Raw genomic sequence first — 123,081 nt, forward strand, 5'->3', positions numbered from 1 at the left:
TCAGTGAGAGTTCAAATTCTCCTAAATCCCAGTTTGTTTCCTCCAGTAACAAGCCAGTCATCTTAAGTCTATGCTGAGAATTTATTGTCTAGAAACCAGTAAAGACTGGGCCGATAGCCTTCCTTTGCCCCTATTTGCGATCAGAGAAAATGTCCTGCTGAACTAGTCTTTGGGCATACAGTTAGGGGCCCACTGAAACTATTAAGTGAACAGCTTCTTACTGTAGACTCTTCACTCACTCCTGTGTCAGAGTATGTGAACTCTTTCCATGAACGTCTGCGTCATGTTTATGAGGTAGCGAAGGCAAACCTGGCAACCTCGCAAGCTGAGATGAAGACCCAGTTTGACCACAAAAGTGTTGCAAGTTTGTTTCAACCTGGTGATTCTGTGTTAGTTCTGCTCTCAGTGCCCGGTTCTGCGCTTCAGTATAAATTTACAGGACCGTATGTTGTTGAAAAGAAACTGAGTGACACAAATTATGTAATTTCGCACCCCTGATCGTAGGAGGAAATCATGTATCTGTTATGTTAATATGTGGCTTATCACTCCAGAGATGTGTCCACTTCTCCCACTGCTAAGCCGGTTACTGTTGCTGTGCTACCGTCTCCCCTCTCCTGGCTCAGATGCGTTGTTATACTCTCTTGTGAATTTGTTGTATATCCCTTGAGATCACATGCGTGCCTATTGAGTGAACTGTTATTAAAGGTGTTAAAAGGTATTGTCCTAAATCAAGTTAGAAATGTTTTGTTTATTGTTTTGGCCATTCTTATCTCCAAAGTCTTTGCTTCCTTTCTTTTCAACATACATTTTCAATAAATTCAGATTTATGAATTACACTTCTTGTGGTGTCAACTTTGTGTTGCGTCCTTACCCCTAGAAGGGACGTAACATAAAGTTCCTTTGGTTCCACTTACAGACTGTGTGTGTCTGTGGTCGTGCTTGCGTGATGAGGGGTGTGATCTCCAGTAAAGACAAGAGCTCTTCATACAACACACACACCCAATGTCAAAGCCAGAGTATGAAAAGGTTCATTCCTATTACAAAAGCTATACTATATACAAAACAGAAAGCTATTTTTCCAAAAGGAGCTTTTGAGTGTTTAAAGTAATTCCCTCTCAAGGAGGGTCTTGTTAGCAGTTTCACTACATTTCACATGTACCAAAGCCCCCAATAACCCAACAACTGCCAGTAAAAGCTTGAAAGTCAACCTTTATTAATACTGTGGAAAAAAGTAAACTTTTATGAGCCTTTCAATAGATGCTTCAGTATTGTTATTAATACATTTATTACATCATAACACAATATAATTGTGATTTATAATTCTGTAATCAACTTGTGTTTTTTTTCCTGTGGAATAGTACAAATCAAAATGTTTCAAATTATTACCACAAGTAAACAAAACAAACCAAAATAAAAGTACAGACATAACCTATAGCATCATATTGCAGTTGTTGCCATCAATAGCTTTGAATGTATGAGAAATGTCCACATTATACTACTTTTGATAATTCATGGGGGTTGAGGTGAATGTTTTTGCACGTTCACAGCTGAGCACTTATTTCATGTCACTTTATAATGTCTAAATGACAAGAATGGGAAAATAAAATGCATACACCAATCTTTTAATTAACAAAAGTATAAACAGTGTTACTGGGTCTTGAATGTAGTATAAAAGAAAGGTAATAATAAAAAAAGAAAAGAAACACAAACACAGAAGGTGCTGGTTGATATCTAAGTGATTTTTTTCATTTTATATTTTTTGGTTTCATGCACAGTATCCTGCCTTTAACAGAGGACACCTTGTCGTATTCATGTACCTTTTTTTAGGCATTGGGGATAATAAATTAAATGCTGTGAACTGCCCTGCAGTTGCAATATGTTTGATGATGAAATGCAAAAAAAAAAAAAAAAAAAAACAAGATTTCAACATACAGTACAGTTGTGGAATACAGAAAAAACATGACTAGAATCGATCTGACTTTTCATACACTGAGAGGTTCAACCTTTATAACAAACCAACCAAGAAAAAACATTAACAGATGGGTGAATCTCACAAAACCCACCATGAACATGTCTAGGTAATATTTCACACCAAAAGAAAAAGACAAAAATAAGAAATATTATTTTGTTTAAAGAAAATAATAAAAGCCTGTTTTTTGAATAGTAGCATTATTTTCATGACAATTAAGCACATTACTGTAATTAAAAAAAAAAATAATAATAAAAAAAAAAAAACATCTCATTACGGTAATGAGAAAAAATTATGTTATTTATATTTTGACATATTTATACACCATGTTAGTATTTGTTGTGCTTTAATTTTTTTGAGTGGAAATTAGCTTTTTTGTCATGAAAACAGGTCCTAAAACAGGCTTCATTTTCTCTATGCAAAATATATATATATTTTTCTTTGGGGTAAAATGTGACCTGGACATGTTTTCGTGAGATTTATCCAACTAAACATTCATAATTAAATCTAGACCATTCTTAGACCCCATTTATGCACCTTCTAGAATCTGTCAAAATTCCAGCAACCATGTCATTTGAGACAAACTGTTGTACCTATATGAAGGAACTTATGACGTACCAAGACACTGAAAGAACTGTGATACTAAAGGAAATGGTCAAAACCACGCCTTTGCACATTCATTACTTGCATTCATCTTACATTTTGACATGCACTGATGTTCCTCTTTGGTCACATTGTCTCTGCCTTTTGAAACAGGGTCAGAGACTCACCTGAGAGCTTGTAACCCAACAACTGTAAAACAAAATGAAACGAAATGAAACAAATCAAAACACAAAACAAAACTAAACAAAACAAAATCTTAAGGTACATGGCACAGGATGCTGTACAACATAACATAACATCTAATACTGATTATTTTGGAAATGTTGGCATCTATGGCATATGTGATATATATATATATATATATATATATATATATATATATATATATATATATATATATATATAGGGACATCTTTAAAACACTGTGTACAGGTTCATTTTGACACAACCTCCAAAAATTTTATGAGTTCAAATGCAGTGAGCTAATCTATCCTTTAAAGTCTGCATGAGCTGTCCAGCCTCAATAAAAAGGAATACTTCAGTCATTCTAAAGCTAAAAATGGTAGCTCTCTTAATTTTTACTCATCTGCTTCTGGAAAACTCAGTAGTTGAATTTTTTGTCATTTATTTTGCTCTTCTTACAATTTTTTTGCTGTCCAGCAACAAAATACACACCACATTCTAATCTGACCTAAGTGATAAATACCATGTGCATTTTTTGTTATCCTTTGGCAAGAGGAGCATTTCTTTTTTGCTGTATTAATGAATTGCACTGGAGGGAGAAGGGGGGGTCTTTCTCTCATGGTCTGCTGTCAAGGCTGGGTGGGGGGCGCGCTGGAGGGGGGCAGGATGGTCCTGGGGGGGTTCGGGCAGGTGGTGGACCCGGTGGAGACTGTGCCAGGGGTGGTCCCCTCGGAGGTGGGCTGTTTGGAGCGGGCGTGTTTGGGCTGGGAGCCGGGCGATAGTCTGGCGGGGGTGGAGGTGGGCTTTGAGCTCGTGGTGGGGCTTTTGCCGCTTCTTCTTTCACTCGTGTAAAGTTGATACATCGACCCTGAGGCGAGTACAAGAACAGAAACATTTCACATCAGTCAGGTCATCTTCTCTGTTGAAAGTGGCCGCTCTCCAATATGCAAGCATTACTTTGTCCTATTTTCCAGAATGTTGCTGTGGCAATGACACCCAAATAGAAGCAATTCTTTTATTCACTCTCTGCCCAGCTCATTTCTTGCTAACACACACACACATATACAAGATCTTGCATATTGGCCGAAGCCCTGTGAAAACCACAGATGAAATCACCCAGAATTGTAAATGATGCATCATGGAAAGACTAAGTCCTCTATAACCTCAAACGCTCCTCTAAAGAGACTGCCTGGACTTCATGAAGAATACCTAATAGGAAAATCTGTTTTTTTAAACAGAAAAGAAACCTAAATGTATATTTAATGTTCTGTTAATAAAGCCAACATGAAATCAAAAATGACCCTGTGCAATTTCTGTGCCACTAGAGTCACCAAATGGAATTGCAAAAATAATGGCAAATTACCCATACTACTATTATCTGGCATATCTGAAAGAAATAGTAAGAGTAGTATGTTATGCCCCCCCCCATCTGCCACTGGTCCAGCAAGCACATATCCTTGCCCAAAACTCAAGCCATTGGTTGACCCAGTGTTATGTCGGTCGCGATGCTCAATCAGCAGAGTTTTTAAATTTTGTTTTGTTTTGATAGTGCAAACTTTTCGGGAGAATCAGCATAACAATGACATATTACAGTAGGCTGAGATAGGATAAAGTATTTTGACAAGGGTTGTAGATTTAACGCGTTAATTCTATAAAAAATGATATTCTAAAATTATATATTAAAAATTATATAAAAAAATAATGCATTAAAAAAATGCAATTAATCATGTCCCTGGACCATAGTAAGGAATATTCATACCATCGCAATTCAAGCTTGAAGTATCACCTGTTTTCTCCAGGGGTCAGTAAGCGAAACTTCAGCTGTATAAGCAGCTCTCAAGTCCAAAGCTGGTCTCGCAGTTCTTTTCAGTTAAATATTTTCTAAGTGGGTCATTTCAGCTTTCTTCTGTTGTGGAATCATCCTTATCTGGCACGTCATGGTCAGATGTCTGTTCTGGGCACAGTTTCACACTTTCTTGGCTCTCATAATCTTGCTCATCTTCATGCTCTTCCTGTTCTTCATCGAAGGCTATCTCTCGAGATCCCTGCATTTGGAGTGTTTTCTAAGTTTCAAAATATGTTTAACTTCACATAGCGACCTATAAATGGTATGTTCATGACACGACGCAACCAAAGTGAGACAATCCAAAATTGTCCACCTGATGCATATGTACAATGACGCATCCTTAGAAAAGCCCTTATAATAAATCTCAGACTGACTGACAAATTTAATTGCAAAAATGGATTGCTGTGAGCTGTAGGCCAATGATTGGCTTATGTCCAATAATATAGAAATAAACAATACATTGAATTCTAAAGCCACTTTTGTCTTATTAATGCTTCACTCGTCTGCCACAATAATGTAATGCATTTTAATTATCTTAATTATATATTTTTTATAATACAGTATATATATATATATATATATATATATATATATATATATATATATATATATATATATATATATATACAGGCGCATCTCAATAAATTAGAATGTCGTGGAAAAGTTCATTTATTTCAGTAATTCAACTCAAATTGTGAAACTCGTGTATTAAATAAATTCAGTGCACACAGACTGAAGTAGTTTAAGTCTTTGGTTCTTTTAATTGTGATGATTTTGGCTCACATTTAACAAAAACCCACCAATTCACTATCTCAAAAAATTAGAATATTTTGACATGCCAATCAGCTAATCAACTCAAAACACCTGCAAAGGTTTCCTGAGCCTTCAAAATGGTCTCCCAGTTTGGTTCACTAGGCTACACAATCTGCTGATCTGACAGTTGTCCAGAAGACAATCATTGACACCCTTCACAAGGAGGGTAAGCCACAAACATTCATTGCCAAAGAAGCTGGCTGTTCACAGAGTGCTGTATCCAAGCATGTTAACAGAAAGTTGAGTGGAAGGAAAAAGTGTGGAAGAAAAAGATGCACAACCAACCGAGAGAACTGCAGCCTTATGATTGTCAAGCAAAATTGATTCAAGAATTTGGGTGAACTTCACAAGGAATGGACTGAGGCTGGGGTCAAGGCATCAAGAGCCATCACACACAGACGTGTCAAGCAATTTGGCTACAGTTGTCGTATTCTTCTTGTTAAGCCACTCCTGAACCACAGACAACGTCAGAGGCGTCTTACCTGGGCTAAGGAGAAGAAGAACTGGACTGTTGCCCAGTGGTCCAAAGTCCTCTTTTCAGATGAGAGCAAGTTTTGTATTTCATTTGGAAACCAAGGTCCTAGAGTCTGGAGGAAGGGTGGAGAAGCTCATAACCCAAGTTGCTTGAAGTCCAGTGTTAAGTTTCTACAGTCTGTGATGATTTGGGGTGCAATGTCATCTGCTGGTGTTGGTCCATTGTGTTTTTTGAAAACCAAAGTCACTGCACCCGTTTACCAAGAAATTTTGGAGCACTTCATGCTTCCTTCTGCTGACCAGCTTTTTAAAGATGCTGATTTCATTTTCCAGCAGGATTTGGCACCTGCCCACACTGCCAAAAGCACCAAAAGTTGGTTAAATGACCATGGTGTTGGTGTGCTTGACTGGCCAGCAAACTCACCAGACCTATGGGGTATTGTCAAGAGGAAAATGAGAAACAAGAGACCAAAAAATGCAGATGAGCTGAAGGCCACTGTCAAAGAAACCTGGGCTTCCATACCACCTCAGCAGTGCCACAAACTGATCACCTCCATGCCACGCCGAATTGAGGCAGTAATTAAAGCAAAAGGAGCCCCTACCAAGTATTGAGTACATATACAGTAAATAAACATACTTTCCAGAAGGCCAACAATTCACTAAAAATGTTTTTTTTGTTGGTCTTATGATGTATTCTAATTTTTTGAGATAGTGAATTGGTGGGTTTTTGTTAAATGTGAGCCAAAATCATCACAATTAAAAGAACCAAAGACTTAAACTACTTCAGTCTGTGTGCACTGAATTTATTTAATACACGAGTTTCACAATTTGAGTTGAATTACTGAAATAAATGAACTTTTCCACGACATTCTAATTTATTGAGATGCACCTGTATATATTATTTGTAATTATTTAAATATAACTATTTATAATTATTTCATCAATATATATGTAATTATTGTAATTTCTCAGCAAATATTTGTATATTTGATTAATTGCGATTAATTTGATTAATTATTCTGCATACCATGTATTTATTTGATTTAAAATTTTAATAGACTGACAGCCCTAATTTTGATGTTCAAAAATAACACACTTCACCTTTAATATATTTTCCTGGTAGTGATGCACCAAAATGAAATCTCTTGGCCAAAACCGGAATCGAATATTCTGGACACTCAGGGGCAAACAACCGAAACTGATTAAATTACAATTAGTTTGGAATAAGTAAACAAATTCAAAATAATGTAATATTATTCTAAGTGATTACACTTATTCTTCTATCAGATGATATTACTACCATAACATCCATGTAAACACGGTAAAGACGGTGCGTCTGTGTAGTACATGGTCATAGAGTGACAACGTTCCGCTCTGACGACTGGCAGGGTCCAGCGAAACGGTAAGCCCCAGGGCCCCAAAGTATCTTATTGCAGCCTATCCAATCCCTCTTACTTTTCAATCCCGCTCCTCCAACCACTCTGTCATAAACAGACCACTTGTTATGATCTAATCAAAAAATCTTCTGTTTCACTGAAAGACTTTACGGTAGTCAAATTGTTTGTGAACGCAGTTTCTTGTTGAGATTTTTGTCAAATATAATTTAAGGGCACATTACATTAGAGGTGAAGTAGGTGTTTTGAAGGTTGATTGTTTTTGTAGTCCTAAAACCCCAATGACAAAAAAATAAATATGCCAGAAGAAAATGACCTCCTGAAACATCTGCAATTATATCGGGGGTCATAAAGCAGTCTGAAGTAAGTCTCAAGACAATGTCTTAGATGTTTGATGTGGCTGTTTTTTGGAGACAGTTCTGTATAATGTATGACCTCATCCTCTACCCTCCACCAGAGTGAGTGTGTGAGGGGGTGGAGTGGGACTGGGGTGGGGTGGGGTGGGGTATAATTATGGCACTATGTCCTGACCCACTCTTTCAAGTCAGAGACAGCCAGTGGAAAGCTGATCCCAGTGCATTGTGAGACTGAATGTAGAGGCATGAGGAAGACTGCTTAGCCAGGGCACAGATGAGAAAACCAGACTGAGGGGAGATAATGATACACTATAGAAGTCAGACAAACACATATTCTGTACTGCTGAGCTCTGAACCTTACCAAAAGAATTTAACCGAAACAACGCTTAACTTTCACGTTGTACACAAAAGCAAAGTGTTCATTTCAACTCAGCGTGAACACACAGGGAGGCTAGGTAATGGCAAAAATAAAAGGAACGTATAGAAAGAGTAAAGATGAAAGGAGTTTGATAATTTGGGAAAGTGAAAAATGACATCATAAGTGTTGCTTTGATCTTATTACCCTCATGCTGTATTATTTTCAGTCTATCATGAAGGACAAAAGGAGACTTCACACTGTAGAAAGTTGTAACCTGCAACTTCCAATAGGAATGAATGGGAGATTGTCATAAATGTGGCAGTTTTTAGCAAAATATTATGAAGCAGTGAACCCTTCATTTACTATCGCCTTTACTATACATAAATTAACATTAAGTGATTAGCATTAATTTACCTCATAGCAATTGTAGGTGTCCTTGCTGATGTATTTACACATTTTTCATTCATCTCTCTGTTTTCCTCATGTCACTATTACAACTTATTTTAGTGTGATAAAATCATTTACTAACCCTTTCTGTGTAAAGTTATACACAGTTAGCTTTACAACTTCATTCCTATGACAATGTAATGTCAACAAACGGCAAAAACCTTAAATGACTGTAAAACTGTTGATTTAAAATACTTTTCAGCTCAAAAATACACAAGTTGTAACAGAAGAATTAATGCAAGTGCTTTTATAAAATTATAAGCTTCACATTTCTGCCTTTAAACCCTCCAAAAATTGGCCCCATTCTCTTCCATTGTAAGATCTTCACTGTTACCTCCATTTTTGCTTCTTTAAAAAAATAAAATAAAAAAAAATAGGGACGAGTCAAAATAATTTTTTGTGGTAATCAATATTATGCCACAAATGCTGCACAAATTAAGCTTAACTTGTATGGAACCTGGAATATTCCTTTAAGGTGCCTTTTTCTTTACCTGATCTAAGCCTTAAAAATTAGTTTTGTTGATGTAACCTAATGCATTCAGGTTGATTCAATCATGTTAAATAATATTGTTGACTTGAATAAAAATAGTAAATTTATTTAGCTCACAAACATTTTTTTTTCAATGTAGGCAGAATATCCAAGCTTTTACATACAACAATTGTGGATTAGAATTTATACAGCCAAGCTCCACAAAAGGCAAAAGTCTCCATTAAAGTATTACAAAGAACCATCTGCATTTGGTGTCAATGATGTCAAATGCACAGTGCATCAAAAGGCACCATTTCTCAAAATGAAATTTGAGAGTTTCAGAAGAGGGGAAGATCACTGGCCTGTTCCTCACCCATGCCATCATATGACTTCCGAAGACTTGGAATACGGTGCACCAGTCATATGGACTAATTTTATGATCCTTTTAACAAAATTTTTTGCCCTTCATGGAACTTGGCAGTATAAATCAGCATCGACTTTTGCATTATGGAAAACAGCACTTCAAACAGTCTCCATAAGATCTCCTTTTGTGTTTCACAGAAGAAATAAACAAATATGGAATCGGAATGACATGGGGGTGAGTAAATTATGACAAAATGTTCATTTTAAGGTGAACTACTCATTTATATATGTACAGAAAAGTCACAGTATAAGGAACACTGGATAACATTTATATTCTCTTAAAGTAACTTTAGACAGGAAATGATGCCCATTTTTTTTCCATACTTAGAGAGAGAGAGAGAGAGAGAGAGAGAGAGAGAGAGAGTCTGGGCATTTTTCAGCCCTTTCGTCACAAACCACAAAGCAGCAGAGAGGGCCATAGCGTTACAGGACGAGGAGACAAATATCATTCCCTTGCAAGAAACTTTGCGTCATGTAACCTTTTCCTTGAGGGCTTTTGAAACCAACCGGATAGAAAACTTTGGGAGCATTTTGACAAGAACTATTTAGTTGCTACACTGTATGCATAAAATAAAAACCGGTCTTGTGCCATACAAATTTTGCATAAAAGCGATTAATTAGTCTTATATCAAACTTCCTTAGTTGCTAAATTTGGCAGTGATGAGACACTTTTAAAGATGGAATTCCATTTAAAAGGATTATGGTGGATTTATTTCCTGCAAATTACGCATAGTTTTTACTAGTACCTGTAGACAGTTCATCTCAGCAGGACCAAAGCGTCTGTGTGAAATGTGCACTGGCTCCACTAAATCAGATGGTACGAAACCCACTGACAATCCAAAAGTGCAGAAAACCCCTCCACATCATTGCTTAACCTGTGATTTGACATTAAAGGTCAGTGTTGCGAAGTCAAACCATGTGGCTGCTTTGAATATGTGAGAGACGGGCCATTCAAATCTGTCAAAATCCATGTTTTATTTCATTTTTATGGCTACTGATTTGATACAGGTGGCAAGCTGTGCCTATGATGTTTCTTGGCACCAGTCAGAGCTTTGGCCTCTGATGGGGCGTTGTTGATGTGGGCTGACAAATGGAAGGTAAGGTAATGTCTGGCCGAGGTGAAGTAAAAGAAGGTGGAATGAGTCAAAAAATCCACAGGACAAAATTTATGAGGTCCAAAAACCTTGAACCCTTTTGGTTAAGATTGTTCAGAGTTTGTTGCTGGATTTTGGTGGATTGTGGGCATTTACATCATAATTTTAGAAGAGAGATAATGGATCAAGTAAACTATTTTAAAGATATTTAAAGCTGAAGTTTGTCATTTCTGCACCACTAGCACCACCGAATGAAATTGCAAAAATAAACATTGTTTTCAAACAGCTTTCCGAATACACCCACAAATCGAACAAACATAAAGTCCCACCCCAATGGGGTGGACGGGTCTCTCAAAACAAACAGAGGAATTTTTATAGCGCCACAGAGACACAGTGTTTAGAGTTTTCAAGTAAATTAACCTATAAGAGAGGTTAATAAGAGGAATAAGCTGGAATAAGAGAAATAATTTTACTACCAAAAATTTTTACACAATTCGGGCTCTATTTTCATGAGTGCACAAAGCGCAGCGCTATGTGCTACGACCGTGAACAACATCTAATCCAGTTTTCGTGACAGCGCTAATTCTAAGTGCAATTTTCGTGTTAGCGCGATGCCCAAGTTCGCGTGGGCCGAAGCGTTTGCGCTACCTGTGGGTGTATGCGCGCAAACTGTTTTGCTGTTTCAAAATCATGTCTTATCTCAGCGCAAAGTCTAAACTCAGCTCCTACATTTGCAGTTTGGAGATTCCACCAGCAGGTGGTAATAAAGTTAATGTCCAACCTCTGAAAATATAGTGGAACATTAAATTATGTTCATGACAATCACTGTTGTAGACGTTTTATGAAAAAATATCTATGAGGTTTGTGTTAAACACATAGTCATGGTTTACTTTTCAATTATTATTGTTATTATTTATGTATTTTTGTATTTATGATTAATTTGTATTGGTATTTTTCCATCTGTCATTGTAGAATGATTTTTAAGTCACTGCAAATGGTGCCGGTGGAAAAAGTTGGGAGTAAATGTTTGGATTTAGTTTGGATTTTCTGACCACTTCTTTATTTTGATTATATTTTTGTTTTGTTTGAAGTGTAATTGGAATTTAGAAATATTTTTGGTTAAATTTTTTCGTGTTTCAATAAATGTATTTAATTTTCCAAAATTAAAATCGATCGGTAGAAGTGAAGTGCGTGCCAATACAATCAATGTTAATACTAGCCATGATTTGTGTGTCAGTAGATGAAAATGATTCATAATTCTTACATCCTCTATAACTGAACGGAATGTAAATCCAAATCCTGATGAAAACCACATTTTCCATGCATATAAAAGGAGCGTGTCACAGTCATAGAAATATGCCTGACATTCAACAAGGACGAAGTTCATGTACAAAAGAATGTAAGTCCATATTTCTATTCTTAATTAATTGCATATAGTCCATTTACACTACCAACTTCTTATGAATGTGCTGTCTTTGTTTATATCACTGGTGCTTGACAGGGAATGGACTATATAATAGGATGCAGATGGTGCCGGAGAAGAACGTCAGAATTAAATTGCACTTGACCTAGCCCATTTGCACTTTGCACGCATAATTTTGCCAAACCCACTTGCGCCTAGACTTAGCGCATGTTTACACGAAAAATACCAAAACTTCATGGCCATGCCCACTGACTTTGTGTGTATGACTTGTGGCATAGCGACGTGCTTAGCGCTAGGGCTCTTAAAATAAGGCCCTTGAGTTTTAAATGAAATCAAAATCTGAATTTTGTGGCTTTTAGTACAAGTTTGGTAGCTTTGAGGCTATCTACCTCCTAAAAATTGTCATAATTAACTTTTAGCAGATATACGAAACGTCTTTCTCCTCCGAGAAAACAGAACAAAAATATTAATGACTCATCTTGCACTACACAGTTTTTTGTCCATTCAAATGTTCTCTAGAATGAGAATGAATCCTGAAACTGACTAGAAAGTAGCATGGTTCATGGCTATGACATAATGTAGCTAAAGTCTGTTGGCTATAAAGGATTCATATACCCCGACTAAACTTCCTGTTTCACCAGGAAAACACAGGCAAGAAATCTTCACTTGTCAAGTGATTTCATGGGACATTTTAGGGTCTTTGGTCATTTAGGGTTGGATACTCACTTGATCTCCTGGTTGAGGTCTCATGAGTGAAACTTGGTCATATCCACGGCGGAAAAGAGACAAGATTGCATCAAGTTTACCCTAAACATAAGAAATAGGAAAGAACAAATGTATGAGATTAAACAAACATCTCTGGAGCCAAGCTTACAACATTCTTTGAATGTCAGGAACAAACAGAAATAAAAAAGCATCTTTACCCTTATGGGAGAATACCACTTCCTGTTTTGAACTGGCCTCCTGCCATCTGATTTTCTGGGCTTGGGTTCAAAGGGTTCAAACTCCTGCTCCGGCATCTTTATCACAGCGTTCTTGGGTTTTTCCAGCTTGGCCCCTTCCTCAGTAGAACCCTTTCCTCCCCAACGAACCTGGAAAAAAACAAAAACATTTTTGGAATAAAATGGTAGACTGCTTTGTCCTCCAAAGGGTCATTTCATAGCTAGCATTTTTTTGTATCCTGCATACACACAATTAAATAAAATGTTCACACTTTTGAATAATTTGGCACCATTACTGCATGACTGGAGGTAATGCACAATAAAATATTCTGTTATTAAGTGTTATTGACCAATGTTTGTTTTCTTTAAACATCATCATATTTAATCTCAGGCATGCTCACTGACACTGTTGTCACCTTGGTAACCAAGTACACTCACTATTGATTAAACTCTAAGTGTCAGAACTGTTGGTTTTGGGGGAAATGAGACCACAACTGAGTAAATAAATTGTTTAATATATATATATATATATATATATATATATATATATATATATATATATATATATATATATATATATATACATATAAATGATTTATGTTAGTTATTTTTACACAATAAATACTGTATTGTAATGGTTAGTGTTTAAAAAAAATATTTTCACATTTTAAGATTGAAAGTCTGGGCCTGGTAGAAGGCTAAAAGAATAAAATCATTGCATAAAGGCATTTGAAAATTGGCAAAAATAAATAATGGATGCATGGTAAAAATAAACTACAAATATGTTAGTTTTGATAAAAATCAAACCATGGAGCATAAAAGTGCACATAATAATATATATATATATATATATATATATATATATATATAAAAATTATATATATATATATATATATATATATATATATATATATATATATATATATATATATATATATTTAAACCCAGTGCTCCTTATAACTAATGCTTTTTAAGTGTTTAGAGAGTCTTATGAATATGTCATTATCAAAATCACACATTCATACTGTGCATGTGTATTCATTAAGTAATAGTGCTTGTCTATGCACATGCATCTTCTTGAATTGCATCTCTTCTTTTAAAAACACCAACCTCCATTCGTTTGATCCCTCCAACTCCTCGACCACCATAATATGACGCATCTACAGTGGGCCATTTCTTTTTTGGCATTCCGTCTTCATCATCTGACTCCTAAGGTGGAAAAACATGTTACATAGTCTGATGAGGCAAGAGGGGGCATGAAACATGCTGCTCACAGTACTGAACTGCCAATGCAACCTTAGCTGCTGTTTTGACATTTTGATGTTTTTTATACTCAAAGACATCTAATGGTTTTCATTAAAGTCTCTTCATGAATCTCTCGAAAAGAAAATGCCATTCCTTATACTTCTGTGGATTAGATGTTGACATGGGAATTGCTGCTAAATACAGTCTACAAGATGAAGCCATTTAACATTTACTTAAGCATATGGGAAGCTTGTGTTCTGAGATCATAATTCTCACTGTATGTCAAAATAAGTCTAATTCATTCTCTTTGTAACTGGACTCTGAGGCCTGAGCAACAACAGCAACAGCAGAAGACACACATCAGGCACTTTAATAGGACCATAGAGTTCCTAAAAAAATGCTCAGTGAGTGTATTTTGAACATGAATTTGGGAACTTGCAATAGCCTTTCTGAAAGCATATGAAACTTAGTGGTGAAATTCCAACTCACTGGCTCTGGAGGTGGAGGAGGTGGAGGTTCTTTAATCACCTGTGGAAAGAAACATTACATATGTTGTGTGAAATATTCAGGCATATCTAATGTCACATAACCAGGAACACATTATACGCATAATATATAATAGCAAGTTAAATCTTAACCACAGAGTTCACTTCACAGAAATCAAGACCTGGTTTACTGTGTGTGATCTTTGGAGATTAGCTGACCAAGAAGTTCAGTCTTTACTGCAAATACATAGGCATTGCTTCCCAGATTAGCACAATACAAGCACAAGATTTGCCATATGAAGGTTTTTCAAAGGGTGATATTAAGATGATAAATGAGGCGAAGACTTACTACAGTGCAGCAAAGCGGCCAGAACCACCACATAAACAACATAGCCAGTAACAGAAACAACACCAGCAGGGTGATCAGGAGAATTGTGCCATCAAACTGCAAGTAGAGGAGAGAATGTATGTGTGTGTTTGAGAGAGATTCGGCACATTTAATATACTTCACTAACAAAAAGTATCAAAGAAATACTATGGTATTCTTTGATGTACCTTTAATGTTAATACCATGGTAGATTAAGGACATAGTTCACTGAAAAATTTAAATTATCTCATCATTTACCCTCATGTCATCCCAGATGTGTATGACTTTCTTTCTTCTGCTGAACACAAATGAAGATTTTTAGAAGAATATCTCAGATCTGTAGGTCCATACAATGCAAGTGAATGGTGACCAGAACTTGTTAAAAAATATACATAAAGGCAGCTTAAAAGTAATCCATATGACTCCAGTGGTTAAATCCATATCTTCAGAAGCTATATGATCGGTGTGGGTGAAAAACAGTTTAATATTTAAGTTCTTTTTTACTAGACATTCTCCTCCCTGGACAGTAGATGGCGATATGCACAAAGCAGAATGTGGATGTGAAAGTGGAGATTTATAGCATAACAGAACTTTAATATGGTTCTGTTTCTCACACACACCTATCATATCGCTTCTGAAGATACAGATTTAACCACTGGAGTCTTATGGATTACTTTTATGCTGCATTTATGTGATTTTTTTAACCTTAGAAGTTCTGGCCACCATTCACTTGCATTGTAAGATCCTACTGAGCTGAGATATTCTTCTAAAAAAATGTGTTTGTGTTAAGCAGAAGAAAGAAAGTCATACACATCTGGGATGACTTGAGGGTGAGTAAATGAAAGAATTTTCATTTTTGGGTGAACTATCCCTTTAATATGGCATTCATTCAGTTCCATACTGTAGTACACTATCAGTCAAAACGTTTGGACACACCTACTCATTCTATATTATTGCTATTTTTCACATTTCATAATAACAGACATCATCAAAACTATGAAACAACACAAATGGAAGTGGGAATTATCAAAACTACTTATATTCCAAAAATCTTATATTTCAGTTTCTTTAAAGTAGCCACCCTTTGTATAGATTACAGCTCTGCACACCCAAAGTCCCTCAACCAACATCATGATATGGTTTTTCTTTAGATAGTTATTTAAAAAAACAACAACAAGTTTTATTAATAAAACTTGTTTTAGCACTTATATTGTGTATACATGCTAAAACATGAGATGCTTTTTAAACAGTCCTATTCTCATCCATTGAGAAAATGTTACAAAAATGTTTACAATACGGTTGTATTCGTTAACTCTAGTTAACTGCAATAGTTAACATGAACTAACAATGAACAATACTTTTAGAGCACTTCTTAATCTTGGCTAATGTCAATTTAATACTAATTTATACTAATACATTTTTAAAATTAAAAGTTGCATATGTTAATATTAATGAGTAATGAACTAACATAAACTAACAATGAAGAATGGCATTTTTTATAAATAAATATTATACTAAATATATAATTATATTGTTCATTGTTAGTTTATGTTACTCTAATGCATTTACTAATGTTAACAAATAGAACCTTACTGTAAGTGTTACGATGTTATGTTTATGTTACCATATATGCTAATGTTTTTAATTTATATCTACAAAACTGATTTCAAGCATTAAAGAATAAGCCTTCCGATCAAAAGGTTTTTAAGATCATGAGAAACATAAATTCCTTTAAGTGTGTCCGATCTTTGACTGGTAGTGTGCGTATATATACTATATACACACACACCACCATATTAGCATCCGATTACCATCCTTGCAGTACACTTTCAGTAGTTTCAAACTCATAAATCTGTACTATAAAACTTCAATAACATACTGAAGTTGTCTCATGCTAACAATCACATAGTTACAAAGTATGTCATTAGAAAAGAATGGGAAGAGCATTTTTTTAAGTGTTTTGAGCTGGCTGTGTAAAAAAGTATTTTGTGGGTGTGGGCTGAAAGACTGCTCTATGTCAAAATCAGAGACAGTATCATCTGGGGCTTTTGGCTGGGGACATGCTAAGCCCCTGAGGTTTGGCCCTTGATGTTAGTGTGTGTGTTGCTGGGTAGATGGTGGGTGTGAGAAGTTTTGTGAAGAGAAAACAATTGTGGAGGGGACTGCCTGAATGTGAAGAGGGAATTGAAAATAAGAGAAATAAGCGGTTACAAGGAAAAGAGATGTTGGATTAAGACAAGTCCATCCATAACACTGTCACATAAATTGTCCATAAAACTTGCCAATGATTTATAATGTACCGTAATGTAATTGTATAATAGCTATATTTAGTTATAGCAACAACAGTGATTTAAATAATTAAAGCAATTAAAATGTGACATTCAGCAACATTCACTTGCATGGCTGATGTCATGAATTTGGCTGGATGTGGTGATGTGTGTATTTGTGTGTGTTTGCAGTCAGACTTACACACTCTGTTGTGGTTATGTGCACAGAGCTGGTGATAAATGATAGCCCCTCATTCATGCTGACTTGCAGGTACACCACCCTGAAGTGCAAAAGACCAAACGTCAATTTTAATACCTCTATTTGTCACTTTGAAAGCCAGCAAGGTCTTTTGACATTACACAGCAAAGAGTGGAAAAAAAACTTATCAAAGCTCAAAGGATTTACAGAAAATGTGCTTAACCCCCCCCCCCAACAACATTTTTGTTAGACTTTTTATAAAGAGATGTGTTTGTAGCTCTTAAGTTTCATTAAAAAAAAGTCCATAATTGGAACCCTTACAGAGCTTTGCAGGGTGCTGGTTAACTTTTGTTTTAGTCAGCTGTCTAGTGTCTCAAACATTTGGTAAAAACAGCATTCCAAATTTTCCTCTCAAGGTTTGCATGTAAACAGACAGAGATCAGAGATGAAGCAGAGGCCAAGTATGCTATTTCAATAGATAAGCTCATTCTCCACTAATAAAGAGCATCTACTTTAGCTGAGGGTCACATTACTCTGGGCAAAAAAACCAAAAAAAACCCCCCAAAAAAACCTGATGAACAGCCTGACTTTTGCCAGACAGTGATGACCAAAGGGCACTCAAGCCAAGTTCAGGTAAATTGCATGTTTGTGTACATATATGACTACCAGGGTTCCCACTCTTTTATGAACACCAGATTCAAGGACTTTCAAGGGCTTTTTTAAGCACCTTTCATTTCATACCAAGCACCTATCAACATCACGTTCCAGCAAACATGGTATAAAAAAAGACTTCTTAGATAATAAACTGAATATAATATTTAATATGTGGACATAACTTTTTCTTTAAGCTCAAAATAAATATTATTGGTTACAGTACATTCAGGCCAACAGTATTGGTCCACCTTTGACCAAAGAGAAGGGATTTTAACAGGACTAGATTTAGCCAAGCCTAGTGCTTCATACAAGCCCTGTATCATTTGAACAAATGAACTGCACAACCTTTAAGAAAAACATGTGTTGCTTGCTGCCCATGAGACAGCAGCAAGAGTCGACAACACACTTTTTCAGAGTCTGTGAAAATCCTGATCTTTGGATGTTTTTACCCATGCAGAAGAGTGTCAACTAGGGTTGTAACTAACGGTTATTTTTATTATCTACTAAACGATTATTAGAATGATTAATTGACTATTTGGGCGATTATTGCAACGATTAATAACACCTCTAACCAACAATTCAGTTTGTACCTTGAGGCAATATTAAACATGTGCTTACTAATAATAAAGAAATGAGGATGAAATAATCTTTAAAAAAATACAATTAAAGTAAAACTACAGGTGCATCTCAATAAATTAGAATGTCGTGGAAAAGTTCATTTATTTCAGTAATTCAACTCAAATTGTGAAACTCGTATATTAAATAAATTCAATGCACACAGACTGAAGTAGTTTAAGTCTTTGGTTCTTTTAATTGTGATGATTTTGGCTCACATTTAACAAAAACCCACCAATTCACCATCTCAAAAAATTAGAATATGGTGACATGCCCATCAGCTAATCAACTCAAAACACCTGCAAAGGTTTCCTGAGCCTTCAAAATGGTCTCTCAGTTTGGTTCACTAGGCTACACAATCATGGGGAAGACTGCTGAACTGACAGTTGTCCAGAAGACAATCATTGACACCCTTCACAAGGAGGGTAAGCCACAAACATTCATTGCCAAAGAAGCTGGCTGTTCACAGAGTGCTGTATCCAAGCATGTTAACAGAAAGTTGAGTGGAAGGAAAAAGTGTGGAAGAAAAAGATGCACAACCAACCAAGAGAACCGCAGCCTTATTATTGTCAAGCAAAATCGATTCAAGAATTTGGGTGAACTTCACAAGGAATGGACTGAGGCTGGGGTCAAGGCATCAAGAGCCACCACACACAGACATGTCAAGGAATTTGGATACAGTTGTCATATTCCTCTTGTTAAGCCACTCCTGAACCACAGACAACGTCAGAGGCGTCTTACCTGGGCTAAGGAGAAGAAGAACTGGACTGTTGCCCAGTGTTCCAAAGTCCTCTTTTCAGATGAGAGCAAGTTTTGTATTTCATTTGGAAACCAAGGTCCTAGAGTCTGGAGGAAGGGTGGTGAAGCTCATAGCCCAAGTTGCTTGAAGTCCAGTGTTAAGTTTCCACAGTCTGTGATGATTTGGGGTGCAATGTCATCTGCTGGTGTTGGTCCATTGTGTTTTTTGAAAACCAAAGTCACTGCACCCGTTTACCAAGAAATTTTGGAGCACTTCATGCTTCCTTCTGCTGACCAGCTTTTTAAAGATGCTGATTTCATTTTCCAGCAGGATTTGGCACCTGCCCACACTGCCAAAAGCACCAAAAGTTGGTTAAATGACCATGGTGTTGGTGTGCTTGACTGGCCAGCAAACTCACCAGACCTGAACCCCATAGAGAATCTATGGGGTATTGTCAAGAGGAAAATGAGAAACAAGAGACCAAAAAATGCAGATGAGCTGAAGGCCACTGTCAAAGAAACCTGGGCTTCCATACCACCTCAGCTGTGCCACAAACTGATCACCTCCATGCCACGCCGAATTGAGGCAGTAATTAAAGCAAAAGGAGCCCCTACAAAGTATTGAGTACATATACAGTAAATGAACATACTTTCCAGAAGGCCAACAATTCACTAAAAATGTTTTTTTTATTGGTCTTATGATGTATTCTAATTTTTTGAGATAGTGAATTGGTGGGTTTTTGTTAAATGTGAGCCAAAATCATCACAATTAAAAGAACCAAAGACTTAAACTACTTCAGTCTGTGTGCATTGAATTTATTTAATACACGAATTTCACAATCTGAGTTGAATTACTGAAATAAATGAACTTTTCCACGACATTCTAATTTATTGAGATGCACCTGTATATATTTTTAAAAACTTCATGAAGTTAAATAATAAAAAATTAAAAAACTGCAAATAATCCTACTCTTAATGAGTTCAGTCTTGTTTTCCAGTAAAATATCTAAACATCCTTAAAATATGATACATTTACCTGAGAAGCAACATTGCAAAAGATATTTAGACTTGTTTTCAGAGAATGTATCTTTTATATAAGTGTATATTTTCTTACAGTACTGGCAGCTTTTTTTCAATTAATACTTATTATTAAAAAAGTAAAAAAATCTCTCTGAAAACAAATCGTAATATTTTGTGCAGTGTAGCTCCTCAAGTAAATGTACCTTGTTTTAAATGATTTTTGAATATTTTTATTGGAAAACAAGTAAAAACAGACTAATTTAAAAGACATCAAAAACTAATCAGGAACTTTTTGCAGTGTACAATAGGCTTACCCTCTCTCACCTTTTTGTCCAACTCAGAGAAACCTGACTGAGAAATTCTACTTTCAGAGTTTGTGCTTATTTAGATCACCTGCTTCCTTTTTAATATAAGGGAGGATATAAGCAAGGAATGCAATCATGTGGTAAGTCATATTTATATTGTTGTTCTAGGCAAATACACTATATTGCCAAAAGTATTCGCTCACCCATCCACATAATTGAATTCAGGTGTTCTAATCACTTTCATGGCCACAGGTGTATAAAATGAAGCACCTAGGCATGCAGACTGCTTCTACAAACATTTGTGAAAGAATGGGCCACTCTCAGGAGCTCAGTGAATTCCAGCGTGGTACTGTGATAGGATGCCACCTGTGCAACAAGTCCAGTCGTGAAATTTCCTCGCTACTAAATATTCCACAGTCAACTGTCAGTGGTATTATAACAAAGTGGAAGCGATTGGGAATGACAGCAACTCAGCCACGAAGTGGTAGGCCACGTAAAATGACAGAGCGGGGTCAGCGGATGCTGGGGCGCATAGTGCGCAGAGGTCGCCAACTTTCTGCAGAGTCAATCGCTACAGACCTCCAAAGTTCATGTGGCCTTCAGATTAGCTCAAGAACAGTGCGTAGAGAGCTTCATGGAATGGGTTTCCATGGCCGAGCAGCTGCATCCAAGTCATACATCACCAAATGCAATGCAAAGGGTCGGATGCAGTGGTGTAAAGCACGCCGCCACTGGACTCTAGAGCAGTGGAGACGCGTTCTCTGGAGTGATGAATCACGCTTCTCCATCTGGCAATCTGATGGACGAGTCTGGGTTTGGCGGTTGCCTGGAGAACGGTACTTGTCTGACTGCATTGTGCCAACTGTGAAGTTTGGTGGAGGGGGGATTATGGTGTGTGGTTGTTTTTCAGGAGCTGGGCTTGGCCCCTTAGTTCCAGTGAAAGGAACTCTGAATGCTTCAGCATACCAAGAGATTTTGGACAATTCCATGCTCCCAACTTTGTGGGAACAGTTTGGGGATGGCCCCTTCCTGTTCCAACATGACTGCGCACCAGTGCACAAAGCAAGGTCCTTAAAGACATGGATGAGCGAGTTTGGTGTGGAAGAACTTGACTGGCCTGCACAGAGTCCTGACCTCAACCCGATAGAGCACCTTTGGGATGAATTAGAGTGAAGACTGTGAGCCAGGCCTTCTCGTCCAACATCAGTGTTTGACCTCACAAATGCGCTTCTGGAAGAATGGTCAAATATTCCCATAAACACACTCCTAAACCTTGTGGAAAGCCTTCCCAGAAGAGTTGAAGCTGTTATAGCTGCAAAGGGTGGGCCAACGTCATATTAAACCCTATGGATTAAGAATGGGATGTCACTTAAGTTGCATCTAAAGGCAGATGAGCGAATACTTTTGGCAATATAGTGTACCTTTAACAAATACTTAAACTGGTAGTTAAAATGATAGTTGACCCAAAAAAGAAAATTCTACCGTGATTACTCAACCTCATGTTGTTTCAAGCCCATATCTATTTCTCTCTTATGTGGAACACAAAAGGTGATGGTAGGCAGAATGTTAGTCTCAGTCACTATTCACTTTCATTCATTTTTTTTCCATATGAAGAAAGTTAATGGTGACTGAGATTAACATTTTGCATAACATCTCCTTTTGAGCTCCAAGGAAGAAAGAAAGTCATACAGGTTTGCAAAAACATGAAGTTGAGTAAATGATCACAGAATTTTCATTTTTGGGTCAACTATCCCTTTAAGAGTTCAAGTCAATGCTCCCCAGATTAAAATTAAAATTAACTGAAAATTAACATATGAAATTGGTTATTATAATGTTTACCGTAAAAAAATATTGATATTAAAGATAACAGGATTATATTTTGAATATTATGTATTATATATAAATTGGTACATAGGTCTACTTATATTAAAATGGACTTAGTTACAAGGTAGAGAAAATACCTGTATAGGTCAGAAGGAGATGGGAGATGTAACAGTTGTTTATCAGGATGATGAAGTTGTTTGTTTTAAGCTTTTCTCTTCACCCTGTAGCTGCGTAGTCCTGGTTGCATTATACATTAGGTAATTTTGCTATGTCTGCCTTTCTTGTTAAATGTGCTGTAGTAAAAGCAAGCAGATGTGATGAGGCAAAACTAAATCACTCCACTGTTACGCACTTGCACTGAAGACAGCTTAGTTGATTATAAAATAGGAGCAAAAACTTTTATCGCAATGCTCACTTGCAGGGACGTGGTGTAAAGCCATTTTGCATTTCAAAATAACAGGTTTATACATAAACTTAAGTTCAGTATGTGACAATGCACATCCTTTGATCAATGCACGCACACACTAAGCTCGATAAGTGTCCAATAAGCTGCTGGATGCTGCAAGAGAGAGAGAGAGAGAGAGAGAGAGAGATTGACGCAGTAGCACCGATTTAGTCGTGCTGATTCTGGAATTACAATAGAAAGAAAAAATTATTGATTTTATTTGTACATCTGTGTGGTTTCGTTTACAAATTCTCAACTACTGTACATGTTAATATAAATACATGTGTGCTGGAATTCCCCGCTTTATCTGGAACAGGCGGGAATGGTTCAAATTGTGTGCAATACCCACACACATGCTATGAAAACAGAGCTGTGTGCACACAGTACGTGCAGCAAGCAGCGCATTCAAACTAATTAATTAAATCGCAGCCCCTTGTGTTTCAAAAATCACACTAGGTCATATTGCAATTTTGATTTTATTTCGATTAATTGTTCAGCCCTAGTTTCAGCCCTAATTCAAGCACTTTCAAGGACCTAAGTCTATTTTCACAGACTTTCCATTCCTTGAATTTATGTGTCTTAAATTCAAGTACTTTCAAGGACTTTCAAGGAGAGTGGGAACCCTGGACTACAAATCCATAATTAAGGCTATTTTTTTGTTTACACCTTTTTTTTGCTTGCTTTTATTTCTGCCTAGTGGTTCATAAACTAATTTTTTATTTGCTTATGAATTTAATGCAACAATTTATGTAATAATGGTTATATGAACTATTTATGTACTATGTATTTATGTACTATTTGTTCTATGTAGTATTTTTTGCGGATGCATTGCAAAAGATGCTAAGAAGGGAATTTATTCAGAATCAAGCAGCTTTGAGAAATGTATTATACTGTAAGATGTGTGACTGGAAAAATGCAAAGATGTAAATTATAATTCATCAACATCGGTTAACTTCAACGAGTTAGTATGGATTGCTTACTGTATAACATGAACCTTTACAAGTGGACTCGTGTGGTTCCCTGGTGCAAACCTAAGCTTGGAAAACCATGTTAACACCAACTAAACAAACTGAACTGACCAAACCAATCCCTAAGGACCCTAAAAGATTTAACTATAATAAAACTGTGTTAACTCTCTGTATCACTGTTTAAAAGAGGAGAGGACAAGAATCCAGAACTGTTTGAGAGAATGATACTCTTTAAAAGAATGCCTGAGAGGAAGTGTTGTACATCTGTAAAATCAGCAGGATGAAAGGACAGGCAAAGGAGTTTGACAACTTTGATCAAGGGAAAGAAATGAGGGGGAGTTGGCATATGTGTGAGGAAAGGATGGGCTAACCATCTGATGCAGAATGAAATGTAAAGAAAAGATGGTGGCAAAATGAAAGGATGAAATGAGAAATAGATTGCTAACAGGGTTTAGAACAGTTCACTACATTTGAAGGAGACTAGTTAGTATGTGAAGGACACAAATGAAACAAGAGTGTGTGTGGTATTTTAAAAGAAAGGTTCCAATTAGAATCTAAAAGGGTTTTAAAAAACAAAAAAGTTCCAACTCTAAATTCGGATTGGTAGAGCTACGTTTGAAGCCATTGTGAAATGCTGATAAATGCACACCTGTGACTGCACATTCTATAATTAATCCACTATATTAACAGCCTATAGACTTATGAACTATATTACTTGGTGAAAGAAGTTTTTCCAATTTAGCACTGTAACCCAGTGCTGGGGAAGCTACTTTGAAACTGTAGCTTTCCAAGCTACAAGCTACTCATAACTTAAAGCAGTTAAACTACAGTCAGTCTTCTCTTTTAAAAATGTAGTTAGCTATACTACAAGCTACTAACAAAAGGTAGCTAACTGCATTTAAGCTATTAAAGAAGAAAAATATTTTATATATATAACAATTGAATGATATTATTTAACAAAATTTAATAATGTCACCCAATAGTTATATATGTAATTAGGGTGACATACCTACAAAAAAATAACATGGTTTACTACAGTAACCATAGTTTAACCATGACATTTTTAGTAAAACCATTGTAACCACGAAATTAACTATGGTTACTATAGTCATTGTTACCAAGATATTACTACAGTAAAACCAAGGTTACAATACAGATACTATGGTATTACTGTAGTAAAACAGTAGTAATATACATGGCTACTACAGTCATTGTTACCATAATTTTACTATAGTAAAACCATTGTTACTATATAGGAGTGGTGGTGGTATAGTGGACTAAAGCACTGAACTAGTAAGTGGAAGGTTGTTGGTTCAATCCCCACAGCCACCACCATTGTGTCCTTGAGCAAGGCACTTAACTCCAGGTTGCTCCAGGGGGATTGTCCCTGTAATCAGGGCACTGTAAGTCGCTTTGGATAAAAGCGTCAGCCAAATGCATAAATGTAAATGTATATGGATACTACGGTATTACTGTAGTAAAACTGTAGTAATGGTTTCTGCCAAATATACATGGTTACTACAATATTACTACAGTAAAACCATGGTAAAAATTTTTTTAAGGGTTAAACAAATAGAGTGACAACATTAAATTGAACAAATTTATACTTAATAAAGAGAACACCTTTTTTATATAACTGAATAAAAATACAGTGATAAACAGCAGCAACAGAAGCTGCGTCAGTAACTGATGCTATGGAAACTCCTCCGAGAAGCATAGAATCACGTCAATCTATTGCCAAATGGCGCTTGACGCTCCGCCCCTTCTACGTGCATAATTTCGGGCATATAACACGGAGCACAGCGCCACTTTGGCAGGATTTTTCTACTGAAGGGAGGAGCCATCTCAGTCCCTAAACAGCGAGAAACAGGAGTGTGGCTAAAATACGCAGCACCTCGTTCCCTTCTATCAGGGAAATGAGGTTACATTCATAACGTGACATTCCTTCCAATACTGCGTCAGTAGCTGACGCCAAGGGAATCATATACCAAAACGCTGTACTTCTGATACAAACACACCAGAAGAATGCACACTAGCCATGAAAAAAATTGAAAATTAACCCTCCTTTGCATTCAAAAGCTGGGAAGAGATGGAAGAAACGTCCAGGTTATAGAACCTGGCAAAGGTGTTTGGGGAAGCCAGCCTGCTGCTAGACAGATGTCCTCCAAGGACACCCCTTTCGCACGGGAGTTTGCACTGCCACTGAAGCAAACAAATTGCTGTTCTGACAGCCTTTATTGACTCTTGTGTCAATGTACATATGTAAGGCCCTCACCGGACAAAGCATGTGCAGCCTCTTAGCCTCGTCCGACCTAAGCGAAGGAGGAGAGAAAGCTTGCGATGGAGACAGCCCTGCATCCAAACACTCTTGAAAGTAGCAAATCACCACTTGCACAGGGCAATGCACTGGGTCCTCACCTTGGGGGGATCACCGGGTAATGAAATGCAGTTCAAAGTGTAGATCCACCTGGTGGAGGGAGCTCTAGCTTGTAGTACGGTGTTCAGCACTGACTGAGACAGCTCCTGAGTGTCTAACAAGCCCTGTTTAAGGGCCAGACATGGAGTCTCCACAGTTACGGCTGGGGATGCCAGATCATGCCTCAAGCTTGCAAAAGCAGATCTGTCCTCAAGGGAATCCTCCACGGAGGAGCATTCAACAGCTCCACCATCTCAGGAAACCTGCTGACTGGGCACCAGGGTACACTTTGCCCAATTGACTTTGAGACCCCCATGATCCAAATGCTTAAGAAACAGATACCTGTACTTGCATACTACACTGAATGTGCTAATAGCAATCAATCGTCAAGGTAGTTCAAGATGTGGATGCCACTCAGCCTCAGCGGGCCAGCATCCCATTGGTGCACTTGGTAAAAGTGCGAGGAGCTAGGGACAGGCCGAAGGTAAGGACCTTGAATTGAAACAACGCACCCTTGAAGGCGAATCTCAATAAAAGCCTGTGGCGAGGGGCTATTTGTACATGAAAATATGCATTTCATTTGCAGTTCACACTAAATACAAGGGTATCATACATTTTAACCAATTCATTTACATAAATTTAAATTTAAATAACACATTTATTTAAATAAATTTATTTTCCCTGTGATACATACGAGAGAGAGAGAGAGGACAGTTTAGGTGAGCATATTTGATTACTCCTTTGGCTCCATTGCTGAATTCACAATATAATGTTACAAATGTAACATTTTGTGATGGTACACCGCTACTCTTTGGAACATGTAGCTCATTACTGGAAAAGCTACATATTGAGAAAAAAGCTGAGCTACTGTCATGCTACTGAAAAATGTAGTTAGTAGAGCCACTACTTCTAGTTAACTACTCCTGAACACTGCTTTAGCCTCTCATTACTTTTTTATAGTCAGATACCAAAGAATACACTTTTGAACTTTGAATTCTCTAGTTCTTCAGAAAACCATATATCTACTGATATTTTAAAGAACATAAAACCAATCTGAAGGACCTATATTGTAACAAGTACTTTCTTTCCAAAGAATCATACAGGCAACTCAAGAACACTATATACAAATATATATATACATTTCTTGATAAGAAATGGGTTCTAAACCTCATGTGCATCAAAGAACCGTTGAAGAAGCTTTATTTTTAAGAGTGTTGAGTGGAATGCAGAAATCTGTAATCTGATAGTGGGGGAGAAAATATGGAACTTCTAGGTTCTAGGGGAGTAAAATGGACAAAAAGAAATAGAGAATGAGAAACAAAGACAAACTGAGGGTGTGGGTTGAATGAACACAATGATGTGAAGGACTCTAAGGAAGCATCAGCTTTAATGGCTCCTCAGAGCCTCTCACAAGATCAGGCTCTGTGGATCAGAAAGCAAAATCTATAACACAAAGAGGGTCATGAACTCCGATAACTCAGAAATCATGATGTTCTGAGAAACACTGGCCCAAGAGGATGACCTCACAACTAAAACAACGAGTTGGGCAGGAAGTGGAATGCGACCTTTGACAGGGATCATAAACATGGCCTAATGTTTGACAGACCTTCCGTCAGCCTTCCTGACAAAGACACTTACTTTCCAACTTCATCTATAACAGGCGCAGGGCACAGCAAGAAAGTGTCTTCAACACTTGCAGGCTTCTCATCTGTTAATGAAAGAAAAAAGTGTGAAAGTTGAGTAAACCAAATAAAATAAGATCCCTTTCCTATAAATGCAATAAAAGGGTGACTCTCGCGACACCTACGACCAGGTCACATTTCACCCAAAAGCACAAGAAAAAAAATATCATATTTTGCACAAAGAAATGTCTGCTATTAGAACCTTTAGAATTTTTTGTATTGTGACGTTATTTTCACAATAATTAAGCAAATGTTACCCCCCAATTCTCATTACTGTTATTCATATGGTATTGTCTTTCACATTTTCTTTATGATGATTCTCATTAATGACTGAAGTTCAGCCATGCATCTCTATGTTGCACAAGCTGATAAGTTTTAGAACTTGTTATCTGTTAGCTAAGCGGCCAATCGGCTTGCATGGTGTAAGCTTAATAAACTTGTGTTTCTCTCTTTGTCTAATATTTAGATAGCTCAGTTTTGCAGACAAACCGGTTTTACTGCAACGCACTGTAAGAGTTTTTCTCTGAAAATGTTCAGGTGGTTGCTGGGGCTTTTTTCTTCTAGCAGCTTGCACAGTAAGGTCTGCTTTTGGCCATGACACATAGAAGCATGTCATTAACGAGGTAAGTCTTGGCCAAATCTGGCCTGGCACACATCGCAATCTTAGATAATTTGTTTAATAAGTCCACACATAGCTAGGCTAAGTCACTAGTTAACCTTTTCACACGTGAGTTTCTCCTGTACTGACGGATCTCCCAGTGTGAGTTCTTTAATGTGCACTGTAATTAAAATAAATCTTACCTTACCCTTCACAGCAGATGCACTGGAGGACAGATTATTTCACAGAGGGTGCACTGAAGGTCAGATTATACAGCATATTATCAAACATATAATGTGGTTTTTAGATGTTTACAGTGATTGATTATGATAGATAAGATGCGATCGCGAATGCACTTGCCAGCTATGTGCGCCGCCATATTTTCGTTGCAATGCAATGTGGGATTCTGAGTTTGTATCGTCATAGAAGCATACAAAAGGAGCATAGACGGTTCTAAAATCCTAGCCCTTCCACTCTTCTACTGACATGACTGAACAGTAATACAGTCATTGTTTTATTGCATTACTGTTTTTTTATTAAAATCAATTAGTTTTTAATTAATTAAAAGGCAGTACAAAAAATATCAACATGATGCATGAACACAAACATATATATTCATATTTTTTCATGTTACAATAATGAGATGCAAAAAAATATTAATGGTCCCAGTAATAGTTTTTTTTATTACATTTTTTTTATGTTCAGCATGAAAATGTGATACTTACTTGTGAGATTCAACCAAAAGCTTTTATACTCTTCTTGAAAAAAACTGCTTTTATCAGCCTAAGCATGTTTGCAGGTCTTAGCTGGCCTCAAAGCCTAGCCAGGCTGGTCTGGTTTGCTGGATTTAGAGGGGTTTTGGGCCCAAGTCAGCTGCTCAGGCTGGGATACTAGCTAAACAGTGTAAACCAGCTAAAACCAGCAAAAGAGCTTAGGCTACTTTAAGTTGATTTTTCTTCAGCAGGGTAGCTATATGTAATATTAGTTATGAGAACGTTCTCTGGCTCTTTGTGGGAATATCTTTAAAAAAAAAAAAAAAAAAAAACACTTACTGAGCGTAACTGTGTCATTGATTTTGAAGCTGCACAGGACCTGGTCTATGTTTCTGGCATGCCGAAAACCATTTCCTCTCACCACCACTTGAAATGACTCTGAAACACAGATTCCCAGTTCCTGCTCAAAAATAGTGATAAATTCCCATAAAATACATCTCATTACATAATTTCTCTGCAAAGATGTTAGCTTCTCTGTATTTTTTTTAAAGACTTTGCTCAATGTCTTCCTGTTGAAATAATCAGAGCTCAAGTAATGCATGGTAATAAAAAACCACCATGATATAATTGTCCTCTTGGGGAAATGTGTCAGACAGACCTTTTTTTAACACTGAAATTTCCCCCATGATTATTTTTACATTAACTCGCCTATTTATTCATAGCTATTTCACTGACTATATATTTGGCAATATATCAATTACATCAATCTTAATTTAAAAATATCCTGAGAGACGTGTCTATTATTGAGAATCCATATTTTCAACATTTCCAGAATAATGGAATGACCAAACCTATTAGCAAATGAAAGCAATGACATTATTTATTGATTTATTTTTGTTCATACCTCCTGCACATACGCTGGACGGTTCTGCTGCCAGGATCTCTATACAAGATTTTTTGATGATCTAAAAAAAAAAAAAAAGAAAGAAAAAAAAATTCAAATGTTGTTATGTCCAACCCAGTTGGGCCGCTCAAACAAACAAATTGAAATTCTATTACTAACACAGCAATTACACACTCTATATTTTAAAGCTACACTATGCAAGATTCTTTTTGTTAGAAATGAACTAAATTTAATTAATGAGCAAGTACACCAACAATCCATCTTCCAAACCATGTTTTTGCCTTACCTGATTCACTATGGTAAGCCTATCATAATGATTTATGTTTTTTTAAGGATTTGGTGGGAAAACTGCATACTTCCATCATTCGTCCGTGAGTGTTTTCGCCATGTCCATAAATAAAGAAAATAAGGTCCAGCTACTAAAGCTCATGTATATGTGTGGTGATAGGTGTGGTAGTAGTTTGAAGTTGAAAGACATTGACCATGGGTCATTCAAAAAGGCAACCCTCTGGGGTATCACCCATTTTTAAAGTAAAGAAACCTCGAACCAAGAAGATTATGCAAGCAAAAAGGGAGAGCGACACAGCCCGTAATAAAATATGACACAACATCAGATTGGCTTTTCAGAGGTGGCGACAACTCCGAGATCTTTAAGGATTTAAAACCGACCCAGAGATGGAGTTTTTCTTGCTGGACAGGTAAGATATTTTATTGGACCAATAGTTAGCCAGGTAGCTCTCTTAGCACAGTAGTTAGCATTAGCCACTCTAATGGGGCATCCCAGGGTGTGCTGAGTGACTCCAGCCAGGTCTCCTAAGCAACCAAATTGTCCCGGTTGCTAGGGAGGGTAGAGTCACATGGGGTAACCTCCTCGTGGTTGCTATAATGTGGTTTGTTCTTGGTGGGGCGCGTGGTGAGTTGAGCGTGGTTGCCGCGGTGGATGGCGTGAAGCCTCCACACGCGCTATGTCTCCGTAGCAGCGCGCTCAACAAGCCACGTGATAAGATGCGTGGATTGACGGTCTCAGACACAGAGGCAACTGGGATTCGTCCTCCGCCACCCGGACTGAGGTGAATCACTACGCAACCACAAGGACTTAAAAAGCACATTGGGAATTGGGCATTCCAAATTGGGAGAAAAAAAAAACCTGTTTTCAATAAGTCAAAACAACAGCGTATATGTATCCAAATATATTAAACTGTTCATCTCAAGCACAGCTGTTATCACTCACACCCTGTCTACATCATACGCAAGAGTCACTTTCTCTCGAGAGTCCCTTTCTGCGCATCGCATTGTGCCAACAGTAAACAGATGTCCTGTTCCATTTTGCGCTGCACGCGCTGGTGCTACTTCTGCCAACAACACAGATAAATGGTTTAGAAAGTTTGTGCCGACGCGCCCGGTGTAGACAGCCTCAAGCCGTTGCATCACGTCGCATCAACGGACGCGCCCGGTGTAAACAGCATGTCAGCACCAATTAGTCATGACATATGAAATATTCATGAATGAAACGGTTTACTCAAAATTTTGGCGATCGCGCTAATGGCCCCAATTTACTAAAGGTTTGCGTTTATAAAACATGTGCAAACTTAATAGCACGCTAAAAAAAGGTCAGAGCTGATCTACTAATGCAGTCTTTTAAAGACTGTGTCTTTCAGATGCGCAAAATAGCAGGTCTTGGCAATTTTTGCATTTCCCTGACATGAATATGCAATTTAGAGGCGTGCCTCCAAACGTGCATAATAAAGGGAGGACTAGCTGCAAATTAATCAAATTGCACCCGCAAAGTGATTTATCAAGCCTGAAAGTAATTTCAGTATCATAAACAACAAGAGCAAATTAATACGAATGAAAGGCAGGTATCAATCAGATTCGACTGTGCATCATGCTGTCATTGTGACAAAAAGGAGACTTTAAGATAAGATAATACGTAGAACACCCTTTATTGACACACATTTATGTTTTTATTCGATTATTTTAAAACTCGATATCATAACTGACAACATCATAAGCCTACTAACAATTTATGCCCAAATTATGTTGTAATTGAATGTTTTAAACATTGTTTTTAACTGTCAAAATATTGTGAAATATTTTAAATGGCAGTTCTTTCCAGTAGGCAGGCCCAAACGCACCTGTATGCCGAACAGGTTTTTCCTGATCCCGTGAAATGAGCAGGGTGTGCAAGTTCCATACCGTGCAGTTTCCCGCGTCTCTCTCGTGCGCAGCTAACTTTGCCATGGTCAAGATAATAGCAGTTTGAAACTCAGATTTCATTTAAGTATACTTCAGTGATGCGATGGCTTAACGTGTACATAATATTGTATTTTCTTTGGGAATTATGAACATTTCAGGTGAAGAGTGTCATGTGCATTCTCATTAACTACTCTAACACTTGTTAAATAGCAGGGATTTTATGATGATCATACAATCCTATAAATAAACATATAAATGCCATATTGAATAAATATAAAATGGTATTTAGTGAGAGCTGTACTGTAATTGCATTTGGTGCAAGTAAAAACAAGCACAAGCAAAAGCCTCCTTACGGAAGGTGTGTCCAGCATATTTGCACGTGTAGTTATTTGCACAATTATTCTTAGTAAATCACCTGCAAAACGCCCACGAAACGCACAAGCAATTTAATAGATCGCACAAGCAAATTAGCACCCGTTATCAGATTTACTTAGTAAATCTGGGCCCAAGTGTTGTAACTGCCCCATCCTTCAAAAACAGTTCCTTTGCAAAGCTTGAATCATATTATGACTGGTATGATATGAGCCGAACATACAATCTACTCTAAAATACACATGAACGAGTCCATGACAGAGAGCTTCTCTTCAGAGTTGTAACTTGACACCGCGTCTTTTAACTGACTGACTGACTGAGCACCAGTGGGCGGGGCCGAGGGTGCAATGATGGAAAAATAGGCGTTGCATATGCAGATGTATTTGGACCTTATGATGTTACAAGTTCCACGAATTCCAAACGAGCCGTTTTTACAGCTTGGTTTAAATAAATGCTCTTTTTCTATTAAGGAGGCAGTTTTCAGTTCTGAAACTTACAGTATGTTTTAATAGTACAATGACCTCTTATAGTCAAAAGATCAAGGAAAATTTGATTCCTCATGTCATGACCCCTTTAAGGTTAGAATCTCAATGCTACTGTACAATTAAACATTACAAATTAGTTGAATAGTGTTAGTTCACCCAAAAATGAATATTTTGTCATAATTTACTCACCTTGACAGTCTTAGTCACCATTCATTTTGAATGTATGGAACAAAAGATGCAATGAAAGTGAAATGTGACTTAGGCTCTCATTTTGTGTTCCACAGGAGAAAGAAAGTCATAAGGGTTTAAAACAACACAAGGATGAGTAAATGATAACAGATTTTTCGTTTTTAGATAAACTATGCCTTGAAGGAATGCCTGTTTTGCATCTCCTAAATGTCTCAATATCCATTTTATATATAGAGAGAGATGAATATATCTATCTATCTATCTATCTATCTATATACACACACATATACTGTATATATAAAAAATACATTTCTAATTAATGTTCCACAAAGCCACAAGCAGAAAGCTTTACTTTACCGAGTCAATCATTCCTCTTAGTGCCTGGAATCCTCCCAAGACAGGAAACACATGCTTACTGGTGTCTGCTATGGTAGCCAGCTAAAGAAGAACAAACACATAAGTATTTACTGCTGGTCTAAGCTTCTTTTAACTGATTTGAACTGTTCTGCACATATGAAGTACTTGGTTTATACAGATTTACATTCATTAGTAAGCACACACTTGAAAATTTAGGGAGGGCCTCCAACACTGTTAGAATGAAGTACTTATTGATGCTTTAAAATGAGATGATTGTACACGTCAAAACAATATCATTGTCATCTCACCTGTGTTTCATTGAAGTCCTTAACTCCAACACAATACACGATTGCACCCAATCTTCTAGCTTTGGCTGCCTGGTTAAATTTTATTAAAAAAGTTATTAAAATATAACTTTACTTTCCTCCAAACTGTTCTATAGGCTGTCAAAGGGTGTGTTCATACTTGGCAGGTTTGGTTCGATTAAAATGAACTCTGGTGCTATTGCTCTGTTAGTGCGGTTCATTTGAACAAATGTGAACGCTGCCATCCGAACCTTGGTGCGCACCAAACAAGCGGACATATCTTCGTTTGTGTGTGCAACGGAGGAATTCCTGGCGCTGTTTTGACTCCTTTACAAATGTTTAAGCTCTTCATTTGTTCTCAGCTGGTAAAAATACCACCATATATATATATATATATAAATCCAATGAGCACATTTAGCCTAGCAGCCAGCATTGTTTTGGATGTTCGGCAAGTTCCGTCGCAAAATATACGTCATAAAAGCTGTCCAATCAGGTTGTGACTTTATCCCGATGCCTTTTGTTTTGTATCTTTAGGTTCGGTGTTAAAAATTCCAGTGTGAATGCTAAGCGAACCAGGACTAAATTTATCATTTTCTTTTTTGGTCTGGACCAAGAGAACTAAGAGAACTGAACTACAAGTGTGGACACACCCATAGACTTCACTTCCAAAAATAATAGGTGTTACACCACTTTGATGCTTGGCCTCTAAACACTAATTGCCCTCACACTTTTCATTAGATTCAATAAGTGAATGTAGACTGAATGGTGGACAAGTCACTTACCTCCTGTTGAGCTGCTATCAACTGATGTTCTTGTAGCTCGCCATCTGTCAATGCAATTATGACACTTGCTGTTCCTACAAAGTGTACAAAAATGTCATGTGAGGATGAAAAATGGTAATATACTACATGGCCAAAAGTATGTGGACGCAAGACATACAGTGTGCACCTGCTGAACATTTAATTTCAAACCATTGGCATTAATAGGGTGTTGGTCCTCACTGTCAGCTTCCACTCTTCTGGGAAGGTGTGACGAGGAGGAGGGCATGGCCGGGCCGTGAGGGTGCACGGCTGGTGCTGAATCAGCTGATCAGTGGGAGAGCGAAATAAATGGGAGCCGGAGATGCCAGTTCGAGAGAGAGATGCAAGCGTGTGTGTGTGTCTTATGTTTTATGTTGTTTTAAGTAGAGTTTGGAATTAAGTTTACATTAACTGTTCAGCCGGTTCCTGCCTCCTCCTTGCCCACCTTTACCCCGTTACATTGGTGCCAAAACCTGGGAAGGAGGAGGGATGTGCTGTTGCAGAGTCCTCACTGCTGCCATCCGCCAGAGGAGCAGCCGCGGCCATCTGCCTGGGGATGGATGGGTTGCTGCCGGCTGCCGAGTGTCAGTAGAACTGCTGCCGTCCATCAGGGGAGGAGCGAGCTGTTGTCCGCCAGAGGGTGGAGGAGTGGTTGAGGACCGGCGACAGACCGGTGAGCAAGTTTTTCTCTCTCTCCTCTCTCTTTCTGTGTGTCTCCCGCTCACCCTCTCCCCTCTCCTCGTCTCTCCCCCAGGAGGCGGGGTGGACCATCGGCTGGCAGAACGGCCAGAAGGGTAGCGTCTCCCCTCCAGAGATGGCCTGAATCGGGCGGGGGAGGAGTGTGATGAGGAGGAGGGTGTGACTGGGCCGTGAGGGTGCACGGCCGGCGCTGAGTCAACTGATCAGTGGGAGAGCAAAATAAAGGGGAGCTGGAGACGCCAGAGAGAGAGAGAGAGAGAGAGAGAGAGAGAGAGAGAGGGAGAGAGACGCACACGGCTGCTGTGTGTGTGTATCTTATGTTTTATGTTGTTTTAAGTTGAGTTTGGCATTAAAGTTTACGTTGACTGTTCAGCCAGTTCCCGCCTCCTCCTTGCCCACCTTTGCCCCGTTACAGAAGGCTTTTCACTAGATGTTGGGACATGGCTGTATGCATTTTTTCCTATTCAGACACAAAAGCATCAGTGTGCGGTCAGGCACCAATGTTGGCCGTTGAGGCCTGACTTGCAGTCTGCTTTCAAATTCCAACATCCCAAAGGTGTTCAATGGGTCTGGGCTTTGTGCAGGCCAGTCAAGTTCTTCTACCAGAATCAGTAATCCATTGTACTGGTGGAATCCTTTGGTATGCCTCACTCTACTGAAAATGTCTGTCTTACGAGATTATTTGGATGTATGCATCATTTAATGCGCCTGTTAGTAATGGGTGTAGAAACAGCAAAACCAAAGCTAAAGTTAATTAGAAGGGGATGTCCACATAATTTTGTCCATATAGTGTAACTGTAATGCTCCATTTAATGGCAACATTTGGTGTTCTTGATGTGAAGCCTACCTAAGCCTAAGTTTTCCTGGTGTATTTGTTCATTTGCCTGTGAATGAAGATGGATAATATAGTTAAAAGTCAAGTAAAACACATTAAAACAGCTCTTTAAAAATATCTGAGTAATACATAGCTTTTAACATTTTTCTACCTTCTCTAGACCAAGGTGCATAAAGGTATCTCCACCTGGGATCTCTCGTTTTAGAATGTTAAGGCCTTTCTTTATGTTCTCCCTTTGCAAAATGAACAGAAAGAAATAAAGAATGACAATAAATAATATCAACTCTATTCTGAATATGCCCAACTAGAAAAATTATTTCGAAGAGTTTAGAAGAATTGTGCAGTCTTATTGCACCTGTTTTCAGTGAGCCTCATGATTGTGTTTCCTCTGGTTGAGAAAACAATGAAGGACATTCGCAGCATAGGGCTGTGAGAAAATGAAAAACAGACAAGATACGTTTACAATTTAACATAATCGTAAATTGGATTTGTATGACGATGTGTGACTTACATCAGAAAGCTTACACAACTGGATAACATCAACAAAAACATGACATTTAGTTGACTTGTACCCTGTTAAAAAAGACAAGCATACTGTCTGTTGTGTATTGATGCAAATATGCCGTTGTCCCTTCTAGGCTTCTTAACTAGCTTAACCAGCAAGCCTCACTTGGTCAACCAGCTTCACCAGAAAGACCATACTGGCTGACCAGCATTCTTTGATCCACCAGCTAGATCCACACTAGGCCAACACAGTCATAACCAGCATGAAAATTAATGTTGGTCTTTTCAGCAGGGACAGTGTGCTCTTATTCTCACTGGGAATGTTTTTGTACCTGATGAATTTGTGAGCCAAATGTTCAACAAAAGAGTAGATCTCCTGCCAATGGTGTTTGACACTTCCTGACCTGGGGAGAAAGAGATGAAATAATCAATAAACAGGATGTTCCTGCTTTTACCCTCAAACAGATCAGTAAAACTGAGAAGCCTCCAATTTAATTATTGGTGCTCTCAACTAATTGTGGAAAGGATGAAGCGGTCTCTTAACAAAGGCATCTAATTTTGTCCCTTTCTGGTATTCCCCTTAGGCACAGCTGTAAACGTTGTATGACACTGGTCATTTCCTTTCCTTTCCTCAGAGGTAAGCTCAGGTCATTCATTAGTGCTGGATGACAAATGGGAAGTGAGCTAATTGAGTCTACTGATCCGTGTTTAAATCAGCTTGATGAAACATGCAACAGAAATACTGTAGGTCTGTGTTTTAAAGCTCTTTTGCAGGATGATGTAACATATTTAATCTGAGAGCTAGACATAACATTAACTAATGCTTTTGACCAATGACATTCATTCCCATAGAAACCAGCCAATCAACAAACAGAATTTCAAATTGATACAATACAGGCATCCGATTTTAGGTAGCATCCTATCCAACACTTATTTTAAGAAAGGAAACACCAGTGAACAAATTTGGTTACTCATTCCATATTTATTTATGCAATACAAATGACTGATGTATGTAAATAATCTATACTATGCTTTCCTTGTCTCATTGAAACCCCAATGTTTTCTTTCTTCCCTGGTACACAGTTAAGTTATTTTCCTATTAAAATCATGGTTAGGGTTTAGGTAAGGGGTTACACTTTATGGTTAGGTTTAGGGGTTAAACTTGAAGAAAACAAATGTCTAATAACATTGTTAGTTGGTTCATTTGTTAAAAATGGGAAGTGAGCTAATTGAGTCAAAATCTGTATACAGAAGGAAGGCTGAAAGGCTGGCTCACTGGTGCAGTCAAAACAACCTGGAGCTGAACATGCTCAAAACAGTGGAGATGATTGTGGACTTTAGGAGGAACACCCCAACATTGACCCCCCTCACCATTCTAAACAGCACTGTGGCAGCAGTGGAATCATTCAGGTTCCTGGGCACTACCATCTCACAGGACCTGAAGTGGGAGACCCACATTGAAAAAGGCCCAGCAGAGGTTGTACTTCCTTCGCCAGTTGGGGAAGTTCAACCTGCCACAGGCTCTGCTGATACAGTTCTACTCAGCAGTCATTGAGTCTGTCCTCTGCACTTCAATAACTGTTTGGTTTGGTGCAGCTATGAAATTGGACATCAGAAGACTACAAAGGACAGTTCGGACTGCTGAGAGGATTGTTGGTTGCCCCTTGCCCTCCCTTCAAGAACTGTACACTTCCAGAGTGAGGAATAGGGCTGGAAAAATCACTCTGGACTCCACTCACCCAGTCCACTACCTTTTTGAACTGTTGCCTTCTGGCAGGCGCTACAGAGCTCTGAGCACCAGAACCATCAGGCACAGGAACAGTTTTTTCCCTCAGGCTATCCGTCTCATGAACAGTTAAATTTGCCTCATTGAGCAATAATTAATGTGCAATACATAGCTTAATCTATTTATATTTATCCAACATACCATACCTCTTCTGCCATTACATTCTCTTGCTTGTGTATGTAACAGATTGTATTTGTATATTGTATATACATATATCTATATATATATATATATATATATATATATATATATATATATATATATTGTCCTATTTTGTATTTCTATATATATTTTATTTTCTATTCACTTTTTATTTTTATTCTGTTTTTTTTATTATTATTATCTCTGTCTTGTTGCTGTATTGTTTGTGCACTGGAAGCTCCTGTCATCAAGACAAATTCCTTGTATGTGGAAGCATACTTGGCAATAAAGCTCATTCTGATTTATTTTTCTCTGTGGGAACACTGTAAAAGTCATTTGTTTTTGCCAACTAAGATTTCTTATGATTTCATAATCTCATACTAATTATCACTACTTGTCATGAGACCAGGTTAGAGATCTCCAAAGGAAAAAAACAACTTTTTAACAACTTACTGTTTCTTTGTATATGTGTAAGATGTATAGGTCCAGTAGTACAGGTGTCAGTTTGTAAGCTTTGGTATCTGGTTTTAAACCCTGACCTTACATATTTTTGAAAAAATAAACTAAGCAAAATTGCCACTGAATTTGACACTTGATATTTTGATAATAATTCATTTTGTGTCCCAGAAAAAACTGGCATATGAGTTTCAAACTACATGAGGGTAAATTAGTGATGAAATAAATTTCAGTTTAAAGCAAAGGTGCAACTCGAATGGACTGGTAAAACTTTGCCAAGAGAATGGATGATGTCTGCCACACAGTTTTAGCTAGGAATGTCCGGATACAATTTTTTGGAGATGGAGTACAAGTACCGTTACTTCCTTTTCAGTACTCGCAGATATCGATTGTTAATTATTATTTTATTTTTTTTATTGTCACAAATGATAAAACATCAAATGTTTCACAGAGAAACATATAATAATAACAATATGTGCAGGCTGTCTATCAAAAAGGATTCTTTTGCAAATGTACAGGGCAGGTTCTTTTCATGAACAGAAGCATCTCTGCATGTTAACATCTAGGGCCCTATGAAATTTATTTTTAATGGTTTTTTTCTGAATTCCATATTTATCAGTTTATTGTAATTCTATCACTATAAGGGTATCTAAATTAATTAATTAATTACAAATTTAAACAAATGAACATAATTTTGTTTTACTTTTATCAAATTAAGTGCTTTTATACAGAATATCATAGCACCTAAAATACATTGGAGTTATTTGTATTTTATTTTTATTTTTTTCAAATGAAGTACTGCACAACAGAGCATCACAGGTGTGAGATTGCTTCAATATATTTCAATTATTTTTTATTTATATTATTATTTGTAGTAGTAGTATTACATTGAATATTACATAACTAAACAGCAGTGATATATTTCTGTCACATTTTTTCATTTAAATTGAGCTTTTATTTTGGAGTGAAGCCCTTTTAGTTTCTGTGTGTTTTTCAGGGTAGTTTCTCACCTCCGGAAAAGCAGGTCACTACGTGACCCAGTGTGATTATTAAACTGAAAAGGCTGTGATTTAATTAAATAAATATGTAGTCTGTATGTGCTGTGCCCTTCAAAGTGAATGACCACTCTGCACTCTGTCATCTACCACACACAGAGTGTTCATGATGCTCATGATGAGCAGCCGGTTATACACATTCACTTTAAAGCGTGCAGCAAATGCAGACTATATTATTTATTTTATAATATAATATTTATTTGTATTAAATCTCAGCCTTAGTGGTTCAATTATTACACTACGACATATTTGAATTTCTGTGTTAAATGCTTATGCAATGACATTTTTATGTCAGAGGGTGTCTATATTTGGTATCGGAGCATTTTTAGTACATTCAAGTACATGAGGATAGTATTGGACATTCTTAGTTTTGGCATGTTTTTAACCTGCAATTATTTTGCAACCTAATTATCAAAGAAATTAGTTTTTTAAAGATACATGGTTTTGAAAGATACAACATTTTTGGGGCTCAAAAATCTAGAGGGGTTGGGGTGGTGCACGTGAATGAGCATAGTGCTTCTGCCTCCAACTCTCTTTGTTTGACAATGCTTAAAAAAAAAATATTTTTTTGATTTTATTGTTTTTGGTAAAATGATGGCAGTTAAGTCGAAGACTCAGTGTACTCCCTCTTTGAAAACTAGCTAATGACTTTGTTTTATCTTGACGGAGAGTGATCAATCCTCCCCAAACCCTCTTTATGGAATGGCGTGGGAGAAAGATGTTTTTATAACACAGTCAACAAAGGACGGTCCAGAACACAGCTGGCATGCTCTGAAACAGCAGAACAGAATCGAAGCAATAGAGAGGTAAATGTTGGCATGAATATGCAGGTCATGCTAAGGGCTTGCCACAGTTTTAACTTCAGATTTTCTTAACATCACAATGCATACCATTTGGGTTGGACGCCAGACTTTTTGAGGTAACAGCAATCATGGTTTGGTGCCTAGCTTGCAGTTTTCTCACCTGTGCAAACAGCGTTAGGAGAGGAAGCGGTCTATTCTCATGTGAGATCCTTGATGAAATATGTTGTGGTGGCCCTCTTTAATCTAATTTTAATGGGTTATCCTTTTATGGTCCAAAATGTCTTACAGCAAGATTTCAGCTGGATAAAACATATCTGGAAATGAACCCTAATCCACAGCAAAAAGGAAATGTATAGAACGGATAGTTCCGACTCTAAATTCTGATTGGAGGAACCACGTTCAAATCCATTGTAAAATGACAACCAACACACACCTGTGACTGCACATTCTACAGTATTAATGAACCAAGCTGCTATGTTGCTTTGCAACCACAAACATCCAACAGTGAGACTAATGTGCTATATTACTTGGCGGTAGAATGGTTCTTTCTGATTATTATTTTTATTTATAATTTAGCTGTTTATTGAACACTGGTGTATTTATCAAAGTGCTGTTACCACTGTTTTATAAAAGCAAAAGCTGCTCAAGTCCATGTGATACATTGATTTAACCAATGGTAACTAGGTGCATAAGGCGCCGTTCACAAATTATTTTTGCATCTGTATTTGCTTTATTGTTTTTCTGTGTAAACATGTGCTAGATGGATGTCTTTGAATGTTGCATCACATAGTTTTTTAGCATCGTGCAGAAGTGCCCCGTTTTTAGACCCATGCCAATTTATAAAGAACTTCAACTTTTAAAAACGTGTCTTGCGACAACTGCGTTTCAATATTTGGTCTGAACGGCCCCTAGGTACACCCCTTACCTGAGGTAAAAGCACTGTAAAACATGGCCACTCTTGGCTTATTTCTTAAATGGTCATTGCACAACCAGTGATGTCAATCTTTCAATGACCCTCAAACTCATGTTTTCTGATTTCTGTGCATAGGCTATACATGTACATGGATAACTGCACATTTTTTAAGACATGTGAAAGTCATTGCGGTTTGATAAAACAAGAGCCAAGACAGGAAGACTCGTTGGAGTAATGCTTGGAGGAGAGATAATTGGAAAAGTGTGTTGCTCTTACAGGTCTCATCTGCTCTGAGATCAGTCTTGCTCCAAAAGGAATCTGAATCTTCCAATACGTTTCCTTGAGACCAAATCCTAAACTGACTTTCAGATCTGCATTTCTGCCTGAACCAGAAACCAAAACATAGCTTAAAAAGAGCTTCTCCATGCTGTCATGTGTCTTGCTCCAAACTGTACCTGTTGACAGTTCAGATTAAAGGGGTTTTGGAAAATGCAAATGATTATGTTTAAAGACCTCTGGTCTGCTTACAGTACAGAGACAGCCAGGAAACGTGACTTTAGTTTTAGGCTTTTGTCATCTTGTCACCCTGCATGTTGATATCACACAGACACACTGAGGAAGAGCCGTGAAGTTCTCGTCCTCGGGTATGTAATCGCTTTTTCAAGTTTTCCGATTGGACGGTTATTTCCGCTTAAATCCACATGTAAGTTTAAACTTTTGTTCAGCGGGTGATTGACTGGTGAGAGGTGGTGCTTTGCTGCCATCCGAGACGCATCAGGACAGCATTTTAAACCTCAAACGAAATGTGTATTTTGACAAACCCTGTATGTGTTTTTTGAGATCCAATCACAAAAAATGTTACACCCCATTTACAACTCTATTTATCGCTGACCATTTGCAATCGGATCATCCAAAATGTGTCTTATTACCAGCTGTAAACAGGGTCTAAAATGACTGCAGCCAGAGCTAGGGAATGCTATAGAACGACTTCCGGTGGAAGTCCCACCCACATTCGTTTCCCCAGTAAGACCCTCAGGAAATAGGTGGATAATGAAAAAAACTTAGATTTTTCTAACCAGGTTGCCTTGCATTCCAATCAGGAACATGTTATTTGAATCATGTTGGAGTTACTTTAAAAAAACAATACCTTTAAATGTAGGAAAATCAAATCGAGAATAGTAAATCATCCTTAAATTTGAAAAAATAAAAATACAAAAAAATAATAGAGATTTTTATTTTTTGCCATATCGCCCTCCCCTATGTTAAAATACTTTCTTATATATTAGCTTAAAGGTGCTGTAAGTTACTTTTTTATTAAATGGAATTCAGAATTCCCAATTACCTGTAAAATATCAATGAAATAGGTGCCATGAAATATCACAACTCTCTCTGTAACAGCCCTTGGCTTGGTAAACAGCGGGAAAATAGACGGCCTGGGGAAGATCCTTTGTTTAGCCAGCCAGAGAAATTTCTGCACTTTCTGTCTGTCAATCATTCTGGGGTGCGTTTCTCAAAAGCATCTTTAGTCAACTATGGTGGCAAGTTCCATTGTTAACAACATAGTTCAACGATTTGATGTTTCCTGAAACTGTAGTTCCAATGAACATTCGCAAACTGAATTGCAAAGTTGTGGAGTTGGAACTACAGCACTTTACCTGAGGTTAGATGCATTGTTCCTTGTTGGTTTGCTGTGTTGACATCATTTGACTTCGATGAGGCTTCTGTATCTTTCATTGCATATACTGAAAACCTTTCATTCTGTCAACACTTTGACTAGGTTAATTGAAGAAAATTGCTTATTTGCAGAAAGCAGTTTTCTGAAACATCACATAAACACAAATGCAGCAGTTTAAGGGATTGAAGGCTGTTAAGAGAAAGCGATTTAACAAACACGGATTCTGTCAGAGAACACAGCTTATGTGTTCATGTTAATGCATGGGTGAAGTTCTTATTGGTTTTTGAAGAGTGCACATGTTCTATAGCGACAGCTATATATTGTTGAACCAATGTGGTTCGAACGATGGATGTGCGACATAATTACTACAGTTTCGGGAAACAGCCGTGACTAGCTAGTTAAGCAGCGAGTTACGTCGTTGTACGGGAAACGTACCCCTGTGCATTCACAGGGCAGCCCATATATGGATAGCAGGAAGCTGAGAGCATCAGTTTAACTGTTGTCCATTACAGTCAATGTACTGGAAGTTATTATTGCAAATCCGCAGCTCTTATAAGACCAATGGAATATATGGGGAGTGTTAAAAAAAACAATGAAATTTGAAAACAATCTTTTTATTTTTTTCGCAATTCCATTTGGTGACACCCATAGTGCAGTTCACTTTCAATCTATGCTTTCCAGAATAACTTTTTTTTTTATTCTAACCATAAAAAAGGGCAGGTGGTTGGTGGGTAAAAGTGGAAGCTCAACATGCCTTCAGCTCTCACATTTTGTATGTGTTAAGGGAAAAAATTATCACAGTGATGAAAATTGTCTTATGTAATGCATGTGAGCACCACCCCATCCTGGGATAAATGACTACAAATCAGTTAAATTGACAAGGCATTGAGAAGGGTTAACTTCATGCCTGAGCTGGGCAAATGCGCCTACGCTTCCAAATATCTCAATCTCGTTCTTTTCTTTCTCCTGTTTTCTGTGCCAATCTGAGAACACAAGCTCTCTGCATAGCTGAAAACATTTTACGCCCTGTATAAACTTCCAAGCAGTTTCTGGTATGCATCCAGAAAAGAGATTTGTAGTGTGATAACATTTAACTAGAAATGCCTGTCTCTTAGAACTGTACCAGGAGCTTTAATGATCGGTAAAGTTGAATTTGAGAAACTCTACTTTGTTCTCAGATAGGAACTTGAACTTGGCTCTCTACAGCTGTTATTCTGGCTGTTTTAAAACAGATGACTCAATGCCTTGGCTATCTTAAGCAAAACAACATTTACTGGGAACAAAAATTATGATTAACACGGGTATTGCAAAATGAAGATGGGCAAAATCAGACCATGATCAAATTTGGATATAGACGTCAAAATATCATTGACAGTTAAAACTGTGACAATACATTAATTAACAAGTTCCAAAACCCAAGAGTTAGGTGACTTGCATAGTGGGATGCATCTTTCGATAGTGGCACCAGCAATAATCAACATTTTTCTTGAGTGAGGAAGTCTAGAGCTTGTAGGCTGTAGTGAAAATAATGTGGTAAATGTTCCCAGGGACAGTTTCTTTGTTTTATTCCACTTGTTAAGCAGCAGGTCATGGACTGGTAAGGCTAAATTTGAATCCTTACCCATGGCTGCCACTTCCCAGAAAGTCTTTGGGCCACATGAAAGCAGAAGTGTAAGTTGATGCAAGGCTTCAGTGACAATCTTGAGGTTGGTTTGCATAATAATTTAAGTATATTTGGCCCATTTTTGCACAAATAGCAAAAATGGGCCAAATACACTTAAATTATTACACATTATCCATTGATATGGTGGGACTTTCCACAATGATTCATGTAAATTAAAATTATCTTATAAAGAGAAATGAGGAATTAAAATAATATCAATGTTTGTCTTTAAAGGAATGTTCCAGGTTTAATACAAGTTAAGCTCAATTAACATCATTTGTGGCATTATGTTGATTTACACACACACACACACACACACACACACACACACACACACACACACACAATAGACTAGTCTCTCCTTTATTTAAAACTAAAAACTAAAAATAGTGATTATAGTAATGCACTTGCAATGTAAGTGAATGGGGCAAGTCCATTATCATTGAATACATACTGTTTTAAAAGTATAGCCACAAGATGTAAATGTTATACATGATAACATGATTTTATTTTGATAAAATCCCTTACGGACCATGGGCTCTATTTTTGTAACTATCTCTTATCCAATATTCGTAAAAGCACTAATTCTAAGCGCAATTTTTATGCCAGGGCAAAGCACAAGTGGCCGTGGATAGAAATGTTTGTATTATCTGTGGGTGTATTGTATGTTAATGAAGTGGTGCAAAGTGCAATTTGCTTTTTTTCTGAAAAATATGTTGTTGCGCTAAGATGTCTGAGTTCCACGTCTATTCTCGGCACAAAGTCTAAACTCAGTTCCTGCATTTGCAGTTGGGAAATTCCATGTCGAAAATTACACATAGTCATACCTCAAACGTGAATTTTGAAGCTGTATTGAGTTTTTAGGGCTGCAATTAATTATTATTTTGATAATCGACTAATCTAACAATTATTAGAATGATTATTCGACTATTCGGGCAATTATTGCAATAATTAATCCTTAGCACTTAACCAAATATTCAGCTTGAGCCTCGTCTTAAAAGGTTGTAATAAACTTGCTTACTAACAATAAAGAGGACAAAATCATCTTTTAAAATATCTCTAAATGACATTACCTGAATTACAAGGAAAACAATTCTTTTTTTTATTTTTATTGTTTAAGTCATTAAAAAATTCACTGCAAAAAACCCTGTTGTTATCAAATGTTTTTAAAATGATCTAAAAATCCTTAAAAGAAGATGCTTTTACTTGAGAAGCAGCATATAAGATAATTAGACTTGCTTTAAGAAAATTTATCTTGAATATGTGTATTTTGAATATAAGTGTATTTTTTCACTTGTTCATTCTTTTGCCATTGCAATAAAAACAAGATATACTCATATTCAAGATACATTCTCTGAAAGCAAGTCTAATCATCTTATATGCTGCTTCTCAGGTAAACGTATCTTGTTTCAAGAATTTTTAGATATTTTAAAATATGTAAATATTAAATATTATTTTCAACATTCTCCATTAACAATTTTTTTCCCTGCAGTATAGCTTCTAAATTAAATGTATGTAAGGAGTTTTAGATATTTATATTGGAAAATATAATTTGCATTGTATAATGGGCTAAGACTACACTCTCTCACCTTTTTGGTCATTTCGATTCATCTTTAACTCACAAAAAACAAACTCCCTCTTCTTAATGTAGCTTGAATCTTTACTTCGCGATAAGATACACACCGTGACACATATATTATGATTCACTACGTCGTGAGCCATCATGTTATAATCTAACTGCAGCGAGCGAGCGCGAGGGATGAGCGTCTTCCCGCGAGGGGGTTTATCAGCCGGGAGAATTTTGAAACTCTCTCGTGCTTTTTTCACGGGACTCATATAAGCAGATCTGACCACACAGAGAAATGCCAGTTTCGGAGTTTGTGCTTATTTATACAACCCGCTTCCTTATTATTTGAACTTTAATAAAGGATGCATTAAAGATATATTGCCGGGGTGTTTTCTTTTTAGACGCTCTGACAGGCAAGTTTTGCTCAAGCAAAACGCTAGGTACGGCACCGCTTTATTTCACGTCAAGATGACACTGCTTCTATATTCACTTATGTTTTATTTTTGTTTTATAATTCCCTCATACTTTGCGATCTACATCACCTTAATCTGTTTGGAAAGTCTGGAGTGTGTCTGGACTGTGAGCTGTTCTTTCTTCCTCTCCTCAATCAAGCGTAGCTTAAGTGCTGCTCTCCTGCGTCATCATTAGCATTTCAAATGATCTCATGTTACGTTAAATGAGATCAAACGATTATTCGACTGGGGAAATTTTTGTTGACATAGACTAATCGTTTCAGTAAGTTACATACCTTTTTTTTAAAAACACATGGCGACTTCAAAACTCACGTTTGAGTTATGACTTATGTTGTAGAACAAAACGTCCACGTATCGTCAAGTAATGTTTACCACAGACCTTATATTGTTAAACTCCATTATAAAAACCCATAGTAAAATCTCGAGGGAACCCATGGCGAATTAGACTTCCAGGTTCACCTACAAATTGACGATTTGATTGGTTTTTGCCTTTTTGTTTTTTTTTTTTTTTTTTTTTTTTTATAAACGAGAGTCTAGTTTAAATATTTTTTATGGTAATTAATACAAATTTACAGAAATTTCAGCCGCTGAAAATTTTTAGCCGAAAATGGCATAAAACTATATTTTAGTTTTTTTGGCCAAAAGAGAGAAAAAAAGTGTGATAATTTTCTTGGCTGAAAATTTTTACAGAAACTGTTACTTAAAATCTGGTAACAGAAACACTCACATGGAGAAAAAGCATTATTTATGTTGAACATGAAAGTCCACATCCCTAGTAAGTAAAGTGATCACTCTCTTATATATACAGTGTTTTCCAGTGCTCCGGTATTGTGTGTTATTGTGTGTCATGGTTGTTACTGTTAAGCTCCAAATATGACATTAAAGAAGCATTAAAGCACCACTAAAGTAGTCCATATGACTTGTGCATTATATTCAAGTATCTTGAAGCCATACAATGGTTTTGTAAATCGCAAAGGATGCAAGTGAATGAGCGCTGCTCTGTTGTTGACACACACACACATAACACGTGTGTAATTCTATTCTGTCTACTCTGTTTTATAATGATGTGTTTAGGTTTAGAAAAAGTGGTTTTGGTGCATCCCTAATAATAACATTTAGAATGGAATTATTCCAAACAAAGTCTATTTTAAAATAATAATTTTCATCCCAGTGTGTCCAGAAGGTTTCGACCAAGAATTTTAATTTCGGTGCATCACTTGTTATTAAATAAATAAAACATTCTGCCACAAATGCTCATTCCTTTAATCCATTGGACGGTTTGTCTTGTCATCAGTCACTGAGTGTTGGCCTGGCCAATAGTCATAGTACAGGTTTTTAATTCCAACATTGAAATACATATGATTCTAAAGTGAGTAAGACCTGACAAAGTCTGCAGACTTTTTTCACATTTTGTAAGCCAGGTTTTGGGGAAAACATTTACTAAATTCAGCAGAATGGTTTTAAACATTGTAAAATGTGCTGTTGAAAATTCACAATTACCTTATTTTATTTACTGTGTTTGAAAATCAATATTCAGTTGTTCCATAGACTGTTGGTTGAGTTGCTATTTTTACAACACACTTTCATTTTTTATGCTACACATGACAAGAGACCCTTAAGACAATTCCAGGGGGACTTCCAAGAAGTCCAATAATGGTGCAACTTAAGCCAAACACTCTTCTTGTACAATACATCTGTAGTTTCTGATACTGAAACCATTCTGAGAGAACACAAAACACATTGCAAATCTGCTCTCTAGTAATATGCACCCAATGGCACAGTGATTGAAAAAATATTGAATAATGCATGCACATGAGTCTTTAAATGGCAGAAGTTGAAGGCTGATAATTTTCTGAGATGACTGCAGATGTTCATGTGCATGTGATTTTACTAAATGTCAGTTTTTCCAAAGTCTCTAAAATGAAGAAGGGGAGCCTGGGTTTGGCTATGCCTTCTGCCATCATCAAAAGAATCGGACGGAACAATGCTTTGTCTGAGTTGAGCTTTCGCTTTGCAGAACAGTCCAAAAGCAAGCTGCTTGACATGCGAATACAGCATGCATTTTGAGCTTTTTAAATGTCCGAAACATGACATTTTCTAATTGTCAAACATGGTCTGTATAACCCAATTCAGAATGAAGAAATATTTGTTATTGCAGTGATAGCTGTAAATGCATTTTGTTTAATTATGTGTGAAATGATGAATCCTTTGCCACATAGTCAAAGAATATCACTATCCCCTCATGATGAAAGAGCTGTCAACAGATGCTAAGCAAAAAAGGGGGTGATGTAAGAGACAGAAAAAACAAAACATGTGACATGTGTGTCTCTTCGGTAATGAATGTTGTATTTGGACAATCCAGACATTTCCATGTGTAAGCACAAAATAAAAGCCTATATAACAGCTATAATAGCCTTTAACCCAAGCATTTTTGCTTAACCCACATAAAAAGACACTTAATATAAATAAAAGTGCAATTAGATCAAACATCCTGTAAAGAATTTTCCCAGTCAGACACAAAACACGTCGTGGGAAAGGAAGTTGTTTTGCTGGACGTGTTAAACAAAGGTATCCCTTAAGGATACAAAAGGCAGGAAAAGTAAACCACAAAGGAATGAAGCTGTGACCATCTGAACTGCTTATTCTGCACATTTAACATGTACCACCCCTCTCTTGACACCCACATATGCACAGAACACAAAACAACATGGTGTTAAGGTTCATATAGTTTAACACACAGTGCAAAATAAAAAAAGACACATGATGACTTCTGCAAACTTTCACTGGTAGAATATTGTATTGCAGTGCACCATACAGTATTGTCTTTTGCCCTCCCTTGAACTCTAATTGAACCCAGCCAAGTGAGACCAAACAATGTGCACCTGGCCAATATCTGTTTTGGTGTCATGGAATGTGAGAATTTCTCAGAATAAGTCTGAGGATGTGAGTGGAAATGTACTGGCCTACTTTATTCAGGCAGTATATCTCATTGTGGAAAACATCAGGCCAACAGACCACAAAAGCATCCCTACCATTTTCAGAGTAACAGATCAAGTTGCATTTATGTATGACTGACAGTTTTATGTTGGATGCCAGACAGTTTACCAGCTGTAAGATCAAAGACCAGAGATTACAGCAATAACTTACAGATAACTTTCCTACAAGTTGAGAGAGAGAGAGAGAGAGAGAGAGAGAGAGAGAGAGAGAGAGAGAGAGAGAGAGAGAGATTGTATTCTTTGTTCACCAAACGTGCAAAATGATGTTGAATTATCATATTGAATGAATTATGACTTTTACTTACTTGTCAAGAACAAAATACAAGTCGAAGGCGCCTTGACAAGATCTCTCCTCCTCCACATCTTCTTGAGCTTTGGCAGATGGAAACGTGACCAACAAAAGTCCAAATAAAACTACACCAAGACACATTTTTACTTCAGAAAGTGCCATCCTCTCTTATTGAAAAAAACAAAAACAAAAAACACCAATCCTCAATATAGCGAACGCCCATTCACGTTATCTCCAATAAAGAACATGAAAAGAGCCTCTGTTGAGATCCTGAGAAAAGGATGCACACAAAGAAAAGATTTGCGGATGTTGACGCAGTCCTTACATCAGTAAGCAGTAACTCCAACCTTGAGCTGCTCACACTTCCCTTTAAAACCCGCTCAGGGTGTAAGAAAACAAAGCTATTCCCAGTATTTACAGTACAGAAAACTGATGTCCAGGAAAACCACAACGAAAAACGGTGTCCAAAGTCAGGTCCTTGTCTAAATATAAAAAGGTCATGCCGGTTTCGGCACATATACACTCTAAGTTAAGTCATTTGAGTAAGTTAAGAATTGTTTCAGCGTGAAATCCACTTATAAAAGGCCAGTTATTTTTTTTCAAGCGCTATGTTTAATGTAAATGTGCAAAGCAAAGACGGGGTCGTTTGTGAAAAGAGCACAGGCTCAGAATTGAGAGGAGCTGGTGTCATATTTCTACCCTTGTAGAAAAAAATGGGTCAGTTTCTCTTCTTCCTCAATTCCTTAAGGATAAGCAAAATATATGTTTTTTATTTTTTTTATTTTATGTTTTCGCCCCTCTCTTTTTTATGCCCTGTTTGTCTGCTAATGTTGATGGCTTCTTCAGAAAGCAAGAGAGACACAAATAGAAAAACAACACATGGACTTTCATGTTCTTGGATAGTCTGCATTTTTAGCATTTTGTTGAAAGTTCATAAAGATTAGGCCTGGGAAATGTATTTACTAAATCCCTTATATACCACCTATACTTGTATTTTTTCTACGAATTAAATGATGACCCGCCATGAAATTAATTTAGCATTATTTGTTTCTATTTCATTTTAGAGAAAAATTTCGTAGTTTCAAAATGTTTCATCAAGCGTTTTCTTCCATGCACTAAAAAGCCTCGTTTAGATTCGTTCAGGAGATGACGACCAGTGAGAGTCGTTCATCACCGTCTAAACATGTCTGACTACAAATGTACAAAGGAGAGACTCCGGAAAAAATAGTGTTTTAGCACATTAAGTATTTTCTCCACAATTGGCAACAAAGAAGATCTATTATTTTGTCACGCGATTATGGACTTGGAAATGTATTCGTTCACTCAAAAGGTTCATTAAAAAACACAGAGTCGTTCACGTACGTCACAACCGAAACAACACTTATGTGAACAGACAACACACCAAAGACTCGTTTAAACCAGACGTAAGTATTTGTTGGTACAAAACTACATTTGGAAGGCTTATATGAAAATATTTAAGCTGAACTGACCGCCTGTCCGCCTGTCTTCAACATGTTTTACACTAAACACTCCTTTCGGAATTAACTATGTTTGGAGTTTACTACGATAAAATTGCTGTTTCATTAATTTGTATGGGATCCGCAAATGGTGACTAACTATCGTAAGACGCTAATTGACCATTACGCACTCTCCTATGGTAAAAGCGCGGAGGCTGTTATCTCTACAAATAATAGAATCTCTGGCTCTGGGCATGCGTCCAGCACTAGGAAGCCTAATCAAGCTTGTCCAAATCATATGATTGTGCCAAGAGACTGCAATGGCAAGATACAGTTAAAAAAAAAAGAAAAAGAAAAGAGAGAGAGAGAGTTATATTTTGGTTTGTTCTTACACAAAATTGATTAGATTGTTTAAGAAGACATGGATTAAACCACTGGAGCTTTATGGATTTCTTTTATGCTGCATTTATGTGTTTTTTGGAGCTTCAAAGTTTTGGTCACCATTCACTTGCATTGTATGGACCTACAGAGCTGAAAGTCATACACATCTGGGATGGCATGAGGGTGAGAGAATTTAAATTTTTGGGTGAACTATTCCTTTAATTGACAGATTCTTCCTTTATAGGAATAGTTCACCCAAAAAGTTTTTTTTCATGTAACTTTTGTATGCTAAAAAAGCAGCATATCCATAGCGCAAATGTATGATCCAATGACATTAGCACAAACAAAAGTATTAACATAGACAGAAGCTAACAATTACTGTGTAAATGTTGCAATGTAAATTACACATCGTCTACATATTTTTTTCTCAGTTTATTTCTCTTTATTTATTTATTTATTTTTGTGAATTACATTATGATTATTATGACCCTTGTGAAATTCTCTTTAAACCTCTTGTGAATGGGGGCCATACTCAGTCACTCCAACTAGATATCAGTCCAAACTAGAATGCAATATGGTTAATTATGTCCAAGCAATATAGGCCTAATGACTGTGACTACACTAAGTACTTTATTAGGCCAGTACACCTCATGCTTACAATTTGACACATTATACTATTGTATTGTGGGTGATCCCATGAATGACCTTTTTAAATTTCAGTATTGTGAAAGTCTTCTGTCTGCTTACACAGGTCTAAATGGATTTGCTTAACAGCATAATGCTGTAGTCTGCTGTTGAATATAGTAGATATGCTGCCATCTTTTGGCTGAACTAGTGTTAAGTGTTCGTTTCATAGCTGTGATTCAAGGAGTAAGTTTGAAAGCAGTTATTTAAAGCAGAGGTAAATCACCTGATCAAAATAAAATGTGAGAGTCACAAGAGGCTTTTCAGCTCTTCTGGAATTGGTTTATGTGGATTAAACCTGTTTTAGTGCAGTTGGAAAGAAGTCTCTTCTTATTCTTTCAAACACATAACAATTAGAACTCTCTTCATATTGCATTTATTTAGTTCTATCATTTGGTTTCAGACAGTACATCATTAATTCCCAGTTTTCCTCAAATACACAGAAAAAAGGAAGTTTTAAAGCTTCAAGGTGCTTTTCAAACAAGACAAATTTGTGAATATCCATCCGTTTTATATGAGGCATAACAATTTCATTTGAAGTTTTGAATTAATACAAGCATAAACAAATTTGAATGTGCACAAAGAAAACTAGAACACAAAGTACCAAACACACATATTCAAGTTCAGAACAGGCATACATATGAATATTACTTTTTAAGTTATCAATCATCAGTTTTAATATGCTGTAGGGATGTTCATTTCCATCATTACCTCCTCTACCAAGTTGCTTTAGATTGGATGGGTTAGAAAGAACTACATAAGAAAAATAATACAAAATGTTTGAACTAGCATGGATACATGCTTTCTAAAAATGACCTTAAAGATCTAAACAGTATTATAGCCTCTTTACAATATGTCAATCTAAATTGCTCATATTCGACAACATTTGGCTTCTATACCAGACCCAGATTATTTCTGACCAGCAAAATACTTGTTGAGGATGCCCTTTGCTGTGTCGAGGGCAGCGTCAGCAGGCACTGGAATGTGAGGGGCAATGCCAGCACCCTCCCAGGAAGGGCCCAGAGAAGTGTCTGAATGGCTGTTTGGAATAGACAGGAAGGTATCGCTCTCGCCCAGGCGGAAATTCTCTGGGGGATGACAGCTTCCACTGGTTGTCTCACCAATAGTCATTGCATGTCCCAGCCTCTTCATGATAAAAACAAACTCCTCAGCAGCTCCAGCGGTCACACCACTGGTGAGGATTAACAGGCTCTTTTTGCTGCCGTATCTCCTGCCTAAGCAAAGCAGAAACATACAGTTAGTTTTGCAATTATGCATTGATAACTGTATCTAATTACAACCAAATTCAGGGCATTGCAGATTGTAGGTAGAGATCAAACAAGCTAGAACATTCCTGCAGTTGTTCTACACAATTAGTAAAGTGATGATTTGGAAATGTGGATCAACAGTACCTGTCAGTTTTGCAAGGGTTAGGACATCTCTTGTGGAATTGGAAGGTCTGTCAAACAGGTGGTCGAGCACAATTAGCTTGTCTTCATCAAAGAAGTATGAGCAAAAGCCAGCAATAGAGGAAGTAGGACCACCAACATTCTTCCTTAAAAGAAAATTGTTATGATGGATGTCATTGGCATGTGTATAGATTTCAGAGATGAAGGAATTAGGGATGTGCACGAGTAATTGACTAATCTAGTAATTGTTCTGCATCAGCTAGTCGACTTTTAAAAATAATACTTGAGTATCGCAAATTGATTTTCCTTTGCACATTTTCCTGGTGCTGAATTATTCTGTACTTCAACTCTGGATCTCTCACCAAATCTTACAGTTACAATTGAGTCCACTTGGGTGGCGCTGTGGAGATGTTTTGTTGAGGTGTTATGAGAGAAGGAGGTATGATGGATTCTTTGGTGTGTGCTTTTAACAAGTGTGGCAATACTTGTAATATTTTGATTCTTATTGAATTCTACTCTGTTGGTTGTCAGTTCTAGTTGGAGTCATGCATACCAATGGGCAAGGATCTGTTTTTATGGTGGAAAGGAAATGCGAAACGGTACGAGAAACTCTGAAGCTTATCATACTGGAATGTGTGTTAATTCTCAGGCAGAGCAGATTTTATAAAAAGCCAACTTTCACCAATTGTTTTTCTGAATAATAATGTGAAATGATAAAAATGTGCATTACTCTAATGCTGTCAGTATTCATTTCTATTTAAGCTTCAGGTGAGTGCAAATGTCTTTTTTTTTTATTATTATTTTTGTTTTTTTACTGTTTTTTAAAAAAAAAATCATTTAAAACAAAGAATAGTTTGAAGAAGTTAGCTTATTTTGGAACTGTTCTTGGCAACATTTATGAATAAAACAAAATATAAATTTCACATATATGTCATTCTTAATATTTTTAACTGACATTTTAATTTACGAGTAATCGATTAATAGTTTTTTGTGGGTTAGAGTTCTCGACTACAAAATTACTCGAAAACACCCATCCCTAGGAGGAGTTCAGTTAAGCAGTACTGCATTTGCTTCAGAACTTGATAGATTTAACAACTGGATTTATAGTACAACAATCACCTCAGATCAATGATCGGTGCATCAGTGTCAACCACTTTATTCCAGACGTGTTCCACAATGATCTGAGCGACGGCAACAACATGCTCAAAATCTCCAAACATGTCAAAGCGAAGGTAACCAATGTTATTTTCAAATACATCAGTGTGAAACGAAACTTTGATGAGCTCAATGAATGTCTCTGGTGTGGGACTCTGGAAATCAATGAGAAATGTCCATTTAAAATGTTGCCACTTTAGTCAACAACCAACATCTAACGTATATACATCTAAATTGTGACTAGCTAATATTTCCACTTACAATGCATAAAGTAGTTCCTCACAAATGAGTCAGATTTGAACCTAAATCTTTTGGATGTCTTACCATTGGAGGTAGTGCAGGGACGTTGCTAGTGGTCTTCAGGCACTTGTCCCCAGACAGTTTTAGGAGGTCAGCAGAGAGCTTTGTTTGCAGTTCTTCTTTTGTGGAGATGAAGTTGTATTCCCCACTTGCCACAGCAACCTCCAACTTCTCAGCAACATCAACCCCGACACTTGGAAATGCATAGTTGTCATCAATCAGTGTGGCTGCAGCCTGAACCAACCCTGGGATTTCAGCACGAAGCTTAATGATTGCAATTGCAGTGTCAAGGGCATCTTCTGCAGCAACTTCAACATCTGGTGCCACTCCATTGATCTCCCAGCTCTTGCCAGTGATGGGATTAACAGACTTAGTAACTGGCATTGACACATAGAAGTCAGTGTCACCAACCTTGATTTTGTCAATCTTTACTGTTCCCCCAGCTGTGTTCTTTCCAACGATGGTGGCCCTCTTAAGGTTTTTAAGGCAATAAGCAACGTCTTCTGCAATCCCAAGAGTGTTATTGCTGGTCAGAATGATCAAGGGTTTGGAGGTTCCATACCTCTTGCCCAAGAGGGTGGGCATGGACCACAGCTCTGTGGTGGTGTCAGAGGGGCGATCATATACGGAATCAATGTGGATAAGAGGTTCAGAATCAGTGAAGTAGGACACAATGTATGGAATTCCGGAGAGCTCACCACTCACCGCAGAGCGAAAATCAAGAATCATGGAAGAGGTAGGGAGGACTTTGTCCCAGATATACTCCAGCAGAAGAGGCCCAACTTTCTGAGCCATCTCCTCTCAAATAATGTGCTGAATCTTCAGGTAGGTAATGTTGCCATCCAGGACCTTGACTCCAACAGTGCCTTTGATCACTGCAGCCAGGTGCTCTGGTGGGATGTCAGGCATGGCTGGAGGTACTGCAGGTACGTAATCTGGCTCATACGTAACTTTAACTCTGGAATCACCAATTGTGTTTTTAACCCCATCAGTCAGAACACTGGAAAGGGTGGCAGGATCTGGAATGCTGAGGATCTCTGTGTTACTGCAAGCTGCTTCAGTTGCCTCTTCCATACCAGTGAGTTTTCCTGGTGAGCAGTAGTTATCTATGAGAATTTTTGCCATATCCATAATAAGTGTGGGGGAGAAAGCACAGTGAGCCACATTGCTGAAGATCAGAAGTGATGCTAGTAGAACTAGAGCTCGAGCCATGTTGGCCAGTTTCTGGTTCCTGCTACTACTGCCCAACTGAACTCTCTTCCAGCAGAGAGGTTTGTCAACTGAGACTGCTTCAACAGTCAGGTTTCTGTTAACACACGCATAAGAGGCTTTTCCTCACAATAAAACCTTAATCTCATTACCCAAAGTTCTTCAGGAAGAAAATAACAAGCTAAAAATGTGTTACATATGTACAAAAATCAATGTAAATACTTCATGAAAATATATGTTGTTTATTCATTTTGTGTGCTTAGAACTTGGTATTTAATTGGATTTGTTTTGTAATGAATATCTAATTTTTAAAAGGTTAATTCATCTAATGTTAATCTCAATGTTTACAACTAAAATACAAAAGTGTGTAAAGGAAGTATTTACCAATACAGTATATAATATTTTCAGGAAATATTTACTGATACCTATTATTTTAAGTCTTTTCAGACGTTTACTGGAATATTTCTGTACCTATATTAGAATACCTATTTTTCTAACATTACTTGTTTGAGTATAACAAATACGTTTTTAAAAATTAAAATGTTCCCTGGTGTTCCTGGGAAAAATAAAAAGTTATTCTTTATTCACCAAGATATTAAAACTATATTAATCTTTTTTTAATATAATTTTTATTTTTTTTCTTTAGTTGCAGGATAGTATGAACACAAAACTAAGGGAGAGAGATGGGAAACAGGGTCAGGGTGAGCCTACAGCTCTGATGTATGTCAGGGTCAGATGTGTTATCTTATGCACCACAGCTCCAACAAAAGCTATACTAATCTAACACAACTTTTTTTTATTTTATTTCATATAACATTACCATACACATCACACAAATATAGTTTGATTGTTGCCCTTTTTTCAGCTAAAACATTAAAACAAGAGCAAGTTAGGGCAAACATAAAACTAGCCTAAAATTTAAAATCCTTTTAGGATTATGGGGTTTTACTGTGAAAGATGCTGAAGAATGAAGCCACTACTACTATTTCCCTGAATCTTGCCTCTGGTGCCTTGCACCAATTATTTTTTGGGCAACAGTAAGTGCATCGCTTGCCTGAGCTGCTATATGTGGCTCAACTCCAGATACACTCCACACTTTTCCAGTAACTGCACTGAGAACCGCCTGGTTGGGAATGGAAGCGTACAGAATGCTATCCCCAATTTGATATGTCCCACTTGAGATGGAACCTCCGACAGTGGGCTCCCCAATTACAGTGGCCCTGTTCAGGTCTTTCATTGTTCTAGTAAATATTTCAGCGGCTGATCCAGTAATGTGACTTGTCAGGATATAAATATTTTTCTTAGAGCCGTACCTCTGTCCTAACACTTCTGGAAGGGTCATAACCTTTGTCATAGTTGTGGTGGCATGATCAAAAATGGTGTAGAGGTGTCTCAACGATTGTTCATCAAAAAAGTAGGTGCAAAGTAATGGAATGGCTGTGGAATAGCCTCCTCTGTTATAGCGAAAATCAATTATTAGCACATCTGTGTTTACCAACTTGTTCCACACAACTTTGATGAGCTGGGGGCCAATTGCTCGCACGACTGTTATGTCTTCCATCATGTCGAATCGCAAATAACCAATATTCCCAGACATTACCTCGGTTTTGAAGAGGGTATCAATGATGAACCCTGCCTCTTCTGGTGAGGGGATTTTGGGAACGTCATGCAGTGACTCTGGTTCAATTTCACAGTAGAAAATGTGCAGCCTGTGATCACCAGTGGTCTCTTGGAGATCCGTAGTCAGCTGAGATGCAAGAGATTCATAGTCAACAACTGAGCGATACAATCCCTCAGTCATTTTGGATCGTAACAATCTGCTCACTTTTGCAGCAACTTCAGGTATGGTGTAATATGCCTCCAAGAGATCGCCTGCTTCTTGCACCAAAGCCTGAATATCCTTGTGAAACTCAATGATTTCATGAACTCGCTCCACTGCATCGTCTGCGAGCACTATGGCATCAGGAACTACACCACCACCAAGCCAGCATTCACCATTTACATCAATGAAATTTTTGACAGGGACAGTTATGGCGAGGCTTGTGTCTTCAATGTGAAAGGTCCTTGAGTGAAGTAATGTTCCAGAGGTTATTTCCCCAATAACAGTGCCTCTGTGCAGGGACTGCATCAGGTAGGCAAACTCTTCTCCAGCTTCCGCGGTGTAATAGCTTGTCAAAACATAAATACCCTTTCTGGAACCATAGTAAGGCCCACTGATGTTGTGTAGGGTGTGAAAATCAATGGTCATGTTTCGCATACTGTCATAGATAGAAAAGAGGTGAATATTTGATGAGGGGTCAAACAGATAGGATAGCAGAATAGGCAAGGCCTCAGAGGATCCGCCAGTGTTGTAGCGTAGATCAATAATCAGGTTCTCTGTGTCTTTGATTGGTTGCCAGACCTTTTCTTTGATTTGATCCTCCAGTCCTAACAATATTGTGGGCATAGGGAACCTGTCGAAACGGACATATCCATTGTTTCCAGAAAGAATTTCCAATTTGAATAGTGCATCAATGAGGTCATCAAAAGATGAATATTGTTCTGGCATTGTGTCTCGTTCCTGCCCATTCTCAATGATGACAGGCGATCTTTGCATTACCTTGATATTCAAACGATGGTCCTCAAAGACTGACTGCATCTCATAATTAAGTTTTGCCGCTAAGTCCTCCTCGGAAATCACTGTAAAAAAGTCTGCTTCAGCAATCTGATTTAGCAAAGCTGGGATTTTATCTCTAAATGAATAAAACCGTTTAATGATGTCTGACACTCTTTTTGTTATTCTCGGTATTGCTTTCCTGACAGCAATGAGGGACTTGGCTTTGGCAACGCCTTCCTTTGGGTTGACAGTCACGGATGGTGACACCCCACTCACCTCCCAGCTCTGCCCTGTTACAGGGTTAACAGATCTAGCAACAGGGACTGTAATATAAAAACCAGAGTCCCCAAATCGTAACTTTTCAACCTTAACCGACCCCCCTGCGGACCTTTCTCCAACAATGACAGCTCTTTTTAGATGTTTTAAAATGTAGGCAACAGCCTCTGCTGCACCTGCGGTGCGCTTGCTGATTAAAATGATCAGGTCTTTTCTTTTCCCATATCGAACCCCAAGGAGAGATGGCATTGTCCATAACTCCTTTGTAGTGTTAGTGGGTCGCTCGTAGATTGTGTCTATGTGCAAAAGGGGTTCAGAGTCAGAAAAAAATGAAACAATATATGGTACACCAGACAGTTCCCCAGCTGTGCTGAAACGCAGATCCAAGATAATTGCAGACGTATGGGCAACCTTCTTCCAGATGTTGTCATGAAGGAGGCGTCCTAGTTTTGCCGTAGTCTCCTGACCTATAATACGGTCAATCCTCAGGTAGCCGACATTTTTGTCCATCACCTCCAGTTTAACAGAATTCCTGATTAGCCGTATCAGCTGTTCAGTGGGCAGCGTCGGGAGTGCAGGTGGCATGACTGGAACATAATTAGGCTCATAAGACACGGTCAGTCTGGGGTCATTGAGTGCACCTTGAACACCGGCAGTCAGAACAGCTGCCAGCGTTTTCCGATCGGATATGTGTAGGATCTCTCCGCTACTTATAGCTTGTTGGATTGCCTCCTGCATACCAACTAGATTCTCTGGGAAGCAGTAGTTGTCAAGCAGAACTTTAGCCATATCCAAGACAAGTGCATGCTGAAATGACGCATCGAGGACCAGAACCTGACAAACGACTATTATCAAGGCATAAGCCTTTGCGGTCCTTGCCATCTTTTGCTGTGATTGTTGAATTGTGTCTATGCCAGAGTTTTTGTCCATTCATTTGATGATTAATGAAGAGGTCCTTGGTTAGATGGCACTCTGTTTTCTCAGCTAGGTTTTTGACGACAACAACAACCACATAAGAGGCTTTTACTCTAAATAAACCTTTAATCGCATTATCTGCAGTGCTTTAGAAAGACGATCACAGACAAAAATCAATAATTGAAAAAATTGCAGAGTGTATGAAAATCTCTAAATACACAGCAGCGTAATGACATGTAATTAATTAAAAAAGACTATATAAATAAAAGCTCGCTTAATAAATCTTAGACACACAAATTGTTTTTTGGGGAAAGCAGAATTATTCATAATATTGGAGACAAAATTGTTATTAAATTAATTATTATGCTCCTTTACTAATGTTTTGGCCCTTCTTCCATCATTAACTGTTTTTGAGACTGTGAAAGAATTCTGCAAAAAAAAAAAAAGAATAATAAAAAAAAACATTTTAATAAGGATGTCCAGATACCATTTTTTGGAGAAAGAGTACAGAGAAGTACAGATACTTCCTTTTTGGTACTCGCAGATACAGATACCTGTTTGTTTTTTTCTGAATTTCATATCAGCAGTTTATTTTGATTTTTTCTAAATGAATGAATTCATTAAAACAATACATTTTCAACATAATATTGTATTATTTGTATCAAATGAAGTGCTTTTATATAGAACCTCAAAACACAATCCAAAATACAACATTTAAGTTACTTTATTGCTTAAATATAATTAAATTACAACTTACAGTGAATATTACATAACTATTCCGTAGTAATATATTCCTGTCATGCTTTTTTTACATTTAAATTTAGTTTTTATTTTGGAGGAAATCCTTTCAGTGTCTTTGTTTTCCCTTTCTATTCAGTTCACTTGACATTGCTGTAAGCACTATGGGGAGTGTCCTTCTACACAACATTGTTGAAACCCTTATACAATCATGCCAATTCTCTGATTGGCAGTGGTGTCTGAACCCCACCCATTTAGGCAAGCAGTCAGCCTATATAAATGGGCGCTCAGTCACCATTTCTTCAGAATTTTGTTCCTTCAAGACTGCAAAATTCGTCTTCGTCTTGGAGCCCTCTCTGCTTCGCCGTCGAGATAAACTTACAGCGGACGGAAATTCTCAGCAAGACACGAACAGGATGACTCATCACCTGTGGTCAGCACTTGCACCGAGAGACTTACGAATCTACCCTGTGTGTTCCGGTGAAGAGTTCTCCACATCGCCATCAAAGACGCTCTTGGTAAATGGGTTCTTTGCTTCAGATGCTTATCTTTGATCAACGTGGCACTTCATTGAATCTCCTACCTGCTTCCCACAGCGCTTCAGCTGGAGTTACTGTATCCTTTATATATACAGTATATATAAGATCACGAACGAGCACGTACAGACCATTCTTCGGTGTCTGTCTCAGTTCAAACTGGGGAAAACATTGCCACTGAAATCATTTCAGAGAATGCTGGGTTTTATAGGGGCATCATCCGCCATCATACCATTAGGTCTGTTACACATGAGACCTCTCCAGTACTGGCTCAAGCCACAGGCGCATGTGCATTGCGGGGACTCGCCACTGTCTGGCTGCTCTAGCACCATGGACAATACCGGACTTCTACCAACAGGGTGTTATGCTGGGTCAAATTTTCAGGAGAAAAGTGGTGACCACAGATGCATTCAGCACAGATTGGGGCACGGTGTGCGATGTACGCCCGACTTTCAGCACCTGGACAGGTGCAAAACGGGCATGGTACATCAACTGCCTAGAACTACTGGCTGTCTTTCTAGCTTTGAGAGCTTTTCATTCTGACATTGTGAGTCACCATGTTCTGAGTCGTTCGGACAACACAACAGTAGTATCGCCAGGGAGGACTCTGATTGCCACAGTTAATGAGCATGACACAACGCCTCCTCCAATGGAGTGGCCATCATCTCCTCTCATTGCGTGCGACACATGTCCCGGGTCATCTGAATTTCGTAGTGGATCTGTTGTCATACCAGAGAGCATTACCAGGGTAATGGAGACTTCATCCTCAGTCAGTGATGAGTATTTGGAAAATATTTGGAATGCCCACTATCCCTTTTGGTACTCCATGTCCCAAGCCCTGTTGGGTGTGGACGTGCTGGCTTACAAATGGCTGACAAAACGCAAGTATGCCTTTCCCCTGGTGCGCCTCCTTCATTCTGTCATCAGCAAAGTCCAAGTGGATATGGAATCAGTTCTGTTAATTGTGCCGAAATGGCCCAATCAGTCCTGGTTTCCGGAGATGATAGAAATACTAGTCAACTGACAACTCATGCCTGGAGTTTGGTCCAGATCTGTCAAAAGTGTGTGAGACCAATTTCTTATTACGGGTGAGCTACCTACTATAATCAACACAGCCACCTAATTATATGCTGTTGAACTGCTCCTTTAAAAGTCATAAGCACTCCCATTAGAAATAAAACCTAGTTTTCCAACCATGTTGTGAGAGGGTTAATAAAACATTCTGTGTATACAGGTGCATCTCAATAAATTAGAATGTCATGGAAAAGTTCATTTATTTCAGTAATTCAACTCAAATTGTGAAACTTGTGTATTAAATAAATTCAATGCACATAGACTGAAGTAGTTTAAGTCTTTGGTTCTTTTAATTGTGATGATTTTGGCTCACATTTAACAAAAACCCACCAATTCACTATTTCAAAAAATTAGAATATGGTGACATTGCAATCAGCTAATCAACTCAAAACACCTGCAAAGTTTTCCTGAGCCTTCAAAATGGTCTCTCAGTTTGGTTCACTAGGCTACACAATCATGGGGAAGACTGCTGATCTGACAGTTGTCCAGAAGACAATCATTGACATCCTTCACAAGGAGGGTAAGCCACAAACATTCATTGCCAAAGAAGCTGGCTGTTCACAGAGTGCTGTATCCAAGCATGTTAACAGAAAGTTGAGTGGAAGGAAAAAGTGTGGAAGAAAAAGATGCACAACCGAGAGAACCGCAGCCTTATGAGGATTGTCAAGCAAAATCGATTCAAGAATTTGGGTGAACTTCACAAGGAATGGACTGAGGCTGGGGTCAAGGCATCAAGAGCCACCACACACAGACGTGTCAAGGAATTTGGCTACAGTTGTCATATTCCTCTTGTTAAGCCACTCCCGAACCACAGACAACGTCAGAGGCGTCTTACCTGGGCTAAGGAGAAGAAGAACTGGACTGTTGCCCAGTGGTCCAAAGTCCTCTTTTCAGATGAGAGCAAGTTTTGTATTTCATTTGGAAACCAAGGTCCTAGAGTCTGGAGGAAGGGTGGAGAAGCTCATAGCCCAAGTTGCTTGAAGTCCAGTGTTAAGTTTCCACAGTCTGTGATGATTTGGGGTGCAATGTCATCTGCTGGTGTTGGTCCATTGTGTTTTTTGAAAACCAAAGTCACTGCACCCGTTTACCAAGACATTTTGGAGCACTTTATGCTTCCTTCTGCTGACCAGCTTTTTAAAGATACTGATTTCATTTTCCAGCAGGATTTGGCACCTGCCCACACTGCCAAAAGCACCAAAAGTTGGTTAAATGACCATGGTGTTGGTGTGCTTGACTGGCCAGCAAACTCACCAGACCTGAACCCTATAGAGAATCTATGGGGTATTGTCAAGAGGAAAATGAGAAACAAGAGACCAAAAAATGCAGATGAGCTGAGGCCACTGTCAAAGAAACTTGGGCTTCCATACCACCTCAGCAGTGCCACAAACTGATCACCTCCATGCCACGCTGAATTGAGGCAGTAATTAAAGAAAAAGGAGCCCCTACCAAGTATTGAGTACATATACAGTAAATTAACATACTTTCCAGAAGGCCAACAATTCACTAAAAATGTTTTTTTATTGGTCTTATGATGTATTCTAATTTGTTGAGATAGTGAATTGGTGGGTTTTTGTTAAATGTGAGCCAAAATCATCACAATTAAAAGAACAAAAGACTTAAACTACTTCAGTCTGTGTGCATTGAATTTATTTAATACACGAGTTTCACAATTTGAGTTGAATTACTGAAATAAATGAACTTTTCTACGACATTCTAATTTATTGAGATGCACCTGTATCTATATGGTTCATATTGATCCCAGACTACATTAATTTCCATCTGGGACTATTCATATACACTTAAAAATGACTTATAAGTCTGTGCCTGTGGCCTGTGACTCCTTATGAATATCTCTATTTAATGTTATAACTCTGGGAGTGTAATATCACGTAGTGCGGCATGATGGGATATCGTTCCCAATAGTGCTTACAGCAATGTCGAGTGAACTGAATCGAAAGGGAACATCTCCAGTTACACATGTAACCTCGGTTCCCTGAGATGAAGAGAACAAGACACTGCAAAAGCTGGCCGCACTACTACTTTTATAATACGAGTGACTCACTCTTTTCCCTCAGTCAGAAAATTCTGAAGAAATGGTGACTGAGTGCCCGCTTATATACTGTTATATACTTATATACCTGCGCCTAAAGGGGTGCAGCTCAGACACCATTGCCAATCAGAGGATTGGCGTGATTGCATAAGGGTTTCAACAAGGTAGTGTAGAAGGACACTCCCCATAGTGCTTACAGCAATGTCTCGTTCCCTTCATCTCAGGGAACCGAGGTTACATGTGTAATCGGAGACGTTTTTGACAGTGGATTCTCACCTCTGGATCGGAATAAATCAGCCTCGAAAAGGTACTTTGAAGGGAGAACAATCATGATAGCCATGCTGTAAGATGCACTGGAATGCACCCGTTATTATCAAACCGCACAATATGGATATTTAATTAAATAAATGTGTAGTCTGTATGTGCCTCATGCTAAGTGAATTAGCGCTCTGCTTGCTGTCATCTGCTACAAACAGCAATGCTCATGATGGTGTTTTCCGTGTACAAGACAAGGAGCTTTAAAGGTATGAGCAGCCGGTGTTGGCACCACACTCCACACATTGACTTTGAAGTGTGCAGCACATGCAAACTATATATTTATCTCATAAAATCACAGCCTTTGTGGTTTAGCACAATTTGCGGTTTTGGACTTTACACACTAGGACATACCATGAATTTAATTTGTGCTCTGAATGTTTACGGAATGACATTCATACGTTAGATGTTATCGGTTTTTGGTATTGGAGCATTTTTACGAGCAGGAGTACAAGTACAAGAGCAGGTATCGGACCCGATTTTGATACCAGTATCGGTACTGAGACATCCCTAATTTTAAACAATATAACATTGCAAACAGTCTGAAAATCTGGAAATTCGTTATTGTTGTGAATTTTTACACATTTTCTTATGGATTATATTCCTCTCTGCCTTGTTGTTGGCACAGCATAGGAGTACAGCAAGCGGAAAATAAGGTCAGGCTTTTAAAAGTAATGTCTCGGTCCAGGCTAATGACATACTGTAAATCCACAGGTTAACAGGTGACCTTTCAATGAACACTGAGACAGGCAGCAATGCCTTTTGTACACTTGAGGTTTCTAGGACTTTCAACATCATCTTTAAATCTCATTACACAAAAATGCAACAGACATTTCTTACCCAGGAAATAAACTCAATACCGGTAAATAGAATTTGGTTGTATAATCGTCAGTGCATTATAAATATTTTCTGAAAGAGGATCACTTGAACAACTAATCTGGCATCTAAAACTGTACATTACATGCATTATACAGAGACTGAATTGCCATTCCTTTCTGGTATTTACCTAAACAAATCAAAGCATTACTGTAAATATTTATAAGCATTCAAATTTAGAGGCCCTCGCTGCTTTTACAGGATGAAGTTATGTAACTCCACACTCAACACTAATTGGTGCTACACTGTTAATCTTGCTTGATCTTGTAATGCTCTGTGTCTTATGCAATTCTGTCTGGTGATTTCATGTGGTGAATCAGTGATTGGAAATCTCATTCTAAGATGACTGGAGTGTTGTCCAGTGTATCTGATGGTAGGAATGGAAGGAAATGTTTAGAGCTGGAAGTAGAGGATAAGTGAGGAGAGCCAAATATGGCAATTGTGCTATTAAAAGTTATTATTATCTAACACTGAATTATTTTCAATCTAACGGAAGTATCACTTTGACATGGCTGTTTTTGTTTTAAAAGTAAATTATGAAATAGCACTAAAACTTGTTTCTCACTTCTAAAAATTCACCTATCAGAGTCTTGCAAGGACTAAGTGTATGTGTATTAATAAGTTAAAGTCATGTACAGTACAAGAGTAGATTTTCTTTATTGTTTGAGGATTATGCATCTTATTCATTTTGATATTTTCAATGTTACAAACATCCCCCGCAAAACATTGTAAAACTGAATGCACTATAGATTAGGATCTGAAACCTTTGAATTGCTTTAACCAACTGAAAAGCTCCACCAGTAGAGCGCACTCATCGCACACCTCAAATGAGCTTGCCCAATGTTTTTACAGTGTAACTGAAATTACTTGAAATAGTTGTTGATACATGATTCCTTGCAATTGCATTTTTATTTTAATAGTGGGAATGTTTTGTTAAAGCTAAAACAAATTACAATCAATTAGGTTTTTAGGGTTTTTCAAATGTTTTGATGCCAAAGACCCCCATTATGAACCTCTTCTTAAAATATAAAAGCAGCTTTTTATTTTTATGAATAGAGTCCCATTTAACCATGTGAGAACAATAGTAAGTGTGGTATTATAAGCCAAAATGGTGTTTGCGAAATTAATTAATTGACTTACTGTCATTGTGCTAAAGCATAAAAAAAAAAAAAAAAAATCTGGAACGCATTTACTTTGTGTGTAAGTTGTACTGTAAGTTGTCAGTGTTTTTCTACCCACTATCAGAATAGTGTTAGATGAATAAACATGAAGAGAATTGTTTTTTTTCTCTCTTAAATTTTCCACAACCCTCCTAGCACCCGTTTGCGGTCCCCTGGGGGTCCCTGAACCCTGGTTTGAAAACCCCTGATTTAGACAACATAAAAAATTCATATGAAAATATATATACTAAAATACATATCAATAGAGTACGTTGGTGAAGACAATTGATTATATACACATCTCATTTAAAAAACAACAACAACAAAGCCAATTTTTGTAGGCTCAGGAGAGTACAGGAGATGTACAGAAGAGAAGAAAGAGTAAAATTTTAAGGTATAGATTAGACCTATATTCTCAGTTAAAGTAATCTTAAATGAAATAAAAAACACAATACTATTTAAAAATTAAGTTATGGCAGTTGACTTAAACCCCTACAGTGTAACTTAAGGTTTTTAAAAATCATTATTTATCTTGTTTAATATTATAACTTTGACAGATGGAAATGATAAAAAAAGGCTTAGGTTACAAAAATATTTTATACAGATCTGTAAGCAGCTAAACACTACCTACATCCACACTCTGCCACTTTCATCTCCTCATAGAGATGTCGCACCGTGATGACACCTTTCTCTTGGTACATGACAGTAATCGGGTCCAGCTTGGTTGGGACGCAGCATGCCATGTTTGCCTTTTTCGGATTGCTCAGATTAACTAGAGTTTGGATGATGGCGTGTTTGGAGGGGCTTACATCATATGTCAGGGGAAAATAGCACACCCCTTTGCACTCATAAGCATCATACTCGGGTGGGGCCACAATCCATTTATCCCATCCGATGTCTTTGAAGTTCACCTTCAGTGATGTTCTCCGACAGTAATTGTTCTTTGCTTTCCTCTTTCTCCTCGGGTGCTGGTCCACAAGAACATGATTACCCAATAATACCCCTTCTTTCTCATGAAGAAGCATCTCCTTCACTTCTTTCATTGACTCTCCCATTCTATTCCCAAGATCATCCGAAAACACAATTAAAACCGCTGAAGTGTTGTCTTCTAAACCCAGGTTAATCTCAAGCCATCCATCTTTAAGAGACTCACTGTCTTGTTCGATCTCTATCTGGAGCTCACCTGCCCAGTGTCCACATTCATTCCAGCTCCGGATGGCCCTAGTCACATCAAAGGCCACCCATGTGTTTTTGGCCTCAGTTACATCTCTCTCATCCAGAAGGTGTAAAATGTTTGTGTTCTGTCCATATTGTACATCATAAACATTAATGGAAGTGAAGAGGTTGTTGCTGGTGGTTTTACCTCTTTCCCAGAGAGTGAATAGCCTTAGTTGTACTAATGTAATCTCTTCGTGATTTGGGATAGAAACGTTGAATAGCAGTCTGTGTTTTGTTTTGTTGCCATGTCGAACAGAGTATGTCACATCTGTAGAGGATATAAAATGGAAATTTTGAAATAGTTGTGACAGGAATATTATCTTTAAAGTGTTAGTTCACACAAAAAAAAAATTAAAATTCTGCTGCCATTTTTTAATCTGCGTTTCGTTCTTCCAAACCTGTATAACTTTCTATCTTCCATGGAACACAAGAGGAGAAATTTCACAGCAACTATGATGATTTCAGTCATGGTAAACATTTCTGACCGTGGAACTGCAAAAACCAATAAGCTGCAAATAAGCAATGTCCTGTCATCAGAGATGTAGCTATCTACCTGATTGTAAGCTTACCCTGTATGACGAAGCTCCGAATGACATCAGACCGAGGGATGGAAGTCTTATCAGAAGCATACTTATTGTAGAGTTCTATCATGAACTGAGGAGGCTGAACCTTCCTGTGCTCTTGCGGCACACCTGATAAATTCAGCTTCCTTAAAAAATCCTCCTTCATGAACCCCAAAAAGCTCTCCAACTTAGAATTCATGGTGTCTTCTTCCTCAAGGTATTGTTCCTCAGCCTGAATGAACTTGGTATCTTCCAGCTGGGGGATTTTACCCAAAGATTTCCCCATACAAAGCCCAACTGTGGCAGCAAAATTGATGCACACCAGAAGGACCAGATATTTTAAACCTTGCATCTTTGTTTAGTTGATGAAAAGGTTAGGTGAATTTCTGCTCTAATTTTACATCTGATTTTCTTTTGTAGAAGATTCTTTGAAATTGGGGTTCCTCAAGTGAACCTCAAGTTCACTCCCATGCTCTACACTAAGCAGCACACACTTTGGGAACCGAAATAGCAGCACAGCTATTCTTATCTTTGAAAACTTGTCTTAGTTTAAGCTTTGTTATCTTGAGGAAGCTTGCATTTAATGAGGATTCTATAAACACTTTGGGAACAGACATTGGGAACTAATGAGTAAGATTTTGCCAAACCCTTCTGTATTCACAGGGTCACATTTCAGGCTGCTGTCACAAAAGCAGTGCTATCGTTGTAAATATGATTGTGTATATACAAGATCATGATTGAGTGAATCAGCCTCAGCTATGATAAATATTAACATTATAGATTCCAGTACTTCCAGTGTTTCTATTTTTATGTTGCCCATCCGCTAATAAAATAAAATGCTGGAATCTGTTGGAATCTAGTTGTGTAATACTTTAATGGGTTAGAGGCCTTTGCCCTGTCATTGCAAACATTCTTAGATTCTAATAATCATAATAGGTCTTTGTACACTAAAGAATCCTCCAGGATTTCACAGAAAATTTGTTTATATCAAACAACAGTGGTTGAAGAAATCTTTTGCATAAAAACACAAGTAATACAGTATGAAAAAATAATTACAAATGACTTATAATAGCAAAAAACAAAACTCTGATAAGTTTCACACATTTTTGACAAAATCTCTGAGACATATACTTTACTGCAAACTCTATGACAATAATGAATCCATAATTTATTTGATTACTTTATAACTTGTTCTATAGCTATGACTTATCAATAACTAATTTGGTCTGGCCTCACAAGGTAAAAAAGCATGCAAGTTGTCGTTAATGTTAGAATACAAGGGCCTTAAACGTCACCAGGCACTAGATGGCAGCAGTATGCTGAAAGTTCCTCATTGTCCGTCTCACAAATGAACAAAAATGGTCTGAGGTTTACTTTTACATGCAAGATTCTGCAGTGCACCATTGCACTCGTAAATTCTACAGCAAGTTAAACTTTAACTTACATGCCAACAGACCAAACAAATTACCCTCAATGCAGACACATAACAAGAATTTATTTACAGAAATCTGTTTAAATCATTACGTTCTTGTCAATTTGCCATGTATTTATTCAAAAAGAAAACCGTTTGGCTTACTAAATGTTACAATAAGGATTATATACAATTCATTAAAATAGAAAGAGTGGAAAAAGGATAGAGCGTTTGTGTGAAAAGATCCAAATCAAAACTGTTTTGAGGTGTTGAGGTCTTATTTGCAGATATCAAAAGATTCATTATTTGTAGAATGGAAAGTTTAACCAGTTCCCCATTTCCTTGGGCTGAGTTCATTGTGTTTTTTTTAAGTCTGATGTCTATTTATCTATGTCCATTAGTTACCATAATAGCTTATCGACAGGCACAGGTCTCCACAGACATACTGGGGAAGACCTTCAGTACAATGTTCCTGCTTATGTCAAGGAACAGCACAGCCAGAGGGCTCATCTTGTCAGGTACGCAGCATGGTTCTGGAACTCCAGGGACTATTCCCACGGCTCTCACTATACTCTGGATGGTTGCATGATTTGAAGGATGAACAACCTGCATGGCATTAAGGGAAAAAGGAGTTAGAGGCATGGGTGGCGGTAAGGGTGCAAAGCCCTGAATATCTTGTAGTGATGTCAAAAGTACCAGTGCTTCGGAATCAAGTTGATACTAAATATACTAATATTAAGTAATATATTCAGTACATATATATGAATGAATGATACCAGTCTTTCTTTCTTTCTTTCATTTCTTACCAATCACTGACTGAATTCGCTATCCATGCGCTGTCTTATTGGCGGCTGCTTTCCAGCACTCATGTTTGTGCATACACGAACAGCGCTTACGACTCAGATTCTGGCTGTGTGTGAACGGTCAAAAATGTCTGTTTTCATGAGATATTGGAAACTCTTTTAAGTACCCTGTATTTAGATATATAGCCTTAAGGTGTGGAATTTGTTTGGCTGTGGCATGGCTGACATTTGAGCATTCTGGTGTAGTTGTGGTCCAATAACGGCTGCTTTCTGGGGATATGGGGGACACAGGAAAGTTATGGGTGAGTTTTGGCTGCTTTCTGTTGTGGGTCCCATATCATTTGGCAAGTGACTTTTTGGGACCGTATGGTACATGGTATGTTGGGCCGAATTTGGTAATGTTGCCAAATTCAGCGCAAGGCATTATGCTATCTGGGAGGCTATGCCCCGAATACCCACTTACCCTAGAACAACCCCTGGTTAAGGGAACTACTAAGAAAAGAGTACTGCATTATTGAGATAATGGTCAAATGTTGTTTTTAGGACAATTATATCAAACAATTCAACTATTGGAAAACTACACTCACTGAGCACTTTATTGGGAACACTGTTGTCCTAATAAAGTGGCCAATATGGTCTTCTGTTGTTGTAGCCCATCTGCCTCAAGGTTCGATTTGTTGTGCATTCTGAGGTACTATTCTACTCACTACAATTGTACAGAGTGTTTATCTGAGTTACCGTAGCCTTTCTGTCAGCTTATGACCAGTCTGGCCATTCTCCGGTGACCTCTCTCATCAACAAGGCATTTCTAACCGCAGAACAGCTGCCCACTGGATGTTTTTTGTTTTTGGCACCTTTCTGAGTAAACTCTAGAGACTGTTGTGTGTGAATATTCCAGGAGATCAGCAGTTATAGAAATAATAAAACCACTGAGATCAAATTTTTCCCCATTCTGATGGTTGATGTGAACATAAATTGAAGCTCCTGACCTGCATCTGAATGATTTTATGCATTGCACTGCTGCCACATGATTGGCTGATTAGATGATCGCTTGAATAAGTAGGTGTACAGGTGTTCCTAATAAAGTTCTCAGTGAGTGTATATCAAATACACTTCTGGTTTATGTTCTACTAGACATACACTACCGGTCAAAAGTTTTGAAACATTTGACTGAAATGTTTCTCATGATCTTAAAAATCTTTTGATCTGAAGGCGTATGCTTAAATGTTTGAAATTAGTTTTGTAGACAAAAATATAATTGTGCCATCATACTAACTAAAATTTTATAAAAAATTAAATTAAATTAAAAAAAAAAAAAAAAAACAGATTTTGAAATTGATGACTTGGACCAAATAATAAAGAAAAGCAGCCACTAAGTGCCCAACATAGATGGGAACTCCTTCAATAACTGTTTAAAATGCATCCCAGGGTGATACCTCAAGAAGTTGATTGAGAAAATGTCAAGAGTACATTTCTGCAAATTCTAGGCAAAGGGTGACTACTTTGAAGATGCTAAAATATAACACAGTTTTGATTTATTTTGGATTTTGTTTAGTCACAACATAATTCAGATAGTTCCATTTATGTTATTCCATAGTTTTGATGACTTTACTATTATTCTAAAATGTGAAGAAAAATTATAATAAAGAATGAGTGTTTCAAAACTTTTGACCGGTAGTGTATGTGCACCAGATATTAGAAATTCTTGTGTTGTCATCTTATTAAATGTATCCTACATTCACTATACAGTAGTACTACAAATAAGGATGCTTTTTTTAAATAGATTGTTTAATGGATAGTAATACATAGGGTCCATTTTGAGTATTTGGAAAGTGCTGGATCGGTTTAAAATCAAGTAGGAATAATTGGATTTTCGAAAGCACAATAGTTACCACCTCCCTGTAATTCCCATTGGTCAGTGGTTGCATCAGAGTGTGTTTATATTTTCAACTTTTGGTTGCTCGATGTGTTTGTCCTCTTCATGCTTATGACGTAGAGAATCTTTATTAAAAATTATTGTATCAATGCAGCTTTCTCTGACGCAGCGTAAACTCTATAGACACCCTAATTTTGAAGAGTTTGTACTCAAAAATGACAATGGTTTCATTGTATTAGTGTGAATGTGTAAGTGGTTGAGCTTAGCCCATTCCCTGACCTTAATTGGGAATCCACAGGTTCCTGCACAGTAGTAGGCATCAAATGCTTTTGGAGCTAATATCCATTCACTCCAGCCAATGTCAGCAAAGTCCACCCTCAGGTAACGGCGCGTACACATTCGTGGCTCACTCCACTGCTTGCGTCTAGCTTTTTTCATTGTCTTCTCGTCAAAGCTGAGCTTCTGGGATCCTCTCAACCTGTCATGATTGTCCTGGCCTTTTGGCAAGACTTTGGGCTTTTTCGCAAAAAAGGTACTGTCCCATAACTCCCTGTTCTTAAGATCGTTGTAGTGGACATTAGGTAGATAGTTATTCTGCAAGTTATCAACTTCCCTTCTGATTCTAGAACTTAAGGAAGCTGAGGGAGGCTTGGTCCCTTTCTCCTCAAACACTGGAGATGGACTGTATCTTTGCAGGCTGATCGCAACACTGTTTGGTTCTGTTATGGCAATGTCGTTGGTGTATACAAGAATAAATGGCAAGCTTTGAGGAGACAAGTGATGCTGGCGTCTCTGGTACCTGTCCCCAAAGTCAAACTCAACAGTAATCAAGAGCTCACCCTGAGCTTTGGCATGTTTGATGGCTGATGATACATCAGTAATCTGCCATAGCCCCTTTCTGTTAGAGGACAATGTGATGTTGCACAGCAGACAAGGGATGGCAGCATTTGGTGATGTGCCCTTAATGATGAGATGCCCCATGGTAAGTGGCTGCAGGTGCTGAAGGCGACATGAGGCGCCACGGGAACGTCTGCAGTGCCATGGCCGTTGACGGGATTGCTGGTCAAGAAAGTGTAGCGTTGAAGTCAAGATCACTTCCGAATCAGGGATAGAGTTCAGGTTGAAGTTGAACAAAACCCTATGGTGGGAGAGCTCTGAAAGTAAACATTTGAAAAGAAAACAGTCTGTAATTGCTGCTGTTCAAACTACTTTGGGTTTTATACTCCTGTCAATATAAAACTTATTGGATAAATTAGTGAAATTTTGAATGCATGTGATTGACCAGTAAAGTTTCTAGACAACATCCTCATAAACAACACGTTTTTCACATTCTAGATTTAATATCTAACCACATTCTGCTGCTTACGAGGTAGCTTAATAAAAAGATAAATGCTCCTTAATCAGTCTCTGACCATATGGTAGTGTTTAGTGAGCAGCTCTCTAGGTTTCTTTCTTTTTTTTTTCTGTTTCCACTAATACCCTCTGTGTTTTAATAGAGACCTCCACTGGAACTTTAGCAGCTCAGAAAATATAGGCACTAAAACTGGAAAAAAAAAAAAAAAAAAAATTGCAGTTGCTGAATAATGTATTCATTTATAACCTTGCATATATAACTGATATTTCATATTTAAGTGCATTTTGCACTATGGATTTTAAATATTCACTAAATGGAGAATAGGAATCATTGTCATCTACTCAAGGGATAATCTATGAATAATTAATTAATTAGACATCTAATTTCGCTATTATTGTTTAATCAAACATAATTATCATTAAAACATAGCCTGTCAAAAAAGCATAGTTGCGAAAATGATTAAGAGTTTGCTATGATGTAATTAAAAGTAGCCTAAAGAGGAATCAGAGTATGAAGCACGTGCATTAGGTACCGTCCACACTGAACGCGTGCTTGCGCCAAAAAAAGCTAGACGCAACGCCACAAATAGAACAGAACACAGGTGTCTCAAGAGGCGTTTTTAAAGGTTGACGTTCTATTTAACTTTACACGGTGACTGAAAACGTGGCGCTATAGTAAAAGACGCTGAAAAAACCGAGGGGAAAATAGGGCGCAGCGGTCAAAGACGTCCGCCCGCGCATCTTCTCTTAGAAAAAAATCAAAACAAAAGATAAACAGCGCAGAAGGATGCAAATACGCGGTCCGTTGAACGGCGCCTTATGCGGCTGATTTTCAACTCAAACTACGCTTTTCAGCACAATTTTCAACAATTGTAAAGTTTATAAGTTGCTAATTACACTCACCTGGGACGGGTTTGAAGCTTCTGACAGTATTTACGTTCTGTTGATGACCATGATGATGCTGATGCTTCTTGCTGTATTTATCATAAACTCTGTACATATTAATGGTCATCATGTCCAGATCAGGATTGTGAAATGACGGTTCTGTGGCGGGTGTATCTCCGTTTAGTTCAGAGGAGTTCACTAAGTAGAGTTTTACGATGTTAAGGCAGATAAAGATTTGTGCCGCAACGCATATTGTTGCCATATTGGCAATGTTGACCTCACAATCCCTTTAAACTTAAAACATATGATGAAAGTGAGACCAAATGGTAGATGGCTGATAGATGAAAGCTCGGGTTCGTCTGAGAAGGACTGATATATAAAAAAAGCCTCTTAGAGTGCAGAATCCCCTTTGCGTAATGTTGGTGGAGAACTACTAGAAGCTCATACACTTGTTTCTTCTTACGGCTAAAGCAATGACAGATGATGACGCGCCCGGCAGCCAGCCAACGAGAGGCTGCACTGCGTTAAAGCATTATCCTTAAACGATGTACAATGCATTCAGGTCTGAAGAAACTCTAAGGCTTTGGTGCTGCATGGTGGAAATAATATAGCCTACATACAGTAATGTATGTAACCTCCTGGGACCCAAACATTTTTGGATTTTATTCATTTTTTCATATTCATTCACTCATATTTAATTGTATGTCCTCTGTAGGATATCATGACTCAATTATTAAGAATAGTCCACAACTCAATTTTTAGGTATAAAAAGGCTAATATTCTTTAACATGTCCTCTGTAACGCTGATGTCAGAAAAAATGCTTATGGAAGATGTTTATATGTTTTTTTGTATGCAAACTAGGACATATGAATTAGCAGTGTATTAAGGTGTTTAATTGAGTGTTTTGCAGCATTTTGGCACAGAAATCTTAACTTACACTAAAACAATACTGTACATAAACCAAACACTGCACATATATCTCAACTATGTTATTAAACACATTATTAAATGATTTTTTTATTTATTTAATCTTTAAGTCCTGATTACACATTTGTGTAAACGTGCAAAAATGGGTGTTGTATGCCTATTTGTATTTGTCTTGTAATATTTGTAATCATTATTTGTAACGATGAGACTATTAATTATAAAGTTTCATTGGAATATCTCATATTTTATAGGAATGTATTTTTATTTATTACCTATTAACGTGTTGCGTCTCCCCATCAGGTCCAAACATATGCACTTAGTCCTGATGTCCCTTATAGAGGACATAGAAAAAAAGAAGAAGAAAAAAACACACCAATAATGTCTTTCTTGTAAAAGATAGTTTACTTAGAAAAATCACTGACTTATATATATATATATATATATATATATATATATATATACACACACACACTGGCATTTATCATTACAATGATAGCCCTGTGAAAGAGGTGCTGACAAGCCATTAAAATACTTCCAGCTGCCCTGTTCAGCGCTGTTAGGTTTGTCTTTTCACACTGATCTTTACATGCCCTTACTTTGTGTTAAAGGTTGCCCCAATAATGAATGATGATGAAAAAAAGTTTTCATTTATACACCACATCTTACAACACCACATCCATTTCTATCTGTGCGCTTTCACTTAACTCATTATGCAACAGGCAGACTTCGGGTGCAGAGTTTGGGAGATTTGAATTTGGCTTTGACTTTATATACATAATGTACCATTAATCCACTTGAAATGAGTAGCTTGTACTTAATAAATAATATCTTTATTATGATAAATGTGTGTTATTAAACATTGCGTTGCCATAATAATCCATCTAGAAGGGCCAAAACAATTAATGCAGTCTCAACTGAAAGGCTGAATATCATTGAATAATATTGTGGTATCCGATATTATTGTTTGCCATTCATTACCTTTTCATCATTGTTCAAATAATGTACATTGGAAAAATACACTAGGAAAAGACAAGTCGAAGCCTGGTATTAGACATTTACGGCTTCAGTATACACTTATAAACGGCTGCTAGAAAAAGTAAACCAATCAGACTTTCCAGTGTTTTGTCTGAAAATGACAAATATGTCTGGTGCCCTCTAAACTGATTTGTCCTTTTCAAACCTCTTTAGTACTTTTGTCATTTTTGACATGGCATAAGTTCTGTTGTGTCAGAGTGGACTTGGATTGAAAGAGCTCTCTCATTCTCAGTATTTTTGCCTTGGGTGCTCATCTAAACTAAAAGACAGTGAAAGCTATGTTGTTTTTGGCCCCTCATCAACCTCCCCCCTTGCATTTTTTCATATTGCTGGCTCCAGCTAAATGGCCATTTTGACTGATTCGGTCATGGATGTCCGTGGGCCATAAAAACCTCTGTTAACCGCCTCATCTGTGCCAAGATGTCCATATGTAGCTCACACAATGTTCATCAGTGTTTGGCTTCACCTCCTCCCCTTGTGTGGTGCACATCAGCGTCTAGCTTTTTGACAGCTCGAGTCACCCAGAAATATCCGGCCTGTCTGTTGTATTTGCATATAGTTACCAGTCATGCAAACAGGGCAATGGGAGCAAAGCTCTCCCAAAAATAGTTAGAATTATATTTGTTACGAATGTAGCACTGACTGTATCACTTAATGATCTAGATTTGCATTTCCTGAAGGAAATACCAGTGCTTGCAGTGTCACGGAATGCAGAGACAGGACCCAGGCACAGAGTTGAAGAAATAAACGGGAATTTATTTGATACAAAAGGGGCAAAAGACACAAACCAAAACTCCCACAAGGGGGAAAACAAACATAAACTACCCCGTAGGGGAATAATATAATCCAGACTGGAGAAGAACTTGACCCAGGACCAACCGGACCAGGTAGGGATGGGGGAATGGACCGGGGAAGAACCAGACATGAGACAAGACCAAACAGACACAAGACCGACTTGATCACACGACTGACTGGAACACATTAGCACACAAGACTGGAAACAAGACGAACTGGCACTGGACAACAAACACAAGGAGACTAAAATAGGGAGAGAAATCAACAGGTTAAAAAGACAGGGCAGGTGTGACTAATAAACTAATAATGGGCAAACAAGGAGGCGGGGTATGATGTAAGACAGAGAGACATGTGGCAATACAGAAACAAAACAAAGCCATGTGCTCTCACAAGACAACAAAACACCGGAATGGCATGAGCGCACATCACCAAGACAATAAGGCATTATATGCCCATGCCAACTGACAAACAAGGTGTGAGAATGCGTAAAACACCAAACAAAGCGTTGCCACGCATTCTCACACTAAACGAAACCTGTGTGTACATCGCGAGGCAAATGCCACATGAGTGCATGCTGCCATGATGACATAAGCATTATGCACCCACATCAATAACAGACAGACATGGAGCATGAGTGTCCGGATCCCGACACAGACTGAAACCAAACAAGACAGGAAATCAGGATCCAGACACTATGCTCCCAACATGAAACAAGACAGACCGACGAGTGCAAGGCAGGGAATACAACCGAAACTGTGCACTCACACAAAGACAGACAACGAAACACAAGACAGACATGGGGTGATGATGCCATGGTGCTGTCAGACAAAAACCTAGACTAACAGAGTAACAGGACTGTGACAGTACCCCCCCCCCCCAAAGGGACTCCTGCTGGCATCCCAAAATTGGAACATCAAACAAACACAAGACAGACAAAATGAGCAACAGGAAACAGAAAACACAACAGAAAGGGAGGGAAGGGATGGAACTGAAGGAAAGTGGCAGGGTCTGGTGGCCTGGGGGTAGGCCTCAGCAGAGGCGGGGTCTGGTGGCCTGGGAGGAGGCCTTAGGGCAGAGATGGCACAGTACTGGGCAGCAGTGAATTGGATAGTGGCTGCTGGACAGGGTTCAGGAGGGAGCGGCTCAGGGGAGGAGCCGTGGAAGGCTCAGGCACTGGCCGCGGCAGGGGAACAGCCTCCATGGCCGTGAGAACTGGCAGAGACTGGGGAACGGCCTCCATGTCCGTGAACACCGGCAGAGACTGCGGAAATGGTCTCCTAGGTCGTGAGCACTGGGAGTGACAGGGGAACGACCTCCTTGGTCTTGAGAACTGGCAGGGACAGGGGAACAGTCTCAGTGGCTGTGAGCACAGGCAGTGACGGGGGAATGACCTCCGTGGTTGTGGGCACTGGCAGTGGCAGGGGAACAGCCTCCATGGCTGTGAGCACAGGCAATGACAGGGGGACGGCCTCCGTGGCTTGGGGCACTGGCAGTGGCAAGGCAACAACCTCCATGGCTGTGAGTGCTGGCAGCAACTGGGGAACTGCCTCCGTAGCCGGGAGCACAAGCAGGGACTGAGGAACACCTCCATGGCCGGGAGCGCTGGCAGCGACTGGGGAACATCCTCCGTGGCTGGGAGCACTAGCAGCGACTGGGGAGCAGGAGCCCTTCTCCTCTTCCGGGCAGCCAGGAGTACTGCTATGGGAATGGCCTTCATGACTGAGGATGCTGGCTCTGGCTCTGACGCTGGCGGACAAAAGACCGACTTGATAACACCGACCGACTGGAACACATAAGCACACAAGACTGGAAACAAGATGAACTGGCACTGGACAGCAAATATGAGGAGACTAAAATAGGGAGAGAAATCAACAGGTTAACAAGACAGGGCAGATGTGACTAATAAACTAATAATGGGCAAACAAGGAGGCGGGGCATGACGTAAGACAGAGAGACACGCGGCGATACAGAAACAAAACAAAGCTATGTGCTCTCACAAGACAACAAAACACCCGAATGGCATGAGTGACGCAAGCGCGACACGAGGTGCACCTGTGTTCGTGAGAGACAGACAAACTGTTGATGCGAGTGCATGCTGCCAAGATGACATAAGCGTGATGCGCCCACGTCAATAACAGACAGACATGAAGCATGAGTGTCCGAATCCCGACACAGACCGAAACCGAACCAGACAAGAAGTCAGGATCCAGACACCATCCTCCCGACATGAAACAAGACAGACCCTAGAGCGCACAGCAGGGAATGCAACTGAAACCGTGCACTCACAAAAGGCAGACAACGAAACACAAGACAGACATGGGACGTTGATGTCACGGTTAGGGGCGTAACGATCCACGTGTGCACGCGTCAAACAGGCTTCCCGCAAAATGCGAGCTCCATTGACAGGATCCTTGCAAGCACATCAACCGGGCACTCCTTAAAATGCGAGCTCTCGTGACAAATGCAGAGCGGCACACATGCGCGATTAATTCGGGCTTCCATCGACATCGTTGTGCATGCGACCCATTTGAATTTTACATGAGAATTTGCTATTTTAAAGTACCATGGAGAAGTTCAACCATGTGAAACATCTTGACAATGCCGACATTTTGAACAGCACTAATGAGGGAAAGACAAACACCTGCTCAGCTCCAGCATCAGTTATAAGACTTTACACATCTACACATCAACACCCTTACTAACATTTATCCCAGTTAACTGTAACAGAATTTTTCATTACAACTGTGGTTGTAGCCAAGAAAACCACGGAGAGCACGGATAGTTGGAAGCAAGTCATGGGTATGTAAGTATTTTGAATTGGACAAAACTGAAAAATTAGCTGTCATCAAACGAGTGATGATCACTTGTGTGTGACTTTATTTTTTATATTATTTATCTGTAAAAAAAAAAAAAATCAAAATCTGAAGTACCTTATTTTGTTGTGGATGTCCCAATGTGTATACAGAGAGCTGAATAAAATAATCAAATTATATTTTGGTTGCATTTGAGGGCAAAACAATAAAATAAAAAATAGGCACATAATATCAGAATATTGATCGCAGGCCCCTGAATCGAATTGTATTGCGGCAGACATTGAAGTATCTGCAAATATCGGATCGCAGGCCAAGATAATCAATTCAAGATCATATTGTGATGAAACGTCCAATTTACACCCCTAGCTACTGTCCTGTCAGACAAAAACCCAGACTGACAGGACCGTGATATGCAGGGCTACAAAAAAACAAGTGTAAAATTGTAGATTTTAGGCTTTGGTTCTGTATAAATCAGAGGCAACTTAAACTTTGCAATTGTCATGACACTCAGCATGTCTTGATTGCTGTTGGCTGTTCAGAGAATCAATACATGTGCCTTTACCTGTCTTTGCAAAGAAAGAAAAGACCAACCACAATATGCAAATGAATGTAAGAAAGAAGACCAATTGCAATGCAGTATGCAAATATTACAATGACATAATGACATTGTGAGATTTTGTTTGGCGAACATTGTGTCATTTGGACAAATTAAATTTTTCATACTTTAAAAAGTTTAAACATTATAAACACCAAAGCACATCTAAGGATGAAATAATGTGAAAAAATAATAAAAAATAAACGTTTCAATAAAGGCTGTTTTTGCGATTTGAATTAACGGTGCTGTAAGAGATTTCAGTGGTTCCCTGTCTGTCACTCACTCGACGTTGTGTCGATGTATTGACACTAAGGGTTCGATCTTGAGAGCCCCGATCACCTTTGCTTAAAATAGAAAAGGCCAGTGGGGAATCTGCATGCCACTCTCCGCCCTGGACATACGGGTATAAAAGGAGATGGCGTGCACTACTCATTCAGTGGTGTGTACCTACTGACAGTGGTCCGAGGAGGTACAAATCACATACCGTTGACAGAATGTTGGGCGCTCAAGGCTCACTGAAGCGTGAGGGCAACAAATGCAATTCCTTCTGGTCCGAACCGACAGAAGGTCAACTGTGGAACAAATCACAGATAATTTTAATGATGGTGACGGGAGGAATGTCACAACACAAAGTGCATCGCACCCTGCTGTGTATGGGGCAGCGTTGCCACAGACCGGTCAGAGTGCCCATGATGACCCCTGTCCACCATTGAAAGCGCCTACAATGGGCACGCGAGTGTCGGAATGGAACCTTGGACCAGTGGAAGAAGATCACCTGGTCCGATGATTTCCATTTTCTTTTACATCCAGTGGACGGCCGTGTACGCGTGTGCCGTTTACCTGTGGAAGTGATGGCACCAGGATGCACTGTGGGAAGACAACAAGCCGGTGGAGGGAGTGTGATGCTCTGGGCAATGTTCTGCTGGAAAACCCTGGGTCCAGCCATTCACATGGACGTCAGTTTGACACATGCCACCTACCTAAACATCGTTGCAGACCAAGTACACCCCTTCATGGCAATGGTATTCCCTGATGGCAGTGGCTTCTTTCAGCAGGATAATGCGCCCTGCCACACTGCACACATTGTTCGGGAATAGTTTGAGGGACATGATGAATAGTTCAAGGTGTTGCCCTGGCCTCCAAATTTCCCAGATCTCAATATGATTGAGCATCTGTGGGATGGGCTGGACCACACGGCAGCTCCACCTCGCAACTTACAGGACTTGAAGGATCTGCTGCTAATGTCTTGGTGCCAGATATCAGAGGACACCTTCAGGGGTCTTGTATAGTGCCTTGGTGGGTCGGCGCTGTTTTGGCGGCACGCACAGGACCAACAGCATATTTGCAGGTGGTCGTAATGTTTTGGCTCATCAACTTAAGTTTTATTACAACTGTGAAAGTTGTAAAATTTCTTACTGTGTTGAGGCAATTGTTTCATGACAAATCCTACATTTTTAAATTTTTTGTTTTAGAAAAATTATCTACATTGACCTAACCACGGTAATCAAATCAAATACCTTTATTGTCACTCAACCATACTGTATACACAAGTGCAACAGTGGATGAAAGTCTTGGGTGCAGTTCCGAGCAACATAGCAGTCATGACAGTGATGAGACATACCAGTTTACAAAAAACATCAGATTTACACAACACAATTTACAAATAATAATATACAATGTACAGTATACAATACACACAATATAGAATATACAGTATACAATAAAAAAATTGTATATATAAAATATACATATATTTTATATATATATATATACTGTATAATGAGGAGCCATCAATGTTCTTAACTGCGGTAATGGCCTTAATACAAATGTCACTGTTAAACAATGAAAGAACAATGGTAAACAGTCATAAGGGCAAGTTCAATTTAAAACAAAGGGGTTTAAAGCCTGGACTTCCATGAATTAAGGACAGAGGTCTTTTCTCCTGTTCTAACTGGCTATGTTTGCCTTTAGATATCCCAAAATGACTTTAATCATTAGGCTTGTGTACTGTGAATTTTATTTCATACTTGTTCAAATAAAAAATAAAAAATAAAAAAAAAATAATAAAAAAAATTCATACAGTTAAAGTCTCTAGTTACCTTATTACTTTTTGTAGGGATGTGACTTCGGAAAACCACTTGCCATAGTGGCCGGTGAGCCAAAAAGTGAATGTCAAGCCCTGGCAGTAGGGATGTTTTATATGTGGTATTTTAAAAAAACAACAACAACAACAACTATAGCAACTTTAATTGCAGAATATTGTAGAGAGGAAGAAGAATAAAAACAGAATGTTTGAGTAGCATCAATACATTGCTGCCTTGCAAGCGCTGTAATAATATTTTGCTTAGACTGTAACACCATTTTGAAAAAGGTCCAGTCTAATTTTAGTTGTCAACTTAATCACATCGTGAAGATGTTTCTTTTTTTTATTTATAAAGGGCTTGTCTTCTACATGCTTTCTGCAGTAAGTAGAGCTTTGAATGTAATCTACACAATATATGCTCAGGATATAATGAAGATCATCAATCATTAGTTTAACATAGCAGGTCCAGGAATGGTGTCTGGGCCCTTTGATGAGGGGAACCCATGGAGGTTCTATATGGTAGGCCTATACTGTAGCCTACTCACTGGGCCCAGGGGAGGGGGGCCCAACTCTAAACATTTTGTCCAGGGCCCTGTGAATTTAAGCGATTATCCTGCACCAAAAACAAGTAATATCTATATAAATTCATCACAATTGGCCAGCATTTATCTTCAGAAATCATCTTCGAAACCATATATTTCTCAACTCACATTTCCGAGCAATTCTTTCCACCAAAGCAGCAAAGGTCGTAATTTATTGTAATTTTGCTGTCAGAATCACAATTTATTCAACACCATTGAAGATGAAAAGCAGATTTACTGTGTCAATGGACATGTTGGCTCAAGGTTTGAAGTCATATAGTTTGACATGATCTTCATGTTACAGACAGCAATTTAACTTGCTATGCTATGTGAATGAAAGTGATGTAAACAATGCTTTAGGTAAAAGTACTGAGCAAAAGACATCGGAACAGCATGAACAGACAAATAAATCAAGCTCTGTGCAAATGAAATTGGAAGTTTTTGAATGCATACTGTATTTTTAATATAGAAAATGTAAACTGTGCCAGACAATTTTTAGGAAGGTTTCTCCATGTTTTAAGATTCAAAAAGATCTGTCAAACAAAAAAGGTCATTTTTGGAGCGCTCTAAGAGACCCTAACCTTAAAGTCTCAAAGCAGCAGGTCTGTTTAAAACTACAGAGCACATCTTTGGCTATATTAAATAAAAACAATAGCTCAGTTCCATTTCAGAAACTCTTTTTTGGCTAATGGACCAGCCACTCTGTGCCAGATAGATCTGATATGTTTTTGAAAGCCAACCGAAATACCTGTAAATATTCATTATAACCATGAGAGGATTGTAGTTTAAAGACGTTCTTATGAAACAACTGTTTCTGTTCCTGTATTTTGTGGGACAGCTTTAGGCAAAGCATAGATCAAGAAGTTCATCCTTCCTGGTTTGTTCATCCATACATTGACTAAAGGAGAGTGTGACTGGTCATAGGCCGTTGTTTTCTCTCCTCACTGTTATCAATCACTTCAAGGGCTCATGAACAGGAAGTCCACTTTCCCATCATCACTCCTTCAGCAAGACCATTACATTCCACATTAATTTACCAAATGCCCTGACCATTGGCACTGTTCTCCCACCCTTACTATATCTTCTCATTTCATTCTACATAAATCATCCTCACTCAGTGCCTGGGCGCGATTTTTTTTTTCTTCCCCCCAGCATGTTTTTGTTAGTGTAGTATAGTGCATGAGCTGTATAAATTTAAAGGTGAAATTAAACAGTTTTTAATTGTTAAAAAGGTATGTGATATACAGTACATTACAAATATACAAAATGTAAAAGTTTGGACACACTATTTTATGTTTTTCATGATCTTAAGCATTAACTAATGGCTTTTTTATGAAAAGCCTTTTTAATGTATGAGTTGGACCAGCTAGTGAAGGAAAAGCAGTCATTAATACGCAGCACGCTTTAAATATTCTCTGTAGGAAAAAAAAAATGTGTATATATATATATATATATATATATATATATATATATATATATATATATTGTAACATCAGGGCTTTGAAATCTGGACCGCTGTCACATATCATTAGTTCAGCTTTGATATAGCTGCCCTGTGAACCAAACGCCTCATGTGGTTGAATGTGGGAATCCCACAACTGCTACTAATACAGTTTAAAATATTACAGAAATACCATTGAAGTCAAACATATTATTTTATATCACTGAATCAACCTGACTACATTAGGTTACACCAACAAAACTATTTTCATGGGTTAGATCACATAAAAGTAGCTCCTTAAAGGAATAGTTCACTCAAAAATGAAAATTCTCTCATCATTTACCCTCATGCCATCCCAGATGTGTATGACTTTCTTTCTTCTGCTGAACACAAATAAAGGTTTTTAGAAGTATATTTTAAGCTCTGTGGCCACTTTCACACAGCAGCAGAATACAGTTGTCAGACCTGTTCTGAGTGCTTAATACGGTTGCGTTCACACGCAGAACAGGTTATTTACAAGTGTGACAACCACATTCTATAACCGAACTGACACCCGCAAATGTTCAGGACTCACAACCGCATTCTATAACCGAACTGACACCCGCAAATGTTCAGGACTCACAACCGCATTCTATAACCGAACTGACATCCGCAAAGGTTCAGGACTCACAACCGCATTCTATAACCGAACTGACATCCGCAAATGTTCAGGACTCACAACCACATTCTATAACCGAACTGACACCCGCAAATGTTCAGGACTCACAACCGCATTCTATAACCGAACTGACATCCGCAAAGGTTCAGGACTCGCAACCGCATTCTTGGCAATCCTGTGCTGTGTGAACGGAACTGTACTGGACAACTAGTTGTTAGTCACGTCATATAATGTTAAAGCCATGATGCACTGTACATGCGCATTCCTTGTGTTAATCATGAGGGGTTTCGTTAACTCACAGAGAAGGAGATATGAGCTGCGTGTCATCCGTAGGTCCAACTGTTGTCTTTCCCCGAAGCTGCTCGCGATTGTAAGCCGCGCGACAAATGCTGCGCTCATAACTCAGTTAAAAAGCATTCAAAGCCGCTGTCGGTTAATTATAATCTGATGAACGATGATCATAATTATGATCTCGTGCCTCATTTGGACTTGTTTATTTAATAACATGGCATCAATTGTGATAAGACATGCCGGTGTTGTGGACGACGCCAACTCACTGTGTGAACGTAGCCTGTAGGTTCTCAAAATGCAAGTGAATGGATACCAACATTTTGAAGTTGCAAAAGCACATAAAGGCAGCATAAAAGTAAACCATATGACACCAGTGGTTAAATCTACATCTTCAGAAGCGATATTATAAGTGTGGGTGAGAAACAGATAAATATTTAAGTCCTTTTTTTACTATAAATCTCCACTTTCACTTTTACATTCTTCTTCTTTTGTTTTGGCGATTCACATTCTTTGTGCATATCACCACCTACTGGGCAGGGAGGAGAATTTACATTAAAAAAAGGACTTAAATATTGATCTGTTTCTGACCCTTACCTATCATATTGCTTCTGAAGATAGTCTTATGGATTACTTTTATGGTGCCTTAATGTGCATTTTGGAGCTTTAAAATGTTGGTACCCATTCACTTAAATTATAAGGACCAATAGAGATGAAATATTGTTCTAAAAATCTTTGTTTGTGTTCAGCAGAAGAAAGAAAGTCAGTCTGGAATGGCATGAGGGTGAGTAAATTTTCATTTGAGGGTGAACTATCCCTTTAAGGTAAGAAATCACAGGTTACCACTTTTTACAGTGTAGAAAAAATAAGAGAAATGAAGAGATAGTTATTAGATTTGTTTTGTATGTGTATAAACTTTTTTGGCTTGTTTTGTATTTGTTTAATATATTTTAAAATAATTTAGTTCATTATTAACACCATACAAGTTTGATAGTTGACCTCAGATTTCAAAAGTTGCTGTGCATTGAATTTAAAATGTTTAAGCTCTCAGTTTTACATTTATAAGATATAAAGGCCTCTTTTGTCAGGGCTCTAGGATAACCACGATTTCTAGTTTTACATTAATTATTTCTCTATTATCGGTATGTGTTATTGCAGCAAGCCTTTGCTGATTTCCAAGAATTATTGTCTGACCCTTGGATAAACCCTCAGTGTCGAATCATTGGAAAATATGTGTGTGCGGGGCAGACTTCTGCATTTGTTATTAAGCTGACAACCTGACAGGTCTACCTCAACAATTCAGTCCAGTTATACAGTATGTTCCTGTTCCCTTACATCAGGGGTCTCCAAAATTTTCTATTGGGGATCAAATGCAGAAAAAAATAAGGCGTTGAAGGCCTCATCACTGTAATAATTATAAAAGGGGTTAGATGCTACTAGATAGCAACTATGCATCATCTATATTTTGGACCTTCACAGTTCTGGCCGCCATTCAATTGCATTGAACGGACCTACAGAGCTGAGATATTCTTCTTAAATTCTTCATTTGTGTTTAGCAGAATAAAGAAATTCATACACATTTAAAATGGCATGAGGGTGTGTAAATGATGAGAGAATTTTCATTTTTGGGTAAACTAAATCTTTAAGGGACCCCTCCATAAGAAAAAAAAAAAAAAAAAATAGAAATAATTAATTTGGGAGGTCCCCTGGTATTTCAGCAAAATTAGAATAAAACCAACATAATTAAAAATGATTGTGGTGACATTATCCATTATTTGTCCCAGTTTTCATAAGTAATCCAAATGAGATTTTTTCTTGTCGGAAAATTCTATACGCGCCAAAGTGTACCACGCGCTGTTTTCTGAAGGAATTTACAGGGGGTGAATGAGTGACACTGGCAAGAGTGAATCCTCACTTTCTTGGGAAATCTCAGAGTCAAAAAGTTGGAGTTGTGTCTGACATAATTATCAAGTTCAAACGGTGTAGACAGTCCAGTGTTTTTTGGCTAATAATTTTTTTTTTCTGCATCCCTGAACTCTTTTCTCCCTCACCATAATCTTTATTGTGATTATGTGAGTATAGAGTTGCTGAGTGCCCATGTAGTGACACAGTGAGAGACGTAGTATATTTAATTAACGTAGTATGGAGCAGAGACAACATTGTGAGTTACAGCAGAGATTTGAGCTCAGGCAACAGTCAAACTATTTCAAGCATTGGGCATCTCCAGCACAAAAGATCAGCTGAATCAGGTAAACTATTTTTGTGATGTTTGGGTTCAGGTAAACACAGTGATGGGCTTTACTACAAATAGCGAAGCTATTAGCTTAACTACATATCTCAGTAGCTAGGTGGAATCTTCGCTAGTTTTTAAATCAAGTAGTTTGTCAGCAAAGCTATTTTATTAATAAGATAGCAGTGTAGCACTTACAGCACTAAATCATGCCGTGTGCCCGGTGTTTAATAACACCAGTTTTGAATCAGAACTAAAGATATCCGATTCACAAATGAATCACTCTTGTGAGTCGGTTCTTTACAATTAATTGGTCACACGATAATTAAACAGTCTGAATCGGTTTGTGATTCAACCTGAATGACTCAGAAGCCCAGGAGAAAGAGAAAACTGATAATAGTGTGTTTTGCGTAAGATCGTAGCTACGCAATTGATTATTGCAGTAAAATAGTCATACTAACCTTAACTAAACACAGATTTTCTGTGTTATGATGTTTTGATAGCTAATCTTAACTCAGTTAAACTCAATTTAGTGTCAGTTCATTTGATTATAAAAACAAAACACCATACCTTATCCCCCATCGTCCCCACAATATTTGGTTTAATTCCTGGCTTACAACACCTTTCAACATTTTGTAACAGTGGTCATGTTACAAAAAATGTTTAATTGGTCATAAGTTTGATAGTCACTCAACATGTGTAAAGCTGAAATGCTACAAACACTATTTACACACACTGAAGAAAAAATAAATCAATCAATCAATAAAATAAATCAATAAAAAATAATTCTGAATAGCCAATTATGGTCATCTTTCAGGAATAGTCACCTCTAACATAGACATTCAGCACGCATTCTCCCCTTAATTCTCTTTCTCCACCTGCTCTTACTCTCTTTCCTCAGTGAAGTCTTTTGAATCACCAGCTAGCAAACGCAAAGCCTCAGCCAACATATGTGAAGCTGATCAGACACTTGGGCTGAGATGATGTAGACTGTTGCTATTCCCATTCATTGGCTTTGTAAAATACAGTCCGCCGCAGGATGAATAGAAATGCAGCAGTTGATATATTTGATTATCGTTACTTTCAAGTTCCCCAGATGTCAGGGTCAGGTTCCTAAAGACCGAGTCCATAATTTATTTGTCTGGGGATGAATAACATTCCATGATCCGTTTCCATATGGATGTCTTTTTCACTTTTCTTTTCCATTCTCTAGATAAACATCTAATATTCAAACATTTCTGCATAGACGTTTCCTTTTCTTCACATTGCCATCCCTTGTTCACTTCGTCTCAAGTGCCTATTGGTGTGTGGGTTGTGTGCAAAACAATGAATTTATCTTACTACTTCAATAAGATAAGTGATTGTTTAAACAGTGCTTGCGTTTCAACAGAGCGATGACAATGTTTGCGCAATAGCAATCAGTCAAGTTCACTGACCAGTTGCGCCAAGTCCAGCAAGTCGTCCATCTCCCCAACCTAGCATGAACTGCTTTATTTCATCATGAAATTTATATGTGCGGAACAATAACAAGGAAATCTTAGCACAGTGATTTTTTTTTTCAGAGGAGGTATTTAAACAAAAGGCTTCTGTTGTTACTAAATCAATGTTAATTTGCGACTTGGCAAAGGTTTGACCAGAGGAAGCTTGTGGTTAGAGGATATTTCTTTCACATAGCTATCTTGTGTCTTTTTGTAGCCCAAATTCTATACTTACACTGAATATGAACTTGTAGATATGAGAGGAAACTGGAAAGCCTGCTTGAAATGTACGTCATGACATGCACTTCTCAAAAGATAGGTTTTAGTATATCAGGTTTCAAAGCTAACAGTGAAGTACAGCTACACCTTTGTCCAACATTATAACATACGACGCTCCCTTTGACCCCAAAGTCTTGCTGCCAAAGAAAGGGAAATTCACTAGGGATCATGGTAGTCAACACATTAAAACTCCAGAACACAGTGTAAAAACATAATAATAAAATTAAACAATGAATGAAAAAATCCTGACCACGGGCAGTCACAAGGACAATGTTGTTCCAAGACACATATGGGCAACTTTTGGTGCAGTGAAGACCTGCCCTGTTTAAATGAAAGGGAGATTTCCAAACCAGGAAAAGGACAGGAGCATGGAATTTGAGCTTTGAACTAACAGCAGAGACAGGGTTAACATATTTTCATCAGCTGGGGTGGTTGATCCAAGTGGTTACAGATTTGGCTAGGCAGCTGAAAGGATGTAGAGCCAAACCCTGAAAGAGGCGATCAAAGAAGCATCACCATTGAGCATGCTACTTAATCTTAGGTTGATCCAAGACAATCTGGGGTACCTGTAATAAGTTTACTCTTAATAAGTTAATTATGTACACTTGTTTATCACACATTTTAAAAGTTGTAATGTATTTTTAATGTTTATGAACAATGAGGTGGTCAAACATGATTGTTGTCTTTTCAGCTTGTGTTGAAGATAACGTCTAGGTTACTGTTGTAACGCCCGTTCCCTGATTGAGAGAACGAGACGTTGTGTCGATGTAGTGACACTAGGGGTCACTCTTGGGAGCTCCAAACACCTCTGATCTTTGAGAAAAGGCCAATGAAATTGGCGAAGGGAATTTGCATGCCACTCCCCTGGACATATCAGTATAAAAGGAGCTGGCGTGCATCCACTCATTCAGGTTTTGTGCTGAGGAGCCGAGACAGAGTCCCGGCAATCACATCAGGTAGTTCAGTGTTGTGGCAGGAGAGACACAATGTATCGTTCCCTCCATCAGTAAACAGTAAACTAGACGTTCCCTATCTGTCACTCACTCGACGTTGTGTCGATGTAGTGACACTAGGGGTCCCTATACAAAACGCCACAAACAGCTGAACTGTGTTACATGGATTGGCGGTGCAGGTGCAGGCAGGCCACTGCGTGCCAAGTAACAAGTGCACCGGTCCCATCGTAACCTTCTCAGCGCCCCGTGTAAGTCGTAAAGACCCTCACCCCCGAAAGCATAAAAGGGGGGGTCAGGCGTGCCCACAATGGGAACAGGCCGCGCCAGCTGGGTCAGCCTTTTCTCTTCTTTCTTCTCCCGGAGAAAGAACTCACTTGATTGCAGCTGGGGCCAAACATATTTGTGTCGGGGCAGGTGTCCTTGGAAAAAGACACCGCGGAGACCACACCCTGCCCGAAGGGGAGGTAATTGTGTGGAAATACGTCACATGGTTTCACTGAGTCTTGTCGGCAGTGTCGCATGTGGAGAAGTCCCCGTGGTAGGTCCTACCCAGAGAGGATGGAGCTCTACAAACACGGTGACTGGTGGAAGAGGGAACTCTGCCCAAGGGGAGACACAGGTCTACCGTCAGGGAGACTGTACCATGGAAGATTACGACATACGGGGTTACTTACAAGGAACCAATGCATATGGGCACCTATCCCAGTACAGGGGCTGACCTGAACAGGGCATACTGACACAAGTACTGGGCTGGCATCGAATTCCTCCGCCGAGTTTGCTTGCCGCAGGTGCTGAGGGAGGAATCCAGGGTTCACTGATCCCGGGAACTCACGTGGACGAAAGAGCACACATCTTCCCCTGGGGAAGGGGAAAGGCACTTGTGTGCCAGCGGTATACCCGGCCAGTTGTCCCACCACTTACCTGTTCATACCTGAAAACACAATGAAAGGGATGAAATCGGCTCAACCCGGAGATTGTAGAACCTCGCAAAGGTATTAGGTGTTGCTCAGCCCACTGCCTACAGATGTCTGTTAGAGAGGTGCCATTGGCCAAGGCCCAGGAGGAGGCTACACTCCTAGTAGAGTGCACTCGTAGTCCCAGAGGGGATGGCGCACCCTGGGCCTGGTATGCCAATGTGATGGCATCCACAGTCCAGTGGGCAATCCTCTGTTTGGAGACAGCGTTCCCCTTCTGCTGTCCCCCGAAACAGACAAAGAGCTGCTCGGAGCATTTATAGCTCTCCGTGCAGTCCAAACAGATACGCAAAGCTCGTATCGGACACAGCAACAACAAGGCTGGGTCTGTCTCCTCCTGGGGCAGCGCTTGTAGGTTCACTACCTGATCTTTAAAGGGGGTATTGGGAACCTTGGGCACATAGCCTGGCCGGGGTCTCAGGGTCACATGAGAGTACGCCGGACCGAACTCTAGGCACGTATCGCTGACAGAGAATGCTTGCAGGTCCCCAACCCTCTTGATGGAGGTGAGCACAGTCAGGAGGGCCGTCTTCAAGGAGAGGGCTTTCAGCTCAACTGACTCTAAGGGCTCAAAAGGGGCTCCCTGTAGGCCCAGCAGGACCACAGAGAGGTCCCATGAGGGAATGAGGTGCGGCCTAGGAGGATTCAACCTCCTGGCGCTTCTAAGGAACCTGATGATCAGGTCGTGCTTCCCTAAATACTTACCATCCACTGCATCGTGGTGTGCCACTATTGTGGCTACATACACCTTCCAGGTGGAGGGGGACAGCCACCCCTCCAACCTCCTACAGGAAGGAAAGCACCGACCCGACTGCACAACTCTGTGGGTCTTTGCCTCGGGAAGAACACCAATTCGCGAATAGGCGCCACTTCAAGGCGTACAGTCGCCTGGTAGAAGGGGCTCTGGCCTGAGTAATAGCGCCTACCACCGCGGGCAGAAGAACAGTGGCTGGAGTGGTTTTCCCTCTGAGGAAGGAAAGCCGCAATCGCAATGTGGCCATGGTCATGCTCTCACAGTGCAGGCATGAACCATCCACGAACACTGTCTCAGTGCGTCTGGAGCCCAGACACGTAAGGCAGCGATCGTGACTGTCAGAAGAGGAGAGATAAGGACCGCAACCAGGAACTGCACATAACCAGAAAGGCATTTTTAAAAAGACGCTTTCCATCAGTGCCCACTCTTTTAGAGGATATATAATCTTTTAGAGAAAATATATGCTCTTTTTGCACTCAATGCACGCTGCCGAAGCGCCTAGGAGTGTTCTCTGCACTTATCTGTGCAAGAGGGGAGAAACCGCTGTGATGTGCCGTAGAATCTAACAGCCGCGTGAGACAGTTTGCTTTCTTACAGAGGTGAATGGATTGGCAGTGGAATACATCAACACCGCTCGGCTCCGAAGTGAAAATCTGAATGAGTGGTTGCACGCCAGCTCCTTTTATAACTGTATGTCCAGGGGAGAGGCATGCAAATTCCACTCGCCAATTTTCATTGGCCTTTTCTTAAAGATCAGAGGTGTTTTGGGCTCCCAAGAGTGACCCCTAGTGTCACTACATCGACACAACTTCGAGTGAGTGACAGATAGGGAACTCAATCTATGTTAATACATCATCACTTAGTGTGTTTACAGGCACGATCCTACACTGATTATGCGTAATAAGCCAAAAACGTGTAAGGTCATGTAAACACAGATTTCTTTATGGGGATAAGCTCATTAATGGTTTAAATAAAAACAAGTAGATTTTTGCCCATTTTCCAGATTTCGCATTGCATGTACACCTTTACTGGCATCCTTACCTGCTTATCCAGTGTCAGCAAGTGTTGTGAGCATGACTGTTTATGTTTTGATGTCAAAAGCAGAGAATAATCCGAGGATTTCAAGTCTCATATAAACTCAGCTCCCTTTCAAGTTGCTAACTTCAATGCTGCATCAGAACCTGACACTGTGGGAGCTCCTCCTAGTGGTGGTGACCTTGAAACCCTATACCATCACGCAAATTTGATTGGCTGGTGGGGCTTGGTGCTCTGACCTATGCTTGTGTCATCTCAGGCATATACACTCACTGAGCACTTTATTAGGAACACCTGTACACCTACTTATTCATGTGATTATCTAATCAGCTAACCATGTGGCAGCAGTGCAATGCATAAAATCATTCAGATACGGGTCAGGAGCTTCAGTTAATGCTCACATCAAACATCAGAATGGGGAAAAAAATGTGATCTCAGTGATTTTGTCCTTGGCATGACTGTTGGTGCATTGTTGGCTGGTTTGGGTATTTCTGTATCTGCTGATCTCCTGGGATTTTTATGCACAACAGCCTCTAGAGTTTACTCAGAATGGTTCCAAAAACAAAAAACATCAAGTGAGCAGCAGTTCTGTGGACTGAAATGCCTTGTTGATGAGAGAGGTCAATGGAGAATGGACAGACTGGTTTGAGCTGACAGAAAGGCTACGGTAACTCAGATAACCACTCTGTACGATTCTAATTGTTTGTTGATGAGAGAGGTCAACGGAGAATGGCCAGGGCAGCGTTTACCAAAAGCTTTGTAAGCCTAAGTAGAACGTAAAAACCATTGGTGCCAATGGTCTCTACAATCAACTTAAGATTGCGATGTATGAAGGTAAATTCATGACCAAAATCTTTGAAGCATAAAAGCATGTTGAATTGCTCTAACTGAAAAAACAGATGCATTGAATTATCAGTGCTTGCAATTAAATGCGTTGATTTACAGTGCTTGCATTTAAATGCTTTGAATTTATAGTACATGCATTTAAATGCATTGCATTTACATTGCTTGCATTTGGGAGGCTGAAATTTAAAATGGTTGTATTTTTAAGCATTGAATATTTCATTTGGAAACATTTCACAACTAATTTCATTATTAAAAATTAAACAATAAATATTCACCTTCCAAAGTTCACTTCCAAAATATTCAGTTCATTTGAAAATATCATCTAGATTTTTTGACAGGTAAAATTCAGCCCATTCTATTTCGCTTAACAAAATTTGCTTCCTCAAATTCAGTGGTTCAAATTCGGTTGGAAATTCTACTTTCCACATCCGGGAACTGCAGGAAATGCAGCAGAGTACTGATGCACAATCTCAACCTGGTGCTATTTGTTCTCACCTGTAGGTGGTGCAATGCGATCGGTGTTGACTGCTGAAGACTAAAGCAATTGGGTAGCGAGAACAGCCATGTACGTTTTGATAGTTTGTTTTTCAAAATTGTTCATGGGTAGAAAATGGATACATATTTGATTTGCACATGTGGGTGGGCATGAAATGCACCTTTCCACTGACTAGTCAACCCGCGTCATCATCAGTTCCTCAGTGCCGTGCAACAGAATAATTATCCACCGCTGCTCAACTTTTATTGCAACTACATATTATCTCTCTCTCATTAAGCAACCAGACTAAAGAATGCCTGTGACACAAACCGTACTAGTCAGGAAAGGGTCTATAGACAGGGTTCGTGCCAACATTCTTCTGCATAGGGATGGGTTCTGCAACCTATGTGCCAGAAAAATATTAGTTGTCTGTTTTAGAAATAGCCTATTGATGTCCTTCGCATCTGCACGCAATATATTTTAGCCTACTTCTTAGACATACAGCCTGTTTTATTTAGCTGTCAGCTATCAAAATCTCTATCAAATGGTGTGGCGAAGCTGCGCACAGCGCGATCCTTTGGACCGCATGGAGCGGATGCATTTACGTTGTAGTGAAGCACAGACCAGTATGTGTCATGCATTGGCTTTTAAAAATATTGCCGATACATTGTCCAGGTTATTACATAACTCAAATATTTGAAGAGCTGATTGCTGTGTAGGTAGGCATTATGTATAATGTATTAGGGTGACCAGTCCTGAATTGGAAATATTTTTGGCTCATTTCACTTATTTGTCCATAGCTGAGTTTTCCGAGGCACTAAGTAGAACATTAGTATCACTAAAGTAGTACTTAATCTCTATGGCGCGTTTCCCAAAAAGCATCAAGCAGGCAGCGTGCACCCAATATCCTTCTGTTTTCACGAGCACGGCTATTTGCGACAGGCGCTGCGAGAGGTACAAATATTTGATCTTTTTCTGAGCTGCTGCAGCAGTCATTGAAAAGCTTATTATTCACAGCCAATCATACAACAGTTTACTGAGCTCAAATCAGTTTGCTGAAAACATGGAAGAAAAGATACATGTCATTAAAATTCCTGAACTACAAGATCCTTCGAAAATCTCATAAAGAGATATTATTTGAAAGCTGGGGCTTGGGAGCATATGAGTGCACATGTATATTTGCCAGGTTAAAATGAACTGCATAATGAAACCTAATTTTTAAAATGAACTGATTTCAATGGGTGACATGTCATCAATGCTAATCATAAATCTTACCCTAAAAATATTTCACTTAATTCTAATTAAATTTTAAACAACAAATAAAAATAAATGCTGCGCTAAATTTGCATCAGGTTTTCTCAAAGGCGAATCAAAGACAGACAAATCAGCAATAAACACAAGTGCCATTTTTATTTTATCATTTGTTAATCTCATGGAACAACCGATTATAATTTTAACTGACTTCTATTATTTAACTTAGAAGTCCTGTGCAGCTGGATCCTGTGCAGCTGGATCCTGGACTTCCTATCAAGCAGACGCCAGGTGGTTAGAATAGGCAGCAACATCTCCTCATCACTGACCCTCAACACTGGAGCCCCGCAGAACACTGTATTCCCTGTACACACATGACTGTGTGGCAACACATAACTCCAATGCCATCATTAAGTTTGCTGATGACACGACGGTGGTAGGTCTGATCACTGACAATGATGAAACAGCCTACAGAGAGGAGGTGCACACTCTGACACACTGGTGTCAGGAGCACAACCTCTCCCTCAACGTCAGTAAGACAAAGGAGCTTGTGGTGGACTTCAGAAGAAAAGACAGAGAACACAGTCCCATCACCATCAATGGAGCACCAGTGGAGAGAGTCAGCAGCTTCAAGTTCCTGGGTGTCCACATCACTGAGGAACTCACATGGTCCGTCCACACTGAAGTCGTTGTGAAGAAGGCTCATCAGCGCCTTTTCTTCCTGAGACGGCTGAGGAAGTTTGGAATGAACCGCCACATCCTCACACGGTTCTACACCTGCACTGTGGAGAGCATCCTGACTGGCTGTATCTCCGCCTGGTACGGCAATAGCACTGCCCACAACCGCAAAGCACTGCAAAGGGTGGTGCGAACTGCCAAACACATCATCGGAGGTGAGCTTCCCTCCCTCCAGGAAATATATACAAGGCGGTGTGTGAAAAAAGCTCGGAGGATCATCAGAGACTCCAGCCACCCGAGCCATGGGCTGTTCTCACTGCTACCATCAGGTAGGCGGTATCGCAGCATCAGGACCCGCACCAGCCGACTCCATGATAGCTTCTTCCCCCAAGCAATCAGACTTCTGAACTCTTGATCTCCCACGATCAAAATACATCAGCCCTGCACTTCATTACTCTTTTATTTCACACCGGACTGTCATAAATTATATTACTGTCATTATATTATGTCTCTCTTAACAACTGACTATCAACCGACAGCCTGAATGTCAATACAGTACAATACTGTACATTCTATATATATACTTTTTTTCATATATATTTTAATTTTTATTGAATAATGTGTATCTATATAGTATCTATATAGTAAAAAACAAAAAAAAAACAAAAAAAACCAAAAACAGCATATTGTATACTGTGCAATGTATGTTATTATTGTATATTGTTGAGTGTAATTGTGTATAACAGATGTTTAAATTGTGTTGTGTTAATTTGATGTTTTAAGTCGAGTTTAATTATGTATGACAGATGTTTAAATTGCGTTGTGTTAATTTGATGTTATTGTAAATTGGTATATGTCTCATCACTGTCACGACTGCTATGTTGATCGGAACTGCACCCAAGAATTTCACACACCATTGCACTTGTGTATATGGCTGTGTGACAATAAAGTGATTTGATTTGATTTGATTTGATTTGATTTGATTTGATTTAACTGACTATCTGCAGATTTTATTTAACTACTATATGAAGTGCAACAGTTAAAGAAACATAGTGAGCCTAGTTTAAAATCTGTGGTCAACTGCATCTTAATTAAAGAGTGTTGACAGGGCACTTCTCCTTAAGGTAAGGTAAAACAGATCCAAAATGACTTTGAATAACAAAATTTGTGTTTAATTACATTGGTTTTAGTAAACACAAATATGTGTGTGTATGTGACTTGGCGCAATGGAGTTCTTGTTCATTGTAATATGGCAACGGCCGCCCCTGAAACAGCGACACGAGCACCGCCTACACTGCACAAAACGCATGTGCAATGAGGCGGAGAGAGATTTGAATCTCTTGACATTTCTCTTAATTTACGTACGTTGTTTTGCACTATTTTCTTTGCATGTCATTTCTTTCTAAGCTGCCATTGTTTCTAAGCCCTTCGGTGTCAGAGAGGAAGATAAGAGTTTGTAAAGTGAAGGAATGTGGGAAGCCACCAGGAGTGGTGGTGGTGTAGTGGACTAAAGCACTGAACTGATAAGCAGAAGGTTGTTGGTTCAATCCCCACAGCCACCACCATTGTGTCCTTGAGCAAGGCACTTAACTCCAGGTTGCTCCAGGGGGATTGTCCCTGTAATCAGGGCACTGTAAGTTGCTTTGGATAAAAGTGTCTGCTAAATGTAAGATGTGCCAAGATAGACAATTTCCCTGTAGATACAGTATAACATTGACATCATTCCTTCTGAATTTAATACTATATAATGTGGCCACTGTGTACCAGCTCATGCACAAAGGTAGGCCTATTGTTTATTGATTTAGGCCTAATTAATATTTCATTCATTCATTTATTATTTTTATTGTAATATATTATTTAATTTAATTTTCTTATTTCTGCTCATTTCTTTTCAAATTGAAAAACAAACCATCAAAACGTACACTGCTGTTCTCTACCTATAGCTTTGGTCTTCAGCCGATCACATTGCACCACCAACTGGTGAGAACGAATAACACCAGGTTGAGATTGTGCATCGTACTCTGCTGCTTTTACTGCAGTTCCGGATGTGGAAAGTTGAATTTCCAACCGAATTTGAACCACTGAATTTGAGGAAGTGAATTTTGTTAGGTGAAATAGAACGGGCTGAATTTTACCTGTCGAAAAATCTAGATGGTATTTTCAAATGAACTGAATATTTTGGAAATGTTGGAAGGTGAATATTTATTGTTTAATTTTTAATAATGAAATTAGTTGTGAAATGTTTCCAAATGAAATATTCAATGCTTAAAAATACAACCATGTAAAATTTCAGCCTCCCAAAATGCAAGCACTGTAAATGCAATGCAATTGCACTGTAAAAAATGAAATTTTTTTTCGATTAGAGCAGTTCAACATGCTTTTATGCTTCAAAGACTTTAGTCATGAATTTACTTCCATAGGTGATACTTTTGGGAAACGCTGCCCAGACTGGTTTGAGCTGACAGAAAGGCTACGGTAACAAAGATTACCACAATGTACAATTGAAGTGAGCAGAATAGTATCTCAGAATGCACAACATGTCTAACCTTGAGGCGGATGGGTTACAACATCAGAAGACCACATTGGGCACTTTGGGCCGAAGCCCAGCTCCACACAATCAGAATTTTTCCTCTTTCAGGGTCACATAGACATCTCTCGTGCTCTGGAACCCTAAACCAAATCTTCCCTGTTCTTATCTGCACTTGTTCAGCGAAAGGAGCTCTAGTCTTCTCGCAGCGTGCTCCAGCAAAAAAGCAAAATATCCTTTGAACACTTCCTTTTTATTGTGTTGTTTGCATAATGTGCATTGTGTGTTTACTTTCAGAAAAAGAAACTAAAAGAGCCTTTTACTTAGCGACATCTTTTAAAAGACAGAATTCTTGCAAATGTTTCCACAAGCACATGAAAATGGCAATAGATCCCTCTGTCTGATGGGCATGAGCTCTGTTTTCTAAACAGTGCTCACTGAGACTGACTGGTGTTCACTGTGAGCACATGAAACTCATGATGTGTGGCTCAAATGGCTCGCTTTTGTTCTGAAAGCCAAAGCCACTTCCCTCTCCTCCCGCTAATGCTCCTCTGCCCAGAGGGACCGTATGAGTGAGACGCAACAGGATGGGATATAGAGCACAGAGATTTTAGGAGGGTTTGTCGCAGGCTCAAGCCCTTGCGTGCCTCATCTTCACTGTATCAAGCAGTTCGCCCGTTCAGTATGAGTGCTGTATATAGCCTGGGTTGAGCCCTTGCTGACACAGCGTTTGCTGAGATTGATTGTGTTCACTGCGAACACATGAAGCTCAACACGTTTCACTCTCAGCTCACTTTCATCCTGAAAGCCAAAGCTTCTCCCCTTGCTCCTCTGTGGCTTCTGAGGAACCGTATGAGTGAGAGCGAGAGGATGGAATGCAGAGCGTGGATGATTTAGGAGGGATTTGCCACCAGGCTCAAGCCTTGCGTGCCTCCTTTTCACCATATCAAGCGGCTTAAACTTTACGTAACAATATGTGCCCCACAATTAGTGGGAATTTTAAAATAACGTTCAGCGGAGATCAGGGGGATGCTGTGCTTTCATTAGATATGTATGCATTCAGATGAGGTGCTTACCAGAGGGTGGGAAATAGAACAAAGCGGACTCTAAGGTTGTTCTCAATTGAGCCTTTAAAAAAATAGGAGCAAATCGAGCTTCGCCGCTGGTGCTGTTCTATCCAGAGCTGCACATTTTTACTTGACATTCTCCCTGTTCAGTGAGAGTTCAGGTCTCTGGTGCAGCTGCCTTTGCGGTGCTTGTTAAAAGTGCCATGCCACGAATTAGCACTCCCACCACCAAGATATCTGCCTAGGAAATTTGCAGGTCTATGGGCAGCCTGGTGTCAGTGGAATGACACCCCTGGCTAAAAGGTGTCAGGAATTAACTTCTCGCTTTCCCCACCATTGTGAGCAGGGAACAATGCTACATCAAGTATTGCACAAGATAAGGGAAGACAAGGAAACAGTGAAACCAAAATGGCTCAACAGCCACTGGTTCCCGGAGGTAGTAGAGCTGTGGATGCTCCACCATGGGAAATTCCTTTGTGGTTGTCGCAAACCAGTGCTAGGCATCATACTACAGGCCAGGGCCCCCTCAATGAGGTGGCTGAATGCCTAAAAATGGCAAAATTTGCCAATTGTTGTTCCTCCAGGGGTGAGGACACAAAGCATTGGCCAGTGCAAATGATGCTCTCCTTTCCGCAAGAGCATTTTGATGCAGGTTTCATTCCATCCATGCTCAAAGTATACATCATTAACATACCGGCCACTCATGACCTTTTAAGGTCTTGTCTGTAGACAAATACCCTCTGGCCAGTAAATTTTTGCATGGTGCGAGATGGTTGAGACCCTCTTGCCCTGCTACTGTGCCGGTCTAGGACCTAGCGCTAGTATTAAATGCTTCCCCGTTTGAGCCACTAAAGGCGGTGAGCTTACAAATACTTTCTTTGAAGACTGTGCTGCTACTCGCTTTGACATCAGTCAAATGTGTTGGGGACCTTTCCGGTCAGCAACTAGTTTAGAGATTGGAACAGGCCTGTCGAAGTCCATTCTCAAGACCAAAGGGAATGATGTGCCCAAAGTGAAGGCAATCCCCTTTAGGGCTCAGTTTGTTACCCTGCAAGTGTTCTCTCCTCCTCCTTTCCTTAGTGTACCAAAGCCCTTGGCCAGGAAACCACCCTGCTCCTCTCCTTCCCACTAAGTAAGAAGATGTGTTGAGACATTGGACCACTACCTGGTATGGCTAGTGTCTCTGTCTTGGCATCGAGCCGTATGGTTTATTGTTCACCAATTTCCTTCCTATTTTTCAATATGAAGGGTTGGTTATAGCATTGCCTTTTTTACTACCCTGTTGGCTAGTGGCCATTTCCCTATCAGTAGCACAGCATTATGGTATACGGCTCCCACAGCACCAGCTATGATGCAGCGTTGAAGTTACCGACTTGAAAGAAAATGTCATGGTTACTGATGTAGCCTTGATTCCCTGAAAGGAGGGATCAAGACGCTGCTTAGCTGTGCCGAACTACTGTTTTTCACTGTTAAGGGATTGAGAGATGCGCTCTCCTTCCTTCAGTCAGACAATCCTGATGGTGTGGCACTGGGCTCCGGCTTATATGCCCGCGATGATGCAAGCATAGAGCAGAGCACCAAGCACCACCAGCCAATCAAATTGGCTTGATGGTATAGGGATTCAAGGTCACCGCTCCTAGGAGGAGCTCCCACAGCATCAGCTACTGAGGCAGCGTCTTGTTCCCTCCTTTCAGAAAACCAAGGTTACATTAGTAACCTTGACGATTTCTTGCATTGTGGGATTTTTTGAATAAGATGATTTTTTTAAGGTTATCAGCATTTTGCTGTGCTTGTAAACACGCTCAGCATGATGTTTCAATTGTATTGGAACTTTTTATATTCAGTACATTTACATGCGTTTTAAAAGTTTGATTTCAGTCGGACTAAAACGATGTCATGTAAACATGTTTTAGTCCGACTGAAATCATACCAGTCTGATTTTTGCTAAATCAGACTAACAAATCTAGATAATGTGATTGTAGTCCGGCTTCGTCCAGCATGTATACATGTTAATTGGACCACGGTTGGCCTTGTTGACAAACAAGGTAGATGTATATATTACTTGATTAAGCATTGTGTATACTTGTGTATACTTGGACAGACTGGCAAACTATCCATACTACTCTACTATTTCTGTCATACCTATGTGTGGCAGAAATAATAGTAGTAGTATGACATTCCAAGCACGTCCGACATCTTGTTCTGCTTTTAGGGCTGGCACTGACCCGTAATGATACTTCATCTGAATTGTCTGTTAATCATTAGCTGAAATTGTTTGAACTCTAAGCGGCACGTCAACAGACCGGACATGGGAGAACAAGCTAACCTACCACATCAATCCCTCATCAGTGCTATTCATCGAATGTTTGGCTTTCAGCAGATAGTTAAGTCTTGAAGTGTTTCTGTGGAAATTAAATTCTGCCTTACAAAGGGTGCAAAGTACTTGATTTTTGTCACAAGTCTCATCTGTGTTTGTTTTTTAAGAAGTCCATTCCCTATCACTTGATCATTGACACAGAATCGCTGTTGTAATTAGCTGCGTTCCCGTCCAACTATTTTTATGTGCATTTTGAAAATTATGATAAGATATCCGGAATGGAAACGCTTCATATGCAAATAAATTTAATGCGCAAGGAGGAGGTGGATTTTCTAGAGTTTCGCATTAGTTTAAATGTGCATTAATGTGATATTATTCGCATGAATGATGACATGTCATGGACATTTGCAATGGTGAAGGTGTGCGACAGTATGGGGACTGTTCCGTTGCCTCCTGACTCCTCCATTTGCCCCGAAGATACGAACATTGTTACAGTGGTGTCAAAACCCTGGACTTGGAGGATAATGTCATCATGGAAGCTTCATCACTGGGCGAAGTAATCAAGTCCCTCGCCAGCATCCAGCACAATCAACAATCAAGCCCTAAATACAAATTTGACGCATACCCAATGCCTCGGATTGACGAGTTGCTCGATCGGTTGGGCGCGGCTCAATTTTTTTGGACACTGGACTTTGCAAAAGGGTTGTTGGCAGATCACTTTAACTTCAATCTCCTGATAAAAAACAGCTTTTTCCACACCGTTCGGCTTACAACAATTTGTGACTCTTCCGTTTGGTTTGTTCAGGGCCCCTGCCATGATTCAGCATCTCATGGACAAAATTCTCAGACCACATACGGCATATGCCACCGCGTATTTAGATTATATTATTATTTATAGTAATGATTGGTGGTGGCACATGCAGCATCTGAGAGCTGTCCTGAGGTCACTGCAACAGGCGGGGCTCATGACCAACCCGAAGAAGTGCACAATTGGGCGGGTGGAAGTTCGGTATCTGGGGTTCCACTTGGGTCACGGGCAGGTGCGACCCCAGGTTAACAAAACTGCAGCGATTGCGGCCTACCCAAGGCCCAAGACCAAAAAGGAGGTAAGACAGTTTCTGGGGCTGGCTGGCTACTACCGAAGGTTTTTGCCAAGTTACTCTGATGTCACCAGCCCGCTGACTGATCTTACTCGAAAGGGGGCCCCCGATCCGGTCCGGTGGACAGAGTCATGCCAACAGGCTTTCCTAAAAGTAAAGTCTGTGCTTTGTGGGGGGCCGAATTTACATGCTCCTAATTTCTCTCTCCCCTTTATTTTGCAGACAGATGCATCAGACAGGGGGCTGGGGGTGGTGCTCTCGCAGGAGGTGGGGGAGAGGAAAGGTCGGTGCTGTTCATAAGTTGCAAGCTCACCTTGAGGGAGACGAAGTAGAGTACCATCGAAAAGGAGTGTCTTGCGATCAAGTGGGCTGTCCTCACCCTCTTCTACTACCTCCTGGGGCAGGTCTTCACCCTCTGCTCAGATCACACCTCACTCCAGTGGCTGCACCGCATGAAAGATACCAATGCGTGGATTACCCGTTAGTACCTGGCACTTCAGCCATTTAAATTTGAGGTGATCCACAAACCGGGGGGCATGGAAGGCTGTGGCTGACTTGGAGTTGGCAGGCCGGATGTTGCCCTGGCCTGAGTCGGGCGGTGGGGGTATGTGGGGATGGGGGCATGGTCGTGTATCTGTCTACGGGAGAGCGGTAAGACTCTTCATCTGGGCTGTCATTATCACTAACACCTGTGTCCTGTTATAGTGATGGTGGAGGGAGACCTGAAAAGGCTGACAGATGCATCAGTCGGCAGAAAGAGACAGCAGAGAGAGTTGGCAGCGTGTGTCTGCTACTATTAGAGTGAATTCTCATTGACTTGTTCATGTGTACATTTGGCCACTAAGAGCCCTTTTGTTTATGTTTTGTCTGACACTGCAGAAGTACTAAAAATACTCACATTGACTATTCCGATGCCATTTTCCCTGAAGATATGTACATTGTTACAGAGAGCTTGGCATGACATGCTCAATGAAAGGCCCGACCATGGCACACAGTTCTTAAATTGTAGCCCTGGTTAGTCATAAGTGCTTTACCCACAGATCGTCTTTAAAGTGGGTCCTCGCAATCCACCAGAACTGTTTTGAGTGGGGGCGCTCCCAGGTATATGGAGGCTGTCTACGAATGGGAATAACCATTTGAACCCACATTATGTGAGCTATTGCACTTATTCTGCGACGTCTCCTGGCAGCATTTAATAACATAATGTACAATTGCTTTTTTAGCAAATACAACTCTCTCCGAAGCAAAGAGGTTGTTCAGCTGCTCCATCACAAAAAGGCGGGCTCCCTCAAGATAATGCGCATTTTCCATGGAAACGTGCAATGTTTAACATTTTCTTTAGTTGAATTTTCAGAAATGTGCATTAAAAAATGCAAAGCATTTTGATGGAAACCCAGCTATTGTAGTGTGTGTTTCAGTAAAATGACCCCGGACACATCACAAAGGTTCCATCCTATTACAGCCAGTGTTCAGAACTCACACAGAGCTCAATAAAATGTCAGAATCTAATGTGAAAATTGGTAAATGTGTTAATCACATTAAAGAAAAATGAAAGCGTTAAACATTTTAAATGAATCATGTTAACGCATTGAGTTTGACAGCTCTAATAATTATTTATTGTATTACTATATACACTCACTGAGCACTTTATTAGGAACACTATGGTCCTAATAAAGTGCCGATGTGGTCTTCTGTTGTTGAAGCCCATCCACCTCAAGGTTCGATGTGTTGTGCATTCTGAGATGCTATTCTGCTCACTACAATTGTACAGAGTTGTTATATGAACCAGTCTGGCCATTATAATTATACTATAACTGCACATTGTAAATGTACTGACTGTCAGTACAGCCACTTGTTACCACAAGGAGCTATTTATACCCAAATCTCTTTCTGACTCTTAAAAGTGACTTTTATTGTTGTAACCTAATGTATTCGGGTTGATTTATTCATATCAAATAATATATTTGCTAAAATAAAACGAGTTAATTTAGGTGTTACCACATAAAGCACATTTTTAGGTTATTTGACAAAAAAAAATTTAAATAAAATTTTTAATGTATCTGAGCAGCTACTGCTAATTAGGGGAATGTTCTGGTGAAATCTTAACTTCAGAGGTACACAAAGCTTTAATTGTTGCATAAGAGATTTTATTTTGAATTGTCATTGCAAAGTAAGTTAATTTCAGTGACAACAACTCTGGCATAAAAGGTTATTTTAAATAAATATTATTAAAGGGGTCTTGACATGCCTTTTGTTATTATTTTAATATGTTCCTTGATGTTCAATTATAATTGTAGTAAAGTTTTTTGCACAGAAAACAGTCATATATTTGTAAAACATGATACTGTAATTTTCCACCAGAAATGCTCGGTTTTTGTGCTGCTTCTCCTTTAAAACTTGACAGGATCCAGTAAGAAAGATAGTGGCACATACGGATGCAGCGGCTACTCCGGAGACTAACAGCAGTGCTAATTTGTGTGTGCTCTGTTTGTTTGTCATCGTTTTTGTCACCTATGTCAATGAGACACAGCCGGCGACATGTTTACAGTTTTTAGGAACTCAAAGACATCCAATCGTACAAACTTTTACTCATGCCAAAACTGAAGGTGCCTGTTGAGGAGCTAAACAACAGTGGATGTAAACAACCTCGCCTGTGCAGCGCGGCTGGCAGTGGAGATGTCGCAAGCGCTGCGAGAGGAAGTGGAAGCGTGGCAAGCAGGTTTGTCAGGTTTGTAGGCCTCCTTGCTCACACACGCTTTTTCAGTTCTGCCCACAAATTTTCCTATCAGATTGACGTCAGGGCTTTGTGATGGACACTCCAATACTTTGACTTTGTTGTCCTTAAGCCATTTTGCCACAGTTTTGGAGGTATGCTTGGGGTAATTGGCCATTTGGAAGTCCCATTTGCGATTGAGCTTTAACTTCTTGGCTGATGTCTTGAGATGTTGCTTCAATATATCCACATAATTTTCCTTCCTCATGATGCCATCTATTTTGTGAAGTACACCAGTCCCTGCTGCAGCAAAGCACCCCCACAACATGATGCTACCACCTCCATGCTTCTTGGATAGGATGGTGTTCTTTGGCTTTCAAGCCTCACCCTTTTTCCTCCAAACATAACGATCGTCATTAAACAGTCAAAGAGTTCAGTTTTTGTTACATTAAATCAGAGGACATTTCTCCAAAAAGTAAGATCTTTATCCCAATGTGCACTTGCAATCTGTTGTCTGGCTTTTTTATGGTGGTTTTGGAGCAGTGGCTTCTTCCTTGCTGAGCAGCCTTTCAGGTTATGTCAATGTAGGACTCGTTTTACTATGGATATAGATACTTGTCTACCTGTTTCCTCCAGCATCTTCACAAGGTCCTTTGCTGTTGTTCTGGGATTGATTTGCACTTTTCGCACCAAACTACGTTCATCTCTTGGAGACAGAATGCATCTCTTTCCTGAGTGGTATGATGGCTGCGTGGTCCCATGGTGTTTATACTTGCGTACTATTGATTGTACAGATAAACGAGGATGAACCAGTTTTGTAGAGGTCCACAATTTATTTTCTGAGGTCTTGGCTGATTTCTTTAGATTTTACCATGATGTCAAGCAAAGAGGCAAAGAGTTTGAAGGTAGGTCTTAAAATACATCCAAAGGTACACCTCCAATTCAGTACACCTCCTATCAGAAGATAATTGGCTAATTGCCCAAAGGCTTGGCATCATTTTCTGGAATTAAAAGTGAAACAATCTGTCTGTAAACAATTGTTGGGAAAATTACTTGTGTCATGCACAAAGTAGATGTCCTAAATGACTTGCCAAAACTATAGTTTGCTAATATTAAATCTGTGGAGTGGTTAATTTTTTTTTTAATTACTTCAACCTAAGTGTATGTAAATTTCTGACTTCAACTGTACCAAGGGAAATCACTGCTGTTTATATCCCACTGAGTGCCAAGGCAGACACAGTGCTCAGCAAGCTTTATGACACCGTCAGTCGGCAACTAACTCAACACCCTGAGGGATTTTTCATTGTAGCATGGGACTTTAATCATACCAACCTAAAGAAAGTTCTTCCAAAATTCTACCAACACGTTTCTGTTCCAACAAGAGGAGAGAAAACTTTAGACCACATTTACACCAATGTTCGGGATTTTTAACATCTCCCTGATGCAGTCTGTGGTCCCAGCATGCTTCAAAACTGCCACCATCACCCCTGTCCCCTAAAAGTCATCAGTAACCTTCTTCAATGACTACCGCCCAGTTGCACTCACGCCCATCATCATGGAGTGCTTTGAGTGGCTGGTCATGACTTGCATCAAGTCTGTCATCCCACCCACTCTGGACCCCTTACAGTTTGCCTAAAGAAGGAACCGCTCCACTGTAGATGCAATATCATATGTCACCCAACTGGCACTTTCACATCTGGAGAACAAAGACACCTTCGTCAGAATGCTGTTCATTGACTTTAGTTCAGCATTCAACACCATCATCCCACAGACCCTCATCAGCAAACTCTCCACAGTTGGACTCAACACCACACTTTGCAATTGGTTTCTGGACTTTCTGACAAATAGATCTCAGGCAATTTGAATCCATGATCACACATAACACTCTCTCATTCTGAACACTGGAGCCCCTCAAGGCTGTGTTCTCAGTCCACTACTGTTCATGCTGCTCACCCATGATTGTGTCGCCAGGCACCAGAACAATTATATCACCAAGTTTTTTGATGACACATCAGTGGTGGGGCTCATCACTCATAACAATAAGTCAGCATACAGAGAGGAGGTGAGAGAACTTGAGCTGTGTTGCAGAGACAACAATCTATCCCTTAATGTCAGCAAGACAAAGGAGATGATTGTTGACTTCAGAAAGTCTCCTGTGGTCCACTCCCCTCTGCATGTCAATGACGTGGAGGTGGAAATGGTGCAAAACTTTAAATTCCTTGGGGTCCACATCACTGAGGACTTCACCTAGAGCCATAAAACCACCTCCTTAGTGAAGAAAGCCCAACAATGGCTCCACTTCCTTAGGAGACTCAAGAAGGCCGGTATGTGCAACACCATCCTGACAAACTTCTACAGGTGTGTGGTAGAGAGCATTCTGACCAGTAACATCACTGTGTGGTTTGGAAGCTGCTCTGCTGCTGGCAGGAAGGCCCAACAGAGGGTGGTGAAGACTGCTCAGAACATCACCGGGTCCAGTCTTCCCTCCGTGATGGACATCCACACAGTGCAGTGCTTAAGGAGAGCAACAAATATTGTGAAGGACAGCTCTCATCCCTCCACTGGACTGTCCTGCCCATTACCATCTGGAAGAAGGCTCAAGAGCATCCGAGCATGGACCGCAAGACTGAGAAACAGTTTCTTCCCCCAGGTAATCAGGCTACTGAACTCCACTGCCTGAAGCCCCCACCCCTCACCATCAACCCACACACTCACAAACACACACACACTGAGAATCATCTGCTACCTTTATATATATATTTTTGCTTATCTACCCCACTACGTACATATGTTCCTCTTGGTTGGTTAAAATTAATTTGAACATATTTACGTATCTATCTTTGCCTGTCCTTTTGCACTAAGAGTAACTGCTGCCTATCTTGCACATATTAAGCCTACCTCACTGCAATACTTGCTGACTAGACATAACTTGCACTACAGTGACTACCTAGAGTAATTACTGCCTCACACAACTAAGTATGGGTGCCTGCACACCATATTATTTATTGAATTTTTCTGCATTCATTATTTATTGTTGTATTCAGTATGTGTACTTATTTATCATGCACAGTGCTGTTTCGTATTGTTTCGTATTCACTGTTGTATTCAGTGTTTCACTAATTCATGTGTCTACCTGTGATAGTCTTGTAAGACATGTTACATATTAAATGTTATGCACTGTGGTCTCAGGAGACACTTTGTGTCATTTCTTCCCCTGTACGCAAAAGGAAATTACAATTAAAAAAAAAACTGCTTGACTTGACAGTAAACGCCCACTGTTATGATTGGCTTTCTGCTGTTGACTGACCTGCTCTCTCCTTGCCATCTCACTGCTCACTGCTATTGGGTGGGAAACAGAAGAGATAAGGTAAAGTACGCTTTGATTTGTTGTCGTGGAGGCGGTCAGATGCAAATGTCCACCACAGTGTGACATCACAATGTGCAGGAAGTAGACAACGTCATTTTGACAGCTTGATTTCAACAAATGCTCTTTTTGCAGTGAGAAGTTAGTTTTGAGTTCTGAAACTTACAGTTTGTTTTTATAGTACAACTACCCTTTTCTATGTTAAAAGATCAAGGACATTTTGATTTCTCATGTCATGATCACTTTAAATGCCAGATATATTTACTGCATGTTGTTGTCTGAGAGTGCAAAGAAGAATGTTATGGATTGGAGTGTGAGTGAGTTAGGTGAGTGTGAATCTGTTAGCATTTATTTGTGCAAACACCAATACTTATATTTCCTCTTATTAGAAGTCACACATTCCTCATAACCTGGATCCAATCATCTTTTCTTTAGAGAAGCGTGTCATAGACTCCGAAAGGGCAGGAGTTATGAAACCTCTTTTGTTTCCCAGGTTTTTATTTTTTGTGTTTTGACACGAAAGGATACAAGCACAGACCACTTTCCTAGTGATAACAATCCAGGTCACTGGCATTTTTTTGCTCACCTGTCTCACATTTGTCTCTTGTCTATATTCAAGTGATTTACTGTAGCATAATTTTGACATCTGCAGATCCAATACAAATTAATCTACTGTTTCATCACAGCAACAAAAATAAATAATTCTAAAAACGTATCAAATTAGATTCTTTAAAGCGTGTGTGAGAAACAAACCTTCCTATCAATGAATGACTTCAACTGGTTGATTGGAGGGAATTGTTATACAGTGGTCTGTATTTTGACTTTTAGAACTGGTTTAGAAGTGGTTGGCCAGTCTGTACACATCTGGTGAGATTTTCAATAGCTCCACAACAATTACTGGCAGTAAATAATGGTGTGAGTTTTTATGACGTGTCTCAGGCTGATATCCATGCGTAAGACATAAAACAGCTCCTTAAAATAAATTTATTTTTCAAAAATGTTGATGGGCAAGCTTGTAATCAAATCAGCCTAATTACAGCCACATTAAACCTGTTGCCATTTTAAACCGTAACATCACATGATTCAATAAAAAGAAGAATTTTTTTCCTTCAGAATGGAGTTTTATGAGTTACCAGTGCTTGAACAAATGTTTCTTTGTTTGCAGGCAATGTCATAGAGGCTATCCTCTGGCATTGTAAAACTGAAATCATTAAATGCATTTTGGAAACCTGTGGTACAGCATTATTTCTGTGGGTAAGCAGCCCAGCATGATTGTAGTTTAACGTTTAATGAGGTAAAGTTCACAGGAGTGTTGGATGGGAATTAACTCAATGTTACTGCATGTTGTCATTGACTATGGTGCCTAGTTCCCTGTCGATTCAGTTCACTCAACATTGCATTTGAACGCTATGGGGAAAATCCCTTTTCCGCCTTGTATCATAACGGCAATCTTATGATTGGCAATGATGTTTGAGCTCCACCCCTTTAGGCGGCATTTGCCCTATGTGAGCAGGCACTCAAACATAATTTCTTCAGAATTTCTTCCTTCAAGACTGACATCGTCTTGTCTTGACTACAACGGATCATCTCATCTTGATCAGCCTGCTGTTTGCCATTGACGGACACCCTTCAGCGGACGGGATTCCCTGCAGACGCATCAGGACGTTCTACGCCTGAGTCCAGTGCCTGCAGTAAAGATTCACCAGCCCCTCTAGTGTTCCGGTGAAGAAGTCTCTCTGCCTTGCCACCAGATCGGGTTCTTCACTCAGCAAGACATCTACCTGCTTCCCGCAGCATCCAGGCAGGAGTTGTATCCTTTCAATATATATAATATAATTCCATCCAAGTGACGTAAAATACACATTAAAGAGACGCTTGTGTGTACACATCTTTTTAAAAATGTCATATCGCAAGTGTTCCTGTGAGCGACACATTGCTCCATCAGACCAACATGAGAGCTGCGTTCACTGCCTAGGCCGCACCCGTGCTGAAGCAGCTCTCATGGGTCAGACTGCCCTCACTGTGAGGACATGGGTCTCAAGATGTTCCGCTCTAGGGTCGCCCTTGTTCTGAGGGACGATTCTGCCTCCTGTGTCCTCCCGACCACTTCCTCTGTGTTAAGTCTCGAGGGACCACATAAGGAAGCACAGTGGGGCCACAAGGTAGAGATGGAAGTACCTGAGGAGGATCACGCGCAAGCCCCACGAGCCCCTCGATCTTCCTATGCAGTGTCTTTGCCAGTGCAGTACGCACGTGACGACCTCCGGCCCTCTGTGAATGAGCGCGGTAATGTCCTATTTGGCGGGTCTGATGATAATAATAATGCCATGTCCCTCGCAGCCCCTTCCCCCAGTGAGGGTGAGGAGCGCACACTGGCCACTGACAGAGAGCTTCTTCGCATCCTCACATGGGCGGTTGAGGATCTCAGTCTCAAGTGGTCCCCTCCAGGGACTGTTCCAGCAGTCAGCAGGCTGCAGCCCGGGAAAATGACTGTTTTTCCCGGACGTCCACAACGAGCTCACAAAGATATGGTGCCCTATTCGTCTCACATCCAGATCAGAGGAGTGTGGTCCTCACAAAAGTGGACCATGCTGAAGATAAAGAATATGCTAAACTTACCGCTATTGAAGAGGCATTTGCAGCTTATCTCTGTCCTTCTGCAGCTGTGGCATGAAAATCCCGCACCGCCCACCCTGCACCAACTGACGTCCACACTGGCTGGAAGAGCTTACACAGCGGCGAGCCTGGCTGGTTCGGCGCTCCATAGCATGACAGTGCTTCAAGTCTTTCAGGCCAAGCTCCTCAAAGATGTGGATGAGCAAATCCCGAATCCTGACATGCTTAAAAAGCTCTGCACTGCCACGGATCTGGCGCTGCGAGCTACTGAATTTACTGCGCAGGCCATCGGAAAGGTGATGGGTAACTTGGTGATTTTGGACCGGCATGTCTGGTTAATACTCATGGAAATGCATGACACTGAGAAAGCTACCCTGCTCGACACCCCTGTCTCCCCTGATGGCCTTTTTCACCATGGCACAAAAGCAGTCGCAAGCGATGAAGCATATTTTGCCTAAGAGTGTTCCCTCTCATCCACCCCGCTCGCGCTCGGTTTTGAGACAGCACCCGACGAAACACCCCACTCATGCTGCCTCAGTGCTGCCAAGATCCGCCGCTGAGCCATCGGTGAGACCATGTAAACCGTGGCCCAAATGGAAGCCTCACCCGCCTCAGCACAAACCCCACGCAGAAGGGAAAATTCCCCCCCGGGCAGCAGGCTTGAAGAGGAGTCTGGAGCCTGCAGCTCTTCTTGGCCCAGATCCAAAGAAAGCCCGCCTCAACACAAATGCTGTTCCGCTTCCCACACTTCACTGGGACCGGAGTGTTATACAAAATGTTGTTCATGTGTGTTGTTTGCAAATAAAGAATGTTTTAAAAATGAAAAAGAAAAGCACTTGTTGTGATCGCATGAGACATTCACACATTCTCAAAAAGAGGGCACAATATTCTTCACGTTTCTCACACCCCACACAGTATGATCATCTGCTTCCCTATGGTGAGCGGCGCTCTATCTCTTATAAAGAGCGAACTGATGCACCCACTGTCTCACCATGCAGACGTGTGGCGAGCTCTCATGGGTGTATCAGACTGGGTGCAAAAAAACAATCGAGCAAGGCTATATGCTCCAATTTGCGTGCCACCCACCTCAATTCAACGGCATTATACTGTCTACTGTTCCGTCACAAGACGTGCCGTTGTTACGGGCAGAGATTCACAGTCTCCTCACAAAACACACGATAGAGATTGTTCCAGACTCCCAAACTCACAAAGGGTTTTACAGCCACTATTTTCTCGTTCTGAAAAAAGACGGCGGGCTTTGGCCGATCCTAGATCTGAGATGCTTGAATCGCGTGTTGGCAAAACGCCCATTCAAAATGTTAACTCAGAAACAGATCTTATTGCACATCCGCCCATGGGACTGGTTTGCGTGAATAGATTTAAAGGACGCATGCTTACATATCCAAATTGTACCATGCCACAAGGCTGTTCTTGAGATTCAGGTTCGAGGGGATGATATATCAATTCAAAGTCCTTCCCTTCGGATTGCCTCTGACCCCATGCACGTTCATGAAATGTGGCGATGCGGCGCTCGCCCCTTTGAAGATGAATGGCTTGCGCATTCTGAATTGCCTTGACGATTGGCCATTACTGGCCCGATCAAAGGCTCTCCTATGCGAGCACAGGGACTTGATACATTGCCATTTGAACAGTCTGGGTCTCAATGTCAGCTGGAAGAAGAGCACACTTTCCCAACAAATCTCCTTTTTGGGGGTTCAACTCGACTCCGTGAGCATGTGTGCGCACCTCACGAGCGAGCACGTCCAAACCATTCACCAGTGTCTGTCTCAGTTCAAACTGGATAAAGCATTTCCACTGAAGTCTTTTCAGAAAATGCTGGGTTTTATGGTGGCAGCATCCGCTGTCATACCGTTAGGTCTTTTACACATGAGACCTCTCCAGTGCTGTCTCAAAAACCATGTACCAAGTTATGCCTGGCATCGGGGGCACATGCATGTCACCGTGACTTGCCACTGCCTGGCTGCTCTAGCACCATGGACAGCTCCAAACCAGCAGGGTGTGATGCTGGGTCAGGTTTTTAGGTGGAAAGTGGTGACCACAGATGCACCCAACATGGGTTGGGCGCACTGTGCGATGGACGCCTGTCTTTCGGCATTGGACGAGTGTGAAACAGGCATGGCATATCAACTGCTTGGAAATGCTAGTCATCTTAGTTGTGAAAGCTTTTCTTTCCAACATAGTGAACCATCATGTTCTGATTCACTCTGACCTACAGGCAGAAACTAAAATCCGCTAAATCAGTTAAAGACTGTAAAAAGATGGACCAATGAAGCTGAGCTGAAACTACAGTCCTGCTTTGACTGCACTGATTGGAGTGTTTTTGAAGCTGCAGCCACAGACCAGGACGAGTTCACAGACACTGTGACATCATATATCAGTTTCTGTGAGGACATGTGCATTCCTACTAGGACTTATTAAACATACAACAACGACAAACCATGGTTTACAGCAAAACTCAGGCAGCTTCATCAGGCCAAAGAGGATGCTTACAGAAGTGGGATAAAATCTTGTACAATCAGGCCAAATACAGACTGACAAAGGAGATTAGAATGGCTAAAATAAGCTATTCTGAAAAGCTAACGACACTGCATCAGTGTGGGGAGGCCTGAAAGACTTTACCAACTACAAGACACCATCCCCCAACACTGTAGGGAATCAACAACTGGCTAATGACCTGAATGTGTTTTACTGTATATTTGAAAAGCCCAGTCTCACACCACACACCCGCTGCAACCTTCACAGCACACAAATATTTACACCTCCTGCCACCACCCTCCTCCCCTCTCCTGCTACTCAGCATGCACTTAAGATCTGTGAAGATGATGTGTGGCGGTCTTCCGGAAACAGAAGACAGGAAAAGCACAGGGCCCAGATTGTTTCACCCACTTGTCTAAAATCCTGTGCTGACCAGCTGGCCCCCATCTTCACACAGATCTTCAACAAGTGGAGCAGTGTGGAGTTTCCTGCTGCTTCAAATGCTCCACAATTATCCCTGTCCCAAAGAAACCTAAGATCAAAGGACTTAATGACTACAGACCCGTCGCTCTGATGTCTGTGGTCATGAAGTCATTTGAGAGACTGGTGTTGGCCCACCTGAAGGACTGAACCCTTTCTGGATCCCCTTCAATTTGCTTATAGAGCAAACAGGTCTGTGGATGATGCAGTCAATATGGAACTGCATTACATACTTCAACATTTAGACAGACCAGGGATTTATGCAAGGATACTATTTGTTGACTTCAGTTCGGATTAAATTAACCCAGCTCTCTGTTCCCGGCTCTATCTGTCAGTGGATCACCAGCTTTCTGACAGACAGGCAGCAGCTAGTGAGAATGGGAAAATTCACCTCCAGCACATGTACAATCAGCATTGGTGCCCCCCAGGGATGTGTGCTCTCCCCACTACTCTTCTCCCTCTACACAAATGACTGCACTGCCAAGGACCCCTCTGTTAAGCTCCTGAAGTTCGCAGACGACACTACAGTCATCGGCCTCATCCAAGATGACGATGAGTCTGCATACAGAAGGGAGGTTGAACAGCTGGCTGTCTGGTGCAGTCAAAACAACCTGGAGCTGAACACACTTAAAACAGTGGAGATGATAGTGGACTTTAGGAGGAACACCCCAACATAAACCCCGCTCACAATTCTGAACAGCGTTGTAGCAGCAGTGGAGTCATTCAGGTTCCTGGGCACTACCATCTCACAGTACCTGAAGTGGGAGACCCACATTGTCTCCATTGTGAAAAAGGCCCAGCAGAGGTTGTACTTCTTTTGCCAGTTGAAGAAGGTCAACCTGCCACAGGCACTGCTGATACAGTTCTACTCAGCAGTCACTGAGTCTGTCCTCTGCACTTCTATAACTGTCTGGTTTGATTCAACTACCAAGTCAGACATCAGAAGACTTCAAAGGATTTTTCAGACTGCTGAGAGTATTATTGGTGCTCCCCTTCCCACCCTGCTAGAAGTGTACATATCCAGAGTGATGAAAAGGGTTGGTAAAATCACTCTTGACCCCATTCACCCAGCACACTTCCTCTTTGATCTGTTTAACTTCAAAGCACTGAGCACCAGAACCGTCAGGCACAGGAACAGTTTTTTCCCTCAGACCATCCACCTCATGAACAGTTAAAACTGCCCCAAATACTTTCCTTTGGTCAATACAACCATGTGCAATATTCAATCCATCCATTCCTACTTATATCCATATTTCATTTATATTCTTTAACATAGTCTACCTCTTCTTCAATACATTACATCACCTGCACATAACTGTATATCTATATATAAAATATTCTAACAACATTATTGCGCTATTGTATATTTATCTTTTTTTCTGTTATATCCTATGTATTTTGTTTTTTTTATGTCACTATATGTATATATGTTTAAATGTATATGTTTGTATGTATATACATTGCATATATTCCTTGTGTGTGTAAGCATACATGGCAATAAAGCTCATTCTGATTCTGACAATATGTCAGTGGTGGCGTACATAAATCACCGGAGCAGCACTCGATTGCTACCAGTGATGAGCCTGGCGCAACGCCTCCTCGTGTGGAGTACACGCCATCTCCTCTCCCTGCATGCAACATATGTTCTGGACCATCTGAACTGCGGTGTGGAATGTTGTCGCGCCAGGAAGTGATGGCGGGGAAATGATTTGGGAAATGTTCGGCAAAGTGGAAGTCGACCTATTTGCCTTGGCATAGACAGCCCACTGCCCTCTTTGGTATTACATGTCCCAAGCCCCACTGGGAGTGGGCGCCTTGGCCCACAAGTGGCTGGCGAAACGTGAATATGCTTTTCCCCCGGTGTGTCTTCTTCACTCTGTCATCAGCAAATCCGAGAAGACAAGGAATCGGTTCTATTGCTTCTGCCAAAATGGCCCAACCAGACATGGTTTCCATAAATTATGGAGAAATTAGGCAGCCCTCCATGGGAAATACCTCTGAGGAGGGATCTGCTTTCTCGGGCGCAGGGCACAATTTGGCATCCCCAGCCAGAGCTGTGGAACCTACACGTATGGCCCCTGAACAGAGCACAGCGCACAAGCCGGAATTGGCTCAGTCTATAATGAACACCATTTTGCAAGCTAGAGCGTTGTCTACGAGATGCCTCTATACATTAAAATGGCGTACATTTGCGAATTGGAGCTCCTCACACAATAAAGACACATTCCTTCAAGAGCAGTTGAAAGCAGGTCTTACTTCGTCAATGCTTAAGGTCTATGTAGCGACCTTATCGGCATGTCATGCCCCAGAGGCTGGTTCCTCTATAGGCAGACATGATCTGATCATAAAGTTCCTTAGGGGAGCGAGGCACTTGCACACTCCTCACCCTGCTACGGTTCCAACATGGGACTTAAATCTGGTGCCGAGGGCGCTCATGAGCCCCCCGTTCATACCATTGGAATTCGTTGAGTTGCAGGTGCTCTCTTCAAAGACTGCACTGCTGTTGGCTCTGGCCTCAGTAAAATGGTTTGGTGATATACAGGTGCTGTTGGTTGACAGTTCACATCTGGAATTCGGTCCAGGGCTTTCAAAAGCCACCAACAAACCCAAAAAAGGCTATGTGCCTAAGGTGCTTTCCACACCCTTCAGGGCTCAGTGCACCTACTAGCTTTCTCTTCTCTACCATCTAATTCGGATGAGGAGCAGTTAGCGTATTTATTTTGCCCCATGCAGGCATTGCACACGTATGTGGAGTGCACTCGCCAGTTTAGACTGTCAGATCAGCTCTTCGTTTGTTATGGAGGATGCACAAAAGGCATGTCCATCTAGCGTAAAGGCGCATTCAACTAGAGGCATGGCTTCATCATGAGCAAGGACAAATGGTATATCTCTACAGGATATATGCTTTGCCCAAAGGGCCGTGACCTCATATACACATTCTTCTAAGTGTTTCTACCCTGGTACATCTAGGGTATGAGGCTACGAAGTGCAGCGTGATGGGACTCCGTTCCCCATAGTGTTCAAATGCAATGTGGAGCGAACTGAATCGATAGGGAACATCTCCGTTTACTCATGTAACCTCGGTTCGCTGAGATGAAGGGAATGAGACATTGCAAAACTTTGCTGCACTACTACGTAAGAGTTTCGAGGATTGAGCGATGCGTTCTTGTCCCTCAGTCAGAAATTCTGAAGAAATGATGTTTGAGCGCCCGCTTATATAGGGCAAATGTGGGCCTAAAGGGCCAGAGCTCAAACATCATTGCCAATCACAAAATTGGCATTATGATACAAAGGCTTCAACTAGGTTGTGGAAAAGAGATTTTCCCCATAGCGTTCAAATGTAATGTCTTGTTCCCTTCAAGGAACCAAGGTTACGTGAGTAACCGGAGATGTTACTGATGTCAGTATAAAATTTTTTGTTAAATTCTACTCCCTTGCATGCACATTTGCAAGGAAATTATGTTCAAATAAGTAGCTGAATGTGTCAAGACTTGAATTGAATGCCTCTGTGTGGCTATTATTCTATGAATTTTAGGTACCTTTGAAAACTGTATTGATGCATTTGGACTCGGTTATAACTCAGACAAGTGTGGACTAGGACTTTACTCCGAGACCAGTCGAGTCCCTTCAAAAAATATGCCATGAGCGCTTCGATTCATATGACAAACATTATTCTGATGGGCAATATCAGCGATTATGACGTGTGTTGGCTGTGTAGAATCAGAACTAATGATGCCCGATTCATGAGTCGGTCCATTTTAGTAAATTGGCCAAAGGGGTTAGCAAAAACTTCTGAATCGATTCGCTACTCAGTCCGATTCGTTCAGACTGCTGTCTCACTAAATAATTTGCAGTACATTTTTTTACTCAGTAAAATGGTATTGGGATATTTAAAAATATGGAGAAAACAAGATCGCTGGATGAAGTGGATATTTACCACAATAATTTGAAACAAAAGGCTACTTTTTTGAAAGGTAAGTTTGACAAACTTCCAACTGGTGCTGTGTCATGTGAATAAAGTTTTTGCGTCCACACTGAAAAAAGGAAAGAAGCTCTATTGAAAATACTAAACCAGTACACCTGAAATCAACTTAATACATTTATTTTTGAGATGAGAACATAATTATTTTGCATAAAGTCCAAGTGATATTCAACAGTCATCAAAAAGTGATATGATCACATTGCTATGAAATGTTCAAATGGATTCAGACTTCTAACGGATGTTGTTCACTCAACGTGATTTTTACTGCTGGCTCAACTTATTTAACATGAGCTAATGCAACACAATTCTTTAGCATTTGGTCTCAGCTTAATTTCATTGTGTACAGTCCAACTATGTTCACTTAATCCAGTTGTGTTGGGACTGTGTGAATAATAATTGTTGCATCAGTGTGTTGCTGAAACCAGGCAGGTGATTTTCACTTCCAAGCATGCTTTGCACGGGACTGGATTCATTTTAAAATTAAGTGTTATTTTAATGTATTTCTACACAAAATAAAACAAGTAGGAGATTTGTTAGTGTTTAATGTCCTGTTATGTTGGGATTTAGAAGAGTTTCTGCAACAAGCTGCAAGGTTCAATAGAGTTATTTAAACAGATCAAATTTAAGTTAGGTTAGGTTAAGTCAATTCATTTATGTTTTCACTACACAAAGTATTTGTGTAGAGCCTACATTTTAATTTCATATAAAAGAAATTCATTTTCATTGTGTGGGACCAATGTCCACAGTTGAATAAAGCTAAACCCCAAAGAAATTTTCAGTGCATGCATGCTGTTTTTCAGTTGTTTTTCTATGTAAATATGTGCTTTCTATCACCATTGTGGTGCATATCGCTGTGTTTGTGGTGTCTCATGCAGGAGCGGCACAATTTTTTTTAAAAGTTCTTTTGTCAATTTAAAAACAACTTCAACTGTTAAAAACTGTGTTCTGCTCTATTCATGCACTGTCTTGCTTTTTTAGCACAAGAACGTGTTCGGTCTGTGCGGCCTCTAAGTGTTTTAGAAATGCTTTAGCCATTAGTTACATGAAGGCTACACATACTGAAGAACATTTAAAAATACTTCTCTCAGTGTCATCAAAATTGAACGAATTGGTGTTGTTTTTGCTAAATGTTTTTTTGCTTTTGTTTTGTGCCTTATATTAATCTATAATCTCTAAATAATTATAATATCAAAAAAGCTAAATTAAGTGGTTTGAATTGTGTACTTGCCTTGAATCTTTCAGACCACTCTGTTTGCTTCACTGACATGGGATTCTAATATCTATAGTTGTGATGGAACACAATGGCTCATTGTTTCGCACCCATAATGGAGGGCAGTAGGGGGTCCCTTTAAGAAGCCAGTTGCCACAGACAGAGGGAAATTCCTGTCCTCCTATGAATGTTTTATTAGCCGAGCAAATTGGCGTGTGTACTGTATGTTACAATATTCACCCCCTACCACAAGGCACTAAACCACTCCAACTTCTAAGCTAGAATATAGTATACAAGCTGACATGCCTGGTGGTCCAACATGCTATGATAAAATGTTAGGAGTTCTCATTTGACTAAATGACTTTACTGTCTTTATGTTTGTGGTCTCAGAGACCCCAGTGATTATGTGTAAAAATATTAACAGTAATTTTGAAATTATTTTCCCTTCCGATTCTTTTAATTTGTTCCCCTGACCTAATCAAAGCCCATTTGACAGCTGTTGTTGAAACTCTCTGCTGTATCACAAAGTATTACTATTATTTATTTTTTTCAGAAATGTGGCTGGATATTCACTAAATTAACATTGCTCCTGTTTGCAGCCAATTTGACCTCAGCAAAAACACACTGCAGAGAAATACAGAAAATTCAAATAGACAATTGATGGGTGAATTGCTGTTGTGTGCACACCAATCAGAACATCTTTGCATGTGAAAATCTGTTGCATTTAGTCATGTTTTATATGTAATATTTTTCATGGTGGACATGTGATCAATGTTATCAAGTTGAAATGTTGTTTATGATCAGTTCTTATAAGATAAGTGAAATTCATGAAGTATAAACCTGATACTTCAATGTTAAGAAGGTTTTTTGATAGGTTAAAAGGGTCTTGGGTAGCTCAAACCCCTAACAGTACATGAGGGCTAGCTTAGTCCCTTATATCTGAGTATGGATGTGTTTGCTTTAAGCAAAGTTTTAATAGCTCAAAAGCAACACATGGAGCAT

General features: G+C 39.4%; 5 protein-coding genes across 6 annotated transcripts; all 5 read right to left on the bottom strand.

The window, feature by feature from the left end:
- Positions 1-1,189: 1,189 nt before the first annotated feature.
- Positions 1,190-51,474, bottom strand: antxr1c (ANTXR cell adhesion molecule 1c). Its single transcript, XM_051667420.1, has 18 exons — positions 50,814-51,474; positions 37,313-37,384; positions 36,832-36,903; positions 36,628-36,709; positions 36,489-36,525; positions 34,925-34,998; positions 34,146-34,214; positions 33,838-33,918; positions 30,239-30,299; positions 29,674-29,772; positions 27,980-28,049; positions 17,360-17,438; positions 14,873-14,968; positions 14,528-14,566; positions 13,904-14,002; positions 12,776-12,943; positions 12,579-12,659; positions 1,190-3,623 (listed from the first exon to the last, which is right to left on the bottom strand). The coding sequence occupies exons 1-18, from the start codon at positions 50,957-50,959 to the stop codon at positions 3,372-3,374; spliced, it is 1,677 nt and encodes a 558-aa protein (XP_051523380.1). The 5' UTR covers positions 50,960-51,474; the 3' UTR covers positions 1,190-3,371.
- A 2,214-nt stretch (positions 51,475-53,688) lies between these two features.
- LOC127423497 (retinol-binding protein 3) lies at positions 53,689-61,237 on the bottom strand. Its single transcript, XM_051667847.1, has 5 exons — positions 58,408-61,237; positions 56,208-56,447; positions 55,848-56,038; positions 54,732-54,874; positions 53,689-54,554 (listed from the first exon to the last, which is right to left on the bottom strand). Exons 1-5 carry the CDS (start codon positions 61,192-61,194, stop codon positions 54,229-54,231), a joined length of 3,687 nt encoding a protein of 1,228 aa, XP_051523807.1. The 5' UTR covers positions 61,195-61,237; the 3' UTR covers positions 53,689-54,228.
- LOC127423496 (retinol-binding protein 3-like) lies at positions 56,980-57,666 on the bottom strand. The gene has a single exon (XM_051667845.1). It carries the CDS (start codon positions 57,393-57,395, stop codon positions 56,985-56,987), a length of 411 nt encoding a protein of 136 aa, XP_051523805.1. The 5' UTR covers positions 57,396-57,666; the 3' UTR covers positions 56,980-56,984.
- Positions 61,238-67,420: 6,183 nt separating the features above from the next.
- LOC127423246 (growth/differentiation factor 2-like) lies at positions 67,421-70,109 on the bottom strand. The gene is made up of 2 exons (XM_051667392.1): positions 69,716-70,109; positions 67,421-69,414 (listed from the first exon to the last, which is right to left on the bottom strand). Exons 1-2 carry the CDS (start codon positions 70,059-70,061, stop codon positions 68,552-68,554), a joined length of 1,209 nt encoding a protein of 402 aa, XP_051523352.1. The 5' UTR covers positions 70,062-70,109; the 3' UTR covers positions 67,421-68,551.
- A 470-nt stretch (positions 70,110-70,579) lies between these two features.
- On the bottom strand, positions 70,580-77,283 carry LOC127423236 (growth/differentiation factor 10-like). Of its 2 annotated transcripts, none has more exons than XM_051667376.1 (3): positions 77,238-77,283; positions 74,079-74,953; positions 70,580-71,726 (listed from the first exon to the last, which is right to left on the bottom strand). In XM_051667376.1, exons 1-3 carry the CDS (start codon positions 77,260-77,262, stop codon positions 71,535-71,537), a joined length of 1,092 nt encoding a protein of 363 aa, XP_051523336.1. In that variant the 5' UTR covers positions 77,263-77,283; the 3' UTR covers positions 70,580-71,534. The 2 variants fall into 2 exon arrangements, with proteins under 2 accessions (XP_051523336.1, XP_051523335.1); XM_051667375.1 differs by lacking the exon at positions 77,238-77,283 and adding an exon at positions 76,056-76,455.
- Between the last annotated feature and the right edge of the window lie 45,798 nt (positions 77,284-123,081).

Source organism: Myxocyprinus asiaticus, chromosome 32, assembly GCF_019703515.2.
Source record: "Myxocyprinus asiaticus isolate MX2 ecotype Aquarium Trade chromosome 32, UBuf_Myxa_2, whole genome shotgun sequence".
In the NCBI taxonomy this organism is placed as follows: domain Eukaryota; kingdom Metazoa; phylum Chordata; class Actinopteri; order Cypriniformes; family Catostomidae; genus Myxocyprinus; species Myxocyprinus asiaticus.

Coding starts and splice junctions, on each gene's coding strand:
- antxr1c (XM_051667420.1), bottom strand. CDS start 50,959: ATGGCACTTTCTGAAGTAAAAATGTGTCTTGGTGTAGTTTTATTTGGA. Junction 37,385..50,813: donor TTGTATTTTGTTCTTGACAA/GTAAGTAAAAGT, acceptor CTTTCTCCCCAG/GTCAGGAAGTGTCAAACACC. Junction 14,003..14,527: donor CTCCTCCACCTCCAGAGCCA/GTGAGTTGGAAT, acceptor TTTCCACCTTAG/GAGTCAGATGATGAAGACGG.
- LOC127423496 (XM_051667845.1), bottom strand. CDS start 57,395: ATGGCTCGAGCTCTAGTTCTACTAGCATCACTTCTGATCTTCAGCAAT.
- LOC127423497 (XM_051667847.1), bottom strand. CDS start 61,194: ATGGACAAAAACTCTGGCATAGACACAATTCAACAATCACAGCAAAAG. Junction 56,448..58,407: donor TTGCCCAAAAAATAATTGGT/GCAAGGCACCAG, acceptor GCAATCATTAAG/CTTCGTGCTGAAATCCCAGG. Junction 56,039..56,207: donor TCCCTGCACTACCTCCAATG/GTAAGACATCCA, acceptor ATTGATTTCCAG/AGTCCCACACCAGAGACATT.
- LOC127423246 (XM_051667392.1), bottom strand. CDS start 70,061: ATGCAAGGTTTAAAATATCTGGTCCTTCTGGTGTGCATCAATTTTGCT. Junction 69,415..69,715: donor TCGGAGCTTCGTCATACAGG/GTAAGCTTACAA, acceptor TATCCTCTACAG/ATGTGACATACTCTGTTCGA.
- LOC127423236 (XM_051667375.1), bottom strand. CDS start 76,299: ATGGCAACAATATGCGTTGCGGCACAAATCTTTATCTGCCTTAACATC. Junction 74,954..76,055: donor AAGCTTCAAACCCGTCCCAG/GTGAGTGTAATT, acceptor GTTTACTTTCAG/AGCTCTCCCACCATAGGGTT. Junction 71,727..74,078: donor CCTGTGGATTCCCAATTAAG/GTCAGGGAATGG, acceptor AATGCCATGCAG/GTTGTTCATCCTTCAAATCA.